Source organism: Vicia villosa, linkage group LG1, assembly GCF_029867415.1.
Source record: "Vicia villosa cultivar HV-30 ecotype Madison, WI linkage group LG1, Vvil1.0, whole genome shotgun sequence".
In the NCBI taxonomy this organism is placed as follows: domain Eukaryota; kingdom Viridiplantae; phylum Streptophyta; class Magnoliopsida; order Fabales; family Fabaceae; genus Vicia; species Vicia villosa.
In genome coordinates this window covers 173,499,401-173,643,579 of record NC_081180.1, presented here as the reverse complement: position 1 = coordinate 173,643,579, position 144,179 = coordinate 173,499,401, and the positions used below count along the sequence as shown (strand labels likewise).

General features: G+C 34.3%; 4 protein-coding genes and 2 long non-coding RNA genes across 7 annotated transcripts; 4 read left to right on the top strand and 2 right to left on the bottom strand.

Annotated features, from left to right (window-relative positions):
• The first annotated feature begins 38,471 nt into the window (after positions 1 to 38,471).
• LOC131620546 (protein PSK SIMULATOR 1-like) lies at positions 38,472 to 40,492 on the top strand. Its single transcript, XM_058891663.1, has 2 exons — positions 38,472 to 38,585; positions 38,715 to 40,492. The coding sequence occupies exon 2, from the start codon at positions 38,736 to 38,738 to the stop codon at positions 40,332 to 40,334; it is 1,599 nt and encodes a 532-aa protein (XP_058747646.1). The 5' UTR covers positions 38,472 to 38,585; positions 38,715 to 38,735; the 3' UTR covers positions 40,335 to 40,492.
• A 7,967-nt stretch (positions 40,493 to 48,459) lies between these two features.
• Positions 48,460 to 48,936, top strand: LOC131659735 (uncharacterized). The gene has a single exon (XM_058928889.1). It carries the CDS (start codon positions 48,460 to 48,462, stop codon positions 48,934 to 48,936), a length of 477 nt encoding a protein of 158 aa, XP_058784872.1.
• A 3,332-nt stretch (positions 48,937 to 52,268) lies between these two features.
• LOC131620536 (uncharacterized) lies at positions 52,269 to 53,475 on the top strand. 2 transcript variants are annotated; one of them, XR_009289177.1, is made up of 5 exons: positions 52,272 to 52,650; positions 52,819 to 52,967; positions 53,053 to 53,070; positions 53,188 to 53,281; positions 53,374 to 53,475. It is a non-coding gene; the product is annotated as an uncharacterized LOC131620536 (long non-coding RNA). The 2 variants fall into 2 exon arrangements; XR_009289172.1 differs by having other exon boundaries at positions 52,269 to 52,650; positions 53,053 to 53,281.
• Positions 53,476 to 59,313: 5,838 nt separating this feature from the next.
• On the top strand, positions 59,314 to 63,387 carry LOC131644668 (probable 3-deoxy-D-manno-octulosonic acid transferase, mitochondrial). Its single transcript, XM_058915228.1, has 11 exons — positions 59,314 to 59,757; positions 59,903 to 59,945; positions 60,293 to 60,415; positions 60,706 to 60,825; positions 60,906 to 60,984; positions 61,210 to 61,326; positions 61,860 to 61,957; positions 62,339 to 62,429; positions 62,683 to 62,802; positions 62,881 to 62,951; positions 63,042 to 63,387. The coding sequence occupies exons 1-11, from the start codon at positions 59,471 to 59,473 to the stop codon at positions 63,258 to 63,260; spliced, it is 1,368 nt and encodes a 455-aa protein (XP_058771211.1). The 5' UTR covers positions 59,314 to 59,470; the 3' UTR covers positions 63,261 to 63,387.
• Positions 63,388 to 64,856: 1,469 nt separating this feature from the next.
• Positions 64,857 to 65,758, bottom strand: LOC131644669 (auxin-responsive protein SAUR71-like). The gene has a single exon (XM_058915229.1). It carries the CDS (start codon positions 65,550 to 65,552, stop codon positions 65,169 to 65,171), a length of 384 nt encoding a protein of 127 aa, XP_058771212.1. The 5' UTR covers positions 65,553 to 65,758; the 3' UTR covers positions 64,857 to 65,168.
• Positions 65,759 to 91,906: 26,148 nt separating this feature from the next.
• On the bottom strand, positions 91,907 to 93,148 carry LOC131620531 (uncharacterized). Its single transcript, XR_009289170.1, has 3 exons — positions 93,097 to 93,148; positions 92,595 to 92,656; positions 91,907 to 92,493 (listed from the first exon to the last, which is right to left on the bottom strand). It is a non-coding gene; the product is annotated as an uncharacterized LOC131620531 (long non-coding RNA).
• Between the last annotated feature and the right edge of the window lie 51,031 nt (positions 93,149 to 144,179).

The following is a 144,179-nucleotide window of genomic DNA, read 5'->3' as shown; positions in this document are numbered from 1 at the left end:
CATAATTCCATATTAACATTTTTCAAAATAAAAACAAATATGTCCTAAGCAAGGGGTTTTGTAAAGATATTGTCCCATTGATGGTCTGTATCAATAAATTTTAAGTTTAAAATACCCTTCTAAACATAATCTCTTATAAAATGGTGTTTGATCTCAATGTGTTTTTCTCTTTAGTGTAAGATAGGATTCTTGGATAAACAAATAGTCGAAGTGTTATCACATAAGATAGGAACGTTACCTTCCTTAATGTGATAGTCTTCCAGCTGACTTTTCATCCAGAGTACTTGTGTGCTACACTTAGATGGTGTAATGTATTCGGATTTTGCTGGTGATAGAGCTATTGTAGATTGCCTCTTGCTGGACCATGAAATCAGATTGTCACCTAGAAACTGACAATGTTCACTGGTGCTTTTTTCTTTCAAGCCTATCTCCAGCATAGTCAGCATCACAATAATCTACTAACTTGTATTCTTTTGATTTTTTATATCTCAAGCCAAGGTTAATAGTTCCTTTCAAACATTTGAAGATTCTCTTCACAACTGTTAAGTGAGATTCTTTAGGATCTGATTGGAATCTAGCACATAAGAATAAACTAATTCATCCCACTTAAGTATGCATGTTGGATGCATAGGAGTCTTAGCCATTTTACATTCTGATAAGTCAAACTTCTTTAGAAGTTCCTTCATGTACTTGCTTTGATGAATGTAGGTTCCTTCTAGACTTTGATTGATTTGGATTCCCAAAAAGAACTTAAACTCACTCATCAGACTCATTTCAAATTCTGCCTGCATATACTTAAAAAATTCCTCGCAAATAGAGGCATTAGCATAACCAAAAATAATATCATCCACATAAATTTGAACTACAAGAATGTCATTTTTGAATTATTTGCAAAACACAATTGTATCAACCATCCCTCTGGTAAAATTATTTTTCAAAAGAAAATTGCTTAGTCTTTCGTACCATGCTCTAGGACTCTGTTTCAGATCATACAATGATTTCTTTAGTTTATAACCAAATAAGGATTTTTATAATTTTCAAATCCACGAGATTGATGAACATAGACTTCTTTTGTAATATAACCATTCAAGAATTACTACTACAAATAATGCTTTTTATGACGAAGCTTACACCTCAAACAATGAAAAAACAAGGGTATAGGTTCTGGGAGTGCCATGTTTTATTTCTATTTTTTAAATAAAAAACATTAGCCCTCAGTTTTTAAGAAAACCGAGGGAACATAGCTACAAGGGAACTCGCTTCGACACCAAGCTGCTACATTTTCTGTTTTTTTTTTCAATTGTTTAATTAGTATTTCTCACTTGGCGCCTTTCCAAATTCCCTGTTTAGTTTTTTTTATTTAAATTTCATTAGTATTTACCTCGGCAACATGGTCCAGCCGAGAGATAATATATTTTGCATTAACAATTTCAAAATACTATTTTCAAAATCTTATTTTAATATTTTATTTGATATATTTATACCCATAATTTTTTAACAAAAAACGACGTGATATATCTTTTAAATGAATTCCTAGAATATGGCCCTATTTTGTATTTTTATATTTTATATTTTTAATTAATAGTATCACATCAATTTTTATGTAAAACTGATGTGCCACTTTTTTTTGCATGAAATACTTCTGACTAATATCTAGTTTCTAACTTTTCATTTACCTATCAATGCTCAAACATCAGTTCGTCACTCTAATTTCACAAAAAACCTAGGAGATTTTCAAGCTGATATTCATCATAATTCTTCCAACATATTTTCATTAAACATCATTTTCGCAACAGGTTTGTTCATCACTGAACTGGTTTGTATATCACTTTATTTTTCAATGAAATAGTCTCTTGATCATTTTGTTTAGGGTTTCTATGTTAGTTTGTTTATTGATCATTTTGTTTTTATGATTTTCCATTTGTTTTCACTGAAACATTACTGTTTGATTCAGGTTAGTCTCTTGATAGTCATAGCTGATTCGACAAGCACCTCCCATACAACATCTACTGCAACCTCTGTTAATACAAAACATAAAAGAAAAACTAGAGATGCAACAATGTATACAAAGGTGAAAAAAGACAACGAAACTAGTGTTTGTTACTTGGTTAGAGTTGATGCAGAAATCAGTAGGGCTTATGGAGAACAAGCTGAGGATTTTTTGGGTTACGTTGCCTTACAGGGTAGAAATAAAGTGACTATTTTGATAGATAGTTGGCAAAGCGTTGATGATGAATTGAGAGACAACATATGAACCGATGTTACAATATTCATTTTGAATTCTATGATTTTATTTACAAGTATATTTTTTGTTTAATACTAATAACATCTCTATTGTGTAAACATAGGATGTGTTCATTGTTAGTCCAAATTAGAAGTACGTGAAAAAGAAAATCTAGCATATTATGGTGAGCGTTGGAGGTGCTTTAAGACACATCTCACCCATAATTATATTAAACTTGGTGAAGATAAAGAACAAACTCTATATGAGGTGTATTCATTTATTGATCAAGATGTCTGGGAGAAATTTGTAGATTCCCACACCACTCCTGCCTTCTTGGCAAAAATCCAAAAAGGAAAGGAAAGTCGAGCTAGAAATATCTATCCACATAGGTTGTCTCATGAAGGATATCAAAGACTTGAAAAAAATTTGATTGAAGAAAAAAGAAATCAAAAGGAGGAAGAACTTGGAGGTTTTATAAGTCTTGATCGTACTCTATCTCCGCCATCACGCCACGAGAAATGGAAGAGGGCACATCAAAGAAAAGACAACGAGTTCACATCAGATGCTACGCCTGAAGTGGCTCAAAGGATTGTAAGTAGATACTTTTTTCAATAATATTTATTTTAGTTAAATCAATTTGGTTAAGATGGAATTTCATATGTGTTGTAGGGTGATCTTGTTGAACAAACCAAAGCCTACCTCTTCACTTCACAAGATCGTCAGGACATCTTGGTAGAAGCGATTAGAATCGAGAAGCATCTTAGGCGTGTTCATGGTCTTGGTAGAGGCGTTGGTTTCAAGGTATTTATTGGATGCTCTAAATCATCTAGAGAGAAAATCACTAAGAGAGAGGTTGAAGAGATTGTTGTTGTTAAGTTGGGGAAGGAAAGGGAGAAGTGGAAGGAGGAGCAAGATAGGTTTTTGGAGGAGAAGAGGGAGAGCTTGTTGTAGATGTTGCGGGAGAAGTTCTTGGAGGAGGAGAGGTAGAGGTTGTTGCAGATGGTGCGGGAGAAGTTCTTGGAGGAGAAGAGGGAGAGGTTGTTGCAGATGGTGCGAGAGAGTGTCCAGAAGGAGCAAGAGAGGATGAATGTGGAGAAGGTGTCCGAGAAGTGTACCCGTGATGTTCTTGAGGTATAAGTTGTATGTTGTTATTATTGTTTGCGTATTTTAATTTTAGATTATATTTATGTTGTTTTTATGATGTAGAAATTGAGTTTGTTGGGTATATTCAACCATACAAATTCAAATTAGTTGGAGATTCAAGAGATTGTAGTTAAGAAAGTTACGGGTGGTACAAGCGCGACACATAGTTTTTTTGCCAACAAGAGCAGTATTGAACCCTCAACACCAAAACAAGATAGCCTTAAAAGACTAGAGATGATGATTGAGCGTATGAAACCACATGCATGGATATTAAATGAAGTCATGATCCAGATCAGTTATTCGTATTTTTTAAGCTTTCTGTACATGAATTTTTAAAGGGAGATGTGTGGTTAGACAATTCCATATTACAAATTTGGTGCTCGTAAGTATAGTTTTTATGTTGATTTCTATTTATATTCAAACGTACTTGTACTATAACATAAATATTTATGCTCTTGCAGGTAAATCAATGAGTTTTAAGCTAAAAGGAATATTCTAAACAAGTATTGTATCTTAGATCCAGCACACATTGGTCTTACTTGCGGTTCCACATGACAAAATATTAAAATTTACTTACAAGACATGTTGAAAAGGGGCATCAAAGATTGTTATCTGGCCCCGTTTTACCACGACTAAGCATATATTAATTTGTGTTTTCATTTATAAATCAATTTTATACATATTATTAATTATTCTGAATGTTTATGCAGTGCACATTGACAACTAATTATTATATGTTCTAAGGAAAATACTATAGTTGTGTTTTACTCGTTGCACTCTAGATTGCCAAAAATTGTGCTTAACGCTTTGAATGAGTAAGTGGTATTATTTTTAATACTCAAATTTGAACTTTAGAATTGAATATTTTTTATTCATGTTTAATTTTAACCGACATGTGTAGATCGGTGGAGGAATATACTGCAAAGAAATGAAACATACTTGGTAAAAATCCAAATTATATTTACCCTCACGTAAGTATATTACTTATGCTTTTTGACCTTATATTATTTGTGTGTATTAGTGATATAAATATATGAAAATTATTTGCAGTGGCGAAAACAACTCGACAACCATTCTTGTGGATACGATGTTATGAGGTATAAGCTCCATATTGTCTTCAGAGGCATTACAAATGATGGATGAAGAATAAGGTATTAGATTAATATATATATATATATATATATATATATATATATATATATATATATATATATATACTTCTTAAGTTTATGTTGTTGTTTTCAACTTATCATAATTTAAATTTTGTTCTAATTATAGGAGCTTAGCAACCAAACACCATACTCAAAAGAAGAAATCGATGATATTCGATCACGTTGGGCCAATGTCTTCTTATCTCATTATGAAACTCAATAACAACAATAGTTTTTCTTGGTTGGTATAATCTTATTTATATGAACAAAGGTTTTGTCATTTTGATGTGCAAATATGATCATGTCATATTAGTGTATTATGTCTTGACGATAACAATGTAAATTTGCACATTTGGTTTAAAATGATATGATATATTCCAATTTTGTTGCATATTTTGTAGTTTTTATGTAAAAAATGATACAGGCAAGTTAATAGATTTATAATGACGTGATACAAGCCATTGAAAATGATATAGGAAATAAATGATGCAGGCCAGTGAAATTGATACAATACAGCCAAAAAATGAGATTTAACCCCTCGATTATTAAATAAAACCGAGGTAAATGAATACCTTATTACCTCGAATTTTAAATAAAACCGAAAGGTATATGACGAGTGAAACAAAATTTAAAAAATAAAAATATGCAGTTCCTAAGGATTGAATCCATGACCTTTTAATTTATAACCTCAGTTTTTAAAACACTAAGGTGTTAAGTGCTAGCTTTTCATGTCGCCCTTCGTTATATCGCTTGGGTAGCCGAGGTTAAACGCATTTCGCGAATGACGTTACAAGCATTATTTGTAGCAATGAATGCATTCTTGATATCCATTTGATATAAATTGGTGTCATGATTAACATCAAATGAAATAAAAAGACTTATATATTATAACCTGGCCATTAGTGCAAAGGTTTCAGTATAGTCAATTCCTTCTTGCTGGCTATAGCCTTGTGCAACCAGTATGGCTTTGTTTCTTACTATATCTCCTTGCTCACTCAGCTTGTTTCTGAATACACATTTGATTCCAATGATGTGTTTTCCCTTGGTTCTAGGAACCAGATCCCACACATTGTTTCTAGAAAATTGAGTAAGTTCTTCTTGCATAGCCATAATCCACTCAGAATCGAGAAGAGCTTCATTAATAGATGTTTGTTCTTTGATAGATACCAAACCCATAAGTGATTCTTCATCTTGTCTGAATGAAGATATGGTTCTGATAGGTTCAATTTTATCTCCCATAATCAATTCCTCGGGATGTGAGATTTGTTGCCCATGCTTCCTCAGAGGTGCTGGCGTGTTGGTCACTTCTGGTTGAGCACATTCATTCCATCATGTGCAATAGAAGCATAAACCCAGTATTCTTTTCTCCAAAGCTCGAGAATTTAGACTTAAAATCTGCAGACTTATCATCTAGCTTTGACAATTCAAAGTCAAGCTTATCAACTTAAAAGGATTTGATTCTTTAACTATATAAGTTTCAATGTTAAGCACTTCTTGTAGCTTTTGAAATTTTTGGGAAGAATTACCATGATATCTTATATGGTTTACATAATCAACTATGTTAGTATAAAATAGTTAAATCAGAGAATAAAATGAAGAGAGTTATTACCAGAGCTTCATGATGATTTTATTTTTCTTTGACAAAAACTTTTCGAACACCCAAACTCAAACAACACACAACAACTAACATATAACAATAATAAAAGACACAAGTATTTTTATCCTGGTTCATCGTTAACAAGGTTAGTCCAATCCACCCACCAAAATTGATTTTGCCTTATCAAGAAGGACTTAATCTATTAATCATATAAATTTTAATTACAGCCTCAATGACACACAGTCATTGACATCTTTAGAATTATGACCAAAGTGGTCTCTTAAGGAAAATAACCTCAATGACGATCTGTCTTTGACATCTCAAGAATTATGACGAAACTGGTGTCTTGAGGAAAACAACCTCAATGATAAACTGTCACTAACATCTCAAGAATTCTGACCAAATTGGTCTCTTGAGGAAAACAACCAAACTTGGATAAAACAAATTTGTGTTTATAAGAGTGACTCTTGGATAAGAAGATACACAAATTTACATTCAAGGTTTAGACAATGGAAATATATGAATAATTTAAGCTTTGAGGGATTTATTCTTTCGATCATTGCTAGTGCACAAATATTATTCTTTGTATAGTTCCATCATTTCACTTTCTCATATGTTTTTGCACAAATATTCTCTTCCTATAATGCGCATCTTCCTCTTGTGCATCTATATTCTATTTTCTTCTTCATCTTCATCTTTCCTTTACTTCTGTATTACCTTTTCTAAGTGTACATCTTTGCATCCTTTTTGTTTCTCTCACTCTCTTGTTTTTATATTCTCTCCACACCTGTTCAATCTTCCAATTTCTCTTTAAATAGATAAATAAAAATTAATCCGTTGGAAAAAGAGATATTGAGTATCCACACAACAAATAGTCGATGGAGATGTTAGCTAGTAGCCAAGTAGATTAGTGCTTACAACACTAGGATATATGATGGGACATATGAGAGAAGTAACGTTACAGAGTATAGTCGTTTATCCTAATTTGCAGGGTAGTGGATAAAATGTTGTACTGTAGTCACGTGATCATGTACTTTGATAATATTTCCATACAAAATCCCTTCATAGTTAACTTCATCATTTAGAGGCTTCTGATAGAATTAGATGATGCTTGATTAGAGGTCAGAGTCACTATCTTTTTCTTCACACTTACCTTCTTGAGTCAGAGGCTTCTGATAGGTTATGATGAAGCTTGGCCAGATCAAGTCTTCAGAGGATTGAGAGAGTCGTATAGAGTAGAGTCTATCTTAGACATCTTCTAGATAGATTCTTGTATAGCATTGACTTGATAACATAGATGTTTGGTCTTATTTTCTACTTCTTCAAGATCTTATTTAAGATGGGTTTCTTTTTGAATTAGAGATTTCAGATAAATATTAATAAATCTTATTCAGAGTTCAAAGTCATTCTCTTACATCAGAGTCTACTTGCTTCATAAATCTTCAGACTTCATCAGTCTTCAGATTCTGCTGATCTTTAGTTCGGTGTGTGCTTAGCTCAGCATCTGAAGTATTCAATCTTGATTTCTTCAGTCATCTGCACACTTAACAACAGTTAGATTACAAAAAAAATCTCCATACTAGTGTACTTGTTATCATCAAAACTTTAAAGATTAGTTGACGAATCAAACTTGTTTCAACATCCTATCAGGTCAACCTTCTTGAGGTGTCATCTACCACCTATTAACAAGAAGACTTCTCCCAAGGAGTGTCAACCTTAACTATGTCATTAGAGATGACATCATTCCCCTTTGGATCATAACCCTAAAGATTCCAACAAAATGGGTGGAAAGAATATTCCTCCATATGATTGACTCTAAAGAAAACCAGTCAGCATGACTTCCCTATGGAGAAATGATCACTAAACTCCTAGGAACACTCAATGTTCATACCATGGGAGAAAATATTGACTCATCTAACAACTGGATCAACTACACCATCCTCAAAGATATGAAGATTCTCATTAAACATGGAGAATTAAAGGGTGACTCAGTAGTTGGAGAAGAAGACCTAGAAGAATCAAAAGACATAACAATCAACAAGGTCATGAAAATTTTCTAGAATATAGCCAAAGATATCGAAGAGATCAAAAAGATCATCATAATGAATGATGACGCTTATAGCAAAGAATAGTATCACTTATGTGTCTTAATTTCTGCAATTTCATGCTTATTGTACTTCAATTCCAGTATGATTTGAATTAATAAAGTGTGATATATCTAAATGCTTATGTTTGCATATTTAAATTCTCACAATACATCTTCTATCTGTCTTTTTGATTTTTACAAAGGGGGAGAAGACGTAAAAATCAAAAAGGTCATGGAAATCCGCCTGAATATAGCCAAAGATGTCGAAGAAATCAAAAAGATCTTCACAAGGAATGATAGCGCTTATGGCGAAGAATAATCTCACTTATGTGTCTTTGTTCTTAGTATGTTTGTTTTCCTATTTTTTGTACTACTCATAATTTATGTGATTTCCTACTTTTTCTATTTTAATTCCGATATGATTTAAATTAATCAAGTGTGATGTTTCTAAATGCTTATGTTTGCATATTTAAATTCTCGCAATGCATCTTCTACACGCCTCTTTGATTTTGACAAAAGGGGAAAACTATACTTCCAGGGAGAGTAAAATATAATTTATACTTAATTAAAGATGAATTTAACCACTCCAAATATATCCTTTTTTGTTTCTTTTATCGACTCCTAGAGAGATGGGTTATCATCATAAAAAAAATAGGGAGAATGTGGAACCATGTTTTGCAGATCACATTAAAAGGAGGTCTTAACAATGTGCTTTTGATGATGACAATTAAAAGAAGTTTCTTGAAAGTGCAACCTGTATGGAAACTTGTTCAATAACCTTTTCAACCTACGAGGATTCAAATATGCAATGCGTTTAAATATACAACAGACAAATTAGGGCTTGGTGATCATTGCAAAAAATCCTTTGATGATGGCACTCAACTTGAAGAAATATCAAGCCTCATCTTCAAAAGGAATCAAGCAAGTTTCTGTATGATTGGTTTACTTGATAAGAATTGAATCTTCAAACTATGAAAGAGAAGAAGTGTGAAATCTTGCCCTTTCGCGTCTAAGTGAATCGTGTTTTGTAAAAACACTAGGGCTTTTTCTCAGAGTTATATGACTAAATCACACACACACACACAAAGTTTTTAAGCCTCTATTTCTTAAGAAAATGTCCCTAAAAATGTTTTGTAGACATGCCAGTTAAATCGAGAACAGTCAGAATAATTTTGGACAAAATATTGTACCGTCTAATTGATTGGTACTCATACCAAATCAATTGGGTTGGTGAAAAAGTTATCCTTCAATGTTTTTGATAGTGTCTTAATGAATGGAAATGTATCTATATATTTTATTTCCATTTAAACATTCATAATTGTTTATTTTTTAGGAGCCTAATGGATTAAGGCAAGATGCCAATCGATTGTCACATTAAGGGAAATTCTTTTGTTTAGTGAGGAATTGTTGTAAATTCACCAAGAAATATTTTTATATTGGTTAAATAATTTATCCTTAAGGGAATGTTTGTTTGGGTTAAAACCCAAACCCTTTAAAAGCTTTGGTTTGATGATTTAGCTTCTAAGTCCCTAATTCAATTCGTATGTTCAGACTGTTTAAAAAGCTTACTTCAATTCAAGATTAGCCCGACTCGAAATTTCAATCGGTTTAAGATTGGTCCGATTCAAAAGTTCTTTTTTGTTCATGAGTTAAGCCCGATTCATAAGTTCACTTTGGTTCGAGATAAGCATGTTTTAAAGTCTCTTATTGGTTCATGGTTATCCTAGACAAAACTCAGTTGAATTGTGAATTCAGCCTTTTCACAAGCTCACTTTGGTTTGAGATTATTTCATAGAAAATCTTGGTTTAACTTGGGAACTAACCGCTTCAAGGTCGTGTTTGGAATGAAGACTAACCGTTTTTCTCTGCAAGTTTGCATTTGGAAGGAAGACTAATCGCTTCTCTCTATTGTTCATTGTTTGGTTGGAAGTGAGCCTGGAACTTTATTTTCCTTGTATAAGGCAGTTCGAGAGTTTAACCTACTAAAAGATCTTAAGTATTACAGGATACTATCAAGATCAAATCTTGGGAGAATATTAAGTTTTCTTAATTGAACCTGTATAAATTTCCGGTGTCATTTCTCTTACCTTTAACTCTTTATTTTCTGCATATTCACTTTTCGTTGCTTAATTCTAAAACACTTTTATTAAAAAAAAAAATTAACTATGAAAAATAATTACAAAATATTTTCAAACTACCGTATTTATGAAACTCACAATTCATCCCCTTCTTGTGTGTGGAGTCACATTTTCAACAATAATTAGTCATAAGACATAGGTTTACCTCTTTACTTGATTCTTCAAATGAGTCTGGATCTTTCGTTATGATCTTATTTTTCTTTTGGATTATTTGCACTTATTATTCTTTCTTTCAATATCTTGGTAATCTTTAACTCATGTAACATTCCTTGCAAATTATTAACAATTTGTATATCCAAATTTTAGAGATGCAATTTTTGAAAACATTGCCAAGTATTTTAACACTTGAGAATTATCTCTGAAGATTTACTGTATTTTCGTTTAATACTTCTAATTCTTAGTCTAATGTGTCTATTCTTTCCTCTTTGATCTTAGTAGAACCTTCATAGATCATTTCAAGGGTGTCTCATATTTCTTTGGTGATGCTGTAATTATAAACATAATTGCACTCTCTAATACTTAACAAATTTATTATTAAGTACTTAACTTACCTTTTTGTACTTTTTTTTCTACTATGATCCATAATTCTCTCGATTTATTCACTACTTCCTTATTTATGAATTAAGTAGGTGTAAAAGGACCATATAAAACATACTCCCACAAATTAAAATCAATAAATTGTAAAAATATTTTCATTCCAACTTAGCATATGGTATACCCTTCACCATTAGACAACGGGGGGTTTGTTCAGAGAACGACTTTTATTAAAAGAAATGTTTGAAGTCATCATTCTACCTTATGAGATGATTAATCTTATAACATGAGTTAGACTTTGATGCAATATGTTAAAAACGATACTTTAAACACAAGAGGGGGGTTGAATTGTGATATTCAAATTTATTTATTTTTTAGAGAAATGATTGATTTAAAAAAAATTGTATATAAAAAAGATGATAGAAAGTAAAGAATAAGCAGTGAAAAAGATTAAAAAAAAAAAAAGAAGATAAATAAAGAGATAGGTAAGAAATATCACCAGAAATTATATTTATTCGACATTAAACCACCAACCTACTCCAGTTCTAAAGAGTTCGATCTTAAGATTTTCACTGAACAATAACTTGAGCATTTACACATGTTTAGATCAACAACTTTATACCAACAACTTGAACTTTTACACAAGTTCAACCCAACAACCTTACAACAATAAATTAAGCTTTTATATAAGTTCAACCTAACAACCTCGTACCAAACCTTTTATAGGTTAAGCTTGCAAACTTCAAATCTATTGAGAATCATTAGAGATCTAAACTCTTGAATAAATAAATCAACACAATAGTAGAACAACACAACTCTTAGATAAATCTTTTCACTCTTTCATCACTAAGACAATTTCTCTAGAACAAAACTGGTAAAAGAAGGAGAAAGAACGAGATGAGAGAATTGATTATTAAGAAAAATAATGTCTTTAGAAGTGATGAAAAAACTTCTTTATATAAAAAAAAAATTGGCTAAAAAATGGTACTAATGCATAGGTTTGGTCACTTCCTAATCGATTAGAACACCAACCTAATCGATTAAGTTAAAACAAAAACAAAAAACTCTAATCTTCAACGTCACTTAATCGATTAAAACTACCCGAACATTCAGAAGTAAAAGAATTTAATAATTGATCATACATATTTCTTATAGATTATTCAAAATACAATTAAAATCAAGTTATATAATACATTAATTTCTGTTAATTATGCACTAACAAATTATAAGTATACATACATTATCTATGTCTTATTACATATTAATTATCCCTTGCATTCTTAAAATACATAACCAAAGCATTCAAGCATTATTTTACCACCTCAAATAAATTTCCTAACTAAATTGTTTGTAGTGACCAAGAAATAAATAAATTTAACCAAGTGATTTAGTCTAAGAGTGTAATGAATTATATACTCCCTTTCTTTAAAGATTCAAGGGTTAACATTAAAGTAAAAGAATTCCATTATCAAAAAAAAGGAAGAAATTCATCTGCCTCAATCAAGTCAAAGAACCAAAAAAATAATATAAACAAACTCCCTTTTCTTTTTCGAAGCACGCGTATGGAAAACGAAACTCTTTTAACCATAAATCTTTTTTTTTTTTTTAAATAAGGGAAAATCAAATCAGTTCATGAAAGTGAGATTCCCAAGTAATCATGTGAAGAGCTATGAATTTTCAAACTTTCAAGGTTGGCTTTTTTATTTTAATTATTATGGAATATTATATACTATTTTTTTTCATAGAATATATCAAAGTGGGTTACCGTAAATTATTTTGTAAATGAATGTCGTTACTTTAATTCAAATACATAATTAAATAAATTATATAAATATAAATGTTGCTTTTTCCAAGAGTCACAACTAAGGGAAAAGAAATTAGCGAAAAATGGCAATCTCGTCGTGACTTGATAATATCATAATACTATAGAAAAACGTGAATATTACGGGACCACAAGTTAGAGGAAAAAAAAAGTAACATAAGTTTATAATTTATATATTAGTAGTAATTTAGAATTATAATAAAAATAAAAAGCTGAAAAAGTTATAACAACTCCATGTGAATTTCTTCTGCTAAATATATATTGATAATATGTATGCTTAGTTAATTAATTAATCCATCAACTAACCTAGATATGTGGAATTTTAACAAACTCCGTTGACAATCTGCCTCACTAAGACCATCTTTCTAAAATGAATCTACATTGATCTTTTATTATTATTAAATATTAATGTTAGATTAATGTAAGGGTATCGGAATTTAGTGTCTTGATTTTTAATATTAAGAGTGTTTTATCTTTGCACTTTAAACTTTGTTGGAATTCAATATCAATAACGAAGTATAGAGCAAGGAACGGGTAAAGAACAAAGGAGAAGTTCAGAGAACCATTTATGTACCTTAAAATCCACTTCAATGCTTGTCAGTGAGCCTTTCCAGAATTCGTCAGGTATCTGCTTACAAGACTTACTGCATATGCTATATCGAGTCTAGTACAGACCATAGCATACATCAAAGAACCAACTATATTAGTATGTGGGATGCTATTCATATATGTTCTTTCGACATCAGTACTGGGACACTGATCAATACTCAGCTTGAATGGAGGGTTTGTTGGAGTCACAACATGCTTAGAGTTCGACATACCAAAATTGTCGAGAATTTTCTGTAGGTATTCCTCTTGTGATAAGCATAATTTCGACTGTTTTCTATCTCTTCGAATGTTAATTCCAAGAATTCTGGACACAGCTCCCAGATCCTTCATATCGAACTCCTTATTGAGTTCAGCCTTCACCCTCATTACATCTTCGACATTGTTGCTTGCAATGAGAATGTCATCCACATAAAGCAACAAAATAACAAATGAATTACCAGGTCGAAATCGAAAGTAAACACAATGGTCGAACTGGCTTCTAACGAAACTTATACGTGCCATGAACTTGTCGAATCTCCTATTCCATTGTCGAGGAGATTGTTTCAGTCCATACAAAGATCTATTGAGCTTGCACACATAATCTTCTTCCCCTTTTCGACATACCCTTCAGGTTGCCTGATCAGAATCGTTTCATCTAGATCACCATACAAGAACGCAATTTTCACATCCATCTGTTCCAGTTCAAGATCGAACTGTGCCACCATGGCAAGCAACATTCGAATGGACATATGCTTCACAACAGGAGAAAACACATCATTGAAGTCGACACCTTCTTTCTAAGCGAAACCCCTTGCGACCAACCTTGCCTTGTATCTTCTCGACGCCACCCTTTTGATTCCTTCCTTAACTTTGAAAATCCATTGATAGCTGACTAACCTTGCCCTAGTAGGTTTTTAGATCAGTTCCCAAGTGTGATTATCATGAAGAGATTTCATCTCATCATTCATGGCCTTCAGCCATTCAGTCTTATTTCGACTCCTCATAACTTCCTTGTAGTCTCTAGGTTCTTTGTCTAGAACCTCACTTGCAGAAATTAAGGCATAAGCTATAAGATCTGCATACCCAAGTCTCTGAGGTGGCTTGGTGACTCTTCTCGACCTATCTCTTGACAATAGGTAGTCATCGATAGTTTCCTCAACTTCCTCAACATCTTCTGCTTCTTCTTCTACTTATCAGGGATATGCAATTCAGCATCAACATGCTCTACCTCAACAGGAATCTCTACCTGTTCCAGCTCTTCTTCAGATGTTTCTGCACTTCGATCAACATCATCAATTATCTTAAAAGTCATTTCAGCTTCATTGAAAACTACATCTCGACTAGTGATACTCCTCCTGTGAACATGCATTTCAGAACTCTAGGTCTGACCTTGTCTTGCCTAATCTCAGCATAGGCTACGCAGCCAAATACTCTAAGTCTGTCGAGATCTGGTGGATGTCCCGACTAAAAAATTCCAGGTGTCTTCATATCTAACACTATCGAAGGACATGTGTTTATCAGATATGTTGCTGTCGAAACAGCCTCAGCTCAAAACACCTTCTTTAATCCAGCACTAGTCAACATGCATCTAACTCTCTCCAAAATAGTTTGATTAAACCTTTCAGCCAAACCATTTTGCTGTGGAGTACATGCGGTAGTTTTGTGCCTTGCAATACCAGAGGCAGCACAAAAGCTGTCAAACGCCTCATTGCAAAATTCAAGGACATTATCGGTTCTCAACCTCTTAACCTTTCTGCCAGTTTGATTTTCGACCAGAGTCTTCCAACGTTTGAAATTCTCAAAAGTTTCATCCTTAGTCTTTTAGATGAATTAGAGGTGTTCATGGTTCATGAACTGCACCGAACCAAACTATAAAAATAGTTCAGTTCAGTTTTTAATTACCACATTAATAATTCAGTTAACTATTAAAACAATTTCAATTTAATTATAAATTGATTTAAACCGATTTGTATATATAAACTGGTTTAAAACCAATTTGTAGTTATAAATTAGTTTTATATTAAAAAATTATTTCAAAATCAATTAATTTTAATGACAACTGACAAGTGAGGATTTTGTTTATTTCAGTAACCATTTTGAGAATTTAGATTACAAGTGCTTTGGAAAATCTAGTAATTCCAATTTGCACTGATATTTGTGCAAAATTAATGATATCAACAACTAAAATGACGGTGGGCCAGGTAGAGTGAAAAGTGGTCTTATCCTAAGAGAATTTCTTTATAGATCTCTTATTCTTGGTTATCCGCGGCGAATTTTTCAGAATGTCTATATATTTCGGAAGTGCATCTCTGAAATCACTTTTTTTTTGAAAAAAGTTGATTTCAGAAATGCACTTCCGAAAACATCTTATTTTTAGAAGAAAAAAAAAGTTTTCGGAGATGCATTTCCGAAAACACTTTTTTTTGGAAAATGATGTCTTCGGAGATGCACTTCCGAATTCATCCCCTTGAAATATTTCGGAGATGCACTTCCGAAAAATTGTCTCATATAAACCAAGGTGAATCAATTGTATTAATAGTATAATTAATTGTATTAATTAAAATATATAATTAAATATATAATTAAGTATATACTATTTTAATCAAAATATCTATTTAATATAATAAAGTAAAAGGAAAATTAATTATTTTATAATATATATAGTAATATTTAATTGATCGATTAATTTACCAATGATAAATTTGGGATACTAATATTCTTTTATTTTACGATGTATTTTTGGTTGAATGTACGGTTTATCACCTTTATTTTATTTAGTTTGTGTTTTAATTTGTGTGTTAGTATATATAGTAGCATTTAATTGATCGATTAATTTACCAATGACATATTTGGAATATTAATATTATTTTATTTTATAATGTATTTTTGGTTTTTGGTTGAATGTACGGTTTATCATCTTTATTTTATTTAGATTGTGTTTTAATTTGTGTGTTAATAAAATTTGATACGTCAAATTTATAATATTGAGATATTTCGGATATACATATCCGAATTAACCAATATCCCAAATTTTGGGAAGAGTTTTTTCGGAGATGCATCTCCAAAAAAATACCTGACACTTTAAATCCAACATTTAAATTGGAAAATAAGTGCTTTCAGAGATGCATCTCCGAAAACACCACAAAATGAGTGTTTTTGAGATGCATCTCCGAATTCTGGAAAAATCTGAAGAAAAAAAAATATTTCGAAAATGCATCTCCGAAGCAGGGGTATTTTTAAATTTTCAGCAGGGGTTCTCCTCATTAGGGGGCCTACAAAAAAATTTCTTATTCTAATTGTTAGAAGAATTACAAAATCAATCAGTTAAATGCAAATAATAATCCAATTGCGCGTCATGGTACACAACCTGCCGATAATAATTTAAAAATCAAATTTAAGTTTCTAAAATATGGCAAGACAACGAAAAATAGGAAATTATTTTCAAGAAAAAAAAGTTCAGTTTTTTTTTCGAATTTTGTTGTTTTCGGGAAAAAAATTATTTTCCACAAAAACTTGTTCTTTTAATATTTTCAAAAAAAATATTTTTTTTGGATTTTTTATTTTCTATTCTTTTTATGAGAAATTAATTTATATAATTAAACCAGTTTGTAAAAGAAAACTGGTTCTGAACCGGTTTTGAACTGAATTTGAATTATTTAAATTAAATGATTTAGTTCATTAACCATTTAAGTAGTTCAGGTTTTAAATGGTGCAATACAATTCAGTTCAAGTATACAGTTCAGTTAACCTTTTCTTGAACACCCCTAAGATGAATACCCATAACTTGCTGGAATAGTCATCAACTATGGATAGAAAATACATTGCTCCTGAATGTGATGGACACCTTGCAGGCCCCCAAAGATCAACATGGATGTAATCAAGGGATGCATGTGTTCTTTGTTTGCCTTTGTTGAACTTCACTCTGCAAGATTTTCCAAGTACACAGGGTTCACAAAACTTCAGCTTTTCGACTTTGTCTCCACCAAGCAGATTTTATTTCCCTAATTCGACCAGACCTCTTTCACTGACATGGCCCAATCTCATGTGCCATATTTCTGTCTTCGACAAAGGTTTCGTAGATGCAACATTTGTCGAACCACTTACAACTTCAGCCTCAAGGGTATACAAGCCTTATTTCTTCACGCCTCTCAAGACTTCCTTCGACCCCTTCATGAATCTTAGGATACTTTTCTCTCCTTGGAAAAAATATCATTTCTTGTCGAATTCACCAAGAGAAAGCAGATTTCTCTTCAAATTAGGAACATACATGACCTCACTCAACAACCTTATTGACTCATCATGGAGCTTGAATCTCACAGATCCAATACATGCAATCTTGCAAGCTTTGTTGTTTCCTAGCAATACAGATCCACCATCTTGATCACATAATTCCTCGAGCAAGTATTTGTTTGGAGTCATGTGCCAAGTGCAACTTGAATCCATAATCCACTCTCTTCTCGAGTCACTTCTCTAAACCACAAGAACATCAGATGATTCGAAATCATCTTGAACAATGGTTGCATTGCCATTATCCTTACCTCCATGATCTTTCAGGCGTTTAGAGCACACCTTTCTTATGTGACCCTCTTTCTTACAATGATAACATCGAATACCAGATGCTTCGCCACTATAAGACTTCTGCTGACTTTTGCCTTTCTTCTTGTCAAACTTACCATCCTTTCGCAAGAATTTTCCCTTAACATCCAAACCTTCACCAACCGTCGAAGGTTTATGCTCCTTTCGTTCATTCAAGTCCTTAGAATACAAGGCTGATTGAACTTCTTCAAAGGTCAGAGACCCCCTTCCATACAAGAGAGTTTCTTTGAAGTGAGCATGTGAACGAGGCAAAGCACATAACAGTAACAGCGTTTGATCTTCATCATCGATCTTCACATCAATATTTTCAAGATCAAGATCAGCTTGTTGAACATATCCAACTACTCAACCAACACTTTGTCTTCAATCATCTTGAATGAATACAAAGCTTGCTTCAGGTAGAGTCGATTTACCAACGATTTGGTCATGTACAAACTTTCAAGTTTCACCCATAACGCTGATACCGTCGTTTCCTTTGATACATGTTAAAGAACCTTATCACCAAGGCTCAACAAAATTGCATTGTGTCCTTTCTCGATCATGATTGTCTTCTCTCTTTCCGTTAACGCAACATCCATAGCCGCCGCTCCCTTCAACGCTTCCAAACAACCCTACTGAACCAATAGGGCTTTCATCTTCAAGCGCCACAGACCGAAATTATTCACTCTGGTGAACTTTTCAATCTCATACTTTGTAGAAGACATCTTCTCCATGCTCACCGCACCAATATGTTGTGAATTCAATGCCAATAACGAAGTATAAAACAAGGAACGAATAAATAACAAAGAAGAAGTATAACAAATAACCTCTCTCACCCTAAATTAGAATTTGCAGCATGCAATGATGAGAGACTAATATGTTATTTATCATAAAACCTAACTAATGGGTTTTTTCCACAAGGCCCTTTAAACAAACTAACTTAATAAACAAGCTAACTTAACAAGTTAGGGCTTAAACACTAAAACCTAATTTAACATGCTAACAACCCTAGCATCTTCGACACCTGCATGCTAGACCCATATTCGACTACAACATGCACATTTCTTCATCAGCTATCCTTTGATCATACTATAGTTCGATCCAATATCTCTAAAATTTGAAGTTAAATTTGTTAGGTAACACACAAACATGTTTGCTAATACCCTTGCAATTGCGACTATTTTGTGTGCTAGTCAATACTTTTCTAAGACGATTCCTCCATATGAAATGGATTAAATTTGATTTGGGCTTTGTTTGACACGAAGCAATTTTGAAAATTTGTCATGTGTCATTCTTTTAATTTAACCTGACATGTTCTCTTACACTATCTTTGATTCTTATTATACTATCTCTAATCGTTTATAGTATTTAGTTAATTTAAAGATCAGATACATTGATCTCTGAATAAATTTATAAGAAAAAAAAATCTTATAATAAAGACTAAAGGAAGTACATAAGTTTTTTTTCTTTATTATATCCTTTGCCTTAAAATAGCAAAACCAGCATTTTATTTGTCATTTTTTTTAACATTTTTTAAAAAATGTACTATTTACTATATTTTTATGTTATTTATCGGATATTTACAAGTAACTTATATTTTTCGCTAAAATTATGTTTTTTTACTGAAAATTTAAAATTCATATCGTATTTTTTAAAAAAATCATGCCTTTTTTTTAACATTTTCAAAATGCATGGTAAAATTTCATATTTTACATGTATTTACACCAAAAAGTTTGACAAATTTGATAATGAACATGTACTAGAGGTAGAATTAATATTTTTTAAACTAATTATTGTATTGATTAACCAGTTTAGTTTGTTTAGCTGAGTTGTAATTCAACATTTTTAAGTAATTATTGTATTGATCACTATGGTTAGTGACTTAGAGAAAGTGATAGGAGTTCTCATATTCAGGGGGATCTTAAATAGGAATACACTCGGGATAAATTAAGAAGAAAGACATTGAACCAGGAGATGTTTATATAAGACACTTTGTACTAATTATATAAAGAGTGGATTTTCTTTCATGGGTTAGAAGCCTCATACGTATGTGAGTTTGCACCGAACTGGATTACCAATTCTCTTGTCTTCTCTATTGTTTTCACTTTGAATAATTGTTGTCGTCATGTTGTGTTAAAACTGGTTTAACAACTTGGACAAATTGTTTCAGACATTGTGCCAACATGTGTCTACTGAGAAACATGATTTCAATCCGATAACATACGACTATTTCTAGATTTTTATAAAAAACCGATAAAAATGCATACATTTTTTTATTTTTTTTTTAAAATCTGGTACAAACCATATTTATTTCCAGATTTTTTTTTAAAATACACTAAAATTGCATATATCTTTTTAATTTTTTTTTTTGAAAAATCTGGTACAAACGATAGGTTTTTTTTGAATTTTTCAAAAATTTCAATATAATGAATAATTTTTATTGGATTTTTCAAAAAATCCGAAAAATATATGCATTTTTACCCTTTTTTTTAGAATTCGATAAAAATACATACAAAAATGTGTTTTTGCTGGATATTTTAAAAAATTGGATAAAAATGCATAAAAAATTGGTTTAAACTAAAAAAACAGGATAAAAACTGATACTTATTGCTCATAATTTTGAAATGTCCGGTAATTTATTTAAAAAATTCAAAAAATCTTCAGAGAATTTAAAAATATTCAAAATAGTCCAATGTTGTTGTGAAATAAATTTTAAAATTTTACAGAATTAAATTGATAAATGCATAAAAATTATGGAGGTGCCAGGTCAAATAGGAGGTGTCACAACAAAACCTCATAGATTATGGAAAATTATACCCCGTACCCCTACATTTATCCCAATACCCCTACAATTTTAAAAAAAAATCCCAATTTTGTCCTTATTAAATTTTTAACTTTTTTTTTATTTTTTTTTTCAATTTTACTGAACCGGATATCCCAGGGGTGGGTGCTCCGGTTCCTTTTTTTTTTAATTTTACTGAACCGGATATCCCAGAATTGGGTGTTCCGGTTCCTTTTTTTTGGGGATCTTGTGAGGGTTAACGCGGCCGTTAGTGGGGCAGATGTAGTATAACATGTAACTGTTGTTAAGTACAACACAGCAGAACAATACCAAGAAATTAAGCCTCCACATCATCTGTTCAACCAGAAAAAGAAGGAAGATGTCACACTCAGTAGTCAGTACAAACCAAATGTGAATAGAAACAATATATAATTTTAAGAATAGGCATACCTGAGCAAATCTAGCCAAGCTAAAATCTTTACGAACATAATAATATGAGAAGTTTCCAAACCCCGTCATCCAAACATATGCAGCGATGAACAAACGGATTGCATTGTAGATTTCAGTTGCGGCAACCCTCACAAGATCCCCAAAAAAAGGAACCGGAACACCCAATTCTGGGATATCCGGTTCAGTAAAATTGAAAAAAAAAGGAACCGGAACACCCACCCGTGGGATATCCGGTTCAGTAAAATTGAAAAAAAAAATAAAAAAAAAAGTTAAAAATTTAATAAGGACAAAATTGGGATTTTTTTAAAATTGTAGGGGTATTGGAATAAATGTAGGGGTACGGGGTATAATTTTCTAGATTATGGTTCTATTATTTCCAAATAAAAGATTTGGGCTTTGTGGATCCAGCCCACTACAGTTATTTTTCAATTAATTTACTGTTTATTAATCAACTTTTTTAACACACATTATTTGTCATCTAATGTCTCCTTACTTTGTGTATATTATAAAATAAGACAATAAAAGTTAGATAAACTATATTTTTTTAATTCATATAATAATTATTAATAAAAAGTAGCATAATTTTTTATTTTTAAGATATATATTTATTATTATTGTTATTATTTTAATCTTTTATACCAATTTTTTTAGTAAATCCAATTTTAATAATATGAAATATATTTATTATTTCTATAATAATAAAAAAATATATGTATTTAACTATTATCAGTTGAACCTTTAAATTCTAAACTTTTGGTAGATCGGGTTGGTTGGATCTTAATTATTTTGCTTCAAACACATTTATATATTAAACAACTCTAAAATTTAAACAATATGCGACTCTAAACAAATCAAAGGTAGAAATTGCGCTTGAATAAGTTTAAACAAAAAAGTTTGTAAAAAAAAAAAGTGTAAACAAAAAATGAAATATGTAATCTCAATTTCATGACGTTTAAAGAATAGTACAAAAATAAAATTGTAAAGAAAAGAATGTTTTAACTTTATTGTTTTACAAGGGTATAGGACAAACCAAACATAATGTTTTACAAGGGTATAGGACAAACCAAACATAAGAGATTGCTTAGTTGTAAATTGTGCTCCAATGCTTAGTTTTAACTTTATTTATGAATGTTGACGATATTTTTTTGTTAAAGAAAATAAAATATAAAAATTTATCAATTTTAAAACAAAAATCGTCATTTTTGCTTTAAAAATAAATTATTTTTGAGGTCACAAATATCAACTAGAACCAGAATCTCAATGATGACTTAGTCTAAGGGATACAAGACGCAAACTTTAAAATAATGAATGTAAGAGCATCTACAATAAAAATTCATCACTTATAAATGTTTAAGTGGCATCTCAGAGCTACACATTATGCATTTTATAATTTTAATTATCGACACCTGATAAGAACTCAATTCTTAAAAATCAACCCCTAAAAATACTACAAATAACTATATAGTCGGTTAAGAAATAGATATGATTATATATCTATAATATTATATTTTAATAATTGAAACGATAGAATATAACAGGAACAGTGTTATTCTTTACCTTCTCTTTAAATTAAGATTATAAGTGTTAAAAAAATAACAAATAACTCTCTCACCCTAAATTAGGATTTGTCGTATTAATGAGAGACTAGTATGCTATTTATGATAAATCTAACATATTAAACTAATGAACTTTTTCACAAATACACATTACAAGCTAACTTAGGGCAAAAGCTAACTTAAACAATTGGATTAGGTGGGTAGGGTAGCTCAATTGGCACTTGTTAGTTGGGTTAAGAAAGCTATAGGTCTAGGGTTCAATACCTGGAAGCAACATCCCTTTGACATAATAGAGTTCGATCCAATTCTCACAAATCTCCACCTTGAAATAAACTCTATAGTATCAAAGAATAAACTAGCTTTCTTCATGCAGCTTTATCAACTACATACAGTGGAAACACTTGCGACTCAGTAATTAAAGTCTTGGTGATCATATCAGCAACATTGTGATATGTCGAAACCTTTAGCACTTGGACTTCTCCATGCTCGATTACTCCTCTGACAAAATGCAACCTCACATCGATATGCTTGGTTCGCTCATGATAAAGTGATTTCTTCGATAGGTGTATAGAACTTTGACTATCACATTTAACAGTGATACCTCGACCTTGAAGTCATATTGCTTCTTTCACAGCTTTAGTTAGGGCAATATACTCCGCCTCAGTGGTTGATAAAGCAACAACCTTCTGAAGTGTTGCTTTCCAACTAACTGTTATGCCAAACATAGTGAAAACATATCCAGAAATAGATTTTCTAGAATCCATACAACCTGCATAATTAGAGTCGATATACCCTTCAATTACTGCTTTACTATCTTCACCCAAGGTTCCACCATAAATTAAGACTCTGCTCAGAGACACATTTACCTTATAATTCACTTCAATGCTTGCTAGTGAGCCTTTCCAAGATTCGCCATGTACCTGCTTACAAGACTTACTGCATATGCTATATCGGGTCTTGTGCAGACCATATCATACATCAAAGAACCTACTATATTAGCATATGGAATGCTATTCATATAAGCTCTTTCGTCATCAGTACTGGGACACTGATCAATACTCAGCTTGATTTCAGGGTTTGTTGGAGTCACAACAGGCTTTGAATTCGACATACCAAAATAAAACCTGTTGTGACTCCAACATCTTCGACATCGTTGCTTGCTATGAGAATATGATCCACTTAAAGCAACAAAATAACAAATGAATTACCAGGTCAAAATCGGAAGTAAACACAATGGCCGAACTAGCTTTTAATGAAACTTATGCGTGCCATGAACTTGTCGAATCTCCTATTCCACTGTCGAGGAGATTATTTTAGTCCATATAAAGATTTGTTTAGTTTGCACACATAATATTCCTTCCTCTTTTTGACATATCCTTTAGGTTGCCTCGTCAAGATCGTTTCATCTAGATCACCAAACAAGAATGCTATCTTCACATTCCTTTGTTCTAGTTCAATATCGAACTGTGCCATCATGGCAAGAACATTCGAATAGATCCGTGCTTCACAATAGGAGAGAATACATCATTGAAGTCGATGCCTTCTTTCTAAGTGAAACCCCTTGTGACTAACCATTCCTTGAATCTTTTCGACGCCACTCCTTAAATTCCTTCCTTAACTTTGAAAATCCATTTACATCTGACTAACCTTGCTCCAGCAGGTTTCTTGATTAGTTCCCAGGTGTGATTATCATGAAGAGATTTCATCTCATTATTCACGGCCTTCAATCATTCAGTCTTTTTTCGACTCCTCATAACTTCCTTATAGTCTCTAGGTTATTCGTCTAGAACCTCACTTGTAGAGACTAAGGAATAAGCTATAAGATCTGCATACCCAAGTCTCTAAGGTGGTTTGATGACTCTTCTTGACCTATCTCTTGACAATAGGTAGTCATAGACACTTTCCTTAACCTCCTCAGCATCTTCTGCTTCTTCTTCGACTTCATCTGGGATATGAAATTCAGCATTAACATGCTTCAGCTCAACATGAATGTCTACCTGTTCCAGCTCTTCGTCATATATTTTTGCACTTCGACCAACATCATCAGTTTTCTTAAAAGCCATTTCAACTTAATTGAAAACTACACCTTGACTGGTGATACTCCTCTTGTGACCTGGCTCTAGGTACCATAGCCTATAAGCTTTGACTCCTTCAAGATATTCCACGAACATGCATTTCAAAGCTCTAGGTTCGACCTTATCTTGCCTAATGTGAGCATAGGCTACGCAGCCAAATACTCTCAGTTTGTCGAGATCTAGTGGTTGTCCTGACCACTTTTTCAGGTGTCTTCATATCTATTGCAATCGAAGGACATTTGTTTATTAGATATGTTGTTGTCGAAACAGCCTAAGCCCAAAACACTTAATTTAACCCAACACTAGTCCACATGCATCTGCCTCTCTCCAAAATAGTTTGATTAAACCTTTTAGCTAAACCATTTTGTTGTGGAGTACCTGTAATAGTTATGTGCCTTACAATACCAGAGGCAGCACAAAAACTATCGAACGCCTCATTGCAAAATTCAAGGCCATTGTCGGTTCTCAACATCTTGACCTTTCCACAAGTTTGATTTTCGACGAGATTCTACCAACTTTTGAAATTCTTAAAAGTTTCATCCTTAGTATTCTGGATGAATACCCATAATTTTCTGGAATAATCATCTACTATGGATAGAAAATACCTCGCTCCTGAATGTGATGGACACTTTGCAGGCATCCAAAGATCAACATGGATATAATCAAGGGATACATGTGTTATTTGTTTGCCTTCGTTGAATTTCATTCTGCAAGATTTTCCAAGTACACATGGTTCATAAAAATTGAGCTTTTCGACTTTGTCTCCACCAAGCAGATTTTTTTTCCCAATTCGACCAGACCCCTTTCACTGACATGGACCAATCTTATGTGCCAATTTATGTCTTCGACAAAGGGTTCATGGATGCAATATTTGTCGAACCACTTACAACTTCATCGTAAAGGTATACAGGCCTTGTTTCTTCACGCCTCTCAAGACTTCCTTCGACCCCTTCATGACTCTTAGGATACTTTTATCTTCTTGGAAAACATATCTTTTCTTGTCGATTTCACCAAGATAAATCAAATTTCTCTTCACATCAGGAACATATCAGACTTTAGTCAATAACCTTATTTACTCATCATGGAGCTTGAATCTCACAAATTCAACACATGCAATTTGGCAAGCTTTGTTATTTCTCAGCAATACAGATCCACCATCCTGATCACATAATTCCTCGAACAAGTCTTTGTTTGGAGTCATGGGCCAAGTGTAACCTGAATCCATAATCCACTCCTTACTCGAGCCACTGCTTGAAACCACAAGAACATTAGATGATTCTAAATCATCTTGAACAATGGATACGTTGCAATTATCCTTACCTCCAGGATCTTTCAGGTGTTCAGGGCACACCTTTCTTGTGTGACCCTCCTTCTTACCATGATAACATTGAATACCAGATGCTTTGCCACTGTAAGACTTCTCCTGACTTTTGCCCTTCTTCTTGTCGAACTTACCCTCCTTTCGTAAGAATTTTCCCTTAACGGCCAAACCTTCACCAACAGTCGAAGGTTTATGCTCCTTTCGCTTGTTCAAGTTCTTAGAATACAAAGCTGATTGAACTTCTTCAAAGGTCAACGAATCCCTTCCATACAAAAGAGTTTCTTTGAAGTGAGAATGTGTTCGAGGCAAAGCACACAACAGTAACAACGCTTGATCTTCATCATTGATCTTCACATTAATATTTTTAAGATCAAGAATCAGCTTGTTGAACATATCCAACTGTCCAACCAATACTTTATCTTCAATCATCTTTAATGAATACAAATCTTACTTCAGGTAGAGTCGGCTTACCAGCGATTTCGTCATGTACAAACTTTCAAGTTTCACCCATAACTCTGATGCCATCCTCTCCTTTGATACCTGTCGAAGAAACATATAACTAAGACTTAACAAAATTGCACTGTGGACTTTCTCTATTATAGTCGTATTTTCTTTTTCCGTTAATGTAGTGTCCATAAACGCCACTCCCTTCAACGCTTCCTAACAACCCTGCTGAACCAGTAGAGCTTTCATCTTCAAGCACCATAAATCGAAATCGTTCACTTCGGTGAACTTTGCAATCTCATAATTTGTTGAAGACATCTTCTTCACGCTCACCGCCACAATTTATTGTGAAAACGATGCCAAAAACATAGTATAATAGGGAACACAACGGGAAGGCAAGAAGAATAACAAAGAATTGGTTATAACTGCTATTCTTTACTTTCTCTTTAAATCGGGATTACAAGTGTTATAAGAATAACAAATAACCTTCTCACCCCTAAATTAGGATTTGTCGTATACAATAATGAGAGACTAGTATGCTATTTATAATAAACATAACATACTAAGCTAATGGGCTTTTTCACAAATACCCATTACAAGCTAACTTAGGATACAAGCTAACTTAAACAATTGGACATAACAAATCAGCCCAATTCGACATACTAACAACTCTAGCATTTCGACACCCACATACTAGAACATACTTCGACTACAGTATGTAGGTCTTCAATAGAGCACACGAACAAGCTTTGACCTCATGCATATTTTCCGTCGAGCCAGAAGCTACCTTCGACATAATAGAGTTCGATCCAATTCTCACATTATAATTATTACATACAAATTTATTCAATAAAGTTAGCCAAGAAAAAAAATCTACACAACTTCCTCTATAAGTATGAAAAGTTTTCACCAAAGGCCACCTTTTTGGCTTAGAGTTAAATAGGTAAAATACCTATTATAGTGGATCATATAAATCAATTTTAGATATAATTGATAAAAAAAGTGCACTTAAGTGTTTTTTTATGTGTCTGGTTTGACTTTTCAATAAGAAAACTCATAAACGTGCTTTTGTCGTAATTTTTGAGAAACTCCAAAATGTAGTTTTTATGTAAATGTAATAACTTGCTGCGATTTAAACAAAAATCATAGAATCCATATTTAGTTCCACCCCTCTCAATTCTAAACTTTTGGTAAGTTTTAACCTTTCAAAAACTCCCCATAATTCGGCTCTAGGGCACTGCTCGTTCCTATATTTTTCGAAAATCCACCCTTACATTGTCCTTGATGATCTCTAATAAATATCTCCATAACCCACTATTCTATTAACCTTACATACTCCGTCTGTATTTAATTTATACAAATTCTCCCGGAGAAGATTTCACCTTATCATGTGAGTTACTCTATCACCGGTACTCTATTGTTGATGATGGCCTCTTCATAATCCTTTAATTTTTGGAACAGATAAATTCTTGGATTCTACGGTCTCTGATAATTCTCATCGTGAATCTCTTTGTTATGCCAGATCTAGATACAATGGCACTCCAACACCCAAGCATTACTCTAATCTTCCTTCTCCCTACCATGCAAATTTAGGTTTAAAATATGCCAATCTTTAAGCTCCATTGTAAAGAAATCACAGGCTATAGTAATATGGACCATGTTCTTCCATATTTGCATGGCTTTAGTGCAATCCCTCATAGCATGTATGGTAAATTCACATACCTTACCATAAATTACAACTTGTAGACCCCAATGCTTTCCTGCTTTTGATAAAATTGATTAGCAACATGTCATGGACAAACAACCACACCAAATATTTAACTCTTTCCTGCCCTTTAAGCTTCCAAACGTTCCTCCAAACATCCTCCTTGCCGTCGTCTTCATGTCTATCCAGACTTTTGTACATCTCGCCGACAGAAAAACTTTTATGCATATTTCCTGCGATTATGAATCATTTATCCAATATTTTCAGCCTAAATGAACAAACCTTGCCATGCAAACAAATAGAATCATTTTTCCAGGAAGAATGATGCTAAGCACTTCGTGCACTCATCATATGACATTTTAATAATCACCATGCAGATGAAAAAATGAATATAATTGAAAGGAACATAACCTAAATAAGTACACCTTAGTGAAGCATCGTCAAGAGTCAATGAATATTTTATCACTTTTGGAATATTGAATTGAATTCTCTAAGAAATAAATCAAGAGTAGAAATTGCTATTGAAAAACTTTAAACAAAAAATAAAATATATCTCAATTTCATGACTTTTAACGTATAGTGCAAAAATAAAATTATTAAAAACGTAAGGTTATAAGTTAATTTACTGTTTTACAAGACAAGGTATAAGACAAACCAAACATAAGAAGACAAGGCATAAAACAAACCAAACATTAGAGTTTGCTTAGTTGTAAATTGAGCTCCAATGTCTTCCATCTTGTACTATGATTTGGGAAATTCTTTTCCCATCCCCTTAATTTTTCAAAATATTTTAAAATTGGCACAAATATTGTAGGAGTTCTAGATACTAACACTTAAAAACAAACTTTACATGTTAAAATTTGAACAATCATTGTAACACACAAAACTTTCTTTTTTTTTCCTTCTATAATTCAGATATTTCTTTCGAATTCAAATTTTATAATTCAAAAGTTTAACACTGTTGCATGCTCTTTCGAATCCAATTTTTTTGTTAAGTTGAAAGAAACCTCTGCTGTTTCATCCAAATATTCTTTGATATAATTCGAATAAGTTTTTATCATTATTAGAGATCGCAAATTCAGTTGTTAATTGAATAAAATTAATAACTATTGTATATAGTGATTAAGTTTACAATATCTAATAATAAATATAATACTAACTTTTTTTACTACTTTGGTTTTATCATATATGTGAGATATTGGATCAAACTCTAGTATGGTCGAAGGGTAGCTTCTTGGTTCGACAGGATTAAGCATGAAGTCGAAGGTTGTTCACATGCTTGTGTCGAAGATGCTAGGGTCGTTAGCATGTTAAATTAGGTTTTAATGTTTAAACCCTAATTTGTTAAGTTAGCTTGTTTATTAAGTTGGCTTGTGTAATGGGCCTTGTGGAAAAAACCCATTAGTTAGTATATTAGGTTTTATTATAAATAGCATACTAGTCTCTCATCATTGTTAAGCTGCAAATCCTAATTTGGGGTGAGAGAGGTTATTTGTTATTCTTGTAAACTTGTAATCTTGTTTTAAGAGAAAGTAAAAGAATAGCAGTTATAACCAATCTTGTGTTCCTCTTCTTTCTTGTCCTTTATTCATCCCTTATTTTATACTTTGTTCGTGGCATTGAATTCACAACAAATTGGTGCAGTGAGCGTGGAGAAGATGCCTTCAACAAAGTGTGAGATTGAAAAGTTCACCGGAGTGAATGATTTCGGTCTGTGGCGCTTGAAGATGAAAGCCCTACTGGTTCAGCAGGGTTGTTTGGAAGCGTTGAAGGGAGAGGCAGCCATGAATGCAGAATTGACGGCAGCGGAGAAGACGAATATGATCGAGAAAGCACACAGCGCAATTTTGTTGAGCCTTGGTGATAAGGTTCTCCGGCAGGTATCAAAGGAGACGACGGCATCAGGGTTATGGGTGAAACTTGAAAGTTTGTATATGACCAAATCGCTGGTAAATCGACTCTACCTGAAACAAGCTTTGTATTCATTCAAGATGATTGAAGACAAAGTATTGGTTGAGCAGTTAGATATGTTCAACAAGCTGATTCTTGATCTTGAAAATATTGATGTGAAGATCGATGATGAAGATCAAGCGCTGTTACTATTGCGTTCTTTGCCTCGATCACATGCTCACTTCAAAGAAACTCTCTTGTATGGAAGGGAGTCCCTGACGTTTGAAGAAGTTCAATCAGCCTTGTACTCTAAGGACTTGAATGAATGAAAGGAGCATAAACCTTCGACTGTTGGCGAAGGTTTGGCCGTTAAAGGAAAACTCTTACGAAAGGATGGTAAGTTCGACAAGAAGAAAGGCAAAAGCCAGTCGAAGTCTTACAGTGACGAAGCATCTGGCATTCGATGCTACCATTGTAAAAAGGAGGGTCACACAAGAAAGGTGTGCCCTGAACGCCTGAAATATCATGGAGGTAAGGATAATGGCAACGCTGCCATTGCTCAAGATGATTTCGAATCATCTGATGTTCTTGTGGTTTCAAGTAGTGACTCTAAGAAGGAGTGGATTATGGATTCAGGTTGCACTTTGCACATGACTCCAAACAAAGACTTGTTCGAGGAATTATGTGATCAAGATGGTGGATCAGTATTGCAGGGAAACAACAAGGCTTGCAAGATTGCAGGTGTTGGATCTGTGAGATTCAAGCTCCATGATGAGTCAATAAGGTTGTTGACTGAAGTCAGGTATGTTCCTGATTTGAAGAGAAATCTGCTTTCTCTTGGTGAATTCGACAAGAAAGGATATGTTTTCCAAGGAGAGAAAAGTATCCTAAGAGTCATGAAGGGTTCGAAGGAAGTCTTGAGAGGCGTGAAGAAAAAAGGCTTGTATACCCTTGAGGTTGAAGTTCTAAGTGGTTCGACAAATGTTGCATCCACGAAACCTTTGTCGAAAACAGAAATCTGGCACATGAGATTGGGCCATGTCAGTGAAAGGGGTCTGGTCAAATTAGGGAAACAAAATCTGCTTGGTGGAGACAAAGTCGAAAAGTTGAAGTTTTGTGAACCCTGTGTACTTGGAAAATCTTGCAGAGTGAAGTTCAACAAAGGCAAACAAAGAACACATGGATCCCTTGATTACATCCATGCTGATCTTTGGGGGCCTGCAAGGTGTCCATCATATTCAGGAGCAAGGTATTTTTTATCCATAGTAGATGATTATTCTAGAAAATTATGGGTATTCATCCAGAAGACTAAGGATGAAACTTTTGAGAATTTCAAAAGTTGGAAGACTCTGGTTGAAAATCAGACTGGCAGAAAGGTCAAGAGGTTGAGAACCGACAATGGCCTTGAATTTTGCAATGAGGCATTCGACAGTTTTTGTGCTGCCTCTGGTATTGCAAGGCATAGAACTACTGCAGGTACTCCACAGCAAAATGGTTTGGCTGAAAGGTTTAATCGAACTATTTTGGAGAGAGTCAGATGCATGTTGACTAGTGCGGGGTTAACGAAGGTGTTATGGGCTGAGGCTGTTTCGGCAGCAACATATCTGATAAACAGATGTCCTTTGACAACGTTAGATATGAAGACACCTTAAGAAGTTTGGTCGGGACATCCACCAGATCTCGACAAACTGAGAGTATTTGGCTGCGTAGCCTATGCTCACATTAGGCATGACAAGGTCGAACCTAGAGCTCTGAAATGCATGTTCATGGGATACCCTAAAGGAGTCAAAGCTTATAGGCTATGGTGACTAGAGCCAGGTCACATGAGGTGTATCACCAGTCGAGATGTAGTTTTCAATGAAGCTGAAATGGCTTTTAAGAAAATTGATGATGTTGGTCGAAGTACAGAAACATCTGACGAAGAGCTGGAACAGGTAGAGATTCCTGTTGAGGTGGAGCATGTTGATGCTGAATTGCATATCCCTGATGAAGTCAAAGAAGAAGCAGAAGATGCTGAGGAAGTTGAGGAAACTGACGATGACTACCTATTGTCGAGAGATAGGTCAAGAAGAGTCATCAAGGCACCTCAGAGACTTGGGTATGCAGATCTTATAGCTTATGCCTTAATCTCTGCAAGTGAGGTTCTAGACGAAGAACCTAGAGACTACAAGGAAGTTATGAGGAGTCGAAATAAGACTGAATGGCTGAAAGCCATGGATGATGAGATGAAATATCTTCATGATAATCATACTTGGGAACTGATCAAGAAACCTGCTGGGGCAAGGTTAGTCAGCTGTAAATGGATTTTCAAAGTTAAGGAAGGTATTGAAGGAGTGACGTCGAAAAGATACAAGGCAAGGTTAGTTGCAAGGGGTTTCACTCAGAAAGAAGGTGTCGACTTCAATGATGTGTTTTCTCCTGTTGTGAAGCATAGGTCCATTCGAATGTTGCTTGCCATGGTGGCACAGTTTGATCTTGAACTGGAACAGATGGATGTGAAAACTGCGTTCTTGTATGGTGATCTAGATGAAACGATCCTGATGAGGCAACCTGAAGGGTATGTCGAAAAGGGGAAGGAAGATTGTGTGTGCAAGTTAAAGAGATCTTTGTATGGGCTGAAACAATCTCCTCGACAGTGGAATAGGAGATTCGACAAGTTCATGACACATATAAGTTTCATTAGAAGTCAGTTCGACAACTGTGTTTACTTCAGATTTCGACCTGGTAATTCATTTGTTATTTTGTTGCTTTATGTGGATGATATTCTCATAGCAAACAACATTGTCGAAGATGTGATGAGGGTGAAGGCTGAACTCAATAAGGAGTTCGATATGAAGGATCTGGGAGCTGCTTCCAGGATTCTTGGAATTGACATTCGAAGAGATAGAAAGAAGTCGAATTTATGCCTATCTCAAGAGGCATATCTACGAAAGATTCTTGAAAAAATTGGTATGTCGAATTCGAAGCCAGTTGTGACTCCAACAAACCCTCAATTCAAGCTGAGTATTGATCAGTGTCCCAGTACTGATGTCGAAAGAGCCTATATGAATAGCATCCCATATGCTAATATAGTCGGTTCTTTGATGTATGCTATGGTCTGTACTAGACCTGACATAGCATACGCAGTAAGTCTTGTAAGCAGGTACATGGCGAATCCTGGAAAGGCTCACTGGCAAGCATTGAAGTGGATTTTAAGGTACATAAATGGGTCTCTAAATAGAGTCCTAACTTATGGTGGAGCCTTGGGTGAAGATAGTAAAGCAGTAATAGAAGGATATGTCGACTCTGATTATGCAGGTTGTATGGATTCCAGAAAATCTATTTCTGGATATGTTTTCAATATGTTTGGCACTGCTATTAGTTGGAAAGCAACACATCAGAAGGTTGTTGCTCTATCAACCACTGAAGCGGAGTATATTGCCCTAACTGAAGCTGTGAAAGAAGCATTGTGGCTTGAAGGTTTTGCGAAGGAGCTGAAACTTCAAGGTCGAGGTATCACTGTTAAATGTGATAGTCAAAGTGCAATACACCTGTCGAAGAATTCAGCCTATCATGAGCGAACTAAGCACATTGATGTAAGGCTGCATTTCGTCAGAGGAGTAATCGAGCGTGGAGAAGTCCAAGTGCTGAAGGTTTCGACTGAAGACAATGCTGCTGATATGATCACCAAGACATTGCCGAGCTGCAAGTTTTTCCACTGTATGCAGTTGATAAAGCTGCATGAAGAAAGCTAGTTTGTTCCCTTGATGTTGTAGAGTTAGATCCAAGGTGGAGATTTGTGAGATATTGGATCAAACTCTAGTATGGTCGAAGGGTAGCTTCTTGGTTCGACAGGATTAAGCATGAAGTCGAAGGTTGTTCACATGCTTGTGTCAAAGATGCTAGGGTCGTTAGCATGTTAAATTAGGTTTTAGTGTTTAAACCCTAATTTGTTAAGTTAGCTTGTTTATTAAGTTGGCTTGTGTAATGGGCCTTGTGGAAAAAACCCATTAGTTAGTCTGTTAGGTTTTCTTATAAATAGCATACTAGTCTCTCATCATTGCTAAGCTGCAAATCCTAATTTGGGGTGAGAGAGGTTATTTGTTATTCTTGTAAACTTGTAATCTTGTTTTAAGAGAAAATAAAAGAATAGCAGTTATAACCAATCTTGTTTTCCTCTTCTTTCTTGTCCTTTATTCATCCCTTATTTTATACTTTGTTCGTGGCATTGAATTCACAACAATATAGAATCCAAAAATGATAAACTTAAAGAAAACACAAAGAGAAGATGAAGGTTTTATATGCTATAAGGGGTTTTAGATTTTAAAATTTAAAACATACTTTTAAGTATTTGAATTTTAACAGTCAGAATCATGGTTTTAAATTGCGATTGCGGATATTGCAATTGTTGTGATATGGATTGTGGAAATTGCAGCGTAAATTTATATTTATAAACATAAAATATTATATTATATTATTTATTTTAGATTTCACTTGTCTTTCAATTTTTCTTTATATATATATATATATATATATATATATATATATATATATATATATATATTGAATATCACTAATCTTTTTAAAACATACTTTAAATCTATGATATACATAAAAAGGAAAGTATATCAAATAATTTTTGCGAGCATTACATAATTTAATGTGGTCTTATGCGAATTGATGCAGCTATTGTGGTGTTATGATGCGGCTGTTGCGACATTATAATATGGTTTTATTGTGATTTGCAATTACACCGTAATCGCAGTCTGATGCGGATACAGACATTACCGCAACCGCAATATTGCGGCCGCATCACGTGTTGCGTTCCTCAATTTAAAACCATGTTCAAAAGATATTTTTGTTGTTCTAAAAATTTGTTAGAGGTCTGAGAGTGGAAAAACTCCTATATTTTGTATATCTTAGAATTCTACCTCAAGATATGCACAACAACACGATTAGAGTCATGTTGTTGACTTTAGGCTCCAATTAATATTTTTTATTTGAAACAAAATTTAAATCATTTTATTTAAACGTCTAGAGGTTTGGTCATAGCTTTTTACATTATTATTGTTTTTGACTTTAAATTCTTGCGAATTTTCACGGTCAAATTTTGTTTGATGCGAAAGTGTGTTAGTCGTTACAGAACACCAAGATAAGAGAGAAAGACCTATGTTTAGAGTACCTTAGTATCTTTTGACCCTACACCTCTTCCAATTCTTATCTTTGATAAAGCCAAGAGAAAATTCTCGTGCAAGAGGAAGTTTCTATAGCCAAATTCCTGTCGATCTGCGTAAACAAAATGTGAAATAAAGAACCCCGATATCACAAAAATATCGACGAGACCCTCGATACAACATTTTAAAAACCATGAACCCCACGGTGATAGAGACCACGGTAAAACCTCCGATCGGGAGCATTATACAGGGGTAGGGCTAACAAATAGCCGAACCAACTCAAAAATAATTTGGAACTCGGTTCGACAATTAAATCGTTGAACTAGGTTCATGAACAAAATTAGTTGAATATGACTTAAAAACTAAGTTTATTAACTAAATGAGCTGAGCTTAAACTATATATAGTTCGATTCGTTAGGTTCATGAGTTAACTCGATTATATAAGAGATGAATTATATTGTTTTTAAGAGTAGATTTAAAGATTTGTTCTAAATCTTTGCCTTATATTTTCTTTTAATCTAACGATTTTAATTGATAATTTATATTCTCAAGTGAGCAAAATATTTTTTAAAATAGTTATACAAATAAAATCAACATCGTATAAATTCCAATCTTATAAATTTTATTTTTTTCATATTTTTTATTTAAAAAATAATAATAGGCAAAGAATAGACTTAAAAAAATGACTTTTAAGTCCGTGAAGCAAACAAGTTGAACTAAATTATTCGTGAACTTCTAACGAGTCGAGTTTGAACTGAAAAAAAAGTTCATGACGAACTCGAGCCGATATTTAAGCTGAAAATTTCTTAATTAGTCGAGCCGAACTGAGACGAGTTCGACTCGACTCATTTCCAACCATATACAGGGGCAAGACCTCATTCCTCATCTCAACTGTTGATCTACATTCAAAGGTCATTTGTACTCCACATTAGATCAACCGAGAACAATTCTAATCATCTTTGAGTGATGCCCAAATATTCACTTACTCACACTTGCAACAACTCTACCTTTCTCAGTTTCTCATTTGATTGTTGGACTATTACTCTTGCATGTACCTCCAAAGACCTTAATCATTGTATTAGAAATATCGATGATCATCTTCAATCTCTCACCTATTTCTGTTCTGGTATACAATATTTAAATAGAAGAAAAGTTGTAGCTGTTTTAGACTAACATAAATTGAATATGGGACAATGTTAATGGCAAATCTTTTTGAATTAAAAAAGGTCAGTATTATTATCTTGTTATGCCATTTATTTTTACAAGACTCTTTTAGCCACCAAAGATCCAATATTGTTGATCTATCTAACAAATTGATCTAACTGCACAACACATTACCAAAATGATTTCACCAATTGATGTATACATACATTGTAGATTAGAGGTATATGCTCCTCAAAATTTCCGAACTATGGCAGGTACAATGTAACGACGGAAACTGAAAGAAAACGTACGCATACCAACAACTACAACAATGACTGCGGCAAACCGCAATGGACTCATACTCTTTCTTTGTTTTCTTTTGAAAAAAAATATAAAATACTCTTTCTTTGTCTTTCACCAAGTGTTCACCAAAATCCAAAAACTCCACCAGAGAAAAGTCACAACATGATGGCATTTTCCTTTCGTACAAAGTTTGTCTTTAATATTGTTTTTGGAGGATGTAAAACTAGCATGTCTAATTGATTTAAACACAAATATCATAGATTCAAAAATATTATTTTCCTTTCGTATTTTATTTTATTGTTCATAAATACATAAATACACTAAAATATTATAATAATAAAAAAAATTAAAAAATATATATCATTTTTTTTAATTTTTAAATTAAAGAATTCTGATATAAAATTGTGTGATTAATCAATTTCATAATTTTATTAACCAACATTTTATATTTTATTAACCAATTTTATTTTACTATTAAAAATTAATTTTATTATCTGGACATTTATTAACCAACTTCATATTTTATTAACCAATATTTTATATTTTATTAATCAATTTTATTTTACTACTAAAATTATTTTTAATATCTAGACATTTACTAACCAACTTCATAATTTCATTAATCAACATTTTACATTTTATTAGCCAACTTTATTTTACAACTAAAAAATATTTATAGTATATCTGGACGTTTTTTAAGTCACTTCATAATTTTATTAACAAATATTTTACTTTTCATTAACCAACTTTGTTTACTAGTAAACATTATTTTTAATATATGAGTGTTTATCAACCAACTTCACTATTTCATTAACTAACTTTTTATATTTCATTAACCAACTGTTATTTACCGCTAAAAGTTACTATTCATATACTATTCACGGGTATTGTTACAATGTTCACGGTGAATAGTAGTCGGGTGTAAGTATTTAGTGTCATCTTGGTGTTAAAGTCGCGTTGCTCATCATACATTACACTGTACTTAATATTCATAAATACGGTAAACAATGAATAGTACCATAAACAGTGATCATGAATAATGATCGTGCACAGTGCATAGAACAATGTCTTTTATTAGTAAAATAAAATTGAATAATGAAATATAAAAAATTGATTAATGAAGTAATGAAGTTGGTTAATAACTTAAATATTAAAAGTAGTTTTTAGTAGTAAAACAAAGTTAGTTAATAAAATATAAAAAATTGATTAATGAAGTGATGAAGTTAGTTAATTAACACTTAGATATTAAAAATAATTTTTAATAATAAAAAAATTGATTAATAAAATATAAAATATTGATCAATGAAGTTATATAGTTGATTAATCACACATTTTTATATTGATATATCTTAATAAAAAATAAAATAAAAAATAATAATTTTTATATTTTAAATTTTTTTTTTATTATTATAATATTTTACTGTTAGTCTTATTCAGTTCCTGAATAGTAAAATACAGTACAGTATTGTGTATCATATCATATGGACGTAGGAATATCATTTTCCTTTTCAATATTGAATACTTTCGTGTTGAATTGATTTCAATTTAAAATTGAAAAATTTACTAGTTTTTTTATCTACAACATTCGTGTCTCTCTTTGCAATAAATAAATGAAATCTTGTGTTGCATGCCTTCATGTTGACCCCACACAGACAAAGGAAGAAGAATCCAATTATTAGTTGGCAATTACCAAACGCAATCAACCACTGCCAACAGTAACATAAATCCACGTTTTTGTAAAAGACATAACATATGTCCCACATTCGTACCTCGGTTTGACCGGATCTTTGTCATCATTCCACATCCACGTGTGTTTCACCTTACATTTTTCTCTTTTCTCTACAACAATTCCTCATTTTCTTCTCCTTCACAACAATACCTCTTCACCTCTCTCTCTCTTAAAGGGTATCTTTCTAATATCTCTCTCTCTCTCTCTCTCTCCCTCTCTTGTTTAAAGCGTACGTTCTTCTGTATATTATACATAGCTTTTATGTTTTGAGTTTCTAATGTGTTTTTTCTGTTGTTAATATTCAGATTAACTTTTCTATTGGATCAATGAAAGGTGAAACAGTAAACATGACATGGCTCGGTGGGATTTGGCCTGTTTCACGTGGTTCAGATGAAAAGGATGGAGTTGGAATCATGTCATTTGAAGTTGCAGGTTTGATGTCAAAAGTGGTGAACTTTTGGCATTCTTTGAGTGACAATGAAGTAATGAACCTAAGAGAATGGATAGTGAATTCAGTTGGTGTCAAAATGCTTGTTTCTGATGATGAATATTTCTTGATGGAACTTACATGGAATGAGATACTCAATAACTTTCAATCTCTAACACAATCTGTGGCAAGGTTAGGAAAAAGGTGTAAGGATCCAATATATCAAAGCTATGAAAGTTTTGTTCATAACCCTTTTGAGAATTATGCTCAATGGTCAGGTTGGGAATATAGATGGAAGAAAATGGAGAGAAAGGTGAAGAAAATGGAGAGATTTGTTGCTTCTATGTCTCTTTTGTCACAGGAGATTGAAGTGTTGGCTGAGTGTGAACAAACTTTAAGGAGAATGAAGTTGAATCGATATCGCGATGTTGTTAACAAGACGAAGTTGATAGAGTTTGAGAAGAAGGTTGTGTGGCAGAGGCAACAAGTGCAGAATATTAGAGATTTATCTCCTTGGAGTAAAAGTTATGATTATGTTGTTAGATTGTTAGCAAGATCATTGTTCACAATTCTTGAGAGAATCATACTTGTGTTTGGAAATAGTCATTTGCCTATTGAAAACCAACAAAATGATTCCTCAACAACAATGAACAATAGTATTAATCGTCTCGGGCGCAACCATTCGTTCCCCGCTCTCAATGTCATGCAATCATCGGTTCATCCTTCGGAGACGAATCTAAACGAATATTCTTCGGGGCCTATTGGAAGAAAGAACAAGATCAAGAAAAAGAAGAAAGAGCAACAGCTGCTTCATTCACAAGATTCATATGAAAGGCTTCTTCCCTTGGAAGGCAAGCAATTGAAATATATTGGATCATTCAAAGGTTGCATATTGGTTCGCAACGATTCACACGGAGGTTCTACGAGGAAAAACATCGATGTCAACGCGAAATCGGTAGTTGATAAACCGTCTCTCTTTCATAGAACTAGAGTTTATATCAAACTATCTCTCAAGGAGAAGTTAAAGCCGGTTCCATCAACACTTGGAGATGCAGGTTTAGCTCTACATTATGCAAATGTGATTGTATTAATAGAGAAGATAGTATCATCGCCTCGCGCGAATAAGATCAATCTTCGAATGAGAGACGATCTATACGATAAGTTACCGACGACTATAAGAACGGCTTTAAGGGGTAAGCTTAAATGGTATGCTACTGTGAAAAGTGATAATCTTGAAGTGGAATGGAATGTGGTAGTAACTCAGATATTGGAGTGGTTAGGTCCACTTGCAAACAACATGGTAAAGTGGCATTGTGAGAGGAATTTTGAGAAGGAACATACTTGTTTGAAAGCAAATGTTTTACTTGTACAAACTCTTTATTTTGCAAACCAAACAAAAACTGAAGCTGCAATTGTTGAGCTTCTTGTTGGTCTACATTATGTATGCAGGATTGATAGAAAGGTGTATAGATCCCTTAAGAAGGAATTAGTTGTGTAATAATTGTACTAGTTGAGTCATAGGACAATACTTTTGTTTTGTACATTTGGTATATGCATTGGAGAAACAATTTTGTGTTGTACATTGTTTGATTGATATGCATACAAAGTGGAAAGAATAGTGTGAAAATCATTACAATCTGCTGTTTTTTTTAGTAATGTTTATTTTGCATCTTTTTCAAGTATTTTAATATATTTGTCATTGTAATTTTTGTTAGATGTAATTTAAACTATAGAATTAGTTTATGCTAGTAGTTATGTTAGTTACAAGTTAATTGGTAAGTTAGAGGTTACTTTAAGTTTAATTAGCTTTGGCTAGTGATTTACTTGCATCACAAGTAAACTGGTTTGAGTGTTGCTAAAACCTATATAAATGCATAACCAATGCTTGAAATCACGTATTCATTCTTCTACTATTAATTCCATAAACTCCCCTCTCTCAAATTCTTCTTTCAGATATAAATTGATTTAACCCAACTTTGGTAAGTTGGTATCTTATAGCTTATAGGAACAAATGAGGTCTTAATCTTTCAAGAAGTGAGAAAGATCATGTGAGAAATCTTGGCTAAAGGAAATGACAGTTTTCATGCTAACCTTCCCATTCTTGATGACAATAATTCGGATAGATGGTTTAGACAAATGAAAGTGATTTTTGCTATTCATGAGGTGTATAAACATGTGACCATAGGTGTGAAGCCACTCCCTACAAAATTTTGGTTAGGAAGGAAGCATACTGGGATTCACTCGAGAATATAATTTGGGTCATTTTTCTTTAAGCATATTCCTGATGCAAGGAGGAAAAGGCCAGAAGATAAAAGTGAACTAGTCATCTTTGTTGGCTATAATAGGGTTGGTGCATACATGTTGTATAATATTGTGCTAAACAAAACTGAGGTTAATAAAGATGATAAGGTGATGGAAGAAGAAACTTTGGATTGATAGCAAAAAAAATGGTGTCCAAGGCGAGTGATAGTGAGACAATAGATGTTATTGAAATTGATGTGCTTAATATTAGTTTAGATGAAAAGCTTTCAACTTGTAGCTAGACCTCACATAATATGAAACTTCCTAAGAAGAGAATATATGACTTTTATGTTATCCTTGACAATGTTACAAATGAGTATTGTGAACTTTACACTATAGACCGTTTGTAAATGTTGAGCCTATTGACTTAAAAAAGGTAGCATTGAAAGAGAAAGTGTTGAAAGATGCTATGCTTGAAGGACAAAGATAATAGAATTAAGAGCTCACGAAGTAAACCAACTAGGATATTGATTTAAGGTGGGTGTACAAGCTCAAATAAATTTTGAAGGAAAAGTTATGAAGCACAAGGCAAGAGTTTTGAGCAAAAGGCTCTTGTAGAGACAAGGCCTATATTATTGTGAAGTTTTCTCATATGTGACTAGACATGAGACTATCAATATAATCATTGCTCTGGTTTGTTGTAGAAGTTGACCCTTATTCCATTCAGATGTCAAGTTAGCATTTTTAAATGTACCATTAAATTATCTTTGTTAATTAGCTTATGTGGTTTGAGATTAAAGATAAGGAGGATATGTTGCATAGACCCTACAAGGCATCATATGGTTTGAAGTATGCTCAAAGAGCATGGAACAAGAAAATAAATAAGCTTTATATTGATAAAAAGTACATGTGTGCGTGTTTTCCTATAAAGGAAGGGAGACTTAGAGGCCTTTGTAGGTACATAACACGTTTACATAGTGAGGGCTTGTTCACGGCGGCGAGAAGTCCTGTATGGTGGTATCTAAGGCTATTTATGGGACCAGCTCACGTGAGGTTTGAGGCCCTACTGGTGGCCGGTGCTACTTGATTGCAGATGGGCGGTTAGAGGGAGCATAATGCTCTTGGAGTAGTAGAGAGTGTGTATGACTTAGAGTTTGTCCATTCTCTTAGAGGAGAAATGTATTTATAAGAGTTTTCGGCACCTAATACTTTCAACTCCTTGATGTGGTCTTAACTGCTCCCCTCTTACTAGGAGAGGTTATTGACCGCCTATCTTCTAGGAGTCAGCGGGACTCTTTCTTACTTGACTCCCATGTTCGGGGAACCTCTCGGGAGAATCCCTTAAATTTCGTCTAGGTGGCCCAATTGTTAGGCGAGGGCGCCCTAGTCTCACATTTTACCAAATATAACATTACACAGTCTCTAAAGCACAATAACTTTTCTTTAAAGGGAGAATTGTTTAAAAACTAATTTCCCCTCTTCGGAATACGCCCCTCGTCCCTTTGATAGTTTCCTTGACTGAGAACAATTTCGTTTGGCGGGAATGCTTCTCCCTAATGAGCGAGTCCCTCAGCGAAGGGCGAGTGAAAAAATAGACAAGCCCTTTAGCAAAGACCGAGTTCCTCAGCCTTAAGGCGCTTGAATTCGTGGGCCTTTAACAAGCTTGGAAAAAATGTATCTGTTTTGAAGTCATTTTTTGAGACATCAAAACGCTAGTCCCTTTGGCCAAATTGAGTGTTCGAGGGGAAGAGGCTCATGTAGCATTTGTGGACCTTATGATGTTGTTTCTTAGGAAGGCAAATTTACTTCTCGTATTCACACGTGGCATCTGGTGAAAATCTATTGGGTGAATGTTGAGCCAATTTCCTTGTACTTTCTATATATTTTCAGAAGAATTACTTCACTTCTTTTTTCTTTTCATAAAAAACTTTTCTGTGTTAGATTTTGTTCTCTCGAACCCTCACTTCTGCCAAACATAGTGAAGAAAACTACGTTCATCCATGTCAAGGACATTTCCTCCTTATATTCCACTATAGACATGATTATGAAGTTTTGTCATGGCATTAGTTTCTCCAGTACGGGACGAGAGAGGGACGTGATCATGGAACATTGCTCGAGAGATGAGAGGGAATACATGGACACATCTAGTGATCCTTCACCTCTTTACTTCTATCTTCATGTTCTTGTTATCTACGAGTTAGGAGTCTTGGCCCCTTTCTCTTCTTTCGAAACAGAGTTCTTAACTACCAATAATGTGGCATGTCCCCATGTTACCCCAAATGTATGAAGTATACTCAAGACTATTCAAATAATTTGTTGCAACCTGGGGGCGTCTCCTTCGATTAGGGTACTTTTGTATTTCTATAGAACGAAGTTTCTTCCCAACAGTGGATGGGTAACCTTGCACCCTTTTCCTGAGGTACATTTTTTAAGCCCTTTGCCAGTCCTTATAAGGATTGGAAAAGACAAGTTTGTACAGATAATAGGAAGGATAATTTTCCCTGTTATCATGAGAGCGGGAGACAAGCCTTTGTTTCCTTTATCTTGGACTCCTGATTATAAATTCACCGGGAGGGTGGAATCTCGTGTCCTTTCTCCTTTGGACTGCAAGGTGATTCAGGTTTTTGATAGCTTTCGACCCTTAGATTCCAACATCCTTATCGACCATGATCGTGAAGACGACAACGGAGTAGAGGAGAACTTAGGTAAGAAAAAAAATACTTTTATTTATATTATGTTGTGTGGGCTTACTCTAACAGTTTTTAATATACATGAGAGATGATGGTGGTGCCCCACGATGAGAAAAAGGGCGCCTGGTGAAGATGCATGAGGCCCAGCAGCACACAATGTTGTCTTTTGCTCGCGGTGGCGTTGACACTCAAGGGACGGCGTAAGGTGAAACTTCTCGAGCGATAAAGATTCGTCCTCCTAAGGTTCCTATGAGGGACGAGATTTCTTCTGAGCCAACGAGAAACCAAGAGGCGGAGAGATTAATGGAGACTCTGTTCCTTTGTGAACCTTCTTTGTGGAACGACCACACCTTTTAATGTCGTGGATTTTGCCGATCATTTCTTTTCCTTCCCTAGGAACTTCATAGGTGATTATCATATGCTTTCTGTTATACCTCCCACCCAAATATCTGCCTTGTTGGAGGCCTGACTTACGAGATGTTTCTTGATGGGTAAAGTTCTAAGAGAAAAACACTTTGATACCCTAGGAAGAATGATGCCAAGGACAATTAACCTAGAAAAGTGCACTCGAGAAGGTGAGATGGCGCTAAAGCAGATGAAGGTGATAAGGGATGATCTGAAGGTGTTGGCTGAAGGAGTGGCCACTCAGGTACATATTAGCATGTAAAGGTGGGGGGCTTAAGGAAGTTGCTCGAGGAAGCTCATAGTACTCTTGATAGTACAAAGGAGTGGGTTTCACAACTTATGGACGACTCTGTGAAGGCCTCTGTTTTTTACTTTGAGGAAGTGAAAAAATGAGTAGCCCTCCTTTATCCCCATATGGATATGAGCCTCATGGACCCTTTTAAGGTGGTTCTATATAGAGAGCTAGTGGACGAAGAATAATTCCTTTTCTCTTTTTTTTTTTGTTTCTAAAATCTCTTTACACCTCTAGTGGCTTTTGTAATTATTTTGGATAGCGGCGTCCCTTGTGGGCATCTTTATATTAACCGTATTTACTATTAACTGCTCTATTATTTTGCCTTATTCTTAAAACGTCTATTGCTATAACCGCTTCTAAGGCAGCAGGAATTCCATCATGTGGATCCAACACCTAAAATTTCCTCTATGGGCGACAAAGATTCCCTCTTGGGGATCTAGTGAATGTAATTGCCTCCTAGGGCGGCAAGGATCCCATCTCGGGGATCCAGCGCACATAATCACTTCTATGGGCGACATGAAAGCACAAAGTATCTTGTGGTATCTTTTACGTGCTTTAAGTATTTGTGTTTTGATGTTTATGTCAATTCGATTATTGATTGATAGTCTTGCGTATATGTAATTTAAATAATATTCTATTTGAGTGCTTGTATGCTTTTTATCATTTGAATTCATGTGTAATCGCTTCAACTATTTTCATTAGATTTTACCACTGAGAATCCTCCATATTTCAATAATGATATTCTCTTGATTCCTGATTAACATTTCCTTTTTAAGCCCATGTAATTACTATTTTGTCATTCCACAGGCGTAGCTTGAATCACAAGTTAGAACCTTTTAAATTTGGATGTTTTGGCATTTAATTTGAATCATGTGTTATTTTTTATTCGAATCACTTACCTTTCAAAATTGGAAAAAAAATCGGACCATTTAATTCGAATCATATTTTGAACTTGATTCGAATCAGAACTTCATTTACTTCGAATTATGTGCTACTCCTGATTCGAATCATGAGCTTTGAAAATGCCCCTTTAGGGCTTGCCTAGATTGATTCGAATCTTAAATCCTTGTGAGCCTAAATTTTATGCATAAATATAAAAAATGGATATAGATAAATCAGGATGAGACGCCTCGTAAAAAAATCTCGCACATTGGGAAGCGTGGAGGGAAAAGAGTGCACCTCAATAGATAGTTTGTCCATATAATTGGAAGAGTTTTAATACTCGCCTATGAAAGAATGTCAGTTGGGTAAACAAATAACAAAAGATAAGACAGTTACATGAATGAATAACAAAAACAAAATGACTATATGGACGATTTTCGAGGGAAAATGAGCATTCCCTCTTGCGTTAAGGCTTCATCGTCTTGTGAGATCAAATGAGAAGCTTTTTTGCTCACGCCCGCCTCACCGCACGAAAAGTGTTCCCTTTTTAACCTTTATTTCTTTGGCCTAGTCCTGCTCTCGAACATGGTCTTCAGGGTGAGGTACCCTGTCACTTGAACTTGCTCTTCTAAAAATCTGACCAACAATCCCTTGAATGGCTTCAAGTCTTCAGGATCGAGACACAATGACTCTTTTGATCTACTAGGACTCTTTCGATCTCATATTCTTCGCATTTGACAATGATGACCATGTGATTATCGTTATGAGGATGGAAGCAAAACTAGTCTTCTTCAGAGAACACAATCACGGCATATGGTGCTTCCATACTCTTGACCCCAGGGAGGTTTTCTATGCTCAAAACTTGAAAGACATATCTTTTGCGGGCGATGCTAGTCTCATCGATGTCGGCAAATCCTTCTACTATGGTGTTGAGTGTGTGACATGCCATTTTACTTCCCTCGCCCTGAGGTCCTCTTTGGCTTTATTTGGTCCAGGGCTTCTGACACCTTCTCGCCCGTGCGAGTTAAGTCTCTCCTCCGGGTTGGAGGAATCTCCATTCACATATTTCTTGAGATGTCCCTACTGTATCAACTTCTCTATTTCCTTCTTAAGTTGGTAGCAAACCTCGGTATGATGTCTATTGACCCTATGGAACTTACACCATCTTTCATGCTCAAATCTCATTACACCGGCCTTAGGAGAAGGCGGTGCTAAGATGTTGTGTTGGTGGAGTGCCTCGTGCCAGATCTGTTCTCGGCGGGTATTGAAAGACACGAAACTTTCCGTTTCCTTCCCCACTCTTTTGAACGCAGACTTGTCCTTAACAAGCGAGGTGTAACTATTTTTCCTAGAAGGATGTGGGAAATCGACGTCGCGGACGCGCTCCTTGACGTTGCAAGCCTTCTTTTCAGCATTGTTTCCCTCGTCTTTTATGTAGTACTCCTCCATGGTGACTATCTTGCCTAGTGTGAGTGTCAGCTTTTGGGTGAGGAATTTATTAAAGTGTCACACCTTAAGTCTATTGTGGAATTCCCCCACGAACATTTCTTGGTTCAGAGGGACGACCTTGATGGTAGCTTCATTGAAGTGGGAGGTAGTCCCTCAACGATTTTGGGGGACGTTGGCGAATGTTAAATAGGATGGTGGTGGAGATCTTTCTGTGACGACTGAAGGAAAACTGGTGTGCCAGCTTTCTTATCAACTATTGATAGTTGTTAGTAGAGACACGATGGAGGCCCGTGAATCATTTTCTCCCTTTTGTCCTTTTTTCTTCTCTTCTCTTCTTTCTTCACTTCTCTTCTTTCTAATTCTATATCTCTATTTTTGTATAACCCTTACTAACTTAAATCCACTAATGGGCTTAGTAATACATACTCCCACTTTACTTACTTATTCTCATTATTAGGCCCAACTAGTTATTTCTATTCTCACACAAACCCAAATAATATATAATACACATACATATATTTCATTTAATCAATTATTCACATAACAATTCAATTAAATCACATATTCACCAAAACTCAAATAATTAATTATCCAACACAATTAGCACATAAACAAATCAACATAATTTAATTAATTACTATATCATATAATAATTAAATAAATAAATAACTAATAAAATAATTAATAAATGACGATGGGGTGTTATAGGAAGAGTTGTAACACCCATGTTTTAAATTGAATTTAGAGTCCTTAATTTAATTTAATTTAATTAGAATTTTGAGGTTAATGAATTTTATTATAATTATTTATGATTTTTAATTAAATTAATAGTGAATAAAGAGAAATTGAGACTTTGAAAGAAAATATGATTATTATATAATTAATGGGATAGGGAGAGAATTATCAAGAGTTGAGGGGAAATTATTAGATTTAATGAAAATAAAATATAGTTTATTTAAATAGAAAAGAGAATTAGAGTAAGAATTTATTTGAGTATAAACAGTCAACAGGGTAAGAGGAAGCTAGTAGAACAAAAATAGGAGAAGAGAGATTCCATAGTCGTAACTTGAAAAAGAATCAAATAAGCAAGTGATTTCTTTGTATACACTTTTTTTTGCTAAAAGATTCAAAAATTTATATTTGTGGTTAGATTTGCATATATTTGTCAACACCATATTAATTAACTTTTATTCACTTGTTTTTTTTCAAAGGGCTAAATGTTTTGAGAAGAACAAAAAAACCTAGTTGGGATGATGTCTTTGCATTTGAGAAATTTAAATATAAATAAGTATGAAGGAATGTACGTAACTCTAAGCTATGGGGTGAACTCGAATAATTTTTTTGTGTCAACCTTTCATCCCTTATCTCTTTATATTCAACATTGGTGATTGACTCTGTCGAATTCTCGGAAGTTGGAAAACATTCGGGTTATGCTGAAGTTTGAAGCATGCTTGTCCGTGGATGTCGAAGGAAGAAGTGGAGGGATTGTGGTTCTTTGGAGAAAAACAGGCAGTTGTAGTATTCTAAATTATACAAGAAATTTCATAAATGTTATTGTTACTGATAAAGATAAAAGTGCTTGGAGACTCACTTGCTATTATGGTTATCCGGAAAGAAGTCGAAGGAGATTGGCATGGGATCTTCTTCGTGAAATATGAGATATGTCTAACTTACCGTGGTGTGTTATTGGAGATTTCAATGATCTCCTCTCCCAGCAGGATAAAAACGGCATACACCCTCATCCTAATTGGTTGTGTTCAGGTTTTCGTCAAACCGTGAGTGATTGTAATCTTTCCGATATTTCGCTTGAAGGTTATCAATTCACTTGGGTGAAGAGCAGAGGCACCGACCATATGATAGAAGAAAGACTTGACAGAGCTCTCGCGACCTCCGATTGGTTTACGGTGTTTCCGCATGTCAAGTTGTCTAACCTTATCGCATCGTATTCTGACCATAGTCCCATCCTTTTGGATTGCGATCCGGTTCAGCAAACTAGTAGTAGTTTTAGATTTCGTTTTGAGAACAGTTGGCTTCATGAAGATAGCATAACTGAGGTGGTTAGCAATGGGTGGCATTCTGAGGCTCATACTGATGTGGTTCAGCGTATTTCTACTTGTGCTACTAGTTTGGAGAATTAGGAGCGACAGCTGCGTAGGAGCAGTAAAATTGAGGTGGAACGCTGCAAGGCAGTGATGGATATGACTAGAGGTAGCGCTTATGTTCATTCAGCAGAGAGGTTCCGTGAGGCTCAGCTGGAACATAGTAGAGCTTTGATTCGTGATGATATGTATTGGAGACGACGAGCCAAGATGCATTGGCTTAAAGACGGGGACTTGAACACGAAATTCTTCCATCTTTCGGCGACGGCTAGAAAGAATTTTAAGAAAATTATGTGCTTGGCCCATGAAGATGGTAGTATGATCACAGAACAGCAAGGTTTAGGGGATATTGCAAAGTCTTATTTTGAGATCCTTTATACTGGCAGTATGAATTGTGAGTATGGCCAGGTTTTAGATGGGATTCAGCAGCGGGTCTCCCTGGAAGATAATATTAAATTGACTTCTCCACTGTTGAAGAATGAATTGTATGCGGCGTTGGTTGAAATGCACCCGGATAAATCTCCTGGGCCAGATGGTTTTAATCCCGGTTTTTACCAACACTTTTGGGAAGTATGTGGGGATGATATTTTTCAGGCAGCATCGTCGTGGCTTCACCAAGGCTACTTCCCTGAGACAATTAATGATACTAATATTTGTTTGATCCCTAAGTGCTCTCAACCGAACAGAATGCAGGACTTTCGGCCAATTTCATTGTGTAATGTCATTTATAAGATTGTTGTTAAAGCATTGGCGAATAGGTTGAAGCCGTTTCTTAACAATTGTATCTCGGAGGAACAATCTGCTTTTGTGGAGGGTCGGTCTATTTTGCATAACGCCATGATTGCATCTGAAATCATCCATTCCCTCAAGAGAAAGACTCAAGGTGGGAGAGCCCAGTTAGCTCTTAAGATCGATATTAGCAAGGCTTATGATAGAGTGGATTGGGGTTTCTTACGTAGTATGCTGCTTAAGATGGGTTTTACGGAGCAGTGGACACACTGGATGATGATGTGCGTGACGTCTGTTCACTATTCGGTTCTAGTTAACTCGGACACAGTTGGACCTATTCTACCAGGACGAGGACTCAGGCAAGGCGACCCACTGTCGCCTTATCTTTTTATTCTCATATCTGAAGGTCTCTCAACCCTCATTAAGGGTTCTGTCGCGAGAGGGGATATCCATGGGATTCAAATCTGCAGAGGGGCACCTAGTGTGTCGTATCTGCTTTTTGCTGACGATTGTTTTCTTTTTTGCAGGGCAAATGTGGCGGAAGCTTCCCATCTTATGCGGATTCTGAATACCTATGCAAAAGACTCTAGTCAGGAAATCAACTTATCCAAATCAGAGGTTTTTTCAGTCGGAATCTGAGTTTACCGGCACAGGAAGATCTTGCAAACATCATGGGAGTGCATCATGTTTTAGGTACTGGCAAGTACTTAGGTCTGCCTTCTATGATCGGGAGGAGTAAAAAGTCTACTTTTGCTTTCATTAAAGACCGTATTTGGAAACGGATTAATTCTTGGAAAGGACGGTCATTGTCAAAAGCTGGTAAAGAAGTCATGATCAAATCGGTTCTCCAAGCTATCCCGGCTTATGTGATGAGTATTTTTATTTTGCCTGAAGCAGTGATTACTGATGTAGAGAGAATGTTGAATGCCTTTTGGTGGGGTGGAGGGTCTAATAATAAGGGTATTCGATGGATGGCTTGGGAGCGATTAGCTTGTTCTAAGAGGGATGGTGGTCTTGGGTTCAGAGACTTTAGAGCTTTTGATATGGCTATGGTGGCTAATCAAGGTTAGTTTATTATGAGTCATCCGCAAACCTTAGTGGCCAAAATTTTCAAAGTAAGGTATTTCCCAAATACATCTTTCTTTGAAGCTAACATTGGTTCTAATCCTAGTTTTGTTTGGAGGAGTATTTGGAAAGCTAGAGATGTTCTTAAGCTCGGTTGCAGGTGGAGTATAGGTGATGGTAGCCAGATTAAGGTAATGCAGGAGCCTTGGATTCGGGGTAAGGATTTTAGGTGTGTCCCGGGGCCTCAACATCAGGGCATCTATAATCTGGTCGTTAAAGATTTGTTATTGCCTTTTGCTAAACAATGGAATATGAGGATGATTAAAGAGTTGTTTGACTTTCCAAGAGTGGCAGCTATTACTTGTGTTCCGTTAGTTGAGGATGTTGTTACGGACCGTTTGGTGTGGAGGGAAGAGAAAGATGGTCAATATAGTGTTCGATCCGGTTATCGTGTTTGGAAGAGTAGAAATAAGCCACCTATTCAAGACAATAATTAGGCTAGTTGGAATGGTTTGTGGTCTATTCTTGCCCCCCCCCCCCCCCCCCCCCCCCGAGGGTGAAACATCTTCTTTGGAGAATTTGTTCGGGTTGTTTGCCTTCCCGGGTCCGTCTTCGACAACACCACGTTCCTTGTCCTATTATGTGCCAATTGTGTGGGGTAGAGGAGGAGAGTGACTGGCACGTCTGCTTTGGTTGCCCTGAGACTCTTGAGTGCTGGAGATCAGCAGGTTTGTCCGACATTTTAGCACCGTTTCTCCTTCATTCTAATGATATTCGATCTCTTATTTTGAACTTGTGCAATAGGGTGGATAAGAAGGTTTCGGGAAGTTTTGATATGATGATTGATTTGTTGTGGTTTAATAGGAATGGTTTTATTTGGAATAATGAGAAGGAGGAGGCTTCAAGGCTTGGGTGGTTAGCGGTTCCCAAGTGGCAAGAGTGGTGGTTGGCTCAAAATCCCCAGGAGGGTGGGGTTGGTCCTCCGTCCACTATAACTTGGAGTCCCCCCCCCCTTCCGGTTAGTTAAAGTGCAATGTTGATGCGGGTTTTAATCGTCATCAAGGTACTACGAATCGAGGTTGGTGTTTCCGGGATAACTTGGGGAATTTTATTCATGCGGGTGTTGCTTGGGATGTTGGGTTGTTTTCTATCCTAGAGGCGGAAGCTTTGGTGTTAAAGGAAGCTATCCAAAGTGCTTTAGCACTCCAGCTTGATCATGTTATTTTCGAGGGTGATTCTCTTCAAGTTGTCCAAGCTATTCATTCTAGTAACAAAGGTGGTTCCGAATTTAATTTTATTATTCAATCTATTAAGTGTTTACTTTCCCTTTCTCCGAACTTTGAGGTAGAGTTCGTTAAGCGTCAAGCGAATATGGTTGCCCTTGTCTTTCAAAGGCGGCCAATTCCTGGTCTTGTCGTAGTTCTATTAACATTATTCCTCGTTGTATTGACTCTATTATTATGAATGAAAGAAGTTAACTTTGCTTTGGTAAAAAAAAGCCATATTAACTCTTCTAATACCAAGTTTATTCTAACCTAATTCAAGGGTTATTTATGGTAATCCAAAATTATCTTAATTGTGGTTAATCTGGCATTAATGACATCCTATGTGTCAAGCCCACAATTTTTCTTATCATTTTTTTAATTTTATTCATTAATATATTATCAGCTCTTAAGCCTAATATATTCTCACCAAGTTCTTCATGCTGTCATTAATACCTAATTCCCAATCTCCAAACACGATATTTATTCAATACACAATCTCCAAGCCCTAATCTCACTTCCCAAAATGCAAGCCGTAAAAGAAAAAAGAAAAACGCTTGGAGTTCTACAATTGCTTCTACCACTTCCCTATGCAGCACGCTTCATCAATTCTTTTCCTTAACCAACTCTTTTATAAATATGCAGAGATCTCTGCTGAAATTACATCCCTATCATACTGCTTCTCATCATTATTCAGGTAATGTTATTTTTGTTGGTACAAAATGTATTGTTCGGTTTTGTGTTTGTATATTTTTTTCTTTCAAAAACATGCAAATGTTTCTTCAACCAACCAATGATTTATTGCTTCATGACCATGATTTTATGGATATCAGTTTAATGGTTTTGTGGGTTGTGGATTTTTCAGTTCACGAAGAATAAGACGTAGATCTGTTTATGGGTTGTGGTTTTGATTTCAAGTGAAGAAGAAAATAGAAATCTGCTTGTGGGTTTCAAGTGAAGAAGAAGATGGAGATCTGCTTGTGGGTTGTGGATTCGATTTCAAGCCAAGAAAAAGTAAATAATATACAAGTTATTGTTGATTGTGTTTCTCTTTTCAATGTTTTATTGTTTTTTAATTAAAAAAATTTCTTTGAAACAGGATCTACTGAAGTAAAAGGTTGATTTAAACTAGATGCGATCGTGAACTTCGGTTTTTATCGATTTCATTTGTGCTTATTTTCTTATTAGCTTAAAAGAATAAAAATTGATTTGCAAGTATTTGATTTATGAAAAGGCTCATACTCAAAGTGTGGGTACGATAAAGAGAAAGAGGAATGGGGACTAAGCCTTCCAAATGTAGAAGAAACATGAAGAAGTAATACACACTGGTAGTTGGTTAAAAGTTTTTTATTTACATTTCTTTGATTTGCTTATACATATGAATTTAGCATTAAAAAGCCACCTTACTTGAACTTTGCAGTCAGATGCGAGCCAATGAAGCCAATGAAGGCAAAAAATGAAGCAGCTAAAGATATGCAAAAGGAATTGGAAGATTTTAAACAAGGATGTAAAAAAATTGAAGGTTTGTGCTTGGATTTGATTCCCTCCTCTATTAGTGTTTTTGCCCGTAATTCATCATACCATGTGTTGATGACTTTTTTGATCAATTTTTGTAGACATTGATTGAAGGTGAACTAGAAAATACCAAACTCTTATAATATATAAGAAAGGGAACTTTACAAGGTTCAATATTCGTGTAGATCTCTTAATAAGTATTCAGTTTTCTATACAATGATATAAATATCATACTAATTATAAGGAAGATTAGAAGATTAGAGAATATTGTTGGAATGTATAGTTTTTTTTTCCATTCATTTTAATATATTATGTGAAACTGATTTACTTTTTCAAAATTGCAGGAGGATAATTGCTATGTGAAACTGATTTACTTTTTCAAAATTGCAGGAGGATAATTGCTATGTGAAACTGATTTAATTTTTCAAAATTGCAGGAGGATAATTGCAGGAGGATATCCATTAAATGTTTTAAACGCATGGAATGGCACAGAGTGGAATGGCACAAAGTTGGTTAATGATGTTGGTATTGAGGAAATTAAAAGAGAAATGTATAGTTTGCTTCTATATCCTTAGAACTGCATTATATGTTCTGAAATTTAATCAATCTGTGTATCAATCCATCTTAAGTTGATGGAACAAATAATTCTCGATTTTCTGAATTTGACAAGTTTGTTTGGAAAGCTGACATATTATGATAGGAAGAAATTCCTACCAAGACTATCAATTTAGGGTTCAACAATAAAAAGAGGAAGACATTAAAATAAACTAAGGAAATAGAGATAAAATTAACTTTGATTTCTTTGATTGATTCTAAATCTCTCTATGAGACTACATTATATAATACTCTTAATGGATGATAAATCTAAAAGCCCAACAACTATTAAAGCCCAAATACAACAAGAGTCTAATAATAATATTAATAACTAATAATATAAATACTATTATATCCTTTATCATTGCCGTCGGGTTCACTTGAACCTTGTCCTCAAGGTTCTAAAATAACATTAAGATAAGATGTTTTTTTATAATGCATTGAGCTATGGAAAAAAACTTGAACCTTGTCCTCAATGTTCTAAAATAACATTAAGATAAAATGTTTTTTTATAATGCATTGAGCTATGGAAAAAAACTTGAACCTTGTCCTCAAGGTTATAAAATAACATTAAGATAAGATGTTTTTTTTATAATGCATTGAGCTATGGAAAAAAAACAAATGAAAGGATGAATGGAAAGTGAGAGACTGACATTTAGTGGGTGTGGTTAGAGTTTAGAAAATAAAATAGTGGTAATAATAAGGAAGTGGAGGACATACACTATTAATAATAAGAAAGTGGAGGACAGACTAGTGGAACCTATGGATAGCATTAACACGTTCAATTTTATTGGTGAAAGCTAGCTAGCATTGAAGGAATGTATATATTTTTTTCGTTTACTTTACTACAAATGGACTTGGAGAGAGAAAATAGACTTGGAGAGAGAAAAAAATTTGTATTAAGTTCTCTTTTCTGTTTGAAACAGAACCCATTTTTCTCCTTCTTTCACTCATCTGTTTCCCCTATTTTTCTTCAATATCCAATGAACTAATAATTTCCACAAGACTCAATCTTCTCTTTTACCTATCATTTATAGAATGTGTAGAAGATGATATCGACCAAATTTCTGCCGGGATCAAAAACGAAGATGTAAAACACGTGCTCAATGGTTGTTGGTTGAAAATTCTTCACACAGAATAACAACAATAGAACTGAAACTTTGTAGGGCAGCGGAAGTATAGTTGTCAAACACAGATATGTTGATTTCGGAGGTGGTGGTTGAGATGAAACTATGATTGGGAGTGGCGCCGTCGTCGGGAGTGACGCCTTCGCCTGAAATGGTGCCATCACCGGAGACGATTTTACCGAATTCGAAAATTCATCAAATTCTTCTCTTGCGTCTGCTGGATTTTGTGGATGGAAAGCAATTTTTTCCTCTTTTTTTAATTGTTGTTCTAGTAACGTCAGAGGTGGTGATTTTAGGTTGATCGGTGATGTTAAAATGGGATTCATTGAGGTGTTTGGGGGTTCTGGTGGGATAATGAAGCGGGCATCATCTCGAAAATCTCCAAAATGAGTTGTTACTGATATTAATTTTTTTTCAACAAGAGGTGAAGGATTCAAAGCCCTATGGTCACCCTCAACTGCAGGAATGACGAGAAACAGATCTTCATGGAAGGAGGTTTCTTCTATGGATATCAGTGATTTCAGTGATTTTAGATCTGCCTCCTCAGTGAACGAAATTACCTTTAACGATCCTTGTGGAGATGTTTCATGCTGTGATTTTCCAAAATCATCAACAATATTGGTGAAATCTGCATCTACCGTAACACTTTGCTCCACCAAGGATGACAACTCTTGGACCAATTCCTCTTCCTCATCTGAAATTGGTAAGATCTCTCTCCATTCAGATTTAAAATGCCAAAGAAACACACTAGTGAAAGTATCCCAACAAGATGAGGATGAAGTTGAGACCTCCAAAGCCACCATTGACGAGCATGACCGTGCAATTTGGTCACAGCAGCCTCATTTTTTCTGGAGTTCCTTGCTCTTTGAAATGTTTTTCAACACATAGCACCCACCAGTAGGGTTCTTCTTCTCCATCAAACACCGGAATGGTCATTTAAGATAGGAGAATGAGATCGAAAATGAGAGCACCAATTGATAGGAAGAAATTCCTACCAAGACTATCAATTTAGGGTTCAACAATAAAAAGAGGAAGACATTAAAATAAACTAAGGAAATAGAGATAAAATTAACTTTGATTTCTTTGATTGATTTTAAATGTCTCTATGAGACTACATTATATAATACTCTTAATGGATGATAAATCTAAAAGCCCAACAACTATTAAAGCCCAAATACAACAAGAGTCTAATAATAATATTAATAACTAATAATATAAATACTATTATATCCTTTATCATATTAAGCCTTTTTGATTATAATGTTTCTTCGTTTCCATGAATTGTTGAGAAATACGAGGGATTTAAATCGATTTTGAGAGCGATGAAGATTTTGATGTTCAGTTTTTTTTTTCTTTCATTTAATGAAAGATTTTGCAAATATTTTGTTTCCTTTTGCATTTAATTGAAAATGAAAATATAAACTGCAGAAAATGAAAATGAAAATATAAACTGCAGAAAATGAAAATGAAAATGCAAATAGTTAGGTAGATATTAATAGAAAATGAAAATTAATACTGTAGAAAATATAAACTTTATAATTTATTTTAGGGTCATGCTAACATGTGCCTTAAGGGCACATGTTAAGATACTATAACTAGAAAAAATTTAATTTAATTAAATGTAATAAAGTTATATTTAAAATTTCGAGGTATTGAATGCACATGTTTCAATAAAATATTTCTATAAATATCCTACTAACTTTTGCTTTTGGGGCACATGTTAGTTATTTTATTTTATGATACAAATATTGAACAATTGAGATTTTGTAATTTTTTTATACTTATGGAATAATTAAAAAATAATTTTTTAAAATTAACTTTATAATTCTAATCATGATAAAAAAATGATAAATGATAGTCATGAAAATTTATTGATAAATAGTAATCATAAATTTATTTTTCTTAAGTTTATTGAGAGAGCCCTCTTTTATGTGCATAGAATTGAAATTAATTTATTGTGAAATATAGAATCGTAATATTAGAAGTATCAAATATAATCTATTTTTCTGATTTTATGGATATATTTGATTTTTTTTGTTTTCATTACTATTAAAATATCTTTTTAATTTTTCAATTGAAATTTAATTTTTCGTTGTTCAATGCAATTAATTTGAAGGGAGGTCAGGTATAAAGTTCACCAATTAATTTGAAAGATTGAAAGGTCTCAAGGGAGATAAAAAGTTTTTTTAATTAATTTTTACAATTAATTTGAAAATTAAGTTAAAAGGTCACATGAGAAGATAAAAAGTTTTTTTTAATAAAGATACGGGACCCCAGTTGTTTAGTTTGAAATTCAATTTTGTTTTTAGGTGTTTAATACTACTAATTTGTTTTTAGGTGTTTACTTGAAATAAAAAATATTTTTTAATTATTTAGTTTTTTTAGGAAAAAGTTAATAAAAAAACAAAATCAATAGAGATATTTGTAATTTTTTTTAAACTTATAAATTACTAAAATAAATAATTTTATAAATTCAAATATTAATACAATTTTTTTAACATGAATTAGTTAAAATATTTTTAACATGAAAAGTTGTTTTAAATGCATACACGGGAATGTAATTTTTTAAGCTTTAAATTCAATTTTTTGATTTCCTTAAATATTTTAGGTAATTAAATGATAATTACAATAATGTCAAATTATCATTCAACCTATACTTTATGAAATTTAATTATTTAGTGAAATTATTATTATTGAATTACAAATTATCATTCTAAAAATATAAGAATAAAAATCATTTTATAATTAGTTAGTTCCTTATTTAAAATAAAATATATTTTAAAATTATTTAAATTTTTATAGAAAGGGTAATCAAATAAAATAAAATCAATTGAAATTTAGTAATTATTTTAGACTTATGAAATAACTAAAATATGTTAGAATTTTTACAAATTAACTTTATAATTGTTATCATGATAAAAAATGTTAAATAGTATTCATAAAAATTTAATGATAAAGGTTAATCATAAACTTTAATGATAATAGGTAGAAACTTATGAGACACATATTTACCACTATTGAATAAATAAATTTAAGATGATACGATAAATATTTATTTTTACAATTATTTTTAGAAACATAAATAACTTACAAATATTTTTGTAAACGATAAAAATTCAACTATTTATTCAATTATTTTTAACAAGAATAAGTTAAAACTATATTTATAAATAGTCACACGAGTTCAAATCACTTATAAACGAGAAAAATTGCATGTGTTGATATAATTATTCGTAGAAACAAAAATAAGTTAGAATAACTTTTATAAATAAGAATAAGTTACAAATATTTGTATAAACTAAAAAAAAATTCAACTATTGATGCATTTGTTTTTAAACGAGAACAAATCTAAATATTGATATAATTACTCTTACAAACGAAAGTAAGTTACAATAATTTTTATAAACAAAAATAAATTAGAAATATGTTTATAAGCGGGAAAACTCATGATTATATATTATAAGTATACGTATGTTAACCAGAATTAACGGGTCATCTATGAGATAGCAGTTGCAGACTGTTTATTTTAATATCCATCTGTTAAATCTTTCTTTTGCTATTGTTTTATATAATTGAAATTAGAGAATCAATTGTACGGTTTATTATATACAGATCAATGCTTAAAAGTTGGTGCATGTTATTAACCTATATTTCGTAATTAATGAAGCTCATCTCGACTTTTTTGGTTAATATACTATTTAACTCAGATTTTAATACATTTTAGTTGTTTGTTATTATCTTAATATATTGACATAAGATAGAACTATACGAAACATTATTAGATCATGCGGTATGAAAACCATACGAGATCCGTGCGACAACACGAGTTTGTTACTAGTTTTATTATAAATAAACAAGAATTTTTTTTTAAAATTTCTTGTGTTTTTCTTACCTTTACACCATTGAAATTGAAGTAAATATGAAATATGAGTTTGAAATAAGAGACTTTCATAAATTTGCTTACCTAATATGAATGAAAATTTTAAAATCCTCAAGAGTCTAATACTTCATCAGGTCAGTTTTGAATGTAGTAATTTCTAGTGTTCTTAGGATAAAGTTTTTTTTAATCGCTTAAAATGTGGGTTGGGTTGGGTTGGGAGGGAAATATGTGGGGGTGTATTTTCTAAAGTGCCGGGGTGTAGGATCGGAAGAGAGTTTTGTTTTTGAAAAGGATAAGTATTTTGAAGGGCCCATACAAAAAATACCACTCGAACAGGCCCATATGAATGCGGTGGTTTTTGTTCTCTCCGGTGGATTACGCGGTGACCGTCGACCGACGAGATGACGCGCGGATTAGTAGCGTTCAAGATATACAGAGCCCTAAGCTACGGCGTATCACCGTTCATCCGTCTCCACCTACGTTGGCGCAGATTCCGAGGCCTGGAACATCTCCAAAGATGGCCGGAGCGGCTAGGTCACCCTTCTCAGCCTCGGCGCCCCGGTCCTCTCGTATGGTTCCACGCCGTTTCATTGGGCGAAGGGATGATCGCAATTCCTGTAATCAAACACTGCATTCAGAGAATGCCTCACTTGAATGTTCTCATGACCACCACCACTCTCTCTGCATTGTAACTCACTTCTCTGCTACTGCCTTTTCCACCACCATTTCAATCTTGTTACTTTTTCCTTCGTTTCTTAGTTTTTTGTTTCACATTAGAAGATAATCAAATATGTGTGAAATTTATTCTGAAATTTGTTATTGGTCTAATGCAGTGAAGTACTGAGCAACTGGCTTCCAACTGAAGTCATTTTACAGGTACATCTTATTAACACCCCGAACACAACCCCGACACTGACACGGAAACAACGGTAATGATTTGAAAAAATAATTAAATTACACGTAATCACAAGTATCGGTGCAGACGTCCAACACGGACACAAACACATTTTTTCAGAGGTGTCAGTGCTAAGTAGTACATCATTGGTGAATGCAATACTATATGGGTTAAGTAGTTTCTTCAGGGTTGATGGTTTACTATATCTTTATCAGTTTGAATAGATGTTATTAAATCTTTATATAAATATCATTTGGTCTTCATTTTCCTTATTTTCAATTCCGGAATAACATATTGTTTTGGCCTTCTGAAACATGCACATTTGCAGTTTTCACCGGTTGATACGCCTGCTTCCATTAGTTCTTTCCTTCATTACTGGAAACCGAGTGCTATTGTACTAATGGAAAGTGAACTCTGGCCAAATCTTATAATGGATGCTTCCAAAAAGGGTGTAAGTCAAATCTTATTATGAGCATTTACTGATATGGGAGAGGAAAATAGTTGAATGTTTCATTCATGTTGTTGTTTGTTTCTAGGATTGGAACCGATAACCTACTGAATAACAGTGATAGCTAAACAGCAGTCAATATCATTTTTCTTAGTTAGGAGCAAAAAGAGAAGACCAATTAATTTGTTGTTCATTCATCTGCTTCACTTGTGCATATATCATGTACATCATGTGATCCGTGTCCATTTTGTTTCACCAAACCTTACATAATATAACCTATTTTACTCTTGTAGATAAAACTGGCACTGTTAAATGCTCGGATTTCTGAAAAATCCTTTAATCTTTGGTCAGGATCATTGTTTCTTCCGTTGATTTCATTGATGTTATCCAAGTTTTCCTTGATTGCTCCGTTGGTATGTACTATACTGGTTATTTTACATTTACCGTAATTCATATGTTTATTATGCTGTTAGTGAACGTTTTGATTGCATAGAGTACAGAGCAGGGTGTCCGGTTTCAGCTTCTGCAAGCCCCTCCTTATATTATAAACTACTCGGGTGATCTAAAGTATGGTATGTCATAATATTCTTAATTCAAAATCACTGAAATTGAATGTATATGAGTATATGACATTCTTGTGTTCTTTTTCTCTCTTGATTACTTTATTGAAATTTCAACTTTTCAAGCACAACTACTTGCAAATGATTACTATCATATTTTTTCTTAGATTGTTGATTTTCCCCCCTCAGTGATTAAGTGGTCTTTACTAATCCGTCCTTATCACTCTCTTCATTCAGTAATTGAAGACATTGCGGTCAATCAAAGTGGTAAAAAAAATATAGATGATCTAAGACTACAACTTTCTCACAAGCAGGTTTGGATGGCTTCTTCCATTCATAGGGCAGAAGAAGAAAGTTAGTATATTCTTCATCTATACCTCTATCATTATGCTGTAAACAATTGTTTGTTCCTTCAAGTCCGTTGAAATACCTGATTATTTTTATCGATATATACATTGAGACATTCTTGATTTAGAAAAATTGACCTAACATTTGTGGTTTGATTGTCCTTAGATTTTCTTTGAAATAATTTGCACTTGTTTTGTCAAATTAGTCATTATATCAGGTTGTATATTTACTCTGAGGGCAGGAAAGATGTTACATGTCTGTTTGTTAGAGTCCGTTAAAATTGACATACCTGATTATTTCGATCGACATAAACATTGAAAGCGACATTCTTGATTTAGAAAAATTGACATAGCATATGCAGTCTGGCTGTCCTTAGATTTTCTTTGAAATCATTTGCACTCGTTTTGTTAAATTAGTCATTATATCAGGTTGTATGTTTACTCTGAAGGCAGGAAAGATGTTACATGTTTCTTACATATTTTCTGCCATCTCCTCTTAAGAATACGCATCTCCTTACTCTCATTTTGCTTTCTCCGCAGTAATATTAGGAGTTCACGCCGTCCTTATGCAGCTGCAAACTGATATTGTGACTATTATTGTTCCCCGGCATCCACAGCATGGACGAGAGATTGCCAAAGTCAGTTTTCGATTATATGCTTTCCCTTCAAAACTTGTTTATTATAACTGCTTTTATGTCCTGTTCTCTCCACCCTATACAGACTTCCGTTAACTGTTTATGCACTCTATCACTCTCAATATAGTTTAAGGGTACTTTTCTTCAAATTTTCACTGATAAAATATGTTTTCACTATTGTCTACTTATGAAATGAAAGTTCCAAGGGATTATATTTTTAAATCACTGTGTTTGGAATTGATACACTTGCATTATCTGTAAATCTTCTCTTGGGTCATTTGCATACAACAGAAATGATGCTCACACAAAAATCACTCCCTTTTTTGATTACCTATTCTTTTATCGCCTCTAAAACTCCTTATGCTTTTTCTTGGTGTAGTGCAGAAATTGGAGAGAGAAGGACATAATGTAGTTCTGAGATCACAACACGAGAGGTTTAAGCCAGAAACAAATATTTATGTGGTGGACACTTTGGGTAAAAGTTCATTTCTTTTCAGTGACATGAAATTAAATTGGTATATATAAAAATCCTTATGTGCTTCTGGGAACATAGACCTCGTGATTTCTAGAGTGGGAGAGTTTGTACGTCTGTGGCAGCCGACAGCATATTTTACTCATGTTTTATGTTGAACTTGATGTATTATGTTATACTATTATGGAAGATGAAATTGTCTTTTTTATTAGGGATATCAGGCATGAAATATACTATCTTCCAACTTGTTTAACAGGTGAATTAAGACAGCTGTACACATTAACACCAATAGCAGTGATTGGGGGTTCATTCCTCCCTGGTTTGTCTGGCCATAATATTTCAGAAGCTGCAGCAGCTGGCTGTGCTATTCTGACAGGTACAATATTTGACCTTTATTGTAGTTCTTATAAATCTCAACACAGTATTTTAGTGGCTGGAACTCAATTGATTTCAGGTCGTCATGTTGGCCATTTCTCTCACATGGTACGGGAAATGCAACAAATGAATCCTCTGTCAGTTCTTCAGGTGAGGAAGATGTCTCATTTGCCAATCGAAAGTGTTCAACACCATAAAACAAATCTTCTTAAACTGTTATCTTTTGTCGCTTACTTGTAGGTTTCTGGAAAACAGGAGCTTGAAAAATCTCTCATTGAGCTTTTCACAGATACAACACTTCTTGAAGCTCGTCGTAGAGCTGCAAAAGAAGCAATTTGTATGTTGTCCAATGACATTGTTACAAATATATGGAGTTTGCTAAATTATCATATTTTTAGTAGTACTGAAATGAAGCCTCCTAATATCATAGCTAAGACTATGAAAAGTGAAACTTCATAACTCTGAGCATTTAACTTGCGATAGAAGTTTCTTGAATTGCTATTCAATTTCACTGTAATTGTAGTATGTTTTCTTAATAAATTGCAAGGAAAAATCAGTTTAGCATAATGGGGCTGCCATTAGTCAATTCAACTCTCTAAACTTTATTGCTTTCTTTTACCTTTGTCATTTTGTTAGTTACGAAGTTCTGCGTTTGCAAGCTTGAAGAGTGTAAATGCCGGATTTTCACTTTCTTTCAGGAGCATTGTGATAGGGATTTGGATATTATGGGGGTGCTCACATCCCTCATTTAGTAGTATGGACTATGGGATGCTCAATGAAGTATTTAAGTAGCTCGTTTTTCCCCTTTGATAGCTAACTTTGAAGGGAAAGTTTCCCAAATGCACGAATACTTATCAATTGGTACCAGAGCTGGTTGCTGCTAGCTCAAAAGAGGCTACTTAGGGAAGGCCAAGTAAAGAAACTTAGAGTGCAACGGAATGTCAACTCTCAGGGGAGGTGCTATGGTGGAACATAGGTATTATGGGATATCCAAGTCCCATTTCGATTTGTATAAGTTGCTAGTAGAATATTTAAGTGACTTGGTTCTTCCCCCTTTATAATAGCTTTCAAAGAAAGGTTCTCCTAGTGTTTCAACACTTATCACATTGTTATGAAGTACTCCTTCCAGTCTCAAAAATATGCAAAAGTTGGTAAAAAAATTGATGTTTTTGGTCCAACCAACTTTTACTTATGCTTGAGACTGCTGGGTCTGGGAGTATTTATTTTGTGCTGACTGCGGTAAGTTAAATATGCCAAGTTTATGAGCTAAACAACACTGATCTCCAATTTGGGAACTTTAGCGCAAATACATGAGGATTTCTCAAAAGCCCTATGGTATGTATATGTTAAGAGCCCCCATCAAATAAAATGTTACCTGAAATATGTTTATAAATGGGAAAAATCTTCACTTTACAAGCCGGTTTTATAAAGTTGAGTTAGACTCAACCACAATTCTAAGATGATATCAGAGTCTATCTAAGCTCCGTTAGACTACATGTTTGTAGGATTCTGCTATCGGGCTACCACTATTTATATCCACACACCAAACCCAAAAGTGTTGGGCCCGAGAGTGTGTAAGAGTCCCATATAAAATGTGAAATAGTTTGAGTACATGTTTATTTACATCATGCACCAATCTCAATAGTGTTGGGCGTGAGGGTGTGTGTTAAGTGTCCCACATCGAATGTGATATAGTTTGAATATATGTTTATTAGTGGAGTCCTCACTTTACAAACTGATTTTATAAGGTTGCCTCAATTCTAATTAATAGTATGTAATGTTTTCCTATGTGGCTTTGAGTTTTGTGAACTCCCTGGATTGCTACTTGCATAATCTGTCATATCTTAATATTTCAAAATTGAATATGGTTGGCTTGCTGGCTGCAACCTAATTTGATTGAAACTAAAAATCAAATTGAATTCTTGGGATATAGTCGGCTGTTGATTTGTTAATGTTTATTATCCTTAAAACAACTTATGACCCTGCTTGCCTTTTAATGCTTCAAACCATAACTTAGTTATATTAATGCATCATCAGAGACTGACATACAGCATATCAGTTAAAAATAGATACATGCATCATTAGATATTCAGGTACATGGAAATTACACACGCTACACACACGAGCGCAGAAATTAATCTAAAGATGAATGGGAATTACACACGCTACACACACGAGCGCAGAAATTAATCTACTGAAGAAAAAGAGGAAGGTAGGTAGATAGGTAGGTAGCAGATATTGCATCTGGACAATCTGACATGACATCATTATGGAAATACAACATGGCTGTTAAGAACTACTCATGGACAATAGTGAATGTAAACAACCGAGGACAGTGAAGGAGAAAACCGTTCTCGTTGGTTACAGTCAATGCTTATAGTTATTGCTCCTTTTGCTGTCAAAAGCTTCAAGTAGCGGTACTGAGTCTTTGGAAAAGCACAATTCTAGCTTTTTTGTAAGCACATGCGAAGAGGATCGGCGTGTCTGTGTCTGTGTCCCTCCTCCAAGTGAATGAAGAATATCTTCAAATAGCAACTCATCACAAGGTATAGCCAGAGGACCACTCTTGTTAAATCCATATCCTTCATATGCTTGGTCTAGCAGTTGTTGAAGCACTGGATGATTCAGGTAGTCAGCTCTTATCACAAACCTCCTGTTTGCCTCTCCTACAGTCACAGCCAGGTGACCTCTCGGCACGTCTGACGGTGGTTTCTTCCCACTGCAGGCATTCTTGCGCCACATGCATGCCATATTTCTCTTTTTTCAGGTAGTGTTAATATTGAAAATGAGGTTCTTGGTAGTGGATTATACTGCACAACTTGATACAGTCTACACTCTTATATTAAGCACTTTATTTCTCATCTGACAAGTTTTAGACACCTCGTGTGGTTTGGAAAACGACCAAACCGAATCCGTAATGTTTTTTTGACAAAGGTTGGGTATAGTAGTTTGATGTAGTCCTTTTTGTTTCATGCTTACATGTTAGTTGCATTTTTCATTGTTTTTTTAGACCTTTAATATGCATTTAATGAAATGAAAAGGATGTAGCTGCTCTTAATATTGTTGCTACAGACGTTGATTGATTTTAATGTTTTTCATAACTAAACTATATTTGATCAACTTTTTAGGTTTAATTGCTTTTTTATTTGCATCCATCCAATTGAAGCAAACGGGTTTCATCGTTATATTTTGTTCAGTTTTTTTCTTTCTTTTTCGAAATGACAAGTGTTGCTTGTTATTTGATAGTTTTGTTTGTGTGTATATTGTTAGTTTTGAACAAGGAGTAATCGAGTAAAAAAAAGGAGGAAAGGTTTCGTAAAACTAGCTAAGTTGACCCAAAGTTGACCCAAAAGCACTTGAGTTCTCTTTCAGTTTAATCAAAGGTCTTGAGTTCGAATTCAATTCTGAGCACGTAGTTCGCGGTTTCGCATCGCCACCTCTATTTTTTACGGATTTCTGTAGAGCGGATATAAATGGAGCGAACATGTTAATTTGTAACCCTTACACGCAACACTATAATTTTTTTTCATGGAGATTAAGTTTTGCCATTTATTGAGTTCTTCTTCGGCTCTCTAGAGATTAATTATTGTCTTTTATTGTGTTCTTATCCGACTCGAGAGATTAATTTTTGTCATTTATTGTGTTCTTCTCTAACTCGAGAGATTAATTTTTGTATTTGAATCTTCTATTATACTCTACTTATTATTAGCAATTGAGCATTATTAATTGACTTCGGATCAAATTTATTTAAGTGAAAGAGAATGAAAACTTATTCAAATAATCAAAGTTATGGGCATCAAAATCTCACTTCTAAAATTATAAATTCCAATTTTCAGTGTTATTTTATGTAAAATAAGTCTACAATCTCAATTATTTCGAGTCTTATAGATAATCGAACAACTTTTACTCATTTTTTCTAAAATCTCTACCGTCTAGTTATTTTTTCCTTTTGTACTTAAATTTATGTTCAAAACTCTTTCCACTTTCTATGTCTATAGTTAGGTATGCCTAAAAAAAAGTTTGTACTAAGGTGTCCCACAAGCTAACTTTTTTACATAAGCCAATTCCATTAGGACTTATAGAGCATTTAGGTTTCATAAAAAAGGTTGGTCTTATCCAATAAAATATACATGGTTAGTTTGTTCCTTTTTGGTAATATAATTTGTTAATAGTTAGAATAAAAATTCAATTTTTTAAAGCTAAATTAGTTAAGGGTCATACTAACATGTGTCCATGTGCCCTAAGTATACATGTTAAAGATATTAGAAATTAGAAAAAAAATTAAATATAATTAAATATTATAAATTTATATTTAAAGTTTCAACACATTGAATGCATATGTTTTAAGAAAATATTTTTATAAATAGCTTATTAACGTGTGTCCTTGGGTCACATGTTAGTTTTTTCCATTAACTAATACAGAAATATCATATTCATATTCATGTGTCATTGGGACATTTACCAATTCTTGTTTAGCGGTTGAGGCTAGAGCTGTCAAAATGGGCTAGCCCATATGGGCCAGTCCGTCGGGCCCGAAAAATCATAGGGCTTGGGCCTTAAAATTAGAGCTCATATTTTTCGGGGCCTTTTTAGCCCAGCCCTGAAAAGTCCGCTACCCATTAGGGCTAGCCCATATGGGCCGTGGGTAAATCATCAGGCCCGCATAATTATAAATTTTTAAAAAATATATTAATATTTATATTATCTTATTCCAAAATAGCGTATTGATTTTTCTTACTTCACTAAATTTTATCTCTATTTTATTCAATCTTTCTCTTTTAAATATTATACATTAATATAATCAACATTTTTTCATCTTATTCTATTAGTTTTTCTTTTATAATAAATATTCAAGTATTATTTTATATAATTTAGACATATATTGTATTTAAAAACACATTATAGTATTTATAAGCGATAATATAATACTTAAAAATGTATTATTTTTAAAATAACATAATTTTTAATTTTATTTATAATAAATATCATGGAGTTTTTATTTTAATTTTTTAAATAAAAAGCCCATTTAAGGCCCGGTAGCCCGAAACCCATCTAGGGCCGGGCTCGGGTAGTAAATCTTAAGCCCATATTATACAAGGCTTTTTTAGCCCTGCCCTAAAAAGTCCAGGGCCTGCTAGGGTCGGCCCGTTTAGGGTCGGGTAGCGCATATTGACAGCTCTAATTGAGGCTATAAAAAAGGGAGCATAACTTTTTGAAATAACAAAGATATTTTTGATCTATTTTAAGCTTATTAATGGTTTTAAAAGGACTAAATTAGTTCATTATTCATAATGATGATGTTTCTATGGCTACATACATTCTAATAATCATTTTTTTACTAAATGACAACGGTTGTTTTGTTCTTTAGTGACAAATTGTTGACGTATGTTAGCATAAAATAAGAAAATTATGAAGGGCAAAATCTGGTAGAAATGATACGGAAATAGGACTAATTCCAGCGAAATGTACCTCTAGTGTGTGCAGCTCTTTTGTCATGTGTGTTCACGTGTTCACGATAATACGATGTTGCTTCCTAAATTAAGACCGACAATCTAACATATTGCATCATGTTCAGTAAAGAATCACTCATCGTATGTTTGTTTTATCAACTTTGGGTGGCACTTTCAATCAAGATTGTTAACATCCCGACTTAACTCTTGTAATATAGTACAACTTGAGATAACTTAGCTGTAAATTTGAATTTTATTAAAACTTATTTTGGTGTGAAACAAAAATTGAGGATGTGTAAATGTGGAATTTTTTTTATATCACAATGTAGGTCTTTGATACGGATGAGCGGAGATATATATATATATATATATATATATATATATATATATATATATATATATATATATATATATATATATATATATGTAAGATTAACATTTCAACATTCAAGCTAGTGAAATCAGAGAGATGTAATTTTATAAGAATGAAAATGTATTTTTTACGGCGCGTAAGCGAGCTTATATATTGGCGGGTGAAAATGGTAATTGTTGGCACGACGTGGGTTGTGGAAGACCGTTGGATTGATCTAACGACTTAAGATGGACAAGTGGCTTGACTCTGATACGCGTCCTCCTAGAAAGAGTCCACTTGTTCATCAATCTAATATGTGAGTGTACTTAGGGGTGTGCAAAAAAATCGGTTATCCTTAACTAAATTGGTATCCAAATTATTCCACTTTTTAAAACTCAATCCAAATGATAAAATATAAAATCGGATACCCATTTTGTTATCCAAATATAAACCGATACCCATAATAATAATTTGGTTTAGTTACTGGGTACCCAAATTTTATTATGTAATAAATTTGTAAAGCTCACCAAAAATGAAAGCTAGCATTCGGATTCCTCGTCAACGGTGATTTTTCTTGCTGTCTGATTTCTTCACCATTTATGTATTGCCCTTAACTCCCTTTTCTCTCTCTATTTCTCTTTAATCATGCACTGTGTATGAAGGTGTGCTTATATATAATATACTTCTTAACTCAATCAACAGGTGAGAGATTAAAATAATAATAATAAGAGATTGAAATTATGTGACTTTAAAATAAAGGAATTAGATTTATGAACAGTAAAATGATTAAAATTGTTATCATATTTACATTTGAAATTAATAAACTAGATTTGAGGAAACCGATTTTAAACTATTTACAAAAAAAATTGGTTTTTTTTAAAAGATAAAAATTTGGTTTTGAGAAAAACCGATTTTAAAATTGTTTTTTTAAAAAAATTGGTTTTTATAAAAAACCGGTTTAAAACTGAACCGATCCACATGTAAACCGGTTTTGAAAAAATTAACCCGTTTTAAGGAAATGGTTTTAAGATCCAAACCAAACCATATATATGGTTCAATTTGGTTTGGTTATTAATCCATGAATACCCCTAAGTGTACTAGATTAGGCCCTCCCGTATTAGGTAGGTCTTGTTGGGCCTTTTAACCAGTCCGAAACAATTGCCTCCAAGTCCTTACTACGAGGTATGAAGTCAAGACTATGAAGAGATCAATGAGATCGGCCTCAAGACCATTATTCTTCGTTTACTTGAAGTATCCAGGTCGGTCCCCACCTTAGAGACTAGGTCAGAGACGTATTGAATGAGACTAGATGACCTTAGAAACACACACATTAAATGTATGTCTTGTAATTGAAACGTTTAATTTAGTATCTTTTCCACGTGGTCCTAGACTCACAGTGTAGGGGAGTGGAGATGTTGTTATAACACGCGAGTTCACGCAAATGCCGCCATGTTTTTATTAAGGCCTTTAAGTGCCAGTATGGTCGAGAACTGAGTGATGATGAATTTAGGTGGTGGGTTGAGTTTCTACCGCATTTCAGAACTCACAGTTGTAATTCTTTGCTTGTTGATAGTGAGAAAAAGATGGTACAAAGGGGACAACGAGGTCTCGAGTTCCTTGTTGATGCAGACCAGTATCCATGGATGAAAGGAGACATCTTGGGTACGTCGATTGTGTTCAATGAGGCACAACAGACGGAGAATACCCATGAGAACCTAGGTCTGTTTCTAACTAGACAATCTCCAATGTAGAGTCCAACAGATGATTATGCAATCACTTTGATAGGTGTATATTTCCCATCCATGAGTGTTGTTTTACAAAATGTGATTCATATTTCATTTCAACGAGTTTGAAGTTGGGGTTATGAATCAATTAAAAATTTCCCCTTGTAATTGAATTCAATGAGTTGGGCTTACATAAAAGTATTCTATTATTGAAGTGAATATAAGAGAGATACTTTCACCGTAAAAAAAATTCTTCCACCTCTTGAATGTACAATGTGCCTCGGCCATGGTGGATCGGGAGCATGGACTACGTTCATTCATATATGTGAGAAAAATGTTTGAAGTTTACACAGACATCTTTAAAAACTTTAAGAACTGATACTACTTGATCATCCCCCATAGTCATGAGGCTCATAAGAATTTGTGTGTATTACCAGCGAGTTTTTCTTGGTGTCCCATTGCTTTAGGGGGCTCCAAAATGTGTGGATACATTTCCTAAGTACTGGAGGAACAATCACTTTTTGAAGGTTAAGAACAATTATGTCTTCAAGTTTTTGCAATCTTCCCTAGAGGAAGAGGCTTTGAAGATTGATCTTGTTTCCTTTTGAGAAGGATGTTAAATGGAAAAAATACATAAAATATGCACTCATTAAGTTGTTTTGCAAATAATCAGTGAAAAAAATCCCTAACTTATTAGTAAAACAAGATAAAACATATGTAAGAACTTTTTAATCGTGTATTCACTAAGTAAGTACATGTAAAAAGAATCAAGAAAACACAAAAATAAGCCAAAAATATCCTTCTAACAATCAAAGTTTGCTAAGCGAGCTATGACACAAAGAAAAGACTTCATAGCCAATTAACTTCAAGATTAAGCAAAAATTCTTGATAAGTACGATATTAAACTCGTTACGGAAGTTATAGCTGTTCATTACTTCATGGTTAAGTTACTTCATATGCACGTAAAGTTTTGATCGCTATACAAGCTTCGGAGGCGTGCAGAGTGAGGTATAGGCAACAAAGGCTACTTGCAGACGAGCTAGCATAAGTTAATGGAGAAGAAAGTAAGGGCACTAAGCGAGCTACAAGCCTCTTCTAGCGAGAAGGTCATATCAAAATCCTATAAATAGGGGTGTCAATCATTTCAGAAAGGGAACTTAGTGTTTTCCTTGGTAGAGACTAAGAGAACCCATTTATACTAAAAACACAACAAGTGAGGAAATAAGATGAATATTGAGGGAAAAAGCATTGTCTAAGGAATCGTTATTGATGTTATTCAACTTCTTTCTTCTAAGTCTTAATTGTATAGCTACGATGATTCAGCCTGACTAATTTTTCTTTGTTAGGGGTTAGATGTGGTTATCCTAATACTCATGTATTGATTAAGATCATGACATTCTATGTAATTCTTCTTATGCTTTAATATTGATGAATTTTTCGTACTTAATGCTTGTTTTGGATTACCTATCTAAAACACGTTTTCATGGTTTGACTTGACATTTGAAAGGTATTTTCCATTACCAGATCCAAGTTTTTCATCTATTAGATGCTAAACTCTAGAGATAAATTTAATTTTAATATCCGTGTGAACTATCGAAGCTTAATGTTGTCATATTGGTTAATAGGCTGCGAGATCATCTATTAGGCAATACAATTGATCTCACATTTTTGATTTAGACATGAGCTACAAACATAAGAGATGTGCGGTAATATTAATAGCTGATTTGAATTGCATATTACTAATCAATGATAATACATGAAGATATATCGATGAAATATAACACCAACAAGTTTTCTCAACTGTTAACACTAGTGTTCAATTTACTTTCTATCATTTTATTGATGTAATTTCTATTCCACAAACAAACAATGTTTGAAAAATCATCATTACAATCATATAAACTATTAAACAGTATTTAAAACACAATCAGTCTTCATGGAGATGATAAATTTACATACTTACTTTTTGTGCTTGCAACAAAGGCCTAGGTTTTATGGAAGGGGCCGGTCCTTGTGACGACCAGGTACGCCAGCAGAAGAGGCGATATATAGGAACACAATTGTTGGTCGATGAAGCCACTAAAAAAGAGAGAAAGATGATATTTTGTAAGGAGATGCATATGAATTCTAGTACTTCCTATTTAATCTTGTTTATTCACTACTAATTTTCTGTGTTTTGCAGACAACATGAGCATACTTAATGACTTGATCATGATGAAGAAGAGGCACAACAAGAATACTTTCTCACCACCACCTTTAAAACATAAGTAAAGGCACCCGTGCTGGCTCAGAAAAAATTGATCAGGGGGAGGTCAATAACAGGTTCATTAGAAACTAAAGAATCAACTTGAAAGAGTCATGCCATAAGGGAGGAATGAATCAGATTCCTTCATTCTCTGAAACCCGGAGTAAGAAATCTAATGTGCGCTCGGGAAATAGTGACGCCTACCGACCTTCAACGAAGGCGGTGAATGATGACTCTTATAGAAGAGAGAAGGATAAGAGGCCTATTCAAGTTGAGATAGACCCAAAGAGGCTAAATACGGGGCGCTCGAATATGGAAAATTAACTATATGGGAACCTAACATGTGCCCCTCCTATTCTATACAGACTTTCCTTCTCACCATTGGTTTCTAATATGCCAAAGACGTTTAAGCCAACTTTCCAGATGGTGATTACACCTACTTTTCTTGCATGACCGAGTCAAGTAGAAAGAAAGTGATGGTTGAGATGTCCTACCACATACAGTGAATGGCCATTGTAATATCCATTGGCGCTTCAGGCAAGTGAAAGTCTTTGCCCAAGATAGTCTTATAAAGGATATGGATACCATGCAAAAGTAGCTCGATGTTATCCTTATTGAAAGGGACAACCTTTAGGAGGATCTTACCTAGAGGAGTTGGCTCTTAGGATCTACTTAAAAGGAAATGGAATAGCATGACGCCTTATGCCCTACTACTATCATAAATTCCATCAATGATCCTCCTTCACCTTCCACATAATTAGATCTACATATTACCACTTGCAATCATTCTCCTGACCGTTCCTCACATACACCTATCACCTTATATAGTTATATTCTCATTCCTCCCCTACCTCCATCTTGCACACATTAAAATAACAACAAAACCATTATTAGACCCAAAAGATTTGATGAGTTTGTTTGCAATAATATCCTTGGAATTACAAATGATACATTTTTCCATAACAATTCAATTTGAACCTCACACATACAAACAAGAAAGAAAACATGACTACGAGATAAATGCTATATAGGAAGAGTTATCAGCTCTAGAACAAAAACAGACATGGCATCTTACTCTTCATCCACCTAAAAAAATTGACATTGGCTACAACTTGAGTATATAAGATTAAAAGACATGTTAATGGATCAATAATTACAAGACAATATCGGTGACTAAAGGTTGAACAAAATCAAGAGCATAAACTACATGAATACTTTTTAATTGCTAAAATGACAAAAATAACACTATTACTAGCCATAGCTTCTCACTACACTGAAATCTCCTCAAACTAGATGTTAATAAGGCTTTCCAATTGTGTGATCTTAATGAGGAGGTGTACGCGCAACTTCCTTTTGGCGTGACTACCTTAATTTATGGACAAGTTTGAAAACTACATAAATCTATATTTTTAGTTTGAAGTAAACAAGTCAACAATGGTTCTCCAAGAGTAAGTGTTGAAAACTTACTCCAAATCTAGACCATTGATTATCATTAATCTAACGACTTTAGTTAATTTTTTATATAAAAAAATATTTCCAAAAATAATTAAATTAAATGATCAATTAAAACCGTTAAATTAATGATAATCAATGGTTAAGATTTGGAGTAAGTCTTCTACACTTACTCTTGGAATATATATATATATATATATATATATATATATATATATATATATATATATATATATATATATATATATATATATATATATATATATATATATATATATATATATATATATATATATATATATATATATATATAGAGGGCATATCATATGAGAATGCCATATTTATATGAGAATGTGAGAATGAATCTGAACCATTGGATTTTAAAATAAATGGTGGAGATTATGGCTGAATCTTTTTTTTCTCTCTCCTACTTCATTTATTTCAAGATGCAGGAGAGAGAAAAAAAAGATTCAGCCATAATCTCCACCATTTATTTTAAAATCCAACGGTTCAGATTCATTCTCACATTCTCATATAAATATGGCATTCTCATATGATATGCCCTATATATATATATATATATATATATATATATATATATATATATATATATATATATAGGGAGCGTATCCGGTGAGAACTAATAGGTTTGTGAGAAATGAGAACTATTAATATCAATCGTTAGATCTAATTAACGTTTAAGATTTAAAGATTCCATATTAAAAGCACCTTATTGAATTTTTTTTCTATTGAACTTAATAAACATTCCATAAAAAGAAATTCTTATATAAAATAATTTTATTCCAATAATTACATCTTTACTAAAATGTTATAAAAATATTTAATATTTAATTAGGATATGAATATAAAATATTTGTTATAAAAATGCTTAAAATTTAGTTAGGATATGAATATAAAATGTAATTTAAATCTATTTAAAAATTTTAATTAAAATAAAAATGATATAAACTATATATATTTTTGAAGAATACAAAAAATCCCAAAAAATAATATTAAATTTAAAATAATCAGAAACATATATATTTTTAGACATATTCCTAGTAATAAAAATAAATAAAAAGATTTCATTAGTTTCTTTAAAAAATATTATCTCTTAAAAATTTAATTTGATTTAAAAAATATATTTTAACGTTGTATCTCCCATTTTATATAGTTATACTTTTTTCAAAATATATTTTGATAAATAAAATTTTCTAGACTTGCTTCCAAAATCAAACTAGATTTTCAATATTTTATTAACGATTTATTCATTGTAGTAAAAATTATTAAGTAAGAAAATAACCTAAGATATATATAGCTCTTTTCATTGAATTATTAGTAATGAATTATCAGTAGTTTTAAATTGTTATTTTTTAATATTAAATATAATTATAACAAATAGGAAAATAATTTTATAAGATTATTTGTTATAAAATTTTTAAATAATAAACATAGTAGAGAAATATTTAATAATCATAATTATTTTGAGTAAGAATCTATTTTTATGGAATTTTTACATATTAATCTTAACAAAAATAATCCAGTAAGTATTTCTTGATATGGAGTTTTTAAATCTTAAACGTTAATTAAATCTGACGATTCATATCAATAGTTCTTGTTTCTCACAATAGATATTAGTTCTCACTGGATATACTCCCTATATATATATATATATATATATATATATATATATATATATATATATATATATATATATATATATATATATATATATATATATATATATATATATATATATATATATATATATATATATATATATATATATATATATAGTTTCACATGTTCCATTGAAATACATATTTTCATATTTTTACATTATTTTTGTTTAAATATACAAGAAAAATTCTGAAACATCATAATCACTATCCTTGTGAATCTTATTGAAGAACAAATGCTGAAGTTTGTTGCATATCCGTATATTTTAATATGTTCTCAATAGTTTCTCATTCATTTCTTTCTGATATAAAATTAACAAAGGTTAGATAAAGAAAATAATTTATCATGTATAAAAACAAGACACTATGTAAAGAACACAAACCTTGAACCAATATTATTTTCTGCTATTGCAATCCATCACAAAGACCGTTTTCACACTCCTCAAAATTTCACTTTTTTCAATTCTAATGCTTTTACTATCCATGTTTATGATTTAGAATGTTTGTGTTTTAGATATATAGTGTGACGTTCACATTCTGAATAGTTGTTGTGACATTTTCATTCGAATCACTAATATTTTTTGTGGATTAATGTGTTAACAATGTCTTAAGTGTCAATACTTAATAAATGGATGACAAATATTTGTTTATGGACAACAAATATTTTTATATGAAATAAAAGAATGACATTTTCCATCATTTTTCAGACAAATCGAGGAAATATATTACTTTTATTGCATACCCAGAAAGAAAATAGTGTACTGTAAGGTATACCACTTAAAGATTTTTACCATCCACTATTTTCTTATTGGATTACAATATTTTTAAGTATGATTAGGAATAAGTTTCTCAATGTTGTCAGACAAGGAAAGAACAACAACGATATCCCATGACATGAATCACAAGAGTAGAAAAATGTTTGATCAAGGTTGGTAAACAACAATAACACAAAATCTTGAAAGATTTTCTAACTAATTAAGAAACCTTAAATATTTTTCTGTCTTGCAATCCATTACAAGATAATGATGTTTACGAGTTTGAGAGGCAACAAATGTGTTAGGTTATGACAAAACTTAATAAACATATGCTTTTATAGAAAAAATGAGTAATCTTTCCCCTCGATTGTTAGGATAGCCGAAGAAATAGATATAAAAGAAATGAAACATAAACTGCAATTAATAGGATTCGAAGCGTATCCCTTAGGCTATGTTTGAGAGTTTGGAGGGGAGAAGACTTCCAAAAACAAATTTTTAAAAAAATAAAGAAAAATATTTGACATTTTTAAAAAAAAAATCCTTTTGTTTAGAATGATAAAAGAGTCATTATTATTACAAAAATTTTAATTTTCAAAATAGTATAACAACCTAAAAGATATTTGAAAATTTTATGTAACCCCTCCAGAACCCTCTTTCAATACAATTTTTGAGTTTTCCCATTTTATGGGGTTTTTGGTGTTATGAATAAAATCAAACCCTCCAAAACTTTCATACCCAAAATCTTTTATTTTTTTCACCCAATTTTTCCTATTTTTCAAAATTCTCCCCCCACTCCCCTCCAAATTCCTAAACATAGTCTTAGTTACTCTATCCCTCAGTATTGCATTGCAATTGAGGGAATATATTTATACGTTTTAATTAAAAAAATTTGGCACATCCAAAATATATACATTGGTTATTTGTTGAATGAGATGAAAGCTTAATCATACATTGTATTATTTGTAGTAGTGTTACATTAAACAATATTTTCTTTTCAAAACTTTTTATTACGAGTGTTTTCCAAGCTGCAACTAAAAGCATTCACTAGATGGTTGATATTTTCACCAAAATTTTGGATCCACAACCCATCTCTCTTCTTCTTTCCAAGCTGCGAGTTTCAAACAACCACTCTCCAATTTGAGAGACAATTTGAGAGTGGTATTAAGTTTATTTAGTTTAGGGTTAATAGACATTTGTCCCCTGTCATATAGGCGAGATTCGGTTTACCCCCCTATTAATTTTTTTTTTGGATTGTCCCCTTGAAATATGAAAAGCTCTATGATTTACCCCCTAGGACCCCCTGCAACCTTGTTTTTTTTATTTACCCCCCTGATTTTTCACAGTTTTTTACACGCTTAGGGGGTACCCTAAAAATACAGGGGGATAATCCAAAAAAAAAAAATTAATAGAGAGTAAACCGAAACACGCCTATATGGCGGGGGACAAATGTCTATTAACCTTTAGTTTATATACTTACTGTTTATTTATAATATAATTTAGGATTAGTTTGTTGTAAGTTAGTACTTACCAATCAATTCTATTTTAGTAGTGTCTATATAATCAATCAATGAATATGAACTAAGCTTAACAATTATTATTCTATTACTTTACAGCCGTGCCAAGTTAAGAGAGAAAGCTCACAAAAAACACATTAATTACAAGAATCCTATGGGCCGGGGGTAGGATATATAGATCTTGAACATATGTTCGACTTTACTTAGAGTCCATGTCAAGCTAGAGTTATTTTAAAAATAAACAAACTAAAGTTTATTAATAAATATGATTTATCTAAAAAGAGACCAGCTTCAGACACCAAAAAGAATGCATTTATATCTAACAAACTAACTATTTAATTAAATATTACTAATTATATCTAAAAAGAGACCAGCTTCAGACACCAAAAAGAATGCATTTATATCTAACAAACTAACTATTTAATTAAATATTACTAATTATTTCCTCCGTTTCTTTTTAAGTGTCGTTTTAGTTTTAGAAAGAAAAAAAAATTTCATTTAAGTGTCGTTTTTATAGTTTAATGTTATAATTAGTCAATTATACCCTTATTTTAACAATAACTCCACTTCACATTTTCCATAAAATTAATTATTTTTTCAATTAGTTATTGAAAAAGGAGAAAGAGTGTATGATTGAATTTATTTGGAAAGAGAAATTAAATGAGGGTATAATTGAAAAAGTAACTCTAATAATCCACTGTCTTGGTTGAAGAACTTTATGCTAAAACGACATTTAAAAAGAAACGGAGGGAGTATTTTTTAATAATTTTTATTATATTATATTTTACAGTTTATGTCATACAATTTTATCTCCTAAGAAAGTTTTTTTTCATTATTTTAAGCTAATTAACTTACAATATTTTAATATATTACTATAAAATATACTTTATAAAAATGTTTGGGTAATCAAGAGTGACTCTACCATATAGTAGTAGAGAAATAGGGAAAATTTTAAAGGTAAAACATTTATATAAACTTCTCCCTGTTAGAAAAAATCAATTTCAATCTAATGGATCGAGGTTAGAATCGTGAACGAAATCACTTTTCTTATAAGTATTTCAAGCACTCTCAATAAGTCTTAGAGTTGGAACGCAGGAATACCCAGGATAATTCAGCTTTTTATCGAGTTTGCGTAAGACCGACGAAAACTCTGATGTAGCAAAGAGTGTCTGGAATTTTAATGAACATGATAGGCTTATTAGATACATTTTTCGGAATCTAGAATGTTCAATTTATAGGCTAAAGTGGTGTTGTTTCATAAGGTTGCGACCCTTGATGAAACACACACTTTTAGCAACACTTTTGCACTGTTTCGCCTACAACAACATTTTTCAACCATTGCACTGTTTCGCCTACAGCAACAGTTCTCAAAGGTTGTATTGTTTCACATTCTGCAGCACTTCACGAAGTGTTGCCTATTTCTGATTCAAATTACAAACTGCCTATTGCAACACTTCACAAAGTGTTGCCTATTTTCATATTCAAAATACAAACTTCACATAGATATTTTCTTGTCATTTTGGAACACACCCATGGTGATTAAGTATTATTAATTATTAACAATTTCCAACAATCCCCCACTTGTTCTAATAATGACAAGATCAATTCCAGAAAAAGGAAACAAAGAATGTTAATAGAGTTAAGTATCTTTCGATTTAAAACTTAACCTTAGTAAGGACAACACAAAGTCTAATTGGAATGTTAGGTAGAAATGCTTTTAAACCATCTATCCATATGATTATACCGGCATTACGTTACACACATTCTTTAAGGGTTCTTCGCCTACATTTCTCGCCTAGCACTTATTTATGGTCATATGCTATCTTGTTTCATGATTTTTTCATGAGAGAAACTCCAACTCTCACTTTGAGACGACACCATCTCGAAATTCACATAGGTGAAGTTCGTATTGTGTCCTTTTCCATGAGACACGTACCCTCAGTATTGAACTTCATTAAGAGTTTAAAATAAAAATCAACCCTCATTTTTAAGATCAACATTATCACGAAATGTTTGACAATTATCCAAATCAACGACTTGTTATTACCCATTGAATCTTGAGGTTAATGTTCTGTTAACATAAGATTGGGTTTCCGCCGTTGTCGGAACTCTTACTCAAGGAGTTTCAACCTTATACCTCTCGAGGTTGTTTTTACTAAGTCTCTGACCAGTAGCTTAGTAAATGAATTTCCCAAATTATAGATCGATCGTATATATGTGGGTGAAATGATTATATCTTTAATCAATTTTCTCATAAAAGAATGTCTAAGACCTCAGTGCCTAGACTTTCCATTATACACTTTGCTGAATGCTTTAGCTAAAATGGCCTGACTATCACAATGTGTCAACACCTTTAAAATATTATCTTTAACCAATGGAACTTCCAACTTAAGATCCCTCAACCATTCAAGTTCTTGACTAGCGGAAGCGAGAGCCACAAACTCTGATTCCATGGTTTTTAAAAAATGATGCATGTTTATTTCTTGCTCATCCAAGAAATTAGATCCCAGCTAGTGTAAATATCCATAAATTTATAAGTTTATGATCTCCAAAACTCGATATCCAAACCTTATTGGTATATCCTTCTAATATGGTAGGAAACCTACCATAATGAATATCAAAATTTTGGTTTTAAAAGATAATAAAATCCTTGTGATGGTCTTCCAATGCTCACCATTTGGATTGCTAGTAAATCTACTCATTTACTATTTGCAACTGCTATATCGCATATAGTATATTGCATTAGAAAACCAATTTCACTTGTGTATTCTAATATAGCCATAAATCTTCCATCATCATTTTGACACTAAGATCAAATTGAATAATCACTTTTTTGAAACGTGACAGTTTGAACTTATCAAGAGTTTTCTCAACAAAGTGTATTTGACTAAGTTCATAACCCCCACTTTTTTCGCATTAATTTGATCCCAAAAAGAGTGTCAACTAGTCCAAGATCTTTCATCTTGAATGTGGAATTTTTCTCAATATAGTGTGTTTGACTATGTTTTAAACCCACACTCTTTCGCTTTACTTTGATCAAAAGAGTGTCCATTATTTCAAGATTTTTCATCTTGAATGTGGAAGCTAGAAACCTCTTTGTTTCTAAGATTCAATTCATCTAGTTGCTAATGATCAACATGTAATCAACATAGAGACAAAGGAATATCACAATATTTTCACACAACTTTGTGTACAAACACTTGTCACAAGATGTAGATGAAAAAGGTTTTTAGATGAAGTGAGAGATAAATTTATGAGCAATTTAAAGTATTATAGTATAAATTGCAATGAGTACCTTAGTTAAGTTGTCTTGTCTCAAATGTTCACTTGAATTTCTATGTTCAACCTTCTTGATCAACTTTATCATTGATGTGCATGACACTTTTGATCCTTTTCTTCTTTGATAGTCTTTGTCTTCATCAAAACTAGATATAAGATATATTCTTCACAATCTCCTCCTTTTTGATGATGAAAAGCATTTTGAATTCTTGTTTTGATAAGATTGAAAATTCTCCCCTAACTTTTGTGTGACCATTTTAATTTATGTGTTTATAGGCTATGCATGTGTTGTTTCATAAGTTTGTAACTCTTGATAAAACAACACCTTTTCAACATATGTTGCAATAGTTCACCTATAATATAATACACCACTTCAGAAGTGTTATGCATTTTGAATTTTGAAATTCAAACTTTCAGTAACATGACACAAATTTAACTATACTTCCACTGGTGGATGTTAGTGCAAAAACTGACCAAAATTCGTTCATACAGTTTATAAAGGCAAGTTTCACTGGTGGATGTATAGTGAAAAAACTAACCAAAATTCCTTTAGACAGATTTGAAGTCAGTTTCCACTTTTGTCTATGGTTACTTTTATCCTCTTTAACTTTGTCATATTGGAACAACACCCATGACAATTATTGTTCACTAGTAGGAACTACATAACCTTCTGATTGCTCCATATAAATCTCCTCATTAAGATTTCTATTTAGGAATATTGTTCTGACATCTATTTGATGAAGCTAATTTAAACAAAACTATAATTTTCATTATGCTTGCCTCTAGTGCATATGTGTCGAAATAATCAACATCTTTCTTTTGTCTAAAACTCTTGGTTACTAATCAATCCTTGTAGATTTTTAATGTACCATCACTATGATACTTTCTTCTAAACATCCATTTGCATCCAATGGATCTTGATCTTTTAAGTAGATCGACAAGTTTATAAATATGGTTTGACATTATTGAATCCATTTCGTCTTGGATAACATCATTCCAAGAGAAGTCCCTTGAAGTTACTTTTTCATTGTAATTCTTAGGATCATCTTCCACTTGAAGAATAATAGGAATATTACGAACAAAGTTCTCACTATTTTCTTCTACTAGATAAAATAAATATGTCAACAATCGATTTTGTTCGGTCATAATTCCTTAGCCTTTCAAATTTTCTGCTTACTCTAAGTTAAGGTTGTTTTTCAACAATCATTGATGAACTTTTGGTTTTGTTTCAACAAAAATCCGCGGAAAACCTTCCTCACGAGGTTCTTCGAATTCCTTATCCTCCTTGATAAGGTTCTCAAAATTTCACATCTCAGGATTCAGTAGTTACATTAGACTCCAAATTCAGAGGTCTATATAAGTCATGATCCAACTTTATATGATCTTTATATTCTTTATAATAATAAGTCTCATTGAGTCCAAACATGTAATTTACATTCAAATATATACTACAAACCAATATTCTTAATCATTTAAATTCTCATTCTTGAATGACTTATAAACCATGCATATGTCACAAAATAGACATTACTTATAACATATTATATGTGGATTTAGAACATCATATATATGTAATATGTATTTTTAATAGAATTTTGTACATTTCACCATACAAGAAAAATTGAGTGTATATTTTTCCATCAAAATTGTAGCCACGAATTAATCACCAACTTTAATAAGTTTGATCAATTTGGTGATTAATAATTTTCACTTTGATATTAATTCCAAAATTCAGTTTATTTAAACACTAATACATAAAAAATTGATCATCTAAACACAAAATGACACACAGCGTTCCAATTTTATTCTCCTGCCTTAAGATACTTTTACCAATATCATGAGTTATGGAAAAACCATTTCTCTTCGTGTATTGATATTATAATAATTGCATTGGCCAAAAGCAATAATAGATTCAAAATTGCCCATACCATACCAATAGAAAATAACCTACGCAATTAAAATAAATTAACCACTGTTATCACACTAGAACAAATCTCATTCCACTGTTATGTGACTTGAGAATTTTCATGGTAAGTCTCATAAACCATAATATACCTTCTTAAAGTAAAAGGAAAATCTCATTAATTTTCAATTTCGTGACTCTATATTTAATAAGTTATTTTAACGTTAGAAATTTGTTTGTTATGTATCCAACACTTGCCAAGATAAATCTTGATGCACCCTTTATAGTGTTAGTGATAGGAAACAACGTAATGGTTCATATTATAATCGAATACATATTCAGGATTCATGTCGGATATATATTGAATGAAATACATCCATACATGTCAAGTGAAGAAAATTTATTTCGTAACTAATAAAACATTTTCGACACTGTTCTAATTATTATTGAAAATATATTTGTTCTGATACCAACCAGATAAATAAATTTTTTAATTTGAATATTTGATATTATAATTTTCACAGTTATCTAATTTATGAAAACAATAAATTGTACCCTGATATAAAGTATAATTTTCTTTTCGTATTCTTTCTTCTATTGGTCTTGATTTGGATTTTCTATCCTCTCTTCATTCTTCTCTTTGATACTTGAAACTGAAGCCTTTGTGTAAATACTTATAAGATTGTTAGAAAAAATTAATTTCAATCTAATGGATCGAGGGTAGAATCGTGAACGAAATCACTTTCCTTATAAGTATTTCAAGCACTCTCAATAAGTCTTAGAGTTGGAACGCATGAATACCCAAGATAATTCAGTCTTTTATTGGGTTTGCGTAAGACCGACGAAAACTTGGATGTAGCGAAGAATTGTCTGGAATTTTAATGAATATGATAGGGTTATTAGATATATTTTTCTGAATCTAGAATGTTCAATTTATAGGCTAAAGTGGTGTTGTTTCATAAGGTTGCGACCCTTGATGAAACACACACTTTCAGCAACGCTTTTGCACTGTTTCGTGATAAGTGTCAAAATGTCGTTATTTTGAGTATATATTTGTGGCACTTATCGATTCTATTCTTATAGTTTTTGTAATAAAACCCCAACTTTTGTGTATATATTAGTATACTTGAGTTTTCATCTGTTTTGTGTACCGTTTGATAGTTTGTCCTTTATGTTATAGGTATTTATGCATATCGGAACCTCGAGGAATAAAGTGTCAAAAGCACGATTTTGATTTCGCAGTTTTGGAGCAATAAAATAGAAATTCTGGAGAAGCTCGCTACGCGGACTCCAAGTGCGCTTCCATGAACTAAAAACAGAGATGCAAAGTTTTTAGAGCTCGCTTAGCGAAGTCATCTCGCTAAGCGAGATTACCTTTAGTGTATTAGATATTTTGTGTAATAAGTGCAGCTCGCTTAGCGAGCCTGCGTATATTTCTCTTTATATTCTTTCATTTGTAACATTTTAGGGTTATGGTTTTGGGGATTTTTTGGTCCCAAATTCATCACATTCATTCTTAGATTAGGATTAGTTTAGAAAAGAACATTGGGTCATGCACTTGGATGATCGGAGGTGGATTTCTCATTAACCGGAGCTGACAACCTACGAAATGAGTTTATCTTTTCTCTTTTTTGTGTATTTATTTTGTGTTAAGTTTTGTTTGTATATTTACTTGAATCTTATGTATATTTATCGCTCATGGCGTTGTATAAAACATGCTTTACGAGTCGTTATTGTTATCTTCCTTAATCTTTTTGCATTTATGTTTGGGATTTGTGTTGCTTTAGAGATAAACTTCACATATTCTGATTAGGGATAGATTTGTGTTAGTTTCTAAACTCTAGAGATAGATTTATAACTGACAATCACTTGTGTGTTGAAGCTTAATGCTTTTGTGTTTGAGCGGCACACGAGAGATCGCTGACGCGAGAATACAGATGTTCTCGCAGCTTTGCGTTAGAGATAACCTCGGTTGTGAGTTGTCTCATAGGTGCTCCAGAGATGGACGCTGATGTGTGAGACACGTGATGGTAATGACGAGTATCGTAGGTTGAGTGCAACTGATCGATAAGTTTAAGTTTGTGACGGGTGAGTATATTTGCATGCCTGATAAGTTATTTCTCTCCTAAGAACGTGTTTATTTTTTCATGTCTATATCTTTTTACCTTTTGAACATTCAAACCCAAACTCGAAACCATATAAACTGTTGAATGGCATTCCACCATCTCTGTGGACAAGATAATTCCCTGATAAATACTTTCAAATCTTTTGTTGTTTGCCGCTATGCTTGCTTCAACAAAATGGCGGCGTTGTCGGGGATGGTTGTTAGAATTGTATCATAATAGTTTCCGTGGTTTTGAGTTGTGTATATATCGTATATATTGTACATGTTTACTTGTAAATTCTCGCTTGTACATGTTTACTTGTTTATGTTCACCATATAGGTTAACTTGTATATGTTACATATAAGTATACTTTTATTGGTGAATGTGGTGAAACATGTTGATCTCGGATTAGCTCTTTAATTACAAATCTTCACTTTTCAACTTGCGTATCCAACATTCACCAACTTTTCTCTTTTTGTATAATAAGTGTGTGTGTGTGTGTGTGTGTGTGTGTGTTTGTTTGTGTACATATTTGTATACTTCTGTTTTCTTTCATGTTCGTATAATCGCTGTATATAGTTGTACTCGTAACATTTTTTGAGTGTTTGGTTAGGACACTTGCTTGTGGGTTGTGCGGTAAGACGTTACCATGGCATCGTGAGGAAGTTATTTTTTGGACACTAATACAATAAAGGCGTCGCGCTTGTTGGGAGGCACCCCAACAGTTTTAAGTTTTGATTATTTTTATGTTTATGAGATATTTAGGTGAAGTGGAGATGGCTGGAACACCAGATTCTGTTCTGGTTTTTCTGAGTTTTACTGTCATCGCTTAGCAAGCACATAAAAATTCAGTTTTCTGGCTTTGCACCTATGGGATTCCTATTCCACTTGTTTCACTCCTTTTTCCCACTTTCACCAAGGCTAATTAGTAGTATATAATAGTTTTGTTTTTCTAATTCTTTTGTTGGTTGTTTGAACTCAAATTTTGGTCCAGTAATCGATGATTTTTAGGTGATTCTCCAAAGCTTGAGTATTTCAACTTGCAGATGTATGGTAGGATATTATTTTTGAAGTCGTATCATTCAAGGTACTCATTTGTCGCTTTCTATAACATAGCATGTTTAGGAAACTTTTCATCTATACAATTATAATGTCATTCATTCTTTTGCATTACTTACTTGTTGACTAAATCACTTTAGTTCCCAAACCATAAATGTGAGGAAGCTTTCCATTGTTCATATATGCTGGAGGCCACAATCTTTGTTTTAACTTGATTTTATTATGCTTAATCTTTTGTTTATGTTGATTTTATTAAAGCATGAAAAGGATCAAGGCATTTTGTTTCATTTTGAGCACAACCACCTTAGCCAAATAGTCAATTTACCTTGTGAGTGAGTGAGCATTTGTTAACCGTTTTGAGCTTTTTGTCAATGTCCTTGTTGTTTTTGCTAAATGCTTGTCTATGAGTGTTTGGTTCTCATTTTTGCTTGGATGTTGATTCTTTTTTTTCTTGAACCCTCAACCATATTTTTTGTATGAATTTTTACCTTGCCTTAGAAAGTAGAGAGTATTCATATTATGATGTGGTTAAATTCAAGTTGGGGAGAAAAATGATTGTGCACTTGTGGTTAGTTTCTATGAGGTTGAAAAGAAGAAAAAAATGTGAAAAAGAAAGAAAAGAAAAAGAAAGAAAAAAATGTGAAAAAGTTTTGAAAAACAAAAAGAAAGAGAAGCGAATGATTGTGCTAATAAGTATTGTGATTGGTTTGAGAAACTTATGGTTAAGGAAGAAGTTTAATCAAGATTTTGTTGCGTGAAACTTTGTGGATTGATCACTCCCTTAGGTTTAGGCAATTTTTTGTTTCGATTAGACTTAGGACTTATCCATTGTTTGTTAACCAAGCCGCATTACAACCTTGAAAAGTCCTTGTGATTCTTGCTTTTGTAATTTCAATGTGATTTTTGGACGAATGCATAATTTAATCTTTTGTTTGCAAGATTGTTGGATGAGTGTTAAAAGTCCTTCACCTTTGTGTGTTCTTCATCCATTGATGAATATTTACTAGGCGTGACTCATGATGTGAACTTGTATTGTTTTAGAATGTTTTACATGATTTTTGTACTTAGGATTCGTTTCATTTACATGTTGTCGTTGTAGGATAGTGGTAAGTAAATACTTTGTTTATATGTTTTTGTGTTAAGCCATACATTTGTTTTTGGTTTTTGAAACTTGTTGACTCACGATCATTTGGTTTATTACTTTTGATTCTTTCATTTATTTGACATTGTTTGAGGACAAACAAAGTTTCAAGTTAGGGAGTTTGATAAGTATCAAAATGTCATTATTTTGAGTATATATTTGTGGCACTTATCGATTCTATTCTTATAGATTTTGTAATAAAACTCCAAATTTTGTGTATATATTAGTATACTTGAGTTTTCATTCGTTTTGTGTACTGTTTGATAGTTTTTCCTTTGTTTTATAGGTATGTATGCATATCGGAGCCTCGAAGAATTAAGTATCGAAGGCACGACTTCGATTTCGCAGTTTTGGCACAATAAAATGGAAATTCTGCAGAAGCTCGCTAAGCGGACTCCAAGTGCGCTTCCATGAACTAAAAATAGAGATGCAGAGTTTTCAGAGCTCGCATAGCGAAGTCATCTCGCTAAGCAAGATTACCTTTACTGTACTATATATTTTGTGTAATAAGTGCAGCTCGCTTAGCGAGCCTGTGTAAATTTCTCTTTATATTCTTTCATTGTAACATTTAAGGGTTATGGGTTTGGGGATTTTTTGGTCCCAAATTCATCACCTTCATTCTTAGATTAGGATTAGCTTAGAAAACAACATTGGGTCATGCACTTGGATGATCGGAGGTGGATTTCTCATCAATCGGAGTTGACAACCCGTGAGATGTTTGGTTTATCTCTTCTCTTCTTTGTGTATTTCTTTTGTGTTGGGTTTTATTTGTATATTTACTCAAAACTTATGTATATTGATCGTTCATGGCGTTGTATAAAACATGCTTTACGAATCGTTATTGTTATCTTCCTTAATCTTTTTGCATTTATGTTTGGGATTTGTGTTGCTTTAGAGATAAACTTCACAGATTCATATTAGGGGTAGATTTATGTTAGTTTCTAAACTCTATAGATCGATTTAGAGCTGGCAATCACTTGTGTGTTGAAGCTTAATGCTTTCGTGTTTGAGTGGCGCGTGAGAGATCGCCGGCGCGAGAATACGGATGTTCTGGCAGCTTTGCGTTAGAGATAACCTCGGTTGTGAGTTGTCTCTTAGGTGCTCCAGAGATGGAGGCTAATGTGAGAGACACGTGATGGTAATGACGAGTATCGTAGGTTGAGTGCAACTGATCGATAAGTTTAAGTTTGTGACGAGTGAGTATATTTTCATGCCTGGTAAGTTATTTATCTCCTAAGAATATGTTTATTTTTTCCTGTCTATATCTTTTTACCTTTTGAACATTCAAACCCAAGCTTGGAACCATATAAACTATTGAATGGCATTCCACCATCTCTGTGGACACGATAATTCCCTAATAAATATTTCCAAATCTTTTGTTGCTTTCTGCTATGCCAGCTTCAACATTTCGCCTACAGCAACAGTTTTCAACTGTTGCACTGTTTCACCTATAACAATAGTTCTCAAAGGTTGTATTGTTTCACATTCTGCAACACTTCACGAAGTGTTGCCTATTTATGATTCAAATTACAAACTTCCTATTGGAACACTTCGTGAAGTGTTGCCTATTTTCATATTCAAAATACAAACTTCACATAGATATTTTCTTGTCATTTTGAAACACACCCATGGTGATTAAATATTATTAATTATTAATAATTTCCAACACTCCCTCCATATCGACCATCATGTTCACTGAAACTCCTCATGTTATTGAATTAGACAATATTCTCGAGTGCATTAATTCGTTTTTCAAAGGAATATCGTATGGCAGAGATGATTTGTGATTCAACACATTTTAGATGCCTTATGTGGGGAAATTTCTCATCTGACAAGATAAATTTTATGGCAATTACTCCACTAGCTAACTTATGGCCAGAAGTGTAACAAGGAGAGTCGTTGAAGCCATTAGTTTTTGCTCTTGTATTCCATCCTCTTATTTAGAATATCAAAGACAATTGTACACATCTTTTTCATGCGTTATATCTTAATGATGGGATCACCATATGGGATTTATAGGAGATGGATAAAGTCTTTAACATTATCTAGGAGGCGTGTCCAAGATTATATCTAGAAGACCGACACATAAAACATTATATGTTTTTGTGTATGGGTGAATATGAGAGAAACATATGCATGTGCCGATCTGACATAATTTTTTTTACTTATGAAGTTGAGAACTACAGGCTTTATTCTTGACAAATAATCCTCAAAGTCACTTCAAACAAAATGGTTAAACATTTAATATATATATTTGAATAATCATCGTGCTTATATTTTTTTTGCGTTTGACACTTTTATTTTTTTAACCCAAAATTGTGAATCTTACAAAAATTCAAAAAATATGTTTTGACATTCATTTGGTTATAGTTTTTGTTCTAACCATGACTAAATTTTGTTTTTCAATTTTTAGACAAAAGCCAAAATCTAAAACTTTTACTTATGTGACAAGAATGTGTTTAAGCAAAGAAAATCTATCATAAATTTGTAAGGTGGTTTGGACCATTACTAACCTTGATGGATATCTCCCTTTCCACCATTTGTCAATTTCTTTCTGAAAAGTGAAGTCACACACCCTAATTAAAGGTTCATCAATTATTAATGACGAGCTTGCGATACTTTTCATAACTACAATAACTACAACAAATCTTAAACTTGAAAAAGAAATTAATAAATAGTATCATTACCATTTTAAATTAATATTATTTTTTTTAGTGAAGGTTCATTTTAGTCCCTCACAAAAATTGCAGAGGTCAGATTAGTCCTGAGAAAAAAAATCTCTATTAAATCTCTTACAAAATTTAACCGACTCATGTTAGTCTCTCTACTAATATTTTTTCAAACTGGTTTTTTTCTTACTTTTGAACTGTGACTGGACTACCAATAAAGACTCATTTTAGTCCCTCACAAAAAAGGAAGAGTCCAAATTAGTCCCTAAGAAAAAAATTCATACTTAATCTCTTACAAAATTTAACTGAGTCATGCTAGTCCGTCTTTTAATATTTTTTTCAAACGATTTTTTCCTCTTTTTAAATCGTGACTGGACTCCTATTTTACGACTGTTTTGAAATTATTTGTGAATGGATTGTAGATAAATCATCGCAATAGCACGGTGTTCTTTTTTTTGTTGGGTAGAAAGAGAGAAGAACAAAGAGCTAGGGTAATTTCATTGGAAGCTTAGAGCAACCTTCAATCCAAGGTAAAGGTGGATTCTTACTCTATAATGGTTTGTATGATGATGGGTATGGTAGAGATTAAATTAAATTCCACAACTTTATATCCATGTTTGTGTGATTAATTGAGTTTTTGAATGTGTTCATGATGTTATGGTTTATGTGTGATTTTTGTGAAATTGGTGGAATTGGTGTTTAGATATGAATGATTATATGATGCTAGTGTTAGACTTGAAAATTTGTGTCTTATAATGACTTTTTGGTATGTAAAAGATGGGTTTTTTTGGAGTTTTGAGGGAAAAAAGTTGTAGCAGAAAAATTACAGGTTTTTGGCCTCTGCAACAGCTGTAACCGAGTACACTCCTGGACGTACCCTGTTACGCAGTGTATTTTTGAGGTCTGGGGTGAAAATATGAGGTGGTAAATGGGTACGCTCCTGGCGTTACCTTGTTACCACTGCTATTGACATATTTTTATAAAACTTATAAAATTCATAACTTTTGACTCGGGTGTCCGTTTGATGCGCCGTTTGAACTTCCGAAAAGCTAAAATTATATCTTATCCAATGAAATTAAATTGAAAACCTTTTTGAAAATATTTCTGAAACTCGTGTTTTGTGGTATTTTGTGATGATGTGAAGTATGAACATTTTTGTGTGACGATGTTACCTAAACAATGTAATTATAGATGGCAGATTTTTACGATGATGATGATGCTGTTGCTGCCACTAATTATTGGCGATTGAGATGGAGGTTATTCCTCATTGTTGTTTAGTTGATGTTTTTTGCATTTTGTGATGGTGCATTATGGAGTCGCATACATTGCATTTTTACGATGGCTTGGATTGGCAAACACGTTGGCCTGGATTGGAAAAATTGCGAAGAAGGCTTATGCCTTATTGATACCTCTAATAATTGGTAAGTTGCGAATGGGGCTTATACCCTGTTGGTACCACATGCATTTGCACAGTGTCAGCTGCATTACATTTTCATAATGATGATACGATGTTGATTTGGTTGTTAATGGATGATACACTACAAAAAATTAAGTGACCTGCGGCGGTTTTTATTGAAATTAGTGGGGGTTTCTAACCTCCCCTAAATAATCTGTAGCGGTTTTTATAAATGCTGCAGTTACGTGTGTCGTAGTATTTAGCGGAGGTTTTAAGCAAACGCTGGTATTTCTGCGGAGGTTAATATCCACTGAATGGAAACCAATTTTACGGGGGTTTTAAACCCCTCTAAAAGTTATTTAAAATATTTAAAATTCATACCTTTTTTATTGTTATTATTTCAACTGACTTTGACATGATTTTATAAGGAAACATGCCATAAGTCAACCAATATCTTTTTTATAATTATTATTTTTACCCATCGTTAAAATACATAATAATCTTTGTTAAAAACAAAATTATAATAATAACGTACATGTATTCCTAAATGAAATAATACAAATTAAAATTCAATATATTATTAGGAAAAAATAATAACAACCCAGACAAAGCACTTATCTAAAGAGGGACTATGCCTATTCTATTACAGAGCTAATGAGAATGTAGAAAAGAATTACATTAATAATTAGCCATTGATTCAAACCATTTAAGAATAAAAACTGAACAACACTTCTAATGAATCTAGAAACGAATGTGCTTTGCTTGACTCATACAGAAACATATCCATTCTGCAACTAGAAAACATCATTTGATAAAGAGGGAGAAATACTATTGATTTCAAAGGAATGTAAATTTGACACCTTAAATATTCTTCTCATCCACTTTACCACTTTTCTCCATAACTAGCTCTTCTTTTTAAGCTTCCATTACCTTTAGTTTCCAAAAGCTGCTATTATATACCATAATCATCTATAAAAGAATACAACAACTTCAATATCATATACTAAAAAGTAAAAATCAATATCGAACTAAATTTAACTAATGAAAATAATGGCAGAGAATATACTTACTGTTGCCAATATTGCAATAACGATTTTGTGACATTTCTATCTTTTGATCAACCTTTACCGGTCTTTTGAAAAAAGTACAATTAGGAGCAAACAGTAGGAGTTATATCAAACCAACTAAATTGAATGATACAATAGTTATTTTCAATAAATTTATTGAGCAAGCATCTCTAGACTAGCAGTAAAATATTAATTAACAAAGTCACATCTTTTATCCTTATTAATCTAGTGAAAAATCATGTATGTACGAGTAAATTATCAATAACTAAATAATACAGAATATAATATTTGGAATTGTCTGTCTCAGACTACTGTTTGTCTCTGAAATATCCAAAAATGAATGCACTTAATCCCTTTATGGTATTTGGCCCTTGCTATAAACTATCTCTTCATAATAAACATTAATAAATCTTGGGAGTTTGTCTTAAACAAATTTCATATTAAGAGCACAATGTCAATCATTAGAAAAATGGTCCTCCAGTTAATGCATCAATAGAAAGGATACAGGGGATTCCATTGAAGACTAAAAAGAATCAAAGACTTAGGTTCCAGCCACCTACACATTCATTCAATTAATATTTCCATATTTAATAGTTTGTTTTTCTCTAAATAAAGAAAACATTACCAAATAATTAGTAAGACTATATTTTCCTTCCTTCTAAACATCAATAATCTAATAAGACAATTACTAATGAATGTTGAATTTACACAACATAGACTTCAGGTTCCTTCCTTACTTTAGGTAGCCAATAAAAGCAAATACCAAACAACAATCAACAAATAGTAATAGAAGCAATTGCCAAATTGTAAGATGCAAAGGTTGAGCCAAATATCAGAAAATGCACTCTAATTCCTTCTTGGTTTCAAAATTCATAATAAATAGGAAAAAAATTGTTTGATTACTACATTGGTAAGTAAACAGCAAACATAATTGGAAATCAACAAAACACATAGTAAATAAGGCAAAGTAAACTACAAAAAATTGAAAATGTCATTCAAATTCAGAGAGTTGGAGATAGAGAAAAAAATATATGGATAAATTGATAGTACACATCAGTTACGAATTCCGAAGACCTTACCATTATTTAATGTGCTAATCACCTTCGCAGGACCCAGCAAAACACACATTGGCACTATAGTAAACCTGAGAAAGCAAAATCAACACATAATTAGAAAGATAAAATAGCGCATCTAATTCATATTGGATGTTATGGAATTATGGAAACTGAAACCCCAAATCCCCAATTTAGAAAACCTAAAAAAAGTAACAAAAAAACAATCAATAACAAATGTAGGAAATGATAAAAAGAGAAGAAATTTAAAAATTAAAACTCTACCAACCAAAAAAGGTTAATCACAAACGCGAAGGAGGACGGAAAAATTAACAGAAAAAGAAAGATGGAAAAGAAAAATTAGAAGAGGAAAAAGTGACTCTAGCAGGAAAGATGAAATCAAACACGACGTGGAGGAAACAAGTGAGTCAAGCGTGGAGGAGAAAGGGAAAATCAAAAGAAAATGGGTGAAATTATATGTGAGTGGAAAAGGTTGAAAAGGATGAGTTCATTTCAATAAGAAGAAAATGGGATGAAATTGAACTTGGGAAAAATTTGGGAACATTTAACACAGTTATCGAAACCCCTTCCTTTAATTAATCCAAATATTTCTAAAACAGAGTTAATCTTTTTTCTTTACCAAAAAAAGAGTTAAAAATTAAAACTATAATTTTATGAAGTAATTTAGGGTCGGTTTTTAAAAACCCTGCACTTTAACCTCTTTTACTTGGCGTGTTTCCTTTTTTTAAGTAAATTGAGGCTCTTTTTTAAAACTCCTACACTTTAACCTCTTCTATTTAGTATATTTTTTGTAGTGATAATAGACTGTTGGCCGGTTAAACGATGTATTATGTTGGGAAGTAGTGAATTGTGTGTGATCTTATTTTCCTAGAAATTTTTCTGAAATAATATGAAGAACACATGTAAAAAAATTCTCAATAAAAGTTGAAGTATCAAAACACTTGATTTTGAAAATGAATGAATATAATGATGTTGATTGCAATTGAAGAGGTGATTTTTAATTTGAAATTTCATGTATATATAAGTGCAGAACTCCTCTATGAAACATGGTAAATTTTGAGACATTTTCATGAAGGTTTGCAATAGTTTAAAATAACAATGGTTCATGTAAAAACATAATTTTAAATTTTGTACAGCACTTCTTAAGTCAGTTAAAACGGTCACTTGACTTAATAAGTTCGCAGCATTTTTCAAATTTCAAATTTAAAAATACTGTTTCAGAATGTTGTAAATTGTGGCGGTTTTTGTGCTGTTATGGCAGGTAAAAATGCCACAATTTACCAAAAACTGCGTGTTTGAAAAAAATGAAAAAATTGAAAATTTGTCTAATTATTTGAACCAACTTAATGCAACATCTAATTGATTTATTCAAGTCAATAGATTATATTTGAAAGTGATTTAACATGGTTCAAACATGATAAAAAAATTATATTTAAAAGTGATTTAACATGGTTCAAATATGATTAAAAAAATTATATTTGAAAGTAATTTTAAACACAAATGGCCAATGCATGCAAGTGATTTTTTAGAGAATAATTTGAGCAATAAAATTATCAATATAATTGCATGTTTGTGTTAGAACAAGATTTGTTCTGATCAATATTCTTAGTTTTGATGATAATAAGGATATGAATTTTGTGTGAGATAATGTGGTACTCTAATACATTGCAATTTCCCTTTCAGGAAATATATAAAGAGTATGCACAAATCAGCGCTCAGAAGCTTTGTCTCAGAAGGTTCAGCATGCAACATCAGAACATGGTCTGGCAAGACATCAGAAGATGGTCAAGGCAGAATCAGAACATGGGTCTATGGAAGCATCAGAAGAACTTGAGATCAGAAGCAGAAGCACTGAAGTTCTCATGGTATCACGCTCAGAAGCACTTCAAGGTCAGAAGACAAGAAGATGCTATGCACCAAGCTGTTTGACTCTGATGATATTCAAATATTTTATTCACAAACATCAGATCAGAAAAAAAGTACAAGTGGCAGGCTACGCTGACTGACAAAAGGAACGTTGGAAGCTATTAAAGGCAACGTCAGTAGACACAGCGTGAACAAGGCTCGAGGTAGTTGACAAAAGCGTGAAACATTAAATGCAATGCTGTACGGAATACGCAAAGCATTAAATGCGCCCAACGGTCATCTTCTCAAACGCCTATAAATATGAAGTTCTGATGAGAAGCAAGGTTACCAATTCTGAACGAAATTATTCTGAAAGACTTGCTGAAACGCTGTTCAAATTCAAAGCTCAGAAACTTCATCTTCATCAAAGCTCACTACATTGCTGTTGTAATATATTAGTGAGATTAAGCTTAAACGTTAAGAGAAATATCACTGTTGTGATTATAGCTTTTAAGAAGCATTGTAAAACTCTTATTTGATTACATTAATTTGTAAGTAACTAGAGTGATCAAGTGTTGATCAGGATACTCTAGGAAGTCTTAGCTTGTGTCTAAGCAGTTGTAATTAAAGTGATCACGTGGTGGTCAGGATACTCTAAGAAAGTCTTAGCTTGTGTCTAAGCATTTGTTCCTGGAGTGATCAGGTTGTGATCAGGATACTCTAGAAGACTTAGTCGTGGGCTAAGTGGAAAACCATTGTAATCTGTTACGATTAGTGGATTAAATCCTCAGGTGAGGTAAATCACTCCGCGGGGGTGGACTGGAGTAGTTTAGTTAACAACGAACCAGGATAAAAATAACTGTGCAATTTATTTTTATCGTTCAAGTTTTTAAGACTACACTTATTCAAACCCCCCCTTTCTAAGTGTTTTTCTATCCTTCAATTGGCATCAGAGCGCCGGTTCTAAGGTGCAAGCACTTAACCGTGTTTAGAAAAGATTCAGGAAGAGAAAAACGCTTCAGTAAAAGATGGCTGGTGAAGTTCATACAAATCCAACTGCATCTACATCTGGCTCTGCTGAGCAATACAACGGTAACAGTGGTTATACTAGACCACCAGTATTTGATGGTGAAAACTTTGAATACTGGAAAGATAAACTGGAAAGTTACTTTCTTGGTCTAGATGCTGATCTATGGGATCTTCTGTTGGATGGTTACAAACATCCTGTTAAAGCTACTGGTATAAGGCTCACGAGAAGCGAAATGACTGATGATCAAAAGAAAGATTTCAAAAATCATCACAAATGCAGGACTGTTTTGCTGAATGCTATCTCTCATGCTGAGTATGAGAAGATATCTAACAGGGAAACGACCAATGACATATATGAGTCATTGAAAATGACTCATGAAGGAAATGCTCAAGTCAAGGAGACTAAAGCTCTTGCTCTAATCCAGAAGTATGAAGCCTTCAAGATGGAGGATGATGAAGACATTGAAAAGATGTTTTCAAGATTTCAAACTCTGACTGCTGGATTGAGAGTTCTCGACAAAGGCTACACCAAGGCTGATCATGTAAAGAAGATCATCAGAAGTTTGCCCAGAAGATGGGGCCCAATGGTGACTGCATTCAAGATTGCGAAGAATCTGAATGAAGTTTCTTTGGAAGAGCTGATCAGTGCCCTGAGGAGTCATGAGATTGAACTTGACGCTAATGAACCTCAGAAGAAAGGTAAGTCTATTGCTTTAAAATCTAATGTTAAAAAATGCACTAACGCTTTTCAGGCTAGAGAAGAAGATCCTGAAGAATCAGAATCTGAAGAAGAAGATGAACTGTCCATGATCTCTAGAAGGGTAAATCAACTCTGGAAGAGCAAGCAAAGGAAGTTCAGAGGCTTCAGAAGTTCAAAGAGATTTGAACAAGGAGAATCTTCTGGTAACAGAAGATCTGACAAAAAGAAGGCTGTCTGCTATGAGTGCAATGAACCTGGACATTACAAGAATGAGTGTCCGAAACTTCAGAAGGAGAATCCCAAGAAGAAGTTTCATAAGAAGAAAGGTCTTATGGCAACATGGGATGATTCTGAATCAGAATCGGGATCAGACTCTGAAGGAGAGCAGGCAAACTTTGCGCTGATGGCGACAGAAGATGATGGATCAGAATCTACATCAGAATCAGATTCTGAAGAGGTATTTTCTGAACTATCTAGAGAAGGGTTAGTTTCCAGTCTAACAGAGCTTCTTGAATTAAAAGCTCATCTTAGTATCAAATACAAAAAGCTGAAAAAGCAATTTGAATTTGAAACTAAGAAGCTTGAGTTGGAAAATTCTGAATTAAAAGAAAAAGTTTTAAAATTATCCAATAATGTTGGATCTCCTTCTGATTCAGAAAAATCCACTCCCAGTCTGAATCATATTCTGAAAGAATATGATTTAAGTTTCAGGAAGTTCTTATCTAGAAGTATTGGCAGAAGTCAGCTAGCTTCTATGATATATGCTGTGTCTGGGAACAAGAGAGTTGGCATTGGTTATGAGGGTGAAATCCCATACAAGCTTGAATCTGTGGATGATATGAAAATATCATACAAGCCTCTGTATAACCAATTTAAATTTGGCCACTCCCATGATATTAAGCACACATCACATGCACAAAGTTTTCACATAACACACACCAAGAAGCATGTGACACATCCTAAGAAATATCATGCTGACAAACCTAAAGAATATCATGCTGTTCCTCCTGTTAAATATTTTTCTAAACCCAAGTTCAATCAGAACTTGAGGAGAACTAACAAGAAAGGACCCAAGAAATTGTGGGTACCTAAGGAGAAGATAATTTCTGTTGCAGATATCCTTGGCGGCAAAGAGGACAGAAAGAAAAATGTCATGGTACCTGGACTCTGGGTGCTCGCGACACATGACGGGAAGAAGGTCTACATTCCAAGACCTGGTGCTTAAACCAGGTGGAGAAGTCAAGTTTGGAGGAGATCAGAAGGGCAAAATCATTGGCTCTGGAACCATAAGTCTTGGTAACTCTCCTTCCATAACTAATGTACTTCTTGTTGAAGGATTAACGCATAACTTATTGTCCATAAGTCAATTAAGTGACAATGGTTATGATATAATCTTCAATCAAAAGTCTTGTAAGGCTGTAAGTCAGAAGGATGGCTCAATCCTATTTACAGGCAAGAAGAAGAACAACATTTATAAGATTGATCTTTCTGATCTTGAGAAGCAGAAGGTGACTTGTCTTATGTCTGTTTCTGAAGAGCAATGGGTCTGGCACAGAAGATTAGGACATGCTAGTTTGAGAAAGATTTCTCAGATTAACAAACTAAATCTGGTCAGAGGACTCCCAAATCTGAAATACAAATCAGATGCTCTTTGTGAAGCATGTCAGAAGGGCAAGTTCTCCAGACCTGCATTCAAGTCTAAGAATGTTGTTTCTACCTCAAGGCCGTTAGAACTCTTGCACATTGATCTGTTTGGCCCAGTCAAAACAGCATCTGTCAGAGGGAAGAAATATGGATTAGTCATCGTTGATGATTATAGCCGCTGGACATGGGTAAAGTTCTTGAAACACAAGGATGAGTCTCATTCAGTGTTCTTTGAATTCTGCACTCAGATTCAATCTGAGAAAGAGTGTAAAATCATAAAGGTCAGAAGTGATCATGGTGGCGAATTTGAGAACAGATTCTTTGAGGAGTTCTTCAAAGAAAATGGTATTGCCCATGATTTCTCTTGCCCCAGAACTCCACAGCAAAATGGAGTTGTAGAGCGAAAGAATAGGACTCTACAAGAAATGGCCAGAACCATAATCAATGAAACCAATATGGCTAAGCATTTCTGGGCAGAAGCAATAAACACTGCGTGTTATATTCAGAATAGAATCTCTATAAGACCTATTCTAAATAAGACTCCTTATGAATTGTGGAAGAACAGAAAGCCCAACATTTCATATTTCCATCCTTTTGGATGTGTATGTTTTATTCTGAATACTAAAGATCATCTTGGTAAGTTTGATTCCAAAGCACAAAAATGTTTCCTTCTTGGATATTCTGAACGCTCTAAAGGCTACAGAGTATACAATACTGAAACATTGATTGTAGAAGAATCAATCAATATCAGGTTTGATGATAAGCTTGGTCTTGAAAAACCAAAGCAGTTTGAGATTTTGCAGATTTTGATATTGATATATCAGAAGTTGAAGAATCAAGAAGCAAAGCTGCAGAAGCTGGCAGTCTCAGAAGCAATGGATCAGAAGATCAAGTTGCTGCATCTTTAGAGAATCTTAGGATTTCTGAAGAACCAACTATCAGAAGATCACCTAGACTTGCCTCAGCTCATTCAGAAGATGTGATCCTTGGGAAGAAAGATGATCCTATCAAAACAAGATCATTCCTTAAGAATGACAATCAGAAGCAGTGATCAGAATCAGAAGGCGTAAAGTCTATTCATATTTTACAGCTGTCATCTATTATCTGATGGTGAACACGTGTCTGTACGGTTAGTACAAAGCGTGCAGTTGAAAAGACGCCGACCTAGGTAACTGTGTTAAATCATTTCATTTACTGTGTTTTCCCTCCTAATGTCATTTCTCATTAAATGCATAATGATTTCTTTTTTTTAAATCTTTTAAATAACCCGCTTCATCTTCATTCCCTCTTTTTCTCTCTTTCTCTCTCTTTTGTGCATCCCCTTCGTTGCATTTCTTTTCAAACCCTAGTTTTTGATTTGATCTCAAAGCATAATCATCATGAACTCATCTTCTTGTTCATCAAATTCAAAAGAAAGGCTCACTTCTACACAGATCCTTTTACGCAAATATGAGTTTGCTCCATTGAAAACATGCTTAATACCCACGAAAGAACTGGAAGTTCTATGTGAATCAGCTGTGGACATCAACAACCTAAAAGCAAATGGCTTTAAGTGTGATGCAAGAATCTTTGAGCAAGGATGGTCTAAATATCTTGATAGATTGGTTGGTCCAATTTATCCTGAACTTGTGAAGGATTTCTGGGTACATGCAACGGTTACCCCAACTGCCATCATTTCATTCGTGCTAGGGCATGAAGTGTTTATCACTGAAAAGCTCATCAGGAAGCTGTACAATGTGAATGATGAAGAAGGTTGGTCTGGTTTTCGACATGCATCAGTTGATTGGTCTAAAGTTGAACAACAAATCTCTCAGACTTTTGGAATTGACTCTAATAACACAGGCACCTTAAGGCCGTTTTATAAAGTATGGGCTGAGATTATTCTGGGTTCTCTTCACCATAGAAAGAGGATGCTCTCCTCTTCCTACATCAGTCCGGATCACAAGTACACTCTTTTCTGCATTGGCAAAAAGACTGAGATCAACATCTCTCATATTCTGTTTGAGAATCTGAAGACTTCTATCTTTGAGTCAAGAGAAGACGAAAGGGCGAAGTACCCTCATATTCCAAGAACGACTATTCCTTTTGGAAGAATGATTTCAGACATTCTGATTGAAAGCAAAGTGTTGGACTCCATCAGAAAACTCAATGCGTCCCATTTTCTTGGAGTAGTTCAAGGTCCCATTTTCAATGGTGTGGATTTGTTCAGACTGGAACTCATTCAAAATGTACCTTCTGTGTGCACAAGCTTTCCTGACATTCTGTCAAGAAGAGTTGTTGTTGAAGGTTTTGCCTCTTTGTTTCAAAAAGAACTGCATCAGGTTGTCAAGCTTTACCTGGAAGATTGTGTTAGGAAGCAATCAGATATTGATCCTGCTTGGATCCGTGGCAGAGTACTTCCGTCCAAGGCTGATCTTCTGAAGAAGGATCAGAAGGAACTAAAGGCTAGGCTAAAAAGAAAATCCCGAGAAGATGAGGCTAAGAAAGCCAAGAAGTTGAGAGTCACCTATGATCCTGACAAGGTGGACTCTGAAGAACGAAGAGATAAAAGGATTAGAGATTCCTTTCGCAGAACCAGATCTTCTTCTTCTGTACAAATCTCCAGGCAGGTTTTTACTCCACCTCCTTCTGTCCCTAAACCATCTTTCCAATCACCTCCATCTGAACCAAAAGTAAACTTCACCTTACCAAATCCTTCTCCATCATCCTTCTCCTCTCCCATTCTAAACCCCACACCTTTAAGTATTCTTCCCCCAACTCCTTCTAATAAATCTCTCTCACCAATTCCCTTTACAAATACTCCATCCTCTTCTTAACCTATCCTTTCTGATATTCCATCCTCATCAATCATTCTTTCAGATATCCCTTCTTCCTCATCCACCGCACCTCCACCTTCTATATCCTATCCCTTACCTACTAGAAAATCCAAACCCTACTGTCTTCTCTACCCTGACTACAAATTCACCTTCAATCCGCCTGAACCTGAACCCTATACCTACCTGGAACTTTTCAGACATGAGGTGATTAGCAGTCTAGACCTTCTGAAGGATGCATTTCTAAATGGTCTGGATGATGTTTCTACAAGAAATCTCTGGAGAAGATTTCGCAAGGATTTTCAAGTAGAAGCAATGGGAGTACAGAAAAGACTAGTGGCTGCTGCCCCTGGTTACCCTGGTTACCTTCTGGAGGGTGATAATGGTATATACTACCATCCTCTCAGAAATTGTGTTGCTGCTGAGGAGAAGCCCTTTGTGGATGAATTGGAAGTAGCAAGACTGGCTGCTGCATTGGAAGTCAACCCTTGCAGGGAGATTGTGGTCTGGATACCTCAATATCCAGTTCTGCTCGGGGATTTCAAGACCCTCTTTGACTTTCTGAGGGAAAACCCTTCTAAGGAAGACCCAAGCTTGGTCATTCCAGAAGTTGTTGACCCACCAGAAGTTGAAGGTCCTTCTGCTCCCAGGAATCTAGCTGTCATTCTTCAGGCACTTGAGAATGGAGATTCTGAGATTCCTGCTGCAGAATATGGAGATGCTTCTATGCAAGAAGCAGATGTAGAAGATCATGTTGCTGAATCAGTTCCTGTTGAGGAAATCCCTGCAAATGATCTATCTATGGAAGCTACAGATCACAATGCTATTCCTGTGGTTAGAAGCGGTGAAGCTTCTTCTGATGAATCTTCTCGTCTTGCAAGGACTCTGGAAGATATTCAGAAGAAACAGGATGAGCAAAGCTCAGTCAATGATGAGTTTAGAGCTTTCATGGAGAGGCAAGATGGATACAACAATGTGGTTCAAGAGATGCTGGCTAAGATCCTGTCAAGGCTAGGGCCGTCCTAGATTGAGTCTATGTTGTTTTTTGCTTTTTTGCTTTTGCTGCATCTGTTTTTGTGCATCTTGTCTTCCTTCTCTTCGTGTACTTCTGTACCTGTTGTTTGAACTTCAATGAAATCATCCTTTTTCCTCCGTGTGTTTCTTTTTGTTTGTATTTGAATCTTTTCTGTTTTTTGATGATATGACAAAAAGGGGGAGAAAATATATGATAAATGATCTGATTAATATTATCAGTTACCGAGTAAAAAGGCTCCACATTTACTAACAGAGTGGCAATAATAGACTCCATAGTATCAGGGCACATTTAAAGACCAAGACCACAAAGTGGCAATAATAGACTCACTTTCTCTTGATATATAGCTAGCTATCCTAGAGACTGAGGTGAGTCTCTATCACGTTAACCTCAAATCAAATTTTTACTTGGGGATAGAGAAGGGGTATGGACCCTTAGATGGACACGACCTCATAGACATATAATAAAATCTTGAGCACGATCTCGAAATTAAATTATTCCCAGAGTATCGATCTCAGGATTTCAGGATTTAGCACAACACCATAACATGTAAAATATAACAAAAAGCCACGAAAACTAATATATACATTGCCTAGCCGGAACTACAAGTTCTACATATTGAACAAAAGCATGCCAGAAGAGTAATAAAACACACACATATACTATCTCACTTATTTACTTTAACAATATTTCACAACTCAAGACATATTGATTATATGAGGTAACTGTAAGGCTTAAAGAGCTGGAAAAACATTGTAGAGAAGGAGCCCCCCTTGACCATATACGATTGGGACCAATTACCATGTGAATATTTATTAACCTTCACCTTTTAGACAAGTCTTCATTGATGGAAGTTAGATATATAACATATCATGAAGTGTAATCAGTTGCATTCACCTTACTTAGTCAAGAACCATCTTTTTATCTCCCTTGAGATCATATGGCAAATATAATTTTCCAGCAACTGAAGCACTTGCCATATATGTGTTTTCCTTTTCTTGCCCTAATTGTTGTTAGGTTTTGTTAGATTTTCTCCCAATTGTATTTATTATGGCTACAAACTAATGGACCAATAAATGGACATTATGCTAAACAAATTAAATATGTCACCTTTGGGGTCTTTGGGGTCGAAAAAGATTGATCGTAAAATCATATAGTACTATCTTTCTAATCGTTGTCAAGTGTTAACATTAGGTATATATAGTACTAATGTTGTCCATATCTATTTTGGAAAATTTTATTAAAAGGAAACAATTGTATTTGGGGAGGGAGTCGTAGCAAATAACATGTGCATGCAGCAAGCATACTAGTAGAAGTTATAACTCAGTACGTGAACAATTGTTCTCCATCTTGATCTCTACGTGAAATAATTCACATGGACATGGCACTAAATTTAATGCAAATTTATGTACACTTGATCTAGAAGGTACGTCTTTCTTTTTGTCTCTAGAAGGTGTATCTTTCTTTTTGTTTTTATGTTCTTTCTCCTTCATCCATATTAACTTTACAGTTTGGAAATGGAGCCCGAACTTTTACCATCAAGTGATATAGTGGAGCAGCTAGTAGTATGGATAAGGTTCTCAGGACTTTCTATTGAATACTATGATCACAGGGTTTTCACACTAGTCGGAAATAGGATAGACAAAACAGTTAAGGTAGACAAAAACATGTTCTTAAGAGAAAGAGTAAAATATGCAAAGGATGTGCATCTAAGTAGATCTATGCTAGTTTACTATGTGTGAGGTATTATATACCTTAAAACATGATTTTATCTTTTCATTTAGTAAATTATTAAGTTTATTTTAAGGCACTTTTGATGTATCTAAGTAAGTTGTGAAGAGCACAATAGGTGCTATCATTTGTGAGTTTTTATGTGTTTGTTACATGTGTATGGATGACTTTTGATAAATTCTGGCACGATAGTATTGGAGCAACATCTTAACCCCAACTCTGAGATGGGAGTAGGATGCAATGAAGGATGTAGAGAATGGATGTTCACAAGGATGCATGGAAGGATGTAGAGAATGGATGTTCACAACTTTAGGGCATACGTGGTATCAACCAGAAAATCATAGTGCATTTGATTCAAAAAGTAAATGAGATAAAATCAAGGCGCTAGAAGACAAAATACTGTGCAATAGTACAACCTCTACAGCGCACAGTTTTTCTCCGTGCAGCGCTGGGTTGTTACAAGGCACCGCCACTCTTTTCCTACGCCACTACCTACCACAAGACGCTTTCTCTCCCACGTGTTGTTTGTACCTTGTTCAACAATTGTACGAAAAAGGAGAATTGGAGGTAAACTTGTTACTCCCTCTGTCCCAAAATAAGTGTCACATTTACTTTTTAGATTCATTGAATATTTAATGTATCTGGTCTGTATAGAGACCAGATACATTAAATATTCAATGAATCTAAAAAGTAAATGTGACACTTATTTTGGGACGGAGGGAGTAATTCTTATGGGCCAAACATTTTGAATATTCAAAAGCCTGTGATCTAAAACACCCCAAAACCCTAGATGAATTTGACTATAAAAGGACCTCTTGGAGGAAATGCAAAGAGGTTCAGACTCAGAGAGAAACACTTGGTAGAGATTGGTGAGAAAGTAAATTGAATCATAGTGGAGAACTTCTTATCTCTTCAATTCAAATATAAACTACAAATATCTGGCGAGATAGAGCTCGTATCTTGTTGATTGAATATTGCAAGAAGACAAATAAGTTGCTCTTAAGTTTTCATTTCTTTTTTACTATGTGTTTGAGAACGTCTAGCTTAGGAGTCAGTATTGATGTATGCACTGAGTTCATCATGAGCTAAAACTATTTTATGTTAAACAATATGAAGTTAATATAAAGTGGTGTTTTGTGATATTTCATGTGGTGTGAGTGCTTTATTTTATCATGTATTTTATTATCATAAATCTGATTATTTGGCTAATCATCTTAGAAAAGGATAAAAGCTTGTTCTTATGAGGAATCTAGCAACAATTGGAACTCATGATAAATATAATTGAAAATAATAGGAATATTCACTAGATTAGCTAATTTAGGCATAAAGAGCTACAATCATATAGGACATTTGGAATGAAACCGGATATGCATTAAAGTTAAATATGGGGCTTAGGAATTTGTCTCATTGATTTCTGGTATGTGTAAGAATACACCATAAGATCACATTATAACCTCATATGGAACAATATACCACATCATGTGCATAAAATAGAAAAATTATACTAATGGATCATTGCCCAACATATTCTCAATTATTGATTTCACTTAGTTAGACTATAGTCATTTCTGCCACTATTTACTTTTAAAAAATGAACATGTGACAACCATCAACTATTGTTATTTTTGCTCATGATCATTTATAAAGGATAGTTTCCTAAATCAATCTAAGATGTTTCCACTCCTTGTGGGTTCGACATCCTTACTAATATATCACTTGCTAATTTAAAAGATCATGTATACTTGCATGTGACACCATACGTTTTTATGCAATGATTTTTTGGTGTCGTTGTCGAGGAGTGTGTCAAATGATATTTTGATTTTGTATAAAAACACTATTTCTTTTTGTGAAAAGAGCATTGGAGCTTCTGACATTTTTTGTAATCTGGTGACACAACAGGTGCTAAGATGTTGCATGCCCAAAATGTTAAATCCAGTATACAAATGAGATCCTTAGCCAGAAAGAACACTCAAAGTGCTAAGGAGATTTCAAGCTACTAGCCACTTACTAGGAAGTCCTCCACCTTTTCTTTTTTTTTTTTGGTGACTTAGAAGAGGAACCATTTAAAGAGGAAGGTGTCATGGTAGACAACAACATTATTGGTATTGCCAATGATATGGAAAGAAACATTAGGGGTTATGTTGAATTTGATCCCAATGTTATGAAAACCGGGATTATAAGACTAGAGATCACAGTGGCGCGGTTTGAATTCAACCATATCATGTTTCAAATGTTGCAATAGATTAATATTCAGGGGTCACCAATGAAGATCCACATTTGCACTTAAGGAAATTGTTGGCCTAGCTAGCAACTTCAAAATACCTGACATTTATGATGATGCTTTTAGGCTCGGGTTATTTTTATTCTCTTTAAGGGGTAAAGCCCAGAGCTGGCTAAATTCTCTAGAGCCCAATTCTATAGCCACATGGAATGCTTTAGCTAAAAAAAATTAGCTAAATATTTTTCTCCTGTCAAGAATGCTAAGATAAGAAATGTAATTACTTCATTTAGATGAGGAGATTATGAGTCATTGTTTGATGATTGGGAAACATTTAAAGAGATATTGAAGCAATGTCCCCACCATGGGATGCCAAGATTAGTTTCATCCTCACGAAACATGGTGGATGCATATAGTGGTGGAGCTTTGCTATCTAAATCTTATGAAGAAGCTTACAAATTAATTAAGAGTATTCCGACCAATATTTTCCAATGGCCAGTTACAACAATTACTCTCATCTTCATTCAAAAGAAGCAAGTTGATGTTCATGAAGTCACTGAGACCATATCATTTGCTGCTCTAGTGGATGAGGTTCACCAAATGATGAAAAACATGATGACAAGTCATGACGTGCCAGCAATTGAGCATGTCAAAGTTGTAACTTGAACATCAGAGGTTTCCTATGTCTGTTGTAGGGGAGCTCATTTATTTGAAGAGTGCTCAATAATTCCAGTTTCTGTTAATTATGTGGGAAATAACAAGTTCAACAATCCCTACAACAACACTTACAATCATGGGTGGTGTAATCATTCAAACTTCTTATGGATTAACACTTAAAACAAAATCAAGCCTTAAGCACCTCAAGTTCCACCTAGTTTTTTTGCGCAAAATTATGTTGTGGCTAATCAGGGGAATAACCAGTTGTAAACTATTTTGAAGTCCTTCGTACAAGAAACCAAAAACTTGTTTCAAGCTCAAGGAGTAAGCATTAAAATCTTGGAGAATCAAGTCGGGTAGATTGCTTCAGATCTGAATTCTAAAACTTTGGGAGCACTTCTAAGCTCCACTGAAACTTCAACATTTACATTTGGTACCAAGCGTATTGAAACATGCAAGGTTATTAAATTAAGAAATGGAAAAGAATGTGAAAGACCAACATAAATAAGAGAATACCCACAAAGGAAAATATGACTACCCCTGATATATTAGGAATAGGAGAATCAGAACCTATTGAGATAACACCATTGGCAGAGCTTACAAAGGAGAATGTGCAAAATAAGTAATGCACTATAAAAACTTCTAGCATGACTTCTGATCTAGAAAAATAGTCAACTAACATGCCAGATATTGACATACCACCTGTAACACCCCAATTCTACCCAGGCATATAGGTACAAATATCAGAGTATAAAAATTAAATTCATAAAAACAATTAGGGCATTACACTTAAGTAACCACATAACCAAACATAACATACTCGCAAAAGATGCGTAACACAAATAATCAAAGAGGACGGATATTCATAAACACCTGAATGTATTCACACTTATATAAATGCATCGGTAACAAAATATCCACAACATTCCTCCAAAATACATCGCATGAGAAGGTATCCAAAATACATAATACGAATGCATCTAAAGGATCAAATATACATCAAAAGGATCCTATAAGCATTATCTACAAAATAAGTGTTCGATCCCCCCTAGGTGTTACGTATCACGAGCGGACGACACCAAAACGGACGACTACAAAGAGAGCACCTACACTTGCGGATCACCTGCACATTACCCACGAGTAGGTAACATTAAGGCAGAAGGGTGAGAATATAATTCATAATGAAAGCATGATCAATATAGTAATGCCCAAAAATATCATTAAGAATCATATAACAAGATAATCCAACAAGTCAACCACAGTCAATATATAAGTAATGCGGTACATGATTGATAACATAATTATAAAGACTGACGATGATGAATGAGACTCGACTATGCGTATGCATGTGGTACCAAATCCGGAGTAAAACTCCTCCTTGTCATTATGACAAAAACACCTGCCAAGCATTATGCTGGGACTTTATTCCACTCAGGAAGCCCGCAGGCTGTCGTCATCGAGCACGCAGCTCCCACTGATGACCTCTTGCCACTCAGGCTAATATACCATTACCGAGCATTAAGCTCCTACTGGTAACCATGCCCGCAGGCCATCTGTTAACAGCATTCCGCCATTAACATATTGAAATGTTATGTTGTGCATACAAACGACTCGATTACACAACAACAACAATAATATAACTCGGTCACATATCCACATCACACCGGTTATATTAATCCACACGGATACATCACCAAAATTGTCACTCAGGCGTTCAAATTCAAACAGCACACATATACCGTCAAAACATACTTGATTAGCAAATATCATTTCACAAAATACATTTATGAAAAATTCATTCAACCACCAATACACTCATCTTTATCATAAAGCATGCTCAATAAGCTTCATAACGATTCGAATGGCACATAGAAACGACCTCCGGTTCAAAAGATAGAGCAAAACAAAGTTTGGAAAAACAAGTTCCAGCACTGGCCGCTTAGCGGGTCGCAACTGGTCGCTTAGCGAACATTCCAGTAGCAAAATGAAAAAAATTCAAGAAGCTCCGCTTAGCGGCGCACTAGCGGTTTCTGCGAAATTTCCAAAAATATCTTCTTCCGCTTAGCGGACCCAGGGCCGCTTAGCGAACCTGCGAAAACTCAGAAAAACCAGTCCTGCAACAGACCTGCTAAACCCAAATCAACCATCCCAAAACCTCATGTGAACTTCCCTACACCTCCTACACAATCCATACATGCCATATATTCATGCTAACAACCAATGATTCATGGTTCATTCACTAAATGTAAAATAACCTAATAATTCCTTCATCAATAATAAAACATGGAGAAATGTAAAGCAACCATGATCAATGAAGATATCTATCTTCATACAACACATACACATCACAAAATCATATTCATAACTTCAAAACTCACAAAACTCATAACCTAACATTTTTGGCAAAAGCATAGAAAATGTTCAAGAACAAGAACAAAAACAAACTACAAGGATCATACAATCAAGATAAACTATATTCATCCCCCTTACCTTGGTTGGATTCTTGGCTCTAGCTTGGTTTGGATTCTACAACTCTCTTCTTCTCTTCTCTTCACAAGTTTCTTTCTTTCTCTCCAAAATATCTCTCTTTCTTTCTATATCAAAATATCTCTTTTTCTCTCTATATCTCTTTCTATTTCTCTACTTCTCATTTTCACCCACTTAACTCTCATTAATTCTAATTTTGGCCCAAATGTCACTAAACATTAATTCTAACCAATTAACACCCAAAACCTAATAATTACACACATGGAAAGTAATAATTAAAATATTAGTATAATTAATATTTACCGACTGACTCGACTCAAAAACGGTAAAATTAGGAAAATGTAGCAAACATCACAACTAATCAGAAAAACACATTTACGGGCGTTACAACCCTCCCCCACTTAAAAGATTTTCGTCCTCGAAAATAAAAATTTACCTGCTACAAACAACTCAGGATAGGAGTCTCGCATCTTACTCTCCAATTCCCAGGTCATACTCTCACCTGCCGCACTTAACCATACGACTTTCACCAAGACGATCTCCTTGCCTCGCAAAGTCTTAGTCTCACGATCCTCAATACGCACTGGCATCGTCTCAACCGTCAGGTTCTCACGCACTTGCACATCATCCATCTGAATCACATGGGACGGATCCGCAATGTATCTCCTCAACTGAGACACATGGAATACATCGTGCAGATTAGCAAGACTTGGCGGTAACGCCACCCGATACGCAACTTTTCCAACTCGCTCCGATATCTGATAAGGACCAATAAAACGCGGAGTAAGCTTCCTCGATTTCAAAGCTCGTCTAACACCCGTCATAGGCGTAACTCTTAAGAATACATGATCACCCGCTTGGAATTCCAAATCTTTCCTTCGCCTGTCATGATAACTCTTTTGCCTACTCTGTGAACTTCTCATCTTCTCACGAATAAATTTCACCTTCTCTGTAGTCTCTCTTACTATTTCAGGTCCGAGTACCACACTCTCGCCCGATTCAAACCAACACAATGGAGTTCTACACTTACGACCATATAGCGCTTCAAAAGGTGCCATTCCGATACTAGGATGAAAACTGTTGTTGTAAGTGAATTCTATCAACGGAAGATAAGTATCCCACGAACCTCCCTTCTTTAGAACACACGCCCTCAACAAGTCTTCTAACGACTGAATAGTCCTTTCGGTCTGACCGTCTGTCTGAGGATGATAAGCCGAACTCAACCTCAACTTAGAACCTAGAGCCTCTTTCAAACCTTTCCAAAAATCTGATGTGAACCTTGGATCTCTATCCGACACAATACTCAATGGTATACCATGTAGTTTCACAATCACTTTGATATAAATCTCAGCTAACTTCGCAACTGGAAAAGTGATGTTAATAGGAATAAAGTGAGCAGACTTTGTCAACCTATCAACAATCACCCAAACCGCATCGAAGCCTCTCACAGTATTTGGTAAACTCGTCACAAAGTCCATAGAAATACTATCCCATTTCCACTCTGGAATATTCAACGGTTGCAACAACCCTGCAGGACGCTGATGTTCCACCTTCGACTTCTGACATACCAATCACGCATATACAAACTGAGCCACATCTCTTTTCAAACCAGACCACCAAAAGATCTTCTTCAAATCCTGATACATCTTATTGGCTCCCGGATGAATACTCAAACTGCTTCTATGACCTTCCTCTAAAATCATCTTCTTCAGCTCGGAATCATCAGGTACATAAATCCGACCACGGAATCTCAAAACACCCTGACCATCCACTCTGAAGTCGCCATCATCACTTTGATTTGCCACTATAAACAAATCAACAAGTTTCACATCCATCCTCTGTCTCTCGCTAACGGTTGACAGAAAATCATTCGTCACTTTCAACATACCCAACTTCACACTATCTGGTGTCAATTCACATACCAAACTAAGATCACGAAACTGCTCCAAAAGTTTCCACTCCTCCGCCATCATCGCGGACATATGCAAAGATTTCCGACTCAAAGCATCGGCAACCACATTAGCTTTACCAGGATGGTAATTCAAGCTAAAGTCATAGTCCTTTAGGAATTCCAACCACCTACGTTGTCTCATGTTCAATTCTTTCTGATCAAATAAGTATTTCAAACTCTTATGATCACTAGAGACCTCGAACCTTGCACCGTAGAGATAATGCCTCCAAATCTTTAATACAAAAACAACCGCAGCTAACTCTAAATCATGAGTGGGATAATTCTTCTCATGAATCCTTAACTGCCTCGAAGCGTAAGCCACCACCTTACCTCCCTGCATTAAAACACCACCTAACCCCATATGCGATGCATCACAATACACCACAAACGGTTCCTTAGGATCAGGTAAAACCAAAATCGGAGCTGAAGTCAACCTTCTCTTCAACTCTTCAAAATTCCTTTCACAAACTATGTCCCAAATAAACGCCTTACCCTTGCAAGTAAGCTGAGTTAACGGAAGTGCCAACTTCGAGAAGCCTTCTATGAATCTTCGATAATAACCCGCCAAACCTAAGAAGCTTCTGATCTCAGTAACTGATCTCGGAACCTCTCATTGTAGCACTGCATCTACCTTGGATGGATCCACTGCAATCCCGTTACCTGAAATCACATGACCAAGAAAACTCACCTCTGATAACCAGAACTCGCACTTGGACAACTTAGCATACAACTGCTTCTCCTTCAAAACCTGTAGCACAACACGCAAATGCTCCTCATGCTCTTCCAGAGACTTAGAATAAATCAAGATGTCATCTATGAAGACCACAACAAACTTATCCAACTGATCATGGAATATGCGATTCATATATTCCATAAACACACCAGGTGCATTAGAAACCCCGAACGACATCACCAAAAATTCATAATGCCCGTACCGAGTCCTAAACGCAGTCTTCTGAATACCCTCCTCCTTCACCCGAATCTGATGGTAACCAGATCTTAAATCAATCTTGCTAAACACACTGGCTCCCATCAACTGATCCATCAAGTCGTCAATTCTAGGAAGCGGATACTTATTCTTAATCGTCACCTTGTTCAACTGGCGATAATCAATACACAACCTCATGCTTCCATCCTTCTTCTTTACCAACAAAACTGGAGCTCCCCATGGTGAAACACTAGGCCTCACAAAATGTTTTGCTAGCAACTCTTCCAATTGTTTCTTTAATTCCACTAACTCTGATGCCGACATTCTATATGGCGCCATAGAAACAGGCCTCGTACCAGGAACTAGATCTATGGAAAACTCCACCTCTCTCCTTGGCGGCACATCAGAAAAGTCTTCAGGAAACACTTCGGGAAATTCTCGCACTACTGGAAAATCCCCAACTGCAGCTCGACTCTCCACAGTCAACGATGCAAACACACCAAACAATTGTGCCCCATCTTCTAAAAGTCGATTCAACTCCTTGGTAGATAAGACATCAAAATCCACATCCTTCTCAAGAAATGGAAACCTCACTAACTTATGATAACAATCGATATGGACACGATTATTCATCAACCAATCCATTCCCAGAACCACGTCTAACTCGTTCATCGACAAACAAATCAAATCAACAGTAAAGTCCTTACCGAAGATTGATACCGGACAATTCTTACAAACCAAAGAAGTAGTCACCGACCCCATTGCTGGTAAATCGATAACCATCTCACCACCCAAATCAGACATAACAAGACCTAATCTTTTAACACAATCATCGGCTATAAAACAATGCGAAGCACCCGTATCAATAATAGCAATTAAAGAAATGCCATTAATAAAACAAGTACCTCTGATCAGTCGATCACCCTTATCCGTCTGAGTTCCAGCCAACGCAAACACCTTCCCACCAGCTTGAACTTTCTTCTTCGGACATTGACCGCTCATGTGTCCCTCTTCACCACAATTAAAACACACTATTCCTTTGAACGTACAGTCGGATGACATATGTCCTGCCCTCCCACACTTGAAACATTTCCTCGCATCACCATTGCAGACATTACTTTTATGGCCAGGTTTACCACACTTAAAACATACAATCTTAGCAGGAGCATCTCCCCCACTAAACCTTGGTCCATAATTCATCCTTTGCTTACCCTTCCCTCCATCATACGGCTTCCCACGATTCTGCGGACCTTTGTTCCTCTTTTCATTAATCACCTTATGATGAGCATTATTATCCTCATCATAAATCCTACAGCTGTCCACCAAATCTGGAAACACCCGAATCTTCTGATAACCTACCGCCTTCTTGATATCAGAACGCAACCCATTCTCGAACTTAATGCACTTAGAAAATTCTGCCCCCTCACCAACAAAGTGTGGGTAGAATTTCACAAGTTCATTAAACTTTGCCGCATATTCAGACACAGACATGTTGCCTTGAACCAACGCTAGAAACTCAGTCTCTTTCTTTCCACGGACATCCTCCGGGTAATACTTCCTCAAAAACTCCCTCTTGAACACCGTCCAGGAAATCTCTTCACCGGTTGCTTCTAACCTTGCCAAAGTCTCCAGCCACCAATCATCAGCCTCCACAGCTAACTGATGAGTGCCATACCTGACTTTCTGCTCTTGCGTGCAATCCATCACACGAAAGATCCTCTCCATCTCCTTCATCCAAGTCAAGGCTCCCTCGGGGTCATGCGTTCCCTTAAACACAGGAGGATTCTCCCTCTGGAAAGTCGCTAAACTCCGAGTCCTTGCATTCTCATCCGTATGCATAGCTTCAGCCATAGCTTGCAATGCAGCAGCAATAGCAGCGTCATTACGTCCAGCCATCTCTAAACTTCACAATAACACCAAGAGAAGTAAGCCCAAAGAATAACACAAGAATTGTTAGACCAAACGACACGACACTTGGTCGGACAAGACCAACCAGGCTCTGATACCACTAATGTAACACCCCAATTCTACCCAGGCATATAGGTACAAATATCAGAGTATAAAAATTAAATTCATAAAAACAAGTAGGGCGTTACACTTAAGTAACCACATAACCAAACATAACATACTCGCAAAAGATGCGTAACACAAATAATCAAAGAGGACGGATATTCATAAACACCTGAATGTATTCACACTTATATAAATGCATCGGTAACAAAATATCCACAACATTCCTCCAAAATACATCGCATGAGAAGGTATCCAAAATACATAATACGAATGCATCTAAAGGATCAAATATACATCAAAAGGATCCTATAAGCATTATCTACAAAATAAGTGTTCGATCCCCCCCTAGGTGTTACGTATCACGAGCGGACGACACCAAAACGGATGACTACAAAGAGAGCACCTACACTTGCGGATCACCTGCACATTACCCACGAGTAGGTAACATTAAGGCAGAAGGGTGAGAATATAATTCATAATGAAAGCATGATCAATATAGTAATGCCCACAAATATCATTAAGAATCATATAACAAGATAATCCAACAAGTCAACCACAGTCAATATATAAGTAATGCGGTACATGAATGATAACATAATTATAAAGACTGACGATGATGAATGAGACTCGACTATGCGTATGCATGTGGTACCAAATCCGGAGTAAAACTCCTCCTTGTCATTATGACAAAAACACCTGCCAAGCATTATGCTGGGAATTTATTCCACTCAAGAAGCCCGCAGGAGGTCGTCATCGAGCATGCAGCTCCCACTGATGACCTCTTGCCACGCAGGCTAATATACCGTTACCGAGCATTAAGCTCCTACTGCTAACCATGCCCGCAGGCCATCTGTTAACATCATTCCGCCATTAACTTATTGAAATGTTATGTTGTGCATACAAACGACTCGATTACACAACAACAACAACAACAACAACAACAACAATAATATAACTCGGTCACATATCCACATCACACCGGTTATATTAATCCACACGGATACATCACCAAAATTGTCACTCAGGCGTTCAAATTCACACAGCACACATATACCGTCAAAACATACTTGATTAGCAAATATCATTTCACAAAATACATTTATGAAAAATTCATTCAACCACCAATACACTCCTCTTTATCATAAAGCATGCTCAATAAGCTTCATAACGATTCGAACGGCACATAGAAACGACCTCCGGTTCAAAAGATAGAACAAAACGAAGTTTGGAAAAACAAGTTCCAGCACTGGCCGCTTAGCGGGTCGCAACTGGTCGCTTAGCGAACATTCCAGTAGCAAAATGAAAAAAATGCAAGAAGCTCCGCTTAGCGGCGCACTAGCGGTTTCTGCAAAATTTCCAAAAATATCTTCTTCCGCTTAGCGGACCCAGGGCCGCTTAGCGAACCTGCGAAAACTCAGAAAAACCAGTCCTGCAACAGACCTGCTAAACCCAAATCAACCATCCCAAAACCTCATGTGAACTTCCCTACACCTCCTACACAATCCATACATGCCATATATTCATGCTAACAACCAATGATTCATGGTTCATTCACTAAATGTAAAATAACCTAATAATTCCTTCATCAATAATAAAACATGGAGAAATGTAAAGCAACCATGATCAATGAAGATATCTATCTTCATACAACACATACACACCACAAAATCATATTCATAACTTCAAAACTCACAAAACTCATAACCTAACATTTTTGGCAAAAGCATAGAAAATGTTCAAGAACAAGAACAAAAACAAACTACAAGGATCATACAATCAAGATAAACTATATTCATCCCCCTTACCTTGGTTGGATTCTTGGCTCTAGCTTGGTTTGGATTCTACAACTCTCTTCTTCTCTTCTCTTCACAAGTTTCTTTCTTTCTCTCCAAAATATCTCTCTTTCTTTCTATATCAAAATATCTCTTTTTCTCTCTATATCTCTTTCTATTTCTCTACTTCTCATTTTCACCCACTTAACTCTCATTAATTCTAATTTTGGCCCAAATGTCACTAAACATTAATTCTAACCAATTAACACCCAAAACCTAATAATTACACACATGGAAAGTAATAATTAAAATATTAGCATAATTAATATTTACCGACTGACTCGACTCAAAAACGGTAAAATTAGGAAAATGTAGCAAACATCACAATTAATCAGAAAAACACATTTACGGGCGTTACACCACCCAAATTTGAACAAGAAAGGTCACCACCTCATTTTCCTTAAAGAATCGTAAAGGCTAAAGAAGAGCAACAATTTGGCGATTTCATGGAAATCCTGAAGCGACTTCGTATCAACATACCATTGATTGAGGCAATTCAAAAAATGCCAACTTATTCCAAATTAATGAAGGATTTTCTTACCAAAAGGAAGAGAGTGGGAGACTTTTCTATTGTGGCCTTAACTAAAGATTTCAACCAACTTGTTCCAAGAAAATTCCCTCCCAATTTGAAAGACCTTGGAAGCTTTATTATTCCATGCAACATAAGATATTCTTTTTGTGGAAAGGCATTGTATGATGTTAGGGCTAGCATTAATCTCACGCCCTCATCTATCTTTAAGAAGTTAGGTATTTGAGCTTACAGACCAACAACTATCACCCTTCAACTAGCTAATTAAAGCATTTGCTAACCCCAATGGAAGATTGAAGATGTATTAGTAAGGGTTGATAAGTTTGTATTTCTAGCTGGTTTCATCATTATAGATTTTAGTGTTGATGAAGAACCACTCGTCCTATTGGGAATACCTTTTCTTGCCACGGTAAAGACTTTAATAGGTGTGGAAAGATGAGAGCTGATTATGAGAGTTAACGAGAAGCAAGTGATATTCAATGTTTGGAATGCATTGAAGTATCCAGAAGAAGAGATTGTTGATTTCTCATTTATCTCTAGTTGGGAAACTATGGTCCACAAGAGCCTTATAAAAGCAGGGACAACATAGAACTAGAGTTAGGCAAGTTAGAAAAAGATACATTATTAAATGAAGGAATCTTAAGTGGACCATTTATTAAATATGAGGAAAAGTGAGAACACCTTAAAGTATTGGATATCATAAGTGAGTTAAAGAAAGAAATGGATACATCCATATAGGGACCCCCTGAATTAGAACTCAATCAACTACCTGCCTACTTGAAATATGCATACTTGGAAGCAGGACAGAAGTTTCCAGTAATCGTTACCATAGACTTATTTGACAAGCAGATGTTTCAAACTTCTGGAACTTTTAAAGAGGCATAAGAAAGCTATTACTTGGCAGATATCTGACATCAAGGGGATTATCCCCACTACATGTATTCATAGAATATTATTGGAAGACAATGCCAAGAATACTATTGAGAGTCAAATAAGATTGAATTTCATCATGAAGGATGTGGTCAAGAAGGAGATTATCAAGTGGTTGTATGCAGGAATCGTTTACCCCGTCTCTGATAGTGTGTAGGTGATCCCTATCAAATGTGTTCCGAATAAAGGTGGCATGACAGTCATTGAAAATTAAAAGAATGAATTAATTCCTACAAGAACTGTCACCGGTAGAAAGATATGCATGGAGTATAGGAACTTAAACAAGGTCACACGGAATGATCATTTTCCTCTCTCAATCATTGATCAAATGTTAGATAGGCTGGTTGGTAAAGAGTTCTATTATTTTCTTAATGGTTATTCGGGTGCAATTAAATCGCAATAGCTTGTGAAGATCAAGAGAAGACAAATTTTACATGTCCCTATGGAAACTTTGCTTTTAGAAGGATGTCATTTGGACTATGTAATGCACCAGCAACCTTTCAATGATGCATGATGGCAACACTTTCATATTTAATTGAGTGATCCATGAAAGTATTCATGGATGACCTTTCATTCTTTGGAGAATCATTTAGGAAATGCTTGGATAATTTTGAGATGATGCTTACTAGATGTGACTTGGTCGTGAATTAGTAAAAGTGTCATTTCATGGTTAAAGAAGGAATTATTTTAGGGAACAAGATTTCAATAAGAGGAATAGAGATGGATCGAACAAAGATTGAATTTATTAAGAAGTTGCCTCCACCTACCAACATAAAAGGAATATGAAGTTTCATTGGCATCGTTGGATTTTACAGAAAATTCATCAAGGAATTCTTTAAAATCACAAAGCCATTGTGCCAACTGCGGCAACATGATGTGCCATATGTCTTTAGTGAGGAGTATGAGACGATGTTCAAATTATTGAAACATGCTTTAATTTCAACAATAATTATGAAAACTCTTGACTGGACTAAGCCATTTGAGCTTATGTGTGACGCTAGTGACTTTACTATTGGACTCGTGTTGGGTCAAAAGCACAACAAGGTGTTCAATACCATTACAGAGAAAGAGGTTTTGGTAGTTGTGTTTGTATTTGACAAGTTCAGATCATACTTGGTGGACACCAAATTGATAGTTCTTACGGCACGAAAAATACTCGAGCATATCGTACACTTGAAAAATAAACAGAGTCGCCATTGAACTTTATTTATTCCAAGGAAAAGGGAAAATATCGATAAAACCCACGAAATAAAGGATAATATGATCATTGCAACCAAATAAGGATTCAGGAGTCGGTTATACAAGGGGAAGGTATTAGCACTCCTCACATCCATTATACTCAATCGTACCCATTTAGTTAGTCTTATGATCGAGTTTTAGTGTGATGTTTACTTGCAATTCACTACTTACTATGTGAGGAGAAATAAAGAAAGAAAGAAAGAAAGAAAGAAAGGGGTTTGTGTTTTTTTATTATTGTGCTCGCTTAGATTTCAAAATCGCATGCCTTATAGTGTAATGAATAAATCAGAGCTTCGAAGTTCGGGGTAGAAAATATTTGTTGATTGGTTGATTTTAGTACAAAACACTCAACAAGGTGTCTCTCCTTTTATGAAAATGGATTAAAGTCGCACACATGCAGAAAAAAAATAAGTTTGATGAGTTGAAGATTGATTTTAAGTGCCAACAACCACAAAAGTTTCTTCTTGGAATGGTGTGAGACAAATCAAGTTTTAAAGGGCATTAGATGGAATCCAAGTATCCAAACAAAGGCTTAAACGGCCTTCACCTAATTGCTTTAAAGAGCAACTTGCACAAGTACGCACAAACCCCTGTTAATTCCTCCATTATAAACCAAATTGACTCGGTTATTTAAGGTGTCTTAAACATTTGATTATGAAAATGATTTTGAAAATCACTTGGTGTTGACCAAGGTTTATTGAATTAAATTGAGAAAATGGCTTAAGGTAGATGGTGATGCCAAGGCAATCGACGTATGGGTTAAGAAATTGGTTTGACGTTAGACCAAGTACTTTATTCTTGAGAAAGGTTAGTTTAATTTGTTCAATGGTTATCTAATCTTTGATTAACCCTAAACAAACATTCAAGCAGTGATAGATACATACATGTATACAAAACATAAACCCCAACGGAAAAATTCAAGCAATGATAGATACATACATGGTGGTTACATCGGGCTTACAAGAAGTGCGGCAAAATAAAGTACAAGTGGTAGAAGGGATATGGGCGCACTTTCAATAGATTTGCAAATGAGAGAAAATTCTAAATGGGCTCGATGCCCGCTATGCAAAATGGAAAAAACAAAATACAACACAAGGAGGCGAATGAGTAATTAGAGATTGGGAATCTATGTACATGCGACGGAATTGAAATTTTGTGCAATATCGAGTGCAATTGTTTACACGTGCTATGGGAATTGTCTAATCAAATAATTTGACAAAATATGAATTAATGAACATGAACTAATCGAACAAACAATCAAATAAACTATTCATCAATTAATATTAATTCATTTTTAAAATAAAATTAGTTAGAAATAACAAACAATAAAAAAAACTAGAGTGAAAATAAGGGGTGTAGAAAAGTAAGCATAGGATATGAGATAAAAAAAATAAGCCCGCCTCTCTAGGCTCAAATCAATAAAACCTAACTCTAATCAAATATTAATAAATAATGATAAGGAGAAAACTTAGATACTATTCTTTACGCATGGTTTATACAATTTTCCAATCAAAATATGACAAGTGTATAACTTCCTCTTACACACATGCAATTTCCTCCTATTTTCACTCCATAAAGGATATTATACACTTGTCATATTTTGTTTGAAAAATAGTATAAACTACAGCTAAGAAATTGTATCTGGAGGATAACTTTTCTATCCATCACAAAAAGTTGGATAGTGTACCTTCAACCAATCACAATATCTCATTTAATTTTAACATATTTAATTAATTATAAAATAGCACAATTATTTGCTCCAAGATATTTTACATTGAAGAGAACTCTACTAAACCTTTTTAGTTGGGTAGATAAGAATTCACCTTTGTAGTGATGAAAAATTGAGACTGAGGCCATTGGATTGACCTGACTCATTATTTTAGTGAAAGTCACCACCGCGCTTTATTGTTTCCAAAGAAAATGGGAAAAGAGAGAAATAAAACCCAAAAAAGTTTTTCAAATCAAAACTAATAAAACAAACAGAGATCTAGGGTATGGGGGTTGATTATGCAAGGGGAAGGTGTTAGCACATCTCACATATGTGGTACTCCACATGAACCTTTTTGAAAATCTGTGTAAAAGAATTGTGTGCAAAAGAAAGTTTTGGTTTTAAAAGTTATGCTCGGCAAGACGCCGCATCTTGTGCCTACATATCTCCTTAGTACAATGGAGAATTCAGAGCATTTGTAATTATGCTCAAAAATAAAACAAAGGTTCATTTAAAAATGAAGAGACATTTTATCATCTCAGAGGAGAAAACTCAACTAACCATACTTAAACATGAGAATAAGTGGATTTTTTGCATCACAAATGAAAGAAGGGCTCCAACTTGGATAGAAATCAACAAGTATGCCATTAACTCTTTCAAGTAAAGAGAATCAACTATATCAATTAATATCAATGGGATTACAACTCTACCATGATGATTACTCATGCATAATCCTTAAAGAAAGTTTTAAAAGAAGCCTCAAATGGCAAGAGATTTGAAAGAAAGTTTTATCATCAAAGGAGTTTTAAAATTTGCAAACAAAAGATGATTTTGAAAAAAGGAGGGAGAAAGTTTTGAAAATTTCAGAAGGAGGCAAGAGATGAAGGGACTATCCTAAAGCATAAAGTAAAAGCTAAGGATAAGAACGATCTAACCAGTAAAGAATCCAACACTTGACATAAAGTCAACATAAGCATTCCTTTGGATTCAACTCAAAATATAGAAAATAAAGCACTTGAACCAAATAACCAGCTGTCATACCCCAAAATTTGCCCTCCTCTTTTCATCTTCAATGGTTCAAGGTTCAAGGGTTTTCTCAAAGTCACTCTCTCTCCTATTCACAATTAGGGTTTACATTCTATCAAAGGAGTTTGAGCCTCTAGGGCCTCAAATGGATCTCAAGGTATCTCATATGTCTCAAAGCATCTCCATGTCAAAATTCAAGCTTCGATTTCAAGGATTGCTCACTCAATGGCTCAGACGATCAATAGTCGACTATGTTGACCTAAAAGTCAACTATAATCAAAATACAATCAAAATTCAAGACTTTTGGTCGACGTCAAGTATTTAAGGTTATATCCACCATTTGATCAAATATTGATCATGATCCGTTAATAAAGACTCAGAAATGAACAAAGTCAAAAGGTTCAAATTAAGGGTTTTTAATAGGAAAAGTCAACTCAACTTTGACTGGTCATAACTTTCATATGGAGTATCAAAAAATTCCCAACCAAAGCCTATTTTGAAGGAAATTGAATTCTCTACAACTTTGTCTCTCACAAGCCAAGGCCATAAATGCTTCATTTGGCAGATAGGGTACAAAAGATTATAGGTCCTTCTCAAAGGTCAACCAAAAGCAGTCTTTTGTCAAAGGCCATAACATCAAGATAAAATATCCAAATGAAATATAAGTTCCACAGTGGCTTGTAGAGGACATCTTGAGGTTTCCAAAAAGTTCTAGAACTCCTCCATATCTTAAAAATTGAGGGAGATATGCCTTGTCAAAGTTGGGCGATTTTGAAGGAAAAATGTGAAGTAAATAAGGCTCAAAATGGATATTTTTACAAATGGGCCTAACTTATAATGATCCAAACTTGTTCCTCAAGTATTCAAGAAGCTCGAAGACCAATCCCATGATTTAGTTGATTTTATTATGATTTTTGTGAATTTTTATTCATTTAAAACATAATAAAAATCAAATAAATTAAAGGAAAAGCAAAGATATGATTCAAATCCATATTCCAACCATATGCAATCACATTTATAGCTCATATACAATGCAAATTCGTGCAAAGAGGATTTGGAGTGAGAAAGATTGGAATTGGCCTATTTTGGAAAGTTCCATAATCATGATTCAATCAAATTACAATCTCCAAAAATCATGAAGATTTGATTGAATTTGCTTAACCTAATCAATCCTCTATAAATATACAATGAAGCCAAGGCATTAGGAGAGGTTTTTTTGGCCTCCAAGAGCTTAAACCGAACTCACCAAAAACTCAAAAAAAACAAGATTCGACTTTCAATTTGCATACGAATTCAGGGCGTTTAAAGGTTTGAATTAGCTTCCTGGGTGTTGACTGAAGTCGTTTGGGTTATCACGAGTCCATACAACATCCGGAATCATGTCCCATAGGCCACGGTTTTCTTGATCTTTTTCCAGTTTCGATTACACCTTTTCAGGCATTATAAATTGATTTTAATTGTGTATTCATGTTTACAATGATGTAGTGATGCTTTCTGGATACTTTAATCTGAATTTAAGTGCAGGTCCTGAAGAACACCATGGCTAGGGTTCCGGATTCGTGATTTGGGGACGCGTAATTAGAGGCCAAGTTAACCAAAATTGACAACGTTTTTGTGCTTAGGGGTTAACGTCCGGCTAATCTGGGTTGTTATTTGAGATTTATTCGACTCGTATCATGATTTCAAGGTTTGCAGGTTATAGCCACAAGAAAGTTCGTAGCTAAATCGTATCTGATTCGCAGCAAGCGCATTGATCCAAAGGAAGAAGATGAAGTCTGGGCGCGGATGTTTTTTATTCAAATTTCTCTGTTCTGTTTTTATATTATATTATTGTGGAATCGATACTATAATAGATGTGCATCGCTGCTGAGATGGCTAAGGGGCGTATTGTGTAACCAGAAAACCTGGGTTCGATCCCCAGGGAAAACAATTTATTTTTAACACTTTCCACTTTATGGATCCAATGCTACTCGTCCATACCTGATCATAATACACCCTCGGCGTCCCACCATTGGATGAACAGATCATCAGATCTAATGCTTGCAAGGAGAGGGTACACCACGCACCATCAATAAGCAGCAACACATGATCAGTACCCAGGTTTTATTATTATTTTTAATTATTTTCTTTTCTAGTTCTAGAATTGGCTTTAGGTTTCTTTTATTTTTATAATTTTAATTTATATATTATTTATATAATTGTTTAATTATAAATATATTAATATGTATATAATTTAATTTTTTAATTAGGGTTAGAATATAAAATTAGGATTAGGTTTAGAATTATTTAGGATTATCCCGATCATTCGATTATGTCGATTATTCGACTTAATTGATTTGATTAATTTTAATTGTTAAAAATCACAAAACCCTAAAAGTCGATCAATGCATTAGGGTTTGCCCAATCCCACTGCCCATTTGGCAAAAAAAACATTAATCCTCAATCAATTTTCTCCTCGATCCGACTATACCTATTAGTCGCATTGGAGAGAAATAAATTGAATCTAATTAATTTATTTATTAATATTAATTCTGATTTAATGGGTTCTTGGCTAATTTTCTCCTCGATCCGACCAAACCTATTGGTCGCATTGACGAGAGATAAAATAATAAAACATAAATAACGAAATTCATTATCATGTAATAACTAAATCTATTGGTTATGAGAGGTGATGATAAAACATGAAATTTAATTATACAAAATTAAAATATACTTTATTTGCTGTTCGTGACGACCGAACGTATCGGTCAGAATGGTCAGCAATACATTATCTGATTTGTTAATTATAATGATCAAATTTATTGATCATCGCACCTAACGAAAACACATCAAACCAGGGTTGTACGCCCAAATCTTAAAACACTCCTTCAAACTACGGATTTTCATCACTTCGATCAGGCAACTCAAAATGCCTTGCAAACCATAAAACTCAAAACTACGATAAGGCAATTCAAAAAGCCTTCAAACCATTTCATATCAAATCTAAGGCATACAACCCTGTGCCCCGAACTACGTAGACTCTGATCCTCCCTAAGGAGGTACGTAGGCACTTGGTAACAAGGCGAGTCCCCTTCCTCAAAATTCTAATCAGGTTCAAATCTTACTGTTCACCCTTTTCATTTCTTTAGCTATTAACCTTAATAATTCTAGCCATAAAACCTTTGCCTTAAACACAAAACTTTAGGAAAAGGTTAAGGGTGCCTAACACCTTCCCTTGACCTGATTATAATAATCTTACCCAGATCTTTATACTGCGTAGGGTTTCCTATTCGCCCTAGTAGAATAGGTGGCGACTCTAAAAGTCTAATTTTTAGGGCAGGTTGCTACACCAGAGCTCCAAGATAATAATCTCATTTTAGCTTTGCTTCAACAATCATGGTTCTTTGCCTCAGATAAGCATTCAAAGTTTTCATATTAAATAGAACACCTGCACACAGATAAAACAACCAATACAGACAAGCAAGCTAAAAGAAATTCCAAAGCCTCAGATGAAATGGTCTCGGATGAATGGTTCCAAGGTCCAGATCCTAATTCTAAGTCCAGAGGTCCAGCTCCTTGAGAAAAGAATAGTAACCATAGTCCAAGGTCCACAATTAAGTATTTTTTAGGATTTCTCTTTATTAGGTGTTTTACACAAACAAACAAAATAAAAGCTCAAGTGAGCAAAGAGAAAATAAGTGCTCAAGTGAGCAAAAGGAAAAGAGCACAAAATTAAAAAGCAATGAATGATAAAAGGCAATAAAAATAAATAGTAGAAAAATAAAGTGTGGAATAATAAATTGCAATAAAGTTAGTACAACTATATAGTCGATTATTAGTATTAGAGATGGTAATCCGATTCGGGACAAATTTAGCGCTATGTTAAGCAATCATAAGTGAACTTATATAGAAGTTGCACCTATCAGAGGTCGGTCAATAACAATATATGTGTTTAAGAAAAAGTTAGAGAAATGATATGAAAGATCATTTTCTTAAAACTTGAAACACATGTAAAACACACAAAATGATCAAGACAAAGTCAAGGATCTTACAAGATCATTACATCAATCAAAGCCTTCGTAGTACTTAGGATAAACTAATCATAAATCCAAAGTACTTAAAATGATCTCATGATCACGTTAAAGTAGATTTGAAATGATGAAAGTTCATCAATACCAATCCAACCCTAATTGAAAAAGGATGAATCCTTAAGTCCAATTGATCAAAAGTAAAAGAAGAATAAGATTGATATGACGAGGGAGGGGAAAGAATCAAACATAAAACCATAAGTCCAAATGAATTTTCCTTAGTCATTATGGAACTTCATCTTAATGATTATTAGAGGAATGGTAGAACCATAACCTCCAAACAATTAATGCATCAAGACTTGCACCCAAGAGACAAGAGAAAAGAGATGAAGAGAAAGAGAAAATCAGATCAAGACTTCTCACCAAATGAATCATCAAGCCTCAAATAAAAAAAGAAATCTAAAACAATTTTTAAAATGAATCTTTAAAAAGGAATAAGAACCAAAATTCAAATCAAACATCTAAACATCACATAAATTCAAATCAAAGATAACCATAGGTCAAGGACCATCATAGGATCATCTTCAATTTTCCCAGAATTTTAAGACACTTAAAAACATTTTTAAAGTATTTAAAACACAAAGAAAATGACAAAAAAATATTTAAAATATCAAATGATAAAATAAAAATATGGAAAAATATTCATAAAATCAGAAATGATTCAAAGTTTGTTTGGTATTTTTTTCATAATATTTGGAATTTAAATGAAAGAGTTATGAATTTTTTAAATCAAATGGAATAAAAGAAAATAAAACAAAATCAGAAAATATACGAGGCGTTGGATTGAGAGCTCATTAATTAACTTGGAAGATCTAATGGCTCTAAGACACACGTGCATGGTGTAGCGGTGAAATTGGTGAGACTAGAGTCATGGAAAGACTTAGCTCATTTTAAACAGAGTCGCCACTGCGCTTTATTGTTTCTAAAAAGGAATGGATGAAAGAGCGAATAAAACCCACAGAAGTTTTTAAAATCAAAACTAATAAACTTATCAGAGTTCTGGCTACGGAGGGTTTGTTATACAAGAGGAAGGTTTTAAGCACCCCTCATATCCATAATACTCCATGGGAACCTCTTTGTTTATATGTTAATGTCTTTTGTTTATAAATACCCTTTTTTTTTTGAAAAACCTATGTGAAAAACTTGTTTGAAATAGAGGGTGGGGATGGGAAGAGAAGTTTTTGAAAGTGAGCTCGATAAGATATTGCATCTTAGGCCTACATACCCCTTAGGTGCAATAGGGAAGTCAGAGCTTTTGTAGTTCCTCTTTAAAAGGAAAATAAAAGGGGGCCAAAGTGGCCAAAATATTTTTGGGTGTGAGTTTTAAAATACTCACAAGTTTTTTTTAAAAGAGGGTTAATCTTTAAAATACTTAACAAGTTTAAAAGAAGATTAGGCTTTAAAATACCTAATAAGTTTAAAAGTGAAAATTCTAGTAACACACGCTTGATGTCATGCTGGATGTTATGACATCCACAATTACACAGAACAGATAATTAACACAGAACATCATAAAAACAATAAAGAACACACAGAATTGTTTACCCAGTTCGGTTCAAACAACCTACTCTGAGGGCTACCAAGCCAGGGAGGGAATCCAATATAAGCAGAATTAAATCGGAGTTAAACTCCCCCGTTTACAACTCCTCACTTAAAACCTACCCAATGCAATTCAAACCTATTCCTAGACCTGAGTATCTCCACTCACTCCCCCTCAATCACAGCAGTGATTATAAATAAACACAAAACAATTACAGAGAGAAGACACACTTCAAAAACACACCTTGATCTACTTAAAAGCTTCAATCAAGAGACACACACTCGTGCTTAAAAGCTTAGAGTGACAATTAACAAACACAACCTATTCCAAAGCAATCATCAAGGCCAATTGCTTGGAGTACAAGAGACAGCTACAGAACTACGGGTCTTCACAATACACTGTTAGAACAAGATTTGTTCTGATCAATATTCTTAGTTTTGATGATAACAAGCATATGAATTTTGTATGAGATAATGTGGTACTCTAATACTACGCAATTTCCATTTCAGGAATTATATAAAGAGTATGCACAAAATCAGCGCAAGAAGCACTGACTCAGAAGGTTCAGCATGCAACATCAGAACATGGTCTGGCAAGACATCAGAAGATGGTCAAGCAGAATCAGAACATGGTCTATGGAAGCATCAGAAGGACTTGAGATCAGAAGCAGAAGCACTGAAGTTCTCATGGTATCACGCTCAGAAGCACTTCAAGGTCAGAAGACAAGAAGATGCTCTGCACCAAGTTGTTTGACTCTGATGATATTCAAACGTTGTTCACACAAACATCAGATCAGAAGCAAGTACTAGCTGGAAGGCTACGCTGACTGACAAAAGGAACGTTGAAAGCTATTAAAGGCAACGTCAGTAGACAGAGCGAAAGCAAGGCTCGAGGTAGTTGACAAAAGAGTGAAACATTAAATGCAATGATGTATGGAATACACAAAGCATTAAATGCTTCCAACGGTCATCTTCTCAAACGCCTATATATATGAAGTTCTGATGAGAAGCTACGTTACGAATCACGAACTTTGAACCAACTTGCTGAACGCTGTTCAAATCAAAAGCTCTCAAACTTCATCAAACTCACTACATTATTGTTGTAATATATTAGTGAGATTAAGCTTAAACTTAAGAGAAAATCACAGTTGTGATAATAGCTTTATTAGAAGCATTGTAACTCTTAGAATTTGTTTACATTAAGTTGTAAGAACTAGAGTGATCAGGTTGTTGATCAGTATACTCTAGAAAGTCTTAGAGGGTATCTAAGCAGATTGTTCCTAGAGTGATCAGGTTGTGATCACTATACTCTAGAAGACTTAGAAGTTGTCTAAGTGGAAAACCATTGTAATCTTGTGTGATTAGTGGATTAAATCCTCAGGTGAGGTAAATCACTCCAAGGGGGTGGACTGGAGTAGTTTAGTTAACAACGAACCAGGATAAAAATCATTGTGCAAATTGTTTTTATCTTACAAGTTTTAAAGCTACACTTATTCAAACCCCCCCTTTCTAAGTGTTTTTCTATCCTTCAATTGACATCAGAGCGCCGGTTCTAAGGTGCAAGCACTTAACCGTGTTTAGAAAAGATTCAGGAAGAGAAAAACGCTTCAGTACAAGATGGCTGGTGAAGATCCATCAAATACATCTACATCTGGCTCTGCTGAGCAATACAATGGAAATGGTAACAATGGTTATACTAGACCACCAGTATTTGATGGTGAAAACTTTGAATACTGGAAAGATAAACTTGAAAGTTACTTCCTTGGTCTAGATGGTGACTTATGGGATCTGCTGATGGATGGTTACAAACATCCAGTGAAAGCTACTGGCGTAAGGCTTACAAGACAAGAAATGAACGATGATCAAAAGAAGCTATTCAAAAATCATCATAAATGTAGGACTGTTTTGCTGAATGCTATCTCTCATGCTGAGTATGAGAAGATATCTAACAGGGAAACTGCCTATGATATATATGAGTCATTGAAAATGACCCATGAAGGAAATGCTCAAGTCAAGGAGACAAAAGCTCTTGCTCTAATCCAGAAATATGAAGCCTTCAAGATGGAGGACGATGAAAATATTGAGAAGATGTTTTCAAGATTTAAACGCTAACTGCTGGATTAAGAGTTCTGGACAAAGGCTACACCAAGGTTAATCATGTAAAGAAGATCATCAGAAGCTTGCCCGAAGATGGGGTCCAATGGTGACTGCATTCAAGATAGCAAAGAATCTGAATGAAGTCTCTTTGGAAGAGCTAATCAGTGCCTTAAGAAGCCATGAGATAGAGCTGGATGCAAATGAGCCTCAGAAGAAAGGTAAGTCTATTGCATTAAAATCTAATTATAAAAAATGCACTAACGCTTTTCAGGCTGAAGAAGTAGATTCTGAAGAATCAGAATCAAAAGAAGAAGATGAACTGTCCATGATCTCCAGAAGGGTAAACCATCTCTGGAAGAGCAAGCAAAGGAAGTTCAAGAGCTTCAGAAGTTCAAGGAAGCCTGAAAGAGGAGAATCTTCTGGAGGCAGAAGATCTGACAAGAAGAAGGTCATATGCTATGAGTGCAATGAGCCTGGACACTTCAAGAATGAATGTCCAAAACTTCAGAAGGAGAATCCCAAGAAGAAGTTTCATAAGAAGAAAGGTCTTATGGCAACATGGAATGATTCTGAATCAGAATCAGAATCAGACTCTGAAGGAGAGCAAGCAAATCTTTCACTGATGGCCACAGTGGATGATGGATCAGAATCTACATCAGAATCAGATTCTGAAGAGGTATTTTCTGAACTATCTAGAGAAGAGTTAGTTTCCAGTTTAACTGAACTTCTGGAACTCAAGGCTCATCTTAGCATCAAATACAAAAAGCTAAAAAAGCAATTTGAATTTGAAACTAAGAAGCTGGAAGTGGAAAATTATGAACTGAAGAAAAAAGTTTTAAAATTATCCAAAGATATTTGATCTCCTTCTGAATCAGAAAAATCCATTCCTAGTCTCAATCATATTCTGAAAGAATATGACTCGAGCTTCAGAAAGTTCCTATCTAGAAGTATTGGCAGAAGTCATCTTGCTTCTATGATATATGGTGTTTCTGGAAACAAAAGGTTTGGTTTTGGCTATGAGGGTGATACCTCACATAAATTTGAACCTGTTGATGATCTGAAAATCACATACAAGCCATTGTATGATCAGTTCAAATATGACCATTCACATGATATTAGGCTCACTTCACATGCCAAAAGCTTTAACACTACACACACCAAGAAGCAAGTAACACAACCTAAAAAATATCATGCTGCCAAACCTAAAGAATATCATGTTGTTCCTCCTGTTACTTATCATGCTAAACCCAAGTTCAATCAGAACTTGAGGAAAACTAACAAGAAAGGACCCAAGAAACTGTGGGTACCTAAGGAAAAAATAATTTATGTTGCAGATATCCTTAGCAGCAAAGAAGACAAAGCACAAAATGTCATGGTACCTGGATTCTGGGTGCTCGCGACACATGACGGGAAGAAGGTCTATGTTCCAAGACCTGGTTCTTAAGTCTGGTGGAGAAGTCAAGTTCGGAGGAGATCAGAAGGGCAAAATTATTGGCTTTGGAACCATAAGTATTGGTAACTCTCCTTCCATAACTAATGTACTTCTTGTAGAAGGATTAGCGCATAACTTATTGTCCATAAGTCAATTAAGTGACAATGGTTATGACATAATCTTCAATCAAAAGTCTTGCAAGGCTGTAAGTCAGAAGGATGACTCAATCCTATTTACAGGCAAGAGAAAGAACAACATTTATAAGATTGATCTTTCAGATCTTGAGAAGCAGAAGGTGACTTGCCTTATGTCTGTTTCTAAAGAGCAATGGGTCTGGCACAGAAGATTAGGACATGCTAGTTTGAGAAAGATTTCTTAGATTAACAAACTAAATCTGGTCAGAGGACTCCCAAATCTGAAATACAAATCAGATGCTCTTTGTGAAGCATGTCAGAAGGGAAAGTTCTCCAGACCTGCATTCAAATCTAAGAATGTTGTCTCTTCCTCAAGGCCGTTAGAACTTCTGCACATTGATCTGTTTGGACCAGTCAAAACAGCATCTGTCAGAGGGAAGAAATATGGATTAGTCATCGTAGATGATTATAGCCGCTGGACATGGGTAAAGTTCTTAAAACACAATTTGAATTCTGCACTCAGATTCAATCTGAGAAGGAGTGCAAAATCATAAAGGTCAGAAGTGATCATGGTGGTGAATTTGAGAACAGATTCATTGAGGAGTTCTTCAAAGAAAATGGTACTGCCCATGATTTCTCTTGCCCTAGAACTCCACAGCAAAATGGAGTTGTAGAGCGAAAGAATAGGACTCTACAAGAAATGGCCAGAACCATGATCAATGAAACCAATATGGCTAAGCACTTCTAGGCAGAAGCAATAAACACTGCATGTTATATTCAGAATAGAATCTCTATAAAACCTATTCTAAATAAGACTCCTTATGAATTGTGGAAGAACAGAAAGCCCAACATTTCATATTTTCATCCTTTTGGATGTGTTTGTTTCATTCTGAATACTAAAGATCATCTTGGTAAGTTTGATTCTAAGGCACAAAAATGTTTCCTTCTTGGATATTCTGAACGCTCTAAAGGCTACAGAGTATACAATATTGAAACATTGGTTATAGAAGAATCAATCAATATCAGATTTGATGATAAGCTTGGTCTTGAAAAGCCAAAGCAGTTTGAGAATTTTGCAGATATAGATATTGATATATCAGAAGCTGTAGAACCAAGAAGCAAAGTTTCAAAAGCTGAAAATCTCAGAAGCAAAGAATCAGAAGATCAAGTTGCTGCATCTTTAGAGAATCTCAGAATTTCTGAAGAGCCAACAGTCAGAAGATCTTCTAGACTCACCTCAGCTCACTCAGAAGATGTGATCCTTGGAAAGAAAGATGATCCTATCAGAACCAGAGCATTCCTTAAGAACAATGCAGAATGTCAATTAGGTCTTGTTTCTTTGATCGAGCCAACTTCTGTTGATCAAGCTCTAGAAGATCCAGACTGGATAATTGCCATGCAAGAAGAACTAAATCAGTTTACAAAGAATGATGTTTGGGATTTGGTTCCTAGACCAAAAGGATTCAACATCATTGGTACAAAGTGGGTGTTCAGAAACAAGCTTAGGGAGAAGGGAGAAATGGTAAGAAACAAATCCAGATTGGTGGCTCAGGGATATAGTCAGCAAGAAGGGATTGACTATACAGAAACCTTTACACCAGTGGCCAGGTTAGAATCTATTCGCTTATTAATTTCTTTTGCCACTCAGCATAACATCACTCTATATCAGATGGATGTTAAGAGTGCCTTCTTAAATGGTTATATAGATGAGGAAGTCTATGTCCACCAACCTCCTGGTTTTGAAGACTCTAAGTCTCCATAACATGTTTTCATACTTAAGAAATCATTGTATGGATTGAAGCAAGCTCCTAGAGCTTGGTATGAAAGATTAAGTTCTTTCCTTCTAGACAATGGCTTCACTAGAGGACAAGTGGATACGACTTTCTTCTGTAAAACATCTAAGAAGGACATCTTAATTTGTCAAATTTATGTTGATGATATTATTTTTGGAACATCTAATGCTTCACTTAGAAAGGAGTTTGCTAAGTCTATGCAGGCTGAATTTGAAATGAGTATGATGGGTGAACTCAAGTACTTTCTTGGGATTCAAATCAATCAAACTTCTTATAGAACTTATGTTCATCAAACGAAGTATGTGAAAGAACTTCTGAAGAAGTTTAATCTTTCTGAAAGCAAAGAAGCCAAAACTCCTATGCATCCAACATGTGTTATAGGTAAGGATGAGGTAAGTAAGAAGGTTGATCAGAAGTTGTACAGAGGTATGATTGGATCTCTTTTATATCTTACTGCTTCTAGACCTGATATTCTATTCAGTGTTTGTCTGTGTGCTAGGTTCCAATCAGATCCTAGAGAATCTCACTTAACTGCTGTTAAGAGAATTCTGAGGTATCTGAAAGGTACTACTAATGTTGGTTTAGTCTACAGAAGATCTAAAGAATACAACTTAGTAGGATTTTGTGATGCTGACTATGCTGGAGATAGAATTGAAAGGAAATGTACTTCTGGAAGTTGCCAATTTCTAGGAAGTCATCTGATCTCCTGGTACAGCAAGAAGCAAGCTACCATTGCCCTCTCAACAACAGAAGCAGAATATGTTGCTGCTGCTGGTTGTAGCACACAAATGCTCTAGATGAAGAGTCAGCTAGAAGATTATCAAATATATGAGAGTAACATTCCTATCTTCTGTGATAATACCTCTGCCATATGTTTATCCAAGAATCCTATCTTACATTCCAAAGCTAAACATATTGAGATTAAACATCATTTCATTAGGGACTATGTTCAGAAGGGTGTTCTCTCTTTAAACTTTGTGGATACAGACCATCAATGGGCTGATATCTTTACAAAACCCCTTGCTGAAGATAGGTTTAAGTTCATTCTGAAGAATATCAGTATGGATTTATGCCTAGAATGAGAAGATGAGAAGATCTTATGTATGGTTAAATTCTGAAATGTGTTGGGATTATGTGTTTATAAGAAGTTCTGATAATGATCAATTAGAAGTTCTGATCCTGTTATTACTAACGCTTCATTATCTAAGTTGATTCAGAATCTCTTTTAAAGTAAAACAGTTGTCACAAGTTTTCCAGAAAACGAACACGTGTTTACTATTTCTGGACAATCATGCGTGTAGTTGAGGAGACGCCGCCCTAGGTAACTGTGCAAATCATTTCATTTTGTCACTTTATCTCTCCTAACGTCATTTCTCATTAAATGCAAATTGATGTCATGTTTTTCTGTAATCATTTCACTTAAACCATATTGCATTTTTTTTATTTTCTTTTATTCAATCTTTTAAATACCCCACTTCATCTTCATTTCATCTTTTTCGCTCTCTCTCTCTTCATTCGTCCCTCTCTTTCTACATTCATCGCATAAACCCTAGCTTGTGTCTGTAACTAAGCATTTCACCATGAATCCTACATCAAGTTATTCAAGCCCAACAGAAGTTTCTTCCACTCATCTGGTTTTTAGCAAGCGTGGGTATGCTCCGTTGAAAACCTGCTCCATTCCTACTGAAGAGATGGAAGTTCTTTGTGAGTCGTATGTTGACTTTGAAAATCTGAAAGCAAATGGTTTCCAACCTGATGCAAGGATCTTGGTACAAGGCTGGTCAAACTATCTTGGTAGATTGGTTGGACCAATTTATCCGACTCTTGTGAAAGACTTCTGGGCTCATGCAACCGTTACTTCAACTGCTATCATCTCCTTCGTGTTAGGGCATGAAGTTGTGATAACTGAGAAACTGATCAGGAAACTGTACAACTTGGATGATGAAGAAGGATGCACTGGTCCTCTTCATGGTAGAGTTAATTGGCTACAGGTTGAAAAACAAATCTCGTTTGCTACTGGTATTGAATCCCATAAAACCGGTACATTGAGGGCGTTTTATCAAGTTTGGGCTGAAATTATTCTGGGTTCTCTCCATCACAGAAGGCAGTCGTTCTCCTCCTCTTACATCATTCCTGATCACAAATACACTCTCTTCTGCATTGGAAGAAGAATTGAACTGAATATCTCCAACATTCTGTTTCAGAATCTGAAGTTGGCTATTGAAGAGTCAAGAGATGAAGAACGTGAGAAGTACCCTCACCTTCCCAGATATACTATTCCTTTCGCCAGAATGATCTCAGATATTCTGATAGAAAGTGATTTGATGGACTCTCTAAGGACTATTGGAACGTTCAGGTTCTTTGGAATGATTCATGGCCCTGTCATCAATGGTGTTGATCTGTTAAGATTGCAACTTATCAGGGAGATAACCTCTGCTCCTGTGATCCCCACAGATATTCTGTCTAGAAGAACTCCTGTGGAAGGCTTTGCTACATTGTTCCAAGCAGAACTTCACAAGGCAGTTAAGCATTACTTGGAAGCTTCTGTTAGAACTCAATCTTCTGTTGATCCTGCGTGGATTCGTGGAAGAGTGCTTCCTTCTCAAGCTGATCTTCAGAAGAAGGCTCAGAAGAAGCAAGAAGCAAGGCTGAAGAGAAAGGCTGCAGAAGAAGCTGCTAAAGAAGCTAAGAGGCAGAAGGTTACTTATGACCCTCTTAAAGTAGATTCTTTTCAAGCAATTAGAACGGGTAACTTCTCCAGGCAAGTATATCAACCACTTCCTTCTGAATCTCAATCTTCTATCCAACCTCCTCCCTCTGAACCTCAAAACACCTTCACCATTCCAAATCCTTCTCAACCATCTCTTTCTACACCTGTTTTGAACCCCACTCCACTAAATGTTTGTCCTCCCACACTTTCTGATATCCCATCATCATCAACCCTCCCCACTGATATACCATCCTCATCAACCATCTCCACATATATTCCATCTTCTTCAACCACAGCACCTCCACCTTCTATATCCCATCCCTTTCCTACCAGAAAATCCAACCCTTACTGCCTTCTCTACCCTGACTACAAATTCACCTTCAACCCTCCTGAACCTAAACCTCATATTTACCTGGAGTTGTTCAGAAATGAAGTTATCAGTAGGCTGGATCTCTTGAAGGATGCCTTCTTCAATGATCTTGATGATGTTTCAACTAGAAACCTTTGGAGAAGCTTTCGCCAGGATTTTCAAGTTGGAGCTATGGTTGTTCAGAAGAGACTAGTGGCTGCTGCTCCTGGTTATGCTGGCTATCTTCTTGAAGTTGATAATGGTGTATATTATCATCCTATCAGAAACAGGAGAATTCTTGAGGAGAAGATGTTTGTTGATGAGCTGCTGGACAATCCTTGCAGGGAGATTGTGGTCTAGAGACCTAAGTATCCAGTTCTAACTGGAGACTTCAAATCTTTGTTTGACTTTCTGAGGGAAAACCCTTTTGAGGAAGACCGCAATTTGGTCATTCCAGAAGTTGTTGACCCGCCAGAAGTTGAAGGTCCTTCTGCACCAAGGAATCTTGCTGCCATTCTTCAAGCTCTTGAGAATGGAGATTATGATCTTCCTGTTGCAGAATATGACGGAGATGCTTCTATGGAAGAAGCTGATGCTGAAGATCATCCTACTGGGACTATTCCTGTTGAGGAAAATCAAGGTGATGATCTAACAATGGAAGCTGCGGTTCAGAATGCTGTCCCTCTGGACAGAAGTTGTGAAGCTTCTTCTGGTGAACCCTCTCTTCTGGTGAAGACTCTAGAGGTTATTCAGAAGAACCAAGCTGAGCTATCTTCTCGCATGGACGCGCAAGATACTACCAATGCTGAGTTCCGCACTTTCATGGAGAGGCAGATTGAGAGCAATGCTGGGATTCATGACATGCTGGCCAAGATTATGTCTAAGCTAGGGTCGTCTTAGTCTTTGTGTCTTAGTTGTTTTTCTTTGTTTTTTGCATCTGTCTTCTATGCATCCTCTTTTGTATTTTCTGATGATTCTCCTTTGCTAATCAATGAAAATTATCCTTCCTTCTCTCATATTGTTTGTTTTTCATCTGAATCTTTTATGTTTTTGGATGTTATGACAAAAAGGGGGAGAAAATGTGATAAATGGTCTGATTTATATTATCAGTTGCTGGGAGAAAGTCTCCACATTTCTAACAAGAATTTGTAAGTTCTATGTCTTTGAGTGTTTTGCAGGAAGTGAAGATCTTCTTAAAAGCTCAACATGAGAAGCAAAGACATGTGGAAAAGCAATTCTGTATGGAATCAAGCTCATGGAAATTGAAGCAAGCTGAGTGCTGTAAAGCTTCAAGATCAGAAGCAAGAAGGAAGAATATTCTGATATTCTGATGATAGAATATGCTCTAACACATTCTTATTCCTTATATGTTCTGATGCATGTTTTAATTCTAAATATGCTCTGAAACATTATTGTTTTTGCTCTGATACATATTATATGTTCTGATACATATTTTATGTTCTGATTCATTCATGCTCTGACTGTTGTCGTTTAGTTTGTTCTGTAACATTTCAGGATGTAGAGATGCTCTGATGATGCTCTGGTACATTCAACAATGTTCTGATACAATCTAGCATGCAATGATTCAAGAAGAAATTCAAGCTCTGAAGCTGTCCTATGGAAGCAAGAATCAGAAGCTATGAATGTTTTGAAGATCTAAGCATATGTGATCGTCTCAACTGAAATGGAAAATACTCAGGGAAGTCTTTTATTTATAAATTTCTTCCAGTATTTATTTCAGGGGGAGATTATTTATCTCAGGGGGAGATTGTTAATCTCAGGGGGAGACATATTCACACACTATGTTTATATGCTTATGCTATAGCTGTGTAATTGTCTTTAGCCGTCTAATATTCTGATTGCAAATTCATATCATTTATGTATGTTTTTGTCATCATCAAAAAGGGGGAGATTGTTAGAACAAGATTTGTTCTGATCAATATTCTTAGTTTTGATGATAACAAGCATATGAATTTTGTATGAGAAAATGTGGTACTCTAATACTACGCAATTTCCATTTCAGGAATTATATAAAGAGTATGCACAAAATCAGCGCAAGAAGCACTGACTCAGAAGGTTCAGCATGCAACATCAGAACATGGTCTGGCAAGACATCAGAAGATGGTCAAGCAGAATCAAAACATGGTCTATGGAAGCATCAGAAGGACTTGAGATCAGAAGCAGAAGCACTGAAGTTCTCATGGTATCACGCTCAGAAGCACTTCAAGGTCAGAAGACAAGAAGATGCTCTGCACCAAGCTGTTTGACTCTGATGATATTCAAACGTTGTTCACACAAACATCAGATCAGAAGCAAGTACTAGCTGGCAGGCTATGCTGACTGACAAAAGGAACGTTGAAAGCTATTAAAGGCAACGTCAGTAGACAGAGAGAAAGCAAGGCACGAGGTAGTTGACAAAAGAGTGAAACATTAAATGCAATGCTGTACGGAATACGCAAAGCATTAAATGCTTCCAACGGTCATCTTCTCAAACGCCTATATATATGAAGTTCTGATGAGAAGCTACGTTACGAATCACGAACTCTGAACCAACTTACTGAAACGCTGTTCAAATCAAAAGCTCTCAAACTTCATCAAACTCACTACATTGCTGTTGTAATATATTAGTGAGATTAAGCTTAAACTTAAGAGAAAATCACAGTTGTGATAATAGCTTTATTAGAAGCATTGTAACTATTAGAATTTGTTTACATTAAGTTGTAAGAACTAGAGTGATCAGGTTGTTGATCAGTATACTCTAGAAAGTCTTAGAGGGTATCTAAGCAGATTGTTCCTAGAGTGATCAGGTTGTGATCAGTATACTCTAGAAGACTTAGAAGTTGTCTAAGTGGAAAACCATTGTAATCTTGTGTGATTAGTGGATTAAATCCTCAGGTGAGGTAAATCACTCCAAGGGGGTGGACTGGAGTAGTTTAGTTAACAACGAACCAGGATAAAAATCATTGTGCAAATTGTTTTTATCTTACAAGTTTTAAAGCTACACTTATTCAAACCCCCCCCCCTTTCTAAGTGTTTTTCTATCCTTCATACACAATCTGCTCTGTCTGCGTTCCAAATTAGGATTGCAGTCCTTTTATATGCAGTTCTTAGGCCTTGGGTTTTTTAGAAATACATTAGGGTTAACCAAGTTAACCTAATTCACACGCCATCTGGTTGTTACAGAATGTGCTGTCAGTAAGATCTTCTGGACGAAATATTCAGCACACAATAAAAGGTTTCCTAAATAGTTAATTGAGAGAAATCAGGAAACAGAATTAATAAATTATAACAGCTCCTGCTGTCACACAAGGATGTCATGACATCGGTCATGACATTCACTACAGATCCTGTATTAGCTTAACACATATGCAGCCTGCATAACACAATATCAACCAGGTATGTTTTACCACAAATGCAGCCAACATGAAAACACCTTCAAAAAGGTTGAGCTTTAAAATACTTAACAAATTTGGAAAGGGAATTATGCTTTAAAATACCTAATAAGTTTTAAAAAGTTAAGCTTTAAAATACTTAACAAGTTTTAAAACAAATAAAAAAAAGAGACCAAGCTTTAAAATACAAGGACAATGGGTTAGGAGAAGTTTCACCGGGAATAATTCATCTCTTAACACCAAGGTCTTAAAACAAAAGACCTAGCTTTAACAATACAAAGGTCAATGGACTAAGAATAGTTTCACTGGGAATAATTCTACTCTTAGTGCCAAGGTTTAAAAAAACAAAGGCTTTGGTTGAGCTTTAACAATACAAAACCATAAACAAGTGAAAAGCTTTAAAATACTTAACACAAAAGTAAAAGAGATTGGAAAAGAGTTTGAGTACCTTTGACAATTTAGTCAATATCATTATCATCCTTTTGGACAAAACAACAAACTTAAGAAATTAACAATGATTACCTCAAGTATGTGGGTGATATCATGTGGCACAAGAACAAACAAGTGAGTATGATAATCAATAAGTAAGGAAGATGGATGTATCTAAACCCTTGGATTCAAACTCATGAATGAATGATGAATGATTAGTATGATGCATAAACATGGGGTTAGATAAACAAAACATATAAGAGATGATAATTAAAAAGGATTCTTCCAACATTCCTAGTTCAGCATCAGAGTACTCAAACTTTTTCTTCCAATGGTCTTTTGGTTTCTTCATTTTTCTTAGAGCTTCTTGGAGACTTTCAATTGTTGAAGGAACTACAATGGGTGGAATATACTCCTTAATTGGGGGTACAGATATTCCAGGGAGAATAGGCATTCTCATTTCAGCAGCTCTTGTAGTGACCCAACTATCAAAGGGCTCAGGAGAGAGATCCCCTTTGTTCTTCCAATCTTTGATTTCTCTTCTATGGCTTGGATGCCAAGCATTAGCAATCCTTTCTCTAAAAGCTTTGTTTTCAACCCTTTCTTCAAGGAAGAACCCGTCCAATAAATTGTTCCTTGGTCTTTTGTCCATAGGAAACTCAAATTGACGACGAGCTAACACGAGTTTATAAATGATTGCTCCTTTTGTACCAATGAGGGGCACATTAGGGAAATCACCACAGCATTCCAAAGTCTTCATTCTACAAAAGTGATTGTTTGTCCAAACAATTTCAGTGTTGGTAAGAGTCATGATTTTGAGTGACCATCTCAATCCTACTTTCTGGCTCCAGAATTCAGGGGTGCCAGGCAGATGAGATATGTATCACTTGTATAGCAAAGAAGTACAACAAGTAACCATTCCCTTTCCATAGGAATTTCTGAGATGAATAGAATAGTAAGTGTCCCCAAGTAAGGTAGGAATAGGATTCTTCTTTGTAAAGATCTTGATGGCATTCATATCAACAAAGTTATTAATGTTAGGGAACAAGAACAATCCATACACTAACAAGGCAAAAACAGCTTCAAAGTCTTCTTCCTTTCTTTCTTGTGACAAGGTGAGAGCTTTCTCAATTAAGAACTCAACAGGTAATCCAGGTAATCCTCCTTTAGTACCATGTTCTTTTCAATTTCTCCCTTTCCCAAATGAGTATATTTTGCAATCTCACAAGGCTTGGGATCTTGTTCTAAACCAGTGAAAGGATTTCTTCCAGTAATAGGCAACTCAATGATGCTTGAATACTCTTCCAATGTAGGCAATAGTTGATAATCAGGAAAGGTGAAGCAATGATACAATTAGTCATAGAATTGGATCAAAGTGGAGAGGATTCCTTCTTCCATCTTGGTTCTGAGGAGATACAACAATCTTCCATACTTGCTACAAAACTTGTCTTGATCAACAATCAAAGATCCTAGCTTTCTTAATTATTCCACCTCTAAACTCTTGAAAGTATATTTCTTGGTTTTTCTTCTTTCAGGTTCCATCCCTATAATGTTTACAAAACAAAAGGTTTCTTTTAATTCCTTGAAAGATATTATGTTTTTATATGCATTGATGAATGAATGCAAACATAGCAAAAACATGGGCTTGAGGGTTCAAATTCGCGAGCATGGAGCCAAAGGTCTACCCATCCCAAAGGTGTGTACTATGGTTATTTTGTACCTGTAGATCAAGGTTCTATTGTTTCCCAGACTCAAGAAGCCCAACTTGGAGATTGTAAACTTTGTATCAACATACTCATTTGAATAAAATCCAAGAGAACCTCACTGAGCGTAGCCTCGTGTAACAACTATTCTGAAAATGAATCAGACATAGTTTCCACACTACATCTTAATGGCCAAGATTGGTTAAGGGTTTCTAGGTCCCCAGCTTCTACAGCCTAGTTAAATGCAACAATCTATTCCCAACTACATGGTCAACAAAGTTACTTCCAAAGAGGCCTCCACTGAGCGATGGATCTCAAATTGACTTCTTTGGGACTACTCCCTCGAGATCAAAATGACTATACCAATCTCCTATAATAAGTGTACACTCTAAATCCGGGTTAGGATTTCTCTCACCACAAGGGGCATCACCTAGCTTTAACAATACAAAGGTCAATGGACTAAGAATAGTTTCATTGGGAATAATTCTACTCTTAGTGTCAAGGTTTAAAAAAACAAAGAGTTTGGTTGAGCTTAAACAATACAAAACCATAAACAAGTGAAAAGATTTAAAATACTTAACACAAAAGTAAAAGATATTGGAAAAGAGTTTGAGTACCTTTGACAATTTAGTCAATATCATTCTCATCCTTTAGGACAAAATAACAAACTTAAGCAATTAACAATGAATACCTCAAGTGTGTGGGTGATATCATGTGGCACAAGAACAAACAAGTGAGTATGATAATCAATAAGTAAGGAAGATGGATGTATCTAAACCCTTGGATTCAAACTAATGTATGAATGATGAATGATTAGTATGATGCATAAACATGGGATTAGATAAACAAAACATATAAGAGATGATAATAAATAACAATTAAGTACAAAGCATGGATTAAAAGAAATCAACAAATATGTACAAATACAAAAAACATGGATAAGCAAAGATCAACATGTTGCAAATTTTTTGGTTAGGGTTTTAAATTAGGGTTAAACATAAACACCTAAACCTAATTGATTTTAATTGTTAAATACCAATTTCTTTAAGAGAAATGGTCTAAGGGTACATGAAGAAGTCAATGAAATCTATTCTAACCCTAAACAAATATTAACAAAACATTCATAAAGTCCTACAAAAGAAATAATCAAAACAAACAATTTTTTGGTTGATTTTTCAATATAAAAAGACATGTTTTTGATTAATTTTTAAATGATGATAAAATAAATATTTTTGGGATTTTTTAACATGGTATTAAAATACACAAATTAAATAAAGCACATGAAAAAGAAGAGATTAAAAATATTAATTTACCTATTTTTTATGATTTTTCAAAGTTTTATAGAAAACTAAAGAAATAAGTGATAAAAAATAAATGGGGTGTGGCCACAAGGGCTTGAACTCACGCCCTCTCACTTAATGCACAAAACAAACTACCAGCTGGGCTGCATGCGCATGGTGATAACATAATGCACTCAGTTCATTTTATTTGAAATCAAGTTAGATTGGAAAACTAAAAAAATAGGAAAAAGGTCTGGGGCGAGGGGGATTCGAACCCCAGACTTGTGGGTCAAAGGCGCTTTGAGTGGGAGAGTGGTAACCAAGTGAGCTGTAACGATGTAATCGTTACTGAAACAACTTCAACACGATATATTTTAAACAAGCGCGCCAAAATGCAATTTGAATTTCCAAGTAAAACTTCATCTTCTTCGTTGAAGCTGAAGAAGAACAACCATGGCTATTTTTCAACTTTCTTAAATATGCATTAATTTCAGAAATTTAAGACACTAACAAGCTCAGAATTTAACCACAAATCTAACCATGCTAATAACATTCATTTAAACACAACCAAACTTAATAACTTTCCAGAAATGTGTATGAACCCAAAAAATCAAATTTAAAATTAAACTCTGGAATTAATCAATCAAGCCCTAAAACCTTAGGGTTATTAATCCCTACATGATTCCAAGCAGAATGGCAACAAGTTTCAATCAAAACAATGCTCAAACAAGTATGCACTAAATCAAGAAATGTACCTCTGAAAATGGAGATCAAACTTCTACTTGGAGTGATTCTGGAAGCGTAGCAACTATCTGGATACCTTCAGTGATGCTCAATGAAGCTTTCTGGGCAGCTAGAACACCTTAATCACTGCTCTCTCTCCAAACACGAATCCACCTACAAGACAAAAAAAGTTATGGCTAGAAGACTTGGTTCTAGTTGTTACAGATCTGAAACAGGGACCTGGATAGGTTCTATATATGATATAGAAGGTATCTGAAGTGAAAGGCCAAGAAACGCACGAGCAAAATCAAAATTCCAAACTTTGGTTCAAAGAGACTTTTTTGTGAGATTTTGAATGGTGATTTTCTGTTTGGGGCTTTTGGCAAGTGTTTAGAGGTTATGGATAGCTTCTATATGATTAATAGAAACTATTGGAAAGGCTATTTTGAATGGTAAGTGTTTGGTTTGTGTTTTGGCTAGTATGAGCTTAAAAACTTTGAAAATGGGGTAAAAATGGTGATTTTTTGTTAGAGGCCTTTTGGTAGGTTAAGGAA

Bases quoted from the DNA above. Each gene is read 5' to 3' on its own strand.
- LOC131659735 (XM_058928889.1), top strand. From the start codon at position 48,460: ATGTCTAACTTACCGTGGTGTGTTATTGGAGATTTCAATGATCTCCTC.
- LOC131620546 (XM_058891663.1), top strand. From the start codon at position 38,736: ATGAAAGGTGAAACAGTAAACATGACATGGCTCGGTGGGATTTGGCCT.
- LOC131644669 (XM_058915229.1), bottom strand. From the start codon at position 65,552: ATGGCATGCATGTGGCGCAAGAATGCCTGCAGTGGGAAGAAACCACCG.
- LOC131644668 (XM_058915228.1), top strand. From the start codon at position 59,471: ATGACGCGCGGATTAGTAGCGTTCAAGATATACAGAGCCCTAAGCTAC. The intron at 60,826-60,905 runs GTATGTACTATA...TTGATTGCATAG, and splicing joins TTTCCTTGATTGCTCCGTTG to AGTACAGAGCAGGGTGTCCG. The intron at 62,803-62,880 runs GTACAATATTTG...AATTGATTTCAG, and splicing joins TGGCTGTGCTATTCTGACAG to GTCGTCATGTTGGCCATTTC.